General features: G+C 35.5%; 1 protein-coding gene and 3 pseudogenes across 1 annotated transcript; all 4 read left to right on the plus strand.

Moving 5' to 3' along the window:
* Window positions 1-1,870, plus strand: part of LOC149174960 (cysteine-rich receptor-like protein kinase 6 pseudogene) — an 11,043-nt pseudogene extending 9,173 nt beyond the window's left edge.
* Window positions 1,871-61,282: 59,412 nt separating this feature from the next.
* Window positions 61,283-69,051, plus strand: LOC149174961 (cysteine-rich receptor-like protein kinase 29; annotated as a pseudogene).
* A 2-nt stretch (window positions 69,052-69,053) lies between these two features.
* LOC149174962 (translocase of chloroplast 120, chloroplastic pseudogene) lies at window positions 69,054-95,343 on the plus strand (annotated as a pseudogene).
* A 12,822-nt stretch (window positions 95,344-108,165) lies between these two features.
* LOC149174963 (plasmodesmata-located protein 8-like) lies at window positions 108,166-109,654 on the plus strand. Its single transcript, XM_089421016.1, has 2 exons — window positions 108,166-109,072; window positions 109,485-109,654. Exons 1-2 carry the CDS (start codon window positions 108,166-108,168, stop codon window positions 109,652-109,654), a joined length of 1,077 nt encoding a protein of 358 aa, XP_089277142.1.
* The last annotated feature ends 34,525 nt before the right edge of the window (window positions 109,655-144,179 follow it).

Here is a 144,179-nt window from a genome sequence, read left to right on the forward strand (position 1 = left end):
AAGTTTTGCCTTGCTATTTGATCCCTTACCACTTTCCCACCAAAAATGATCATGATTAATGGAAATGACCACCCCACAACCACAAAGTCTCTCTTTACATGCACCATCAAAAAATCATACACAATAACTGCCCGATATGTCTTGTTCTTTGTATACCTTAAGCCTTTGTATCTATATTTCGACCTCATTTTGACATAAGCTGATACTATCTTGTATATATGTGTCTGAGGCTTCCCTATTTTTTGTTCAAATATTTCCGCATTCCTACTACCCCAAATGCTCCAAATAACAAAGAAAGGGAGAACCTTATGTCTTTTCTTGGTAAGAAACCATCTCTTGATAAAATTAGACAAGTTACCATTGCACTAAATTTGCATTATACCTAAAGAAAGAAGAGTGTCGGACCATACCTCTTATGCATAATAGCACTTATATAAATATAAGTACTCCGATCTGATGTTTCCAAATCGTTCATACAGAGACCACATATACCAGGTCCAATCATACTTCTTTGTTGTAGGATATTCTAGGTTAATATTTTTTCATTCATCGCCAGCGAGAAAAACGTTTTCATCTTCAGCGGGATATCCCACTTCCACGTGACATGAATCCACTTATCTATATTTTGTATCAACGGTTTCCAATATAAGTGCTTATATATCTCTTTTACCATTGGATCTTCTTTCTTAGTCTTTCCATTATATATCAATTTATCGTGTTGTTCCTAAAGTGATACCCGTTTCAATTATAATTTTAGTGTAATGTACCCATTCTTGTGTGAGACCTTCTCGGATGTCTAGTTCATATGCCGAACTCCATATATAGCCAAACAAAAGCCCTAACTGTATGTTATGTATCTGCTTCATATAAAGAATATCCTTATTATGGACGTGTTGCAGTAAAGGAGCCCACAAAGTGAATCATTCCTTCATACCGACCATAGAGTCCATCCTGATTATAACCTTAAACCCATCTCCAATATACCATCTAGTAACGTCAAACATTTTCCATGCATATATTTTACCTTTATATAACTAACCATATGTCGTTTCCTAAAATTACCCAAGACATCAAACATTTATACCCCTTTTTTGTTGGAAATTGGGGTACTTTTTATGGGGTATATTTATATTCTTGATTAAGATTTTTTATGGTCATGGGATTTACAATCTTGGTTACAACTATACTACCTTTCCAAATAACTTATCATCTCCTATTTCTAAATTTTTGCCTTAATTTATGATATTTGAAATTGTACTCTGTATATGCAGCGATTATATGCCACCAGAGTATGCTATGTTGGGGCAAGTATCTATAAAAACTAATGTTTATAGCTTTGGTATTCTTATCCTCAAAATTATCATAGGAAGAAAGAACACGGCCTACAATTTGTCAGCTGAAATGAAAATTCTTTTAGGATGGGTGAGATGCATATCTGCCTTTAATTTAATACCATGTTATTTAGTTCATGTGGATGTGTGTATATATATATGATAAGAATGATGAACCCTCTGTGATTATGCAGGTATGGAGGTCATACGAAGCAGGAAACATTGTGGGGATAATTGATCGAGAAATTATTGGAATATGCGATGAAAAGAAAGCGGTGAGATGCATTCAGGTTGGTCTTTTGTGTACACAAGCCGAATCGTCACTTTGTCCACCAATGTCGACCGTCACTTCGATGCTTTCAACTGATTCTGTTATAGACATCCCAGATCCCACAAAACCTGCATTTGTGAGTTCTTGTGTTTCCCCAATACCGAGTCTACAAGTCATGGGTTCACTCCCGCGTCTGCGGCTCCATCTAACGCCAATGCTTCCATTACTGAATTGGTACCAAGGTAGTGGTAAATCTGCAGTGGTTTAAGAAAAAGATTTGCGACAATATGTTCAAAAGTGGCACATAGAGCATCACTTTATTATAAAAAGTTCAATGATGGAATATAATGATGAATGTATTTTCTATATTCAAGCTTCTGTGATCCATAATGAATTAAACAAAGTCTTTTGGTAGAAATCACATGAGAGAATTTTTGGCTCACACGTTTCAAACCAACAAGTGTGGTGAATCAATAGGACCATATGAAGAGGCAAATCATGGCAAAGGCTTAAATAGAGAGCAATGTAGAGACATAATTTCAAGTAACGGCTATATTTGAACAATAATGTTTAAATTATAATATTAATTTATTAATATATTAAAAACAAATATTATTAAGTAACGGCTATATTAAATGGCTAGTTTTTGAAAAGTAATATTTAAATTAATTTATTAAAACCAAATATTACTAATTCTTGAAAAACAATATTTAAATTAATTTATTAAAACCAAATATTACTAGTTTTTAAAAAATAATATTTAAATTGTGGTATTAGTTTATTAATTTATTAAAAACAAATATTAATAAGTAACCATTACATTAAACAACTAGTTTTTTAATAAATAAATAAATAATCACAGTCAAACTTTAAAGAGGGAAGTCAAAAATTATAAAAACGAGTGAAGACCCTAATCGAGACAAGATCATTTGATAAATAAAATAACTAATGGAAATAAAATAAAATAAATTAAAAATAATTAATGGAAAAATAAATAAAATAAAACAAAAATATACACAAGTCAAAATAAAAATATATAAATAAATAAATAAAAATAAAAATAAAAACAGAAACATACATACATAAAGAAAAAATAATCAATAAATAAAACAGGGTCAACAATAAAATATGAGGCTCAGGCTCATTAAACAAATAAAAAAAAATACCAAAAGAAGTTAAGAACGAATAGGATGATAAAATACATAAAAAAACGTGAAGGATCAAGAAAATAAACTCTAATGAAGAATAAATCAATAACAAGTACTATAAAAGGGATGCCAATACCTACATAGATTAAAAAATAATAATAATAATAAATAGGAGGACAAGACAGGGACCCAACTTCGACTAATATTCCAATCATCATCTGTATTCAAATTATTGGGTCTTTTTTCAATTTCTAGAGCCTCCCTCAATTTACGATGATGGAAATGACTAACCTTAGCAACAACTTGGGCCTCCTCAATGCAGATGAGATGGTTAGATTTATCTGCATGCTTCGCCAAAGCAAAGGAGCGGGTCCTGCCATGCTTGATGTCAACAACATGCTCATGAATCCTTTGATTAATCGAGTGACCAGTCTCACCAATGTAGGGAGTCCAACAAGAGCCTAGGATAACATAAACACCCTTCATATTCTTGGGGTCCACTGTGTCTTTTACAAATCTAAGGGATCTTCGAATGGTATTTAAACGCCGAAAGGTTGTAGCCACCTTATGCTTCCTTAGGATCCTTGCAATCTTGTCAATGGTCCCTTGGATAAAAGGAAGATGAACACCAGAAATTTGATCCATGGTATCTTTCTTAGCAATAGGACCTTTTTCAGCTCTAAGGAAAGATTTACTTTACAAATTTGTTTTTATTTTTACTTTTTGGTCGGTTGGTTATTTGGAAAAAAATCATTTATTTCTGTATATGGGAAGTTTGTTAATTTTGATTTGAAAGTTATTTTTAAATTTTTATTAATTTTTTTATATTGTTAGTTTATGAAAAAGTTAAATAGTTATTAGTTTGTCTTCCTAATTATTATATTTGTTGTTTTTGTACTAAGTATATTTTTTTCCATCCAATTCTATATGGTGTTTTCCTTGTTTTTTGTTTAATGTTTGGTCTTCTTGCTTTTTCTTTTGCTCAATAGTCTAATATTTTTGGTAGGTATAATTATGAAATCCCACAAATATTCGATGACACTCATGATATGGAAGTGGAAAAATCCAAATTTGTTTAACATCTCTCCACTTCTTAGTTGAGGATGGGCCAGGTTACTAATTTGGACTTGCAAGTTGCCTAAAAATATTAAGTGGCAACCATCTTGTTGTATTTTTACCAAACCACTGTTTTGTTTTCACAACCTTTATGTTCACCTTTTCCTTCTTTTTCTCATTTTACATGGCTTCTCTTGTGTTTTATTTAGTCTATGATCAACTCATCTTGTGCTTGGTTTTTACAATCTCATCTTTTTGCTAGGTGTAACGAAGGAAACTCACAAATATTCCATTCCACTTGTTTCATGGAGGTGGGAAACCCAAAATGGATTCAAGGTCTCTTCACTACTTCCTAATGATAATGTGATAATAGCACATGAGACATATGAGCTTAGGGCTTGATATACAAATGACAAACTTTGTGTTGTGCATGTAAAAACTAATATTAGAATTTTGCAATGCACTTCAATATGCACGTAAAGCCTGACATTGAAATTTACAATGCCTTCCAATGTCCATTAAAGTGGAGTATTTAGCCATAATGAATTATACATTTTCAAATGAAGTGATCCACATATCCTCAAATGTAACATAGTTCCAAATGAGTGTAAAGGATAAATCATGAAACTACTCATCATAGTGGACAAACATATAAATTAGAATGTTCCTGATCATGGATATTGTAGAGAACCGCTAGGGACTAGTTGAATGTTGCAAAATATATATGGATATTTCAACAATCCAATAAGTTAATGAAGCAAGGAAATTGGAATTAAAAATAAAATAAATATGTATATATGTGTCATAATAATAACCAAATTCTATGTGGTATCTACAACAATATGTTTTTCAATCTTTTTATATTCTAACATACCAAAGTTTCAATTTTTTGAAGGATATCTGACCTAGCTCAATTCTTTGTGTTCATTATTGAATCTCTCAGAGTTTTGTCTATCGTATCAAAAAAGTGTTAATGTGGGGTTCATAGTCACTAGAACATCTTCTAAACTTTTGCACATCCATGTAATTAGATGAAGGCCTAGTATTTTCATGCCAAAAATTCTAGATTACTCCCTTAACTACAATTTTTTTTGGATTTCAGGCATCTGTGGTTCATTTCTTTTAAGTTGAATCTCGGAATATCCACAGTAATAATCATACTTGTCATCGTTTCAAATCCCAACAGGGATCCATCATCAGGACAATTACTGAATGATGATCAAAGAAGAGATTAGTGAGAGTATAAATAGTATTAAGATAATTTGATTTCAAGGAGATGAGGTCGGCTTTAAAAAATTTATTTATCTTTTTTACCTTTTCTTTTTAATTCATAATAATTATTAGCCATGTTTAAATTTTTATTATAATTTTATAATAAATTGTATTTTATTATTTTCATTTTTATTATTAAAATATCTTTTAATAAATAGTTTTTATTATTATTAATAGATTTTGTATAGTGTTATTATAATGTGCCAATTTTGTAATGTTTAATTAGATTATTTAGTTAAATAGATTCTATTAACTTTTTTAGTTATTATTATATCTTAATTATTAAATTAATTAATTTATTCTTAATTATTATAATAATCAAATTTATATTTAATAATGATAATTAATTTTTGAATATTGCTTTTGTACTAAGTATTTTTTTAGAAAATCAACTCACACAGAAAGCTATCTCCACACTGAATCATACCATCACCCGTCCGAGAAGCTTGTATCTTTAACACTCTTGCCATTAGAGCCTTTCGAATTTTTGACTTTGAGCATCTCAAGGAAGAGAAAAAGCATTTTTCTTCGGTATTTAAGGTATAGGATATAAAGAAAAAGATATTAGGAGAGTTATAGAAAGAGCAGAAAGGAGAGTGCTTTCGGAGCAACCTAAAGCCCAAAACCCACCTCCGTGTGGTAAAGTTTTCCTACCATATGTTCAAGGAGTGATAGATAATATTGCCAAAATCTTAAAAAGGAAAGACATAGTCACTCTGTTCTTAGCACCTAGAACAATAAAACAAGGTATGAGGTTTGTCAAGGATGATATTGATAGACATCAGCTTAAACGAGTTTATAAAATTGATTGTTCTTATGGAAAATGTTACATTGGTGAAACAAGGCATTATGTACAGAAAAGACTAAAGGAGCATGGAGCAGATATTAAGAATGGAACGTCTCATACGTTGGCCCTTGCGGAGCACTCCTCAAAAATGAAACATTGGGTTTGTTTGGAGAGCACCTCAATTATCACAAGAGAAGAACAATACTATAGACGAAAGATTAGGGAGGCTCTTGAAATTTTAAAACACCCACAGAATCTCAACAGAAACAATGGTATCAAGATTAGTGGAATTTGGCTTCCTTTAATCAAAGGGATTAGGACCACCAGTACATCTTAGGTAATCAGGTAACTGCTCCTCTCCAATTATAATTTTATGATCTCATACTAAAAATAAAATTAAAAATGAAGCCTCGGATGCGGGTGACAAGACGCGTGTTAATGAGGAGCCACATGCTAGCCATGTGCTGCCTCAAGATTAAGGTAGGCAATTTGATATGATGCTCGCCGCCAAGGAATAAAAGCATGGGAGAACAACAGAAGCACTTCAATGCTCTGTCCGATTTACTCGTGCGATTGCAACTAGCAGTTATGGCGAACAGGATTCGAGGTGGTGATGAGGAGGTTAAAAAAGGTGGTGGGTCGGCTCTCCATGCGCTGGTTCACGCTCAGTTTTTGGTTCTCGGAGTTCAGGTTCTTGCCTGGTTTATGGTTCTCCAAGCAACAGCTCTTGCTGTCAAAGCCATCTCCCTGTCTGTTGGGTGCCGTCTCAAGTCTGAAAGGTTATCCTATTCCGCTTTGCTCCATACCCCTGGTGCTCTTGCAAAGATGTTGAGGCCTCGACAGCGATTGCTCAGCCGTCGAGGTTTGCCCGGGGAGGGTCTTCACGTCCTCCAGTCGATGCGTCCTAATCCCACTGTTGTCGTTGCCATTTCCATCGAATCGCTGAGGCCAACCCCCTCCAAACAAGCCAATTCATGGACTCCAGTGCCCCAGACTTTGATCCGGCACCTATGCCTGCCTTCGGTTCTGCCATTTTCACCTTTAGTAGTTCTCTGGACAAACACCGTATCAATGCCCATGTATCGGTTCTCTTCCTTGAGGACTCTCCGGATGGTGGCGATGTTCATCACAGCAAGGGGAAGCACCTGGGTGGAAGCTCAGAGGACGTCAAGGAGATGCCAGCGGATGCTCCAGAGCATGTTTCTAACCTTCCTCAGACTCAGGAGGTGTCGACATCCAAAGGGGACAATGTCAACATGGACTCCTTTCCCACTGCAGAGGAAATTGAGAAGTACGGCTGGTGCAGGGTGGTCGAGGAGGAGCCAGACGAATAGTCGCCCATCTGTTCAGAATCATAACCTCCATCGCTGCTCAGGTCTTGTTTTGGTTTTTTGTTTATGTCATGTTGGCTTAAAGTCTGTTCTTGCTATGTCTGTACTTCCCGAAAGGGATAATGCTGAAGGTCTTTTGATGCCCCTGTGAGGGATGAACACTTTTGGTGCAGCGCCCCTGCACGGGATGTCTAATTTGGTCTGGCTGCACTTTTGTGGTATAGTGCCCCTGCGAGGGTTGTTTTGCTCAGACGTGGTGCCCCTGCGAGGGCTACTCTTTTTGGTTACTCCTATTCCAAAGTGCCACAGTTGGCCTCTGGTAAAATGACTCTGTGAATGTAACTGTTTTTCTTGATCCTGTAAATAATAGAATAGTTTTAACGAGAAAAAAAAAATTAAAAATGAAGAATAAAAATAGTTATTATTATTTTTCTTAATAACAATTATCATTATTATTATTATTAAGTATTTATAATAATAATTATTAAAATATTAATTATAATAATAATAGGAATAATTCATTTAGAATAATAATTATTATTATTAGAGATTCTGTATTAAGTTATAATAATATAACTAATTTTATTAGGTTTAATCCATTAATTAGTTAATACATATTACAACTAAATAATATTATGTATTTAAAGATTAGTTATAATAATAATAGGAATAATTCATTTATAATTATCATTATTATTATTAGTATCATTAAATATTTATAATAACAATTAATTATTATAATATCATTTAGCTTACTAATCAATCATTTTAGAATTAACATATATTAACAATTAGTCATTATATTATTAATTAATCAATTAATTGATAATAAAATAATTTCAATTTATCTTGTATTAAAAATAAAATAATTAAGTACCAATATTAATTATTAAACATTTACAAAAGTAATTAGTATCTAATTATAATATCTAGTAACTAATTAATTAATTAAATCTAATAAAATTAGTTATATTATTATAATAATTAAAATAAAATAAATTTATCTTTTATTAATAATAATATTAAAAATAAATTATCATTATTAAAAATAAATTTGATTATTATAATAATTATGAATCAATTAATTCTTTTATTAATTAGAATTAAGATATAATAATAACTAAAATTTTTAATAGAATATATTTAACTAATTAATCTGGTTAAACATTACAAAGTTGGCACATTGTAATAACACTATACAAAATCTAATAATAATAATAATAACTATTTATTAAAAGATCTTTTAATAATAAAAATGAAAATAATAAAATAGAATTTATTATAAAATTATAATAAAACTTTAAACATGGTTAATAATTATTATAAATAAAAAAATAAAAATAAAAAAGATAAATAAATTTTTTTAAAGCCGACCTCATCTCCTTGAAATCAAATTATCTTAATACTATTTATATTCTCACTAAGCTCTTGTTTTATCATCATTCAGTAATTGTCCTAATGGTAGATCCCTATCGGGACCCGATATGAAAGGTTGACAAGTATGATTATTACAATTTTCTTATTAGGATGAGGTATTTTACCATTAACGACCAATAATCTATTCATCTTAGGTTGTTGATGGTTTTTCTTCTATATAATAGTTTTGATGGATTTTAGCACCCACTTAAAAATGTTGGATGTGTATTTCACAAAATGGCATTGCCTTGTTATCTTGTTTACAATTGATTATAAAAGTATAAGATGAGCTACATGTTGTTCCCACAATTATTGTTAAGGCTCTAATCTCATTTACTATTTAGTATATTAGTTATGGTTTGGTTGGATTAGTGGTAGGTTACATCATGCTCACTTGATCTCCTATTTATATTATAGGAGACTCATTTTTATCATTCTCAAAGCATAAATTTTAGTTCATAACATTTCGTTTTAGAATGTATGATCCTTTGGTTTCACTCTTTAAAATGACTCATTTTAGCATTTTGCTATAGTTTCTTTTGTGGAAGTTTCAAATAGAAAATATTTTGGAAGCTTAAGAAATTATAATGAAGTAATTATTATAGATGTTTCATATTTTATAATAGTATACTTTCCAAGTGACATGATGCAAAATTTTGGTTTTTTACTAACCACAAAATGAGTATTAAATATATCTTCATTTAAATAGTCATATTTGATTCTAGGAATCGTTGACTTTGTAAGTATCATTGGTCTTCATAATGTACCTTTGGTCACTTGATGTAATTGTATTTATCATTGTAAAGCATATTTTAAATTCTTGAGTCAAAAGAAAAATGTATTTTGAGCCAAAGTCCCAATGTGAATTTTAGAAGATGAAAATTTGAATTTTTTGAAATGTAAATTTGGCTCCAAAAGTGACAAATGACTGTCCCTCCAAGTCAAGTCGGCCCTAGCCAAGGGACACATCCATTCACCTAAAATAGATTGCTATATAAAAGTAGCTTGATCTCCTCCATAGACACATTCACATTCTCTCACGCAAGATATTTTTTAGGCAAGTGAGCGAAGGAAAAGAAGGATGAAGAAGGACAAAAAAGAAGGCCAATTTTTCTCTCTTCTATGTCTCTCTAGCAACTCAAACATGTGGGGTAATTTCTCTCTCTGTGGCTCACATTTTTCTTGAGCAACCATTGTAGGGGGAGAAATCTTTTTATTACTAGGGCAACTATTGCAAGGCCAAGATTCTAGGGAAAATGACTATTGTAGGAGGGAAAATTTTTTGGAGGTGCAGAATCAAGAGAAAAGTGCAAGATCATATTAGGTGACTTGACTTAGAGGAGAAGACCAGGTTTGACCATAGGTTTAGGTGTGTGTCTTATTGAAAAAGAAGAATTTATCTATTGAAAAGGTTACTTGTTTTTTCCTTACAATGGGTTTTCCTAGGGTAAATCTTGTGTGTTACGATATTTATTGTTTTATCGTCTTTATGGTTGAATTTATGAAGTATAATTGTTGAATGAAATGTTGGAATAAGCTAAAAGAAGATCTACGTCAAAATTAATTATCATAATTTCAGAAATATTGTGCTAACCCTAATTGCACTAAGGAAATCAAGATGAAAGCAGAGCTTTGATGAGGAAAGAATGGAACATTGAGATCACCTTGACAAAACCATAGAGAAAATTGTATTCAAGTTCTTCTTTTAGATTGGTTTCTATGACTTCCTCTATGAAATCTGAAAACAAGCTAGAGGGAGTATCTAATTTCACAGCTTGGAAATTTAGAATATATATTCTTCTTGCCAAGAACAAGGTTTTGGACATTGTGAAGGGAAAGGTTGTTGCACCAAAAGATGATGAAGGAAAATAAAAGTTCAAGGAGGATGAAATCAATGCTATGAACATCATAGTGGACTCCATTAGGGATCATTTGGTTCCCTACATTACAAAACTTGATATCTCAAAGAAGATGTATGATGCTCTAATGAATCTCTACACAATCAAGAATGTTGGTCAATTAATGAGCTCGAAAAATGAACTTCTAAATACAAGGATGACTAATGATGATATTGTGGCTTCTTACTTAGTAAGGATTTCCCAAATAAGAAATTAGATTCAAGAAATTAGAGAATCCACCCTTAATCAAGAACTTGTAATTATAACACTCAATGGTCTTCCTAGACATACCAAAGCTACAGTTTTTTTAGATGTCAATTTATTGTGAGCTTTGGCAACATATTTCGATTAATAAAATTCCACAGTTATTTTTGAACTTAATCTTTAGTGATTCATAATGTTTAGAGAAATAGCTCTTCGTGACCAATCACAATTTTTTGTTTGATAAAGTGTGTTTGTGAGTTTCTAAGAATTTTAACGGTATCTCATGACTAAATTGCATATTACTTTATAATAAGTGTGAAGTGCAATGAATATAATAAAAGTGATAATAATTAATTAGTTCATAAATATTATTAAAATATAATAATAAATATATTTTTTAAAATTGTATTGAATTCAATAATTTAAATTATTCAGAAACCTATGAAATTTGTAAATATATATATATATTTTTTTAATAATATTTTTTATCAATTTATTAAAATAAGTTGAGTTTATTAAAATAAGTTGATAAATAAGTTGAGTTTGGTAATTTAAAATGAGTTAAATTTATGTATGTTTAAATGGTTTCCCATGAATATTTAAAATCTTAATTAATTAATAATAATCAAATTAATGGTATATCGATTTTAAAAAGGGGAAGATCGACTGAAGGCGGAATGGAAAACCCTGATCGAGAGATAGCCATGGCGTTCCCTCCTCAGCACCAGGAGACACAACCAGGCTTAGAGCACTTGATGGAGCCGAGGCCCGTATCAGTGGCTCCGCATTACAAACCTGCAGAAAAACTGAAAGGAAAAGTGGCTGTGGTGACGGGCGGGGATTCGGGCATTAGGAGAGCGGTGTGTTACCATTTTGCTTTGGAGGGCGCCACAGTTGCCTTCGTCTACCTTTCACCCGCCGAAGAAGTAGATGCAAAAGAAACTCTGCAGAAACTCAGAGAATACAAGACTGCCGATGCCAAAGACCCCATGAAAATCCCAGTTGCAGATTTGGGATACGACGAGGCTTGCAAGAAGAACGGTAGCCTGGACCAGCTGCCATACGGTAGAAGTTCCGATAAGCCGCCGCTGGATTGGCCTTCCAAACTGAAGATTGTGTTCGGTGCAGCTCAGGGCCCGGCATTTCTGCACGAAATTTCACCTGTTCAGATCACAAGCGAACTGTTTGACGAAAGGCTTAAACGAGATGTCAAGAAAATTTTGCTTGCGGAGGAAAACTCTCATCCCTACGCGCGACAAGTGTTTGACGAAATACCCCTGGCAACTACAGCACTCCTCCACATGCAGCAGCAGTATTGCCAGGATCTAGAGCTGGCTCTACAGTCCTGCAATCTCACTGTTTCAACCTCGACTCCTCATTCAGGCAGCCGAGGTCCTATTCATCTCCAGCAAGTGAATTTTCAGATTCAAATAATTCTTTTGACAGGAAAAACCCTGCTCCTTGGGGTCCAGCTGTCTTTCACAGTACGCCATCTCTTAAAGATACTTGAACAAAGGCTGGGGATCCCTTCCTCCCTTCTGCGGCTCCTCTTTGCAGGTAAGCAACTTGATAACAATCTGCCTCTTTCCTTTTATAATATTGAAAGAAATGCCACAGTGATCCTATCACTTCGACTAAGGGGAGGTGCAGCTGGGCAATCCTCTGCCTCCAAAGGTTTTTCCTACAAAGATGCAGTACATGCACAGCCTGCCAAGAAGTCTACGCAATCTGCCGAGGCTCCCAAGCCTTTCTTGGTGGACAAAATGGAGGAAACCCCTGCCATTGAAATCTCTCATCCATCTCTGGATGATAATTACCAGACATTTGCAGAAACAGCCCTCATCTGCAGATTTAATGGCCTATGGCCCCGCACGGCTGATCTTTACCAGTGGATCCATTCCAATTGGACCAACAATTGCAAAGTCTTTCTCTGCTCGAAAGGCTTCTTTATTGTAGCCTTCGCCTTCAACGAAGATTACCAGAAAGCCTTAACGGGAGGCCCCTGGTTCTGGGGATCAACTGGACTCTTCCTCTCCCCCTGGTTCCCAGACTTTGACCCCTCCACTGCGATCATCACCAAACTTTCTATCTGGGTCAGGCTTCCAAATCTCCCTGCGCATCTATGGCATTTTGCTGTCTTTCAAGGAATTGGGGACACTCTAGGCCGCTTCCTGGCTACAGATACCTCAAGAGCGGAGAAAGGATTATACACCTTTGGCAGAATTTGTGCAGAAATAGACATTAGTAAAGGGTTGCCAGATCAGATCATCCTCAAAGTCGGGGACTTCCATTAGACGCAAACTTTGGATTATGAGAACACAGCCTTCAGGTGCCGCCATTGCCATCAGACGGGGCATCTCCAGAACTCATGTGCATCGTTCTTGGACAAAAAGAAGAATATCAATCGCAAATCCAAATCCAAGAGTTGGAAACCTTGTGATATACCCCCTATGGATGACATCGAGTCCTCTAGCTCTGATGAGGAGGACATTGAAGTGGAAGAGGAGAACTTGGAGATACCGAAGGACGCGCCCTCAGCCTGCGCCGAGGTTCATTCTGCGCCTCTGTTCTCGCAGAAACGTTCACATGCGTCTTCGCCATCTGATTCAGACAAGGAGTCTCCTCCTTTAGCACAGAACAATCTGCAAGTAGTTTCGGTCCAGCCAGATCAAAATGGTTGGGTCAAAGTCAGCAAAAAGAAAGGTAAAAAATGTAGATTGGAAGATTCTGCCCATGCTGGGTAGACTCCCTAGACCAGCTCGTTCCTTTTGTTTATGCTGTGGTTGCTCTTTGGGACCGAGGTTGATATCATATCATTTCCGGCTTGCTCTTTAGCTTCGCTTCTCTAGAAGCTCTGATTGTACCATATTTCTTTTATTAATAGAATTAGTCTTTATCGAGAAAAAAAATAATAATCAAATTAATGTGTTTGTAATCAATTTATACAATAATGAATCTTTAAAATATCAATTAATTAATAATAATTACATTAGTGTGTTTGTAATTAAATTTGACCATCAGTTTGATTACTTTTGCTTAAAATACAATTTGTTAATATTAATTAATTTACAATATGGATTAACATATAAAAATATATATTATTATAATTCTTGGAATTTGAAAATTATACTAAAATGAGATATTTTATTTTTTGAATAGTTGTGAAAATATGATAAATTTTAAGTATATTTTTTATATATGAATATTTTTTTTTTCTCTGTAAATACTATTCTATTAAAAAGTGAAAAAATATGTACAATGAGGTTAGAGCCTCAGAGGAGGCCGAGGCCGTTCCTCAAACATAGACTCAGGGATAATACAGTTTAACCTGTCAACCGGATTTGCAATGCAGACCTCAAAAATATGATTTGGGTCCCTGACATACTGACAAAAAATACCTGGACTGCAGTTAACATACCCTTCAATGATCTTAAAAACATAGTAGCACCTATCATTTCTGACTTTACAACAAAGATTGCAGTCTAAGTTGACTGAAATTACTATCTGATGCATAAGACTAAAAACAGACAAGAGATTTGAACTGTAAAACCGAAGACACAGAATCAAAAAGCATAGCATGTGCACCCAGTGGAAATTCAATCCGCCTGACTTGGATCAGCTTGCATGTCCTCCTTCGCTGGGCTTGGAGAGGCGACCCAAGTGACAAACCCCTCTTCGTCCAGAAGCGGCTCTCCACCAGAATCAGTGACTAAATGCAAACGGCCAGTTGGGCGTTGAAGTGGCTCGCAGACATTCTCATCATCCTTGTCTGGGGCTGGATGCTGAGGCACTTCTTGAGCAGGGTCGCCCTCATTCCTGCGGTCGACATGATAGACCAGCCCAGCCATATCTCCAAGTAAAATGTTGTTCTCCTGAGAGTGTGAGGAAGCCGCGGGGGTCGAGCTGAGCTGGTAGCTCTCCTCCTCAGAAACAAAAACTGTAAAATTCACCGTCACCGTTGGCCTGTTGAGCCGGCTTTGGAAAACAAATCTGGATGTCTGGTAAGAGTTGTTAGGGATGGATCTCTCTTGGTCTGACAGCGGAGATAAGGGAGGGACCAAGGCCATTGGGGCAATTTGCTGGAGCTCAGATTGAGCGGGGCTAGCTCTGATACCAGACCGACCCCCCTGACGTGGAATGCCTCTACTACGAGGCATTGCAACAGAGCCAGAAAACCTGAGAAATCAACTAAGACAGAGGAAACCCGAAGTGGCGAGAATGCTGCTGGTGTCCAGACAATTCCAGAGCCAACCCACTAAAACAACATGAAAAACCAGATAAGGGAACTGAGGCGGCATGGTTTCATATAGAGCAAAGGCATTTACTGTTGTAGAGGAATTTAGGCATTCCATGTTGAGGAGCCGAATCAAGGACAGAGGAGCCATGCGCGCATTGAAGTTCAGCTTACTTCGAGACTGAACAGGCTTAAATTCGCCTGCCTTAAACCTTAAACCAACTTCGATGATGCGTACCCGGTTGATCTCCCGCCTGCCATCCGTCAAGCCAGGTGTCTGCGAGGTAGGCACGATCATTGATTGCGAATATGAACACCCGCATCCGGGTTTTTTATTATATGAATATTAAAAGATAAATTCTTATCATTAAATTGATTGCAAATGAAAGTATAAGTTTATATTTTTTTGTTTCTTAAGTTGTGAGTCACGAGATGATTACACATTTAATCTTTAGCTTGATAAACTATGATTCAAGGGCATTTAAGTCATCAAAATCACTTGGAGATTGCACTCAACTTGGTCACACTAGCTCTTAAGTTTCAAACAAATAATTTTCACATTATAGAGTGTCTTAACAATACACCCAATCACTATCACAAAAGTAAAAACTCATATTATTAAAACAAATAAAAAAAAATCAAATCAAATTATAAAAAAATATATTATAATTGTTTTTAAATTAAAAATTAAAACAATTATAATTTTATTCCTATGGTTAATAATGTATTTTGACAAAAACATAATTTATAATATATGATTTGTGCAATAACTTAAAAAGTGAGATGAAACCTAAAACTAACATGCATTCAATGAATATTAGAAAGTGAGAGTCTAGATGCATTGTATAAACTTGCTCCATATAATGGGGCTTCCAGATGGGTAAGAGTCTAGAAATGACTTTGGCACATCCAAAAGAGTTAGCTGGATAAGTCGAAGTTCATCAATCTCATGAAGGTTGTGGGGGAATTCGTCAGCCCAAAAGGCATGACCAACCATTCGAAGAGGCCCTCCTTGGATTTCAAGGTAGTCTTCCACACATCAGAGGGTTCGATAGGCACCTAGTGATAACTGGACTTCAAGTCAATATTGATGAAATATTTGGCCCCCCTAAGCTGGTCAAAAAAGTCATCAATCGATGGGATTGGGTACCTATTATGGAGAGTGATCTTGCTTATCGACCGATAGTCTCCAGGTCCCATACTTATTTTGTACATGTACAATCGAGCTACCATAGGTCGATGAGCTTGGCTTGATGTGCCCTTTCTGCAACTACTCCTGAATCTACCAATTGATTTCATCGTTCTCCATAACAGAACGTTGATAGATCAGTCCATCGGGTAGCAGCACACTTGGGGTCAGATCAATGGATTGCTTGACCTGACAGTGCATAGGCACCCCTGTAGGCGAGGAAAAAATGTCCCTATACTCCTCCACGACGTTGTCCATGTGTTGATGTTGTGCGTGTGGATTTGGGGTAGCATCGGATGTGATCTAGCCATGAAAATTGGTGGAGAGGCTAAATCACATGAGATCTCCAAGACCTAGAAATGGTTTGGGCAGATTCTAACCGATTTGGGCGATATTAAAATAATTAATATTTTTAATGGAGTTCCTAAGTCTAAACTTAGAAAAAATAAAATATTAATGGGTATTAATATAAAACTAGGTTAGAATGGTCCAAAAGTCATGGATCAAGCCAAATCTAATCTTAGCCGTTGATTAGATATTTAATCTCGGTTGTTGATGGACCAACAAGAGGAGTATAAGAAGAGGCTTGAGGGCTAGTTAGAGGATACACTGAGGGAGACCAGTCAGTTCGATTTCTAGAGGGGGGTTAGATGAGAAATTCGAACTAGTGGTCTGGAGAGGAGAAGGAGGCAGCAAGTATAGAACAGAGAGTCAGGATCAACACTAAAAGACCAGTGGAGAGGCAGGAGAGGTAGATGCAGAGCCTCTCAGGTAGATGCAGAGGCAGCAACAGACTGCGCAGTTACTAGAAGACCTGCATGGGTGATGCAAAGAGACCCAGGGCTAATGCAGAGTGTCTGGGAGCTACGTTGAGGTCAACCAGGCTAATGCTGGGACTGGCAGAAGTTCTCGAGAATTTTTTCTCTCTGTTAGGTAACCCAGTTTGGCACCTTGTTGTACTGAAGAATTTTTTAATAATAAAATCCTCCCTTGCTGCATCAGTTTTCCCACATTGGGTTTTTCCGGGGACTATTGTCCAAAATATATGTGTCATTGTGTTGATTCTTGTGCATGTGTTTGTTTCTATATTATGGTGTGATATCTACAAAAGAATTTATTTTAATGTTTATTGAAGGAATTTCATAAATAACTTATTAGAAAATAAGTAGGCAAAGTAAATCAGATGTTGCAGTGATAGAATTTTCACATGGTATCTGAGCAATTAATTAGAGAGAGGAAGGGAAAATAAAAAATTGGGTTGAGACCATGATGCAGAGGCATCCACGTCAGGAGACTCGCACAGATTTTCAAAAAATTACACAAGAGAAAGTGATTTTGATTTCTCTATGTTGGCTTCCAGGCAGGAAGAAGAAGTGGCTTGCATGACTAGTTATGCATCATCAGAGGTATGGTATATAGATATTGGAGCCCCTTGGCATATGACAGGAATCAGGGAATGTTTCTCAAATTATCGAGAGGAGAAGATGAACTTTCAGATCACCATGGGGAACAAGGCAAAGTGTACTCCAGTAGGGAGGGGTACCATAGTTTTTCAAATAGAATCAAGAGAATAGTTCTGTGCTACCAATGTGCTGCATGTACCAGGATTGGGGATGAGCTTAATTTCTGTGTCGCAACTTCAAGGCAAGGTCTATGATGTCTTCTTCATCAAGGAGAATGTATACATCAAACACCCGAGTTGGAAAAAGAAAGTGTAGATCGGGATCAAAAGTAACAGGTTGTATAGACTACAACTAGAATCACCAATGGCACTAATAGGCAGTCATGGAGACAAGGAATTAAACGAACTATGGCATAGAAGTATGGGAAATTTGCACCATGGGGCTCTACTGACCTAGGTCCAGTAAATATCTTAGTGGTGCCGAGTACTTCCTTACCTTCATTGATGACCACTCAAGGAAAGCTTGGATTTATTTTCTGAAAACCAAGGACAAGGATTTTTGTCGATTCAAAGAGTTCAAGGCTCTAGTGGAGAATCTGATTGGGAAGAAAATAAAAGATTTGCGCTCAAATAATGGTGGAGAGTATGTCGATAAGAACTTCACTGATTTTTGTGCTAAGGAGGGCATCAGAAGAGAGTGGAAATCTCCTTAAAATCTAGAGCACAATGGAGTAGCAGAAAGGAAGAACATGACTATTGTAGAAGCAGCTAGGGCCATGATGTATGATCAGGATATGCCAAATTCCTATGGGAAGAAGCATGCAACACAGAAGTCTATGTTCAAAATAGGACTTATCATCGAGCATTGGGAAAGATTACTCCAGAGAAAGTTTTCACAAGGAAGACACATGAAGTCAGTGATTTTAGGATATTTGGGAGTTTAGCATATTGTCGTGTACCCGAGGAAAAGAGGAAAAAGCTAGATCAAACTGCAGAAAAGTGATATCTAGTGGGATATAGCAAGAACGCTAAGGCATATATAATCTATCTTCCAGGGAGAAGGAAGGTAGTGGCTCGACGAGATGTGAAGTTCATGGAGGACGGGGATGTCATAAAATCTCGTGAGATGCCTTCCAAGGAGCATTCAAAAGAGGAGCCATTGGTTAAACCTCTTCAACCAATGGATGTAAAGAACTCTTCCTCAGATCAGGAAGATTCACAGGATGAGGAGGAGCTAACAGAAGAACCTGATGCTAGAGGAAGAACTAGCAGGGAACTTCATCGGATTCTGTGAGATGCAGAGGACTTCATTGGTGCGCCAAGAAACAATAAGAGGGAGTGAAAACAACTAGATAGATATCAGGCATTAGTAGCTCAAGATGGGGAGCCTGCCAGTTTCTAGGAGGCAGCTCAACATCAGGTTTGGCTAGATGTGATGGTATAGGAGTACAACTCCATAATGGTGAACAATGTCTGGGAGGTAGTGCCAAGGCCTCAAGACAGATCAATGGTAGGTTCGAGATGGATCTACAAGATAAAATATGCTGCAGACAGTAGTGTTGAGAAATATAATGCTAGGTTTTTGGCTAAGGGGTATTCTCAGAAGAAAGTAAATGACTACGAGGATACATTCATCCCAGTAGCTAGGTATACATCTATTAGAACTGTGATATCTCTTGTAGCATAGATGGGGTGGGAGATTGAATCATCAGATGGATGTCAAAACGGATTTTCTGAACGGGTTAATAGAAGAAGAGATATACATTGAACAACCGAAGGGCTTTGAGACACATCAGAAGAAGTCTCATGTATTCAAGTTGAAGAATTCCTTGTATGGGCTGAAACAAGCACCTACAGCATGGTATGGTCAAATCGATGGCTACTCGCAGAAGATGGAATTTTTCAATAATGACACGGATCCAAATCTATACTATCTCATTGTAGAGAATGAGCCTCTAATCTTACTATTGTATTTGGATGATCTCTTTCTGACAGGATCATCCAGGCTCATTCGGGACTGCAAGAAGAATCTAGCCACATAATTCGATACGAAGGATTTGGGACGAATGAATTATCTCCTAGAGTTGGAAGTTTGGCAGCAAAAGGGAGAGATCTTCCTTGGGCAAGGGAGGTATACTACAGAAATCCTAAAAAGATTGAGGATGGAAGACTATAGAATCATGGCTACTCCAATGATCACATCGTGGAAGAATATTGATGCATCAGAAGACAAGGATGTTGATCCCACCTTATACAGGAAGTTCATAGGGTCCCTGATGTATCTGGTCAATACCAGGCTAGACATTTGCTACGTTGTCAACACCCTCAGTCAGTTCATGGTGGAACCAAAGAGGGCACACTAGGTAGCAGCCAAACATGTTCTCAAGTATTTACAGGGAACAATCGATTATGGACTCTTGTACACAAGGAGTAAGGATATCAGATTGAGTGGATTTACTGATGCAGATTGGGCACAAAGTTCAATGGATCGAAAAAGTACCTCTGGGTATTGTTTCAACATTGGATCATGAATGACTTCCTGGTGCAGTAGGAAACAGAAGTCTGTGTCTCTAAGCTCATCTGAGGTAGAATATATGGAGGTGAGCACAGCTTTGTGTGAGGCCATATGGCTTAGAAAACTGCTTGTGAACCTATTTAGAAGAAAAATGGAGGTGACCAGGATCATGTGTGATAATCAGAGTTGCATCAAGCTCTTTGAGAATCCAGTGTTTCATGATCGGTCAAAGCATATTGATATCCGGTGTCACTTTGTCAGAGACTGTGTCCAACGATGAGTTGTATAGTTGAGCTACACTCCTACAGGAGAACAGGTGGTAGACATCCTCACCAAGGCCCTTGGAAGGACAAAGTTTGATTATTTTAGGGAAAATATGGGGATGATAAAGAATCTATTTCAGTAGCAGAAATGGGGGTGATAGCAGCACGGATGTAGAGGGAGTTGTAGTGCAGATGCATTGTTGGGAGAAAGGACCAGCATTAGTATGGATGCAGAGGGAGATATCGTACATATGTAGAGGGAGATACCATACAGATGCAGCAGTGGCAATATTAGGGCCATGAGTAGCAGTATAGGATGAAAAAGTGCTGAGGATGTTGGGTAGGGAGGCTTAACATCAGCACAGGGACCGATGCTGGATGATTAGGGTGATACTCAGTGAGGAGTATTACTAGAGCACAGTCCTCGCTAAGAGGGAGTATTTATTTTGGGTAGCATCGGATGTGATCTAGCCATGAAAATTGGTGGAGAGGCTAAAGCACATGAGATCTCCAAGACCTAGAAATGGTTTGGGCAGATTCTAACCGGTTTGGGAGATATTAAAATAATTAATATTTTTAATTGAGTTCCTAAGTCTAAACTTAGGAAAAATAAAATATTAATGGGTATTAATAAAAAACTGGGTTAGAATGGTCCAAAAGTCATGGATCAATCCAAATCTAATCTTAGTTATTGATTAGAGATTTAATCTCAGCCGTTGATGGACCAACGAGAAAAGTATAAGAAGAGGTTTGAGGGTCAGTTGGAGGATACACTAAGGGAGACCAGTTAGTTCGATTTCTGGAGCGGGGTTAACTAAGAAATTCGAACTAGTGGTCTGGAGAGCAGCAGGAGGCATCAAGTATGAAACAAAGAGTTGGGATCAGCACCAAAAGACCAGTGCAAAGGCAAGAGAGGCAGACGTAGACGTAGCAGCGAACTGCGTAGTCACTAGAAGGCCTGTGTGGGTGATGCAAAGAGGACCAGGGTTGACGCAGAGAAGCAGGGTGTTTGGGAGCTACGCAGAGGTCAGCCAGGCTGATGCTGGTACTGGGAGAAGTGCTGGAGAATTTTTTCTCTCTGTTGGGTAAGCCAGTTTGGCACCCTGTTGTACTGAAGAATTGTTGAATAATGAAATCCTCCCTTGTTGCACCGATTTTCCCACATTGGGTTTTTCTGGGGACTGTTGTCCAAAATATCTGTGTCAATGTGTTGATTATTATGCATGTGTTTGTTTCTATATTATGGTGTGATATCTACAGCATAATTTATTTTAATGTTTATTGAAAGAATTTCATAAATAACTTATTGGGAAATAAGTAGGCAAAGTAAATCGAATGTTCCAATGATAGAATTTTCACAGTGAGGAGAAGCCTTTTATGGAATCCATGGGAACAACCTTCTTCTTGTCCTCAGGGCAAATCATAAGGAAAACAAATTCCTTGGTCTGGGAAGTGATATTACTACATTACTTTTCAATGGTCAAAGAGATGGTGGTAAGCGGGGCTACCTCCAGTATCCTGTACAACTTATTTCCCAAAGTAATAATCACAGAGCGAGGTTTAGACTCCTATATAGCATGCCACTTCCACAGGTATGGTTGTCCTAATAATACATTAGAAAAATCAACAGGAGAAACATCACAAAATATGTCATTCGTAAAAGGCTTGATGCTTTAGGGAAGGTGACACTGTTAGTTGACGTAGAGATATCATCCTTGGTGAAGCCACCTGATTGTGTACAGTTGCAGATGTGTTATCATCAATAGGCCCAAATTTTTCATGACCTTTGCTGAAATGAGGTTATTTTTTCTCCCGCTATCAATGAACTACAGTGGAGAAACTTTCACCCACATCTATGAGTGGAAGACGTGTTTCCCCTCCTCTAGATCTTCATGCTCATTCTTATAGATTTTGGTAGTGGCTGGAGTGGTATTGGACTCTGCATCAATGATCTACCTCTCTTATTCATTCCCCATTTTCAAGTTCTGACTCAGAGTCAGAACATGTGTCTGATTTAGAATCCTTCGACTCGGCCACTAGTGACTGCTTGGCCTAACACTCACTTTTGTTGTGAGTGGAGCTCTTATGGAGCTCACACCAATTTCCCGTGTCCTTAGTCTTCGTAGTTTTTTCCTTTTCTTGCAGCTTCAGTCAGTTGTCCTAGGCCATCCCGCTTTGGCTTTGGCCTTTGCTTTGTGGTTTGGCAGTGTCTTTTCCTTGCTTCGGATTCACATATCCAGATTCTCTCTTCTTCTGTTGAACTTCTACACAATCTTGACAGTGTATCAATATGTCGTGCCGAGCGAGGAGATGTCCAAGAACTCCATCTCATCATGGATGTACTTGTATAGATAGTCGTGGTACTTGAGTACCAAATTCCGCTTAGAATCCTTGATACCCAACTTAGTGCAGAGAATGGAAAATATTTGTGAACTTTGACACATTTTGGGCCCTTCCTTATTATAGCATGGTCCATTTTATGTATTTATCTTCATAGCTCCTGAAAGGGTAATATTATTCCTTGATGGCGTCTCAGAAAGAATCCCAAGTGGGTGTGGCTGAAAAAAGTTAGGATTCCCTCTCGTACTTTTGTTCAAAGTAGGTTTCCCACCAGTCCTTGACATGTGGGGCGGCTTTGAGAAGTTCAAAAGTAATCTTTTCCTAATTGGAAAAGTCATGAATTGAAAAATATCCTTCCAAAATATTCAACCATTTATCTACGATGTCTTCATCAATTTGACCCTCAAATATTGGAATATCAAAGTCAAATTGTACCTTGAAAGGAGTGGTGCCTCCAAAATGACCGTTGGATGAAGTTGTGTCGCCTGTGGGTAGTCGTTGAAGGACCTGGGAAAAGTTATCCATAATAGAGTTCCTATGTCGCTCGAGGGCTTCCTTGAGAAATATTTTGAAATGATCTCTTGCCCCCTCATCTTTCTTTTCTTCCACCATGGGAGGCCATCAGGGTTTGCAAGGCTAGTCTTGCAAAGGTTCAACCAGATCGAGCCCTAACTCCTTACAACCTGACCTCATTGGGGACATGCAATGAAAAATAGAGAAAGAGCATACCCCTTTGATACCACTAATCCGAACTTAAATAGGAATGCACCAAATTACAGATATAACCATAAATATAGAAATGCAGCAAATATAACACTTCATTTCATTAATACCAGAATACTGAAATACGCTTACAAATAGAATGGAAATAAACTAGCTTGGGCAATGGTAGCTTATCTCTCAGAAGAGATGTGGCGGCTACATGCCTATGAACTGTGTTACAATGAGGCTCCAAGGCTTATTTACTATTGATAAACAATGGAAAAACCTAAACATCAGAAAACCTAACCCTAAGAGCTGAGGTGCCAAAACTGTGGGCCTTGTTTGCCTAACCTGGTACATCAATTTTTGGGGGTTGTAACTTTGGCGTACGATCTCTGTTTGGCTATCATAATACCTTATTTTTAAAATCTCAAAGAGTAGGCCTAAATGGAATTTTCAAGTCCTTCTTTTTTCCTAAAAACGTCATTTAGGACCTCAAAACGGCTTCAGAAATTCACGACCTGAAAAACTGCCAAAAATAGTAAATTGTGCTACAATTAAGGTAACTGAAAAACTAAAAGGGATAGTGTTGGGGGTCCAAGTGGAATAGGATGGTGGCCACCAATATCCACCTAGATCATTGAGTTAACTAAGAACACAAATTTGAATTTTATCCCAATGGAATCTCTCCATAATTAATCATATTTTCAAAGATACGAAACTTGGTTGGTTTTATAAAGGTCAACATTTTTTACTGGATCTTAACCCAAAAAATGACTCTTAACATAGAAAGTATAAGCAAAAGGAGCTTCCAAGGGCCTTTAATTTGTGCATTGTGTCACCTCTTCTCTAAAACATCAACTTACCTTTTTTGAAATGTGATTTTTCAAAATTAGTATGGAAAAATTCTCTCCATGGTCTTTCTTATCGAGTTCAACGGCCTAACTTTGTGAACCAATTATTTGATTCTCAGCTAAAGATATACTTGAGTTCTTTCTTTCAAAAGTCCATTTTAGGTGTGTATGGGTTACCCTTCAAAAATATGTTCATTGGAAAGTCTAGTTGGAATGAAATAGATGATTTTTCGGATCTTCGAAGTCATTTAATAGAAGTAGCATTGAGAGTAAGGTCATTATTAGAAAAGAATCTCACAACATCACAACTTTTACTTTCTAACAATAAATTGTTAGATCCTCCAAAAAGCACTTGATTTAATGATTTATTAACCCTTTTGCTTTGGTCATAATCCTCCTTGGAGTTTTAACGTTTTGATAAATACTCTCAAATATGGTTAAAGAAGCAAGAAGCTTATGTCCTCCATTATAATGGAGCCGCTAAGTTGAACCATGGGGTAATGTCAGCGATGGGGGTGGTGTGTGGGTAGTTCTATGCCTTAAAGGAAAATGCATACTTTGTTTTTCTTGGAGTTTATATCTAATCACTAGAAACCAAGTGAAATCGTATTCACTACTTCAAGGATTGAACCTGGAGACCATCATAAAAAATGACATTCTACGATTCATTGGTGATTAAAAGAACTTGATTCGACACTTAATAACATGCTCTACCCCTCAATATCCCAAGCTAATATTAACCTTTAGGCATATTCGATTGGGGATTTCCTCCTCTTGATTGTGGACTTCCTTCATGTGCACAGGTACCTCAAGTCTAACACTAATTCTCTAGTCAATATAGTAGTCGCATGTTCATAGGGCTCCATACATATTAACTCTCACATATACACGCATCCCATTCCATGATAAAATTAATTTCATGAGATGTCATATGATGGATGAAACAAGTGGGGAATTAGCATAATACCTACTCTCGATGGTTTCCATGGGTTGTAATATTATCACACATGAATGCTATAATAAATGGAGTTGGTTGGTAGATCTCATTAGCTATGAAGGACAAGTTCCTATGTTAGAAAATTCATATTAGCTCCATGAGAAGGACCATGTTTTTTATGATGATGGGGGCTTGTTCACATTTTTTATCACCTATGGTAGTTTGGGGTGTCTATTGCCTCTCAAAACAACTCTGATTAGACATCTTTTTCTTCCTATGGTATTTAACTCTATTTTATTTTTTCTCCAATAAAACCATGGCATACCATGCCTCAAAGTATGGGAGGAATCTCCCTCTTGGTCTCTAATATGATGTTTGACGATTTCCATGACTCCATTTGGCATCTACAAATGTAAATTGAGTAGCTAGTGGTTGAGCTCACAATAACAATGGATATACTGATTCAACATTGACACCAATTCAAGGATGAATTAGATTGGATTAAAAATCAATTAGAAGTGGTAAATCTATATAACTCTCGAATTTTTGCTCCTCACCCTCCTCCATTCATTTTTTCACTCCAAAGCATACGCAGATGGACCAAGTCCTTCCTTACCTGAAAGCCTCGGTAAGAGGAGTAGTCTAAGATGGTTTTTAGAGGGTTAGTGATGTTTCTTATCCATGATAAAATAAATGTTATCTATAGTATGTAATTTTTTTGGTGTCTATTATAGAATTTATATTATTATAAGCTTTTGGAATACATAGACCTTAATTTTTTCTCACTAGATGCTCTAGTTTTGGTCCAAAGTACTATAGAATGTACCAAAGCTACAATTTTTTTAGATGTCAATTTATTGTGAGCTTTGGCAACATATTTTAATTAATAAAATTCCACTATTATTTCTAAACTTATTCTTCTATGATTCATAATGTTTAGAGAAATAGCTCTTCGAGATCAATCACAAATTTTGTTTAAAAAAGTATGTTTGTGAGTTTCTAAGAATTCTAATGGTATCTGGTGACTAAATTGCATATTACTTTATAATAAGTGTGATGTGCAATAAATATAATAAAAGTGATAATAATTAATTAGTGAATAAATATTATTAAAATATAATAATAAATATTTTTTTTCAAATTTTATTGAGTTCAATAATTAAAATTATTCTCAAACATATGAAATTTGTAAATTAAAATTTTGATTTATAATATTTTTTATTGATTTAATAAAATGAGTTGAGTTTGGTAATTTAAAATGAGTTAAATTTATGATATGTTTAAATGGTTTTCAATGAATATTTAAAATCTCAATTAATTATTAATAATCAAATTAGCATGTTTGTAATCAATTTATACAATAATGAATATTTAAAATATCAATTAATTAATAATAATTACATTAGTGTGTTTGTAATTAAATTTGATCTTCAATAATTTGGTTACTTTTTCTTAAAATGCAATTTGTTAATATTAATTAATTTACAGTGTGGATTAACTTATAAAAAATATATATGATTATAATTTTTATATATTTTTTGCAATTTGAAAATTATACTAAATTGAGATATTTTATTTTTTGAATAGTTGTGAAGGTATGATAAATTTTAAGTATATTTTTTATTATATGAATATTAAAAGATAAAATCATATCATTAAATTGATTGGAAATGAAAGTAAAAATTTATATTTTTTTGTGTTTTAAATTGTGAGTCATGAGATGATTACACATTTAGTAGTTCGCTCAAGAAACTATGATTTACGGGCATTTAAGTCATCAAAATCACTTGGAGATTGCACCCGGCTTGGTCACATGGCTCTTAACATTGCTCTATCTATAATATTTCAAATGAATAATTTTCACATTATAGAATGTCTTAACAATACACCCAATGACCATCATAAAAATAAAAAATCATATTATTAAAAATAAAAACACAAGATTAAATCAAATTGTAAAAAATATATTATAATTTTTTTAATTAAAAATTAAAGCTATTATAATGCTATGCTTGTGGTCCCCGGATGCGGGTGATCTGTAAGGCATTCACCACGATGGGACGGAGGAAGGCGGAGCATGGCTGGCACCTGTCCAGCATGCTCGCCGGACAGAATATCAGGTGGGAGGATATCAATGCGCAGGTGATTAACATTACGGGAGTTCAACTGTTCGGTCTTGGCATTAAAACGCTGTCCAGTTACGCCTGCTCGGGAGGATTTCGACCTGCAACGAACTTGATTGCCATAGTAATGGTGGGTGAGGATCGAGGGAATGGCACCTGCGTATTTAATAGCCTCACCTCCAGCAACATGTCACTGTGTTTCATTATGTTTGGAACGATCCGGAGTTTTGAGAAAGACTGGGCTTGGGGAGGGTCAGGCGCCGGAAGCTGTCTTCGGATAGCACCTGAGGCAGAGATCAAGGTGCGTAATCTCCCCTCAACGGTTGGTGGCATACCCTGTGGTGTTCGTGGCACTCACAGAGATTTCATTACTGACGGAGATTTCATTATTGCTGTTCGCGCTCATCCGTCCGCAATGCCGAGACCCCACCAGCGCATGCTTAGTCGCAAAGGCTCCGGCCGAGGCAACCCTTTGCGCCCTTCTGCTGGGTCTGGCTCCATGGGGCAGGCTCCTCATCCTCTGGGAACAGAGAGCATTCTGAGTCCAAGTCAATACTTGGACCCAAACTCTCCAGACTCTGCCAACTCGCCATCCTTTGGCTCAGCTATTTTCTCGTTCAACTGCTCTCTCACTTGCCCTCAAATTACAGATCATGTCTCTGTTCTCTTCATAGAGGAAGACCAAGACGAGGGCGAGCCTAGTGGCACTAGGCCTCACACTGAGGAAATCGAAAACCCCAGCTCTCTAAAGCCTTCTACTGATATGCATCATGGGCCGCCTCAGCTAGCCAGCACCATCAGCATTGTACATGTTGCCCAAGCTCATCCGGACAGGCAGAAACCGGAAGAGGGATGGTGCAGGATAGTGGAGGAGCAACCCGATGAATAATCCTATGTGTCAGCTATCCACCAGTTTTTTGGAAGCCCAGTGGAAAGGAGGAAAGGTTCTCTCTGGCTCTGTTTGTCAAATTTTCACTATGTTCATGTATCGGGTCTATTGTCCAGTTTTTGTTCTGGGGGACTATTGCCTAGTGTCTGTTGTTTGTATCTCTCTATTTCCCCTGCGCGGGATATCATGTTCAATCTCTCTGTTTCTGAGTTAGTCATGCTCAAATGACCTAACTCTCAGGCATGATGGCTCTCTATGTTCAAAGGATGTAACAGTTATCTCTTTTTGTATATAATAGATTAAGCATACTTAGCAAAAAAGAAATGCTATGCTTGTGGTTAATAATATATTTTGAGAAAAACATAACTTATAATATATGATTTAGTTAATAACTTAAAAAGTGAGATGAAACTTAAAAGTAAGATGCATTATATGAATGTTAGAAAGTAAGAGTCTAGATGCATTGTATAAACTTGTGCATATTATGGAGCTTCCAGTAGCTGCAACGACTTTTGCGCATCCAAAAGAGTTGACTGGATAAGTCGACCACCTCTTAATTCTTGATTCTGACTCCACCATGGAGCAGATACCACAGAAGAACTCAGACATGTTGATTGAAGAAAATCTGATCCACATATAAGTATGATGTTTTTTCGTTTCAAAGCCCAAAACCTCAAAGCTATGAGCGTATTACCAACTCCAAGATTTATTTGATTTACTATCAAGTTAATACTTAATACTTGAGAGATGTTGCAACCTAATCTAATATTAATATTTTTACTAATATTTTTTTTGAAGAGATAGAAAAAAATTAATAATTATAATTATCAATATTACATTTATAATTAATAAAATATTTTAATTTGATTAAATCTCTTTTAAAATGAAAGAAAATTTTAATACTTAGTAGATATGTTATTATAATTATTATTCAAAAGATATTTAAAAAAAAAAAAAAATTATATAATTATTATTTAAAATTATGTTAAATAATTTTTTTTATCTTAAAAAAATTAAGAATTATAAATAATAACGTATTTGAGTTAACATAATTTATAATTTATCATCATTCAATTATATCTAAAAAAATTAGATTAAGTCAAAAAATAATATATATATATATATATATATATAAGTTTTAATAAAATTAACTAATTTATAATAATATGAATTAAATGATGTCCCAGTGATAAGGTATTTGTTAAGACACTTTGTCACTATTCAAAAATGTGGGCAAAAATCTAGTCATATTAAATTTTGATGAGTCATTTTAAAACTCACATAACTTAGCAAATAAAAAAAATAAGTTAAATTAAATAAGGATATATTATAATAATATATTTCATAAGTTTTAGAATTTGAAAGTTATTATATGGATAGGCATGCTTAATTTGGAATTGGGATTTAATAATTTTAATTTAATTATCAATAATTATTAAGTGGGTGGTAGAGATCAATATTCTAAAATATTCTTGGTAGTATACATAAATCAAAGGTTGAGATTTATTTTCAGAGTAGGTATGTCTTTTTTTCTCCTTTTTATTAAATTCATTTATTAAAAAAATGTCCCCTATTAAATTCATTGATTAAAAAATTATCATATAAAATCAGTTATGGTTTTTTGGACATGTGGTATTGATGAGCTAAGGTATTGGCCCATCATATTTTAACAAGGCTTATTTACAGATTAAGATTCTCCATAATAAAATGAAGATGAATCTACATGGTTAAGAATCTTGTTGCATGTTGTACATATGTTTAATTTATCTATTAATCATTTTCTTTATCATTAATAATAATAATAACTACTTCTGCAGTACTACCATTGTTTTCTCTACTCCAAAATGTCCAGCAACCCGATTGTAGTGCTCCTCCCAAATCATCTTGGCACGCTCGCTTGAAGGAACACAAATGTGTCACAGGTGGCATAACAGTGCATCCTGGAGGTGAAAATTTGGAACTTTCTTACCTTCCAAGAGTGTCTAGTATGTGTTGCCGAATTCTGGATCACTCTTATAAAGATGCGTCCACCCCAAAGTCTCGTGCCTATAGGAGCCGATCACAGTGATCAACACCACGACTGGTGGTCGGATGAGACAGTCTGCAACATTATTGGGGTTTCCCTTCTTGTACTTAATGTTCAAATGGAGTTGTTGCAGGTATGTGGACCATTTCTGATGGAAATTGTTCTGCAACTTCCCTTGTGTCTGTATGAACTGCAGGGGTCGATGGTCTATATGGATGATCGTTTCCTTCCCCATAATGTAATGCTTCCATTAACAACATGCCTGCACAATGGAATACATTTCTTTTTCGTAAGTGGGATAATTTCAGACTGTGTTTGAAAGTGTCTCACTATGGTAAGCCACTGGATGCCCCTGTTGAGTAAGAACTACACCAATAGCATAGTCGAATGCGTTTGTCTCAATCTCAAATGGTTGTTTCAGGTCTGGTAATGTGAACATTGGTGCAGAGAAGAGGCGATGCTTCTACTCAACAAATGCCTTCTGTTGGCTTTTAGACCAAAAAAACTTTGCTTTCACTCTGCCCTTGGTGACTTGACTTAAAGGCCAGGTGATATGAGAGAACCCCAACACGAACCTGCAGTAGAAATTAGAAATACCCAAAAATTTGCGGAGCTTTGTTAGAGTGGTTGGGGCTGGCCAATCCCGAATGACTTGTATCTTGGCTAGGTCAACATGCACATGCTTCTCATCAATGATGTACTCCATATATTGAACCTAGGTCATGCCAAAAGTGCATTTCTCCAAATTAGCACATAACTTGTGCTGTCGTAGGATTTGAAGGACCTATCGAATATGGTGGAGGTGGTCTTCCCAACTCTGGTTGAAGATCAAGATGTCATCTAAATACACCACCACAAATGCATTGGTGAAGGGTCACAAGATGTTGTCCATCAATCTCATGAAGGTTGTGGGGGAATTCATCAACCCAAAAGGCATGACCAACTATTCAAAAAGGCCCTCCTTGGATTTGAAGGCAATCTTCCACACATCAGAGGGTTTGATAGGCACCTGGTGATAACCGGACTTCAAGTCAATCTTGCTAAAATATTTGTCCCTATTAACCTGGTCCAAAAATTCATCAATCCATGGGATTGGGTACCTATTTTGGAGAGTTATCTTGTTCATCTCCCAATACTCAATACAGAGTCTCCAGGTCCCATACTTATTTTGTACCAATACAATCAGGCTACCATAGGTCGATGAGCTTGGCATGATGTGCCATTTATGCAACAACTCGTGAATCTGGCTATTGATCTCATCGTTCTCCATAATAGAGCGTTAATAGATTGATCCATTAGGTAGCAGTGTGCTCGAGGTCAGATCGATGGATTTCTTGACCTGACAGTGCATAGGTATCCATCTAGGTGAGGCGAAAATGTCCCTATACTCCTCCATGACCTTGTCCATCTGCTAATGTTGTGTAGAGGAGCCTTGTATGGAATCCATGGCCACAACATTCTTCTTGCCCTGAGGGTGAATCATAAGGAAAATAAATTTCCTGGTCTGTGAGATGATCTTATTGTATTACTTTGCAATGATCAAAGAGATGGCGGTATGCGGGGCTACCTCCAGTATCCTGTACAACTTATTTCCCAAAGTAATAATCACAGAGTGAGGTCTAGACTCATATATAGCATGCCACTTCCACAAGTATGGTTTTCCTAATAATACATCACAAACTTCAAGAGGAGCAACATCATATAATACCTCATTTGTGAAGGGCTTGATGTTGTAGGGAAGGCAACATTGTTGGCTGATGTGGAGATCTCGTCCTTGGTGAAGCCACCTGATGGTGTACAACTGTAGATGTGTTATCATCGGTAGGCCCAACTACTTCATGACCTCTACTGAAATAAGGTTCTTTTGGCTCCTGCTATCGACAATGAACTGCAACGGAGAACCTTTCACCCACATCTGCGAGTGGAAGATGCATTTCCCCTCCTCTAGATCTTCAGGCTCATTCTTCTGGAATTTGGTGGTGGTCACAGTGGCATTGGGCTCCGCATCAATGATCTGGTTCCCTTATTCATTCCCCTTGTTGAGTTCTGACTCAAAGTCGAAACATGTGTTTGATTCAGAAGCCTTCAGCTCAGTCGCTAGTGACTGCTTGGCCTGACACTCACTTGTGTTGTGAGTGGAGCTCTTTTGGAACTCACACCTTTTTCCCGTGTCCTTATTTGTCTTCGTGGTGTTGTTCTTTTCTTACGGCTTCAGCGGGTTGTCCTGGGCCACCCCACTTTGGCTTTGGCCTTTTCTCTGTGGTTTGGGGGTGCCTTTTCCTTGCTTCAGATTCGCAGATCCAAATTCTCGCTTCTTCTGTTGAAACTTTTTCTCAATCTTGACAGTGTATCGGTATATCGTGCCGAGCGAGGAGATGTCCAGGAACTCCATCTCATCCTAGATGTACTTGTATAGATAGTTGCGGTACTTGAGTACCAAATTTCGCTCAGAATCCTTGATACCCAACTTAGTGCGGAGGGTATGGAAAATATTTGTGAACTCCGACACATCTTGGTCCCTTCCTTATCATAGCGTGATCCACTTTATGTATTGATCTTAATAGTGCCCGAAAAGGTAATATTATTCCTTCATGGCATCTAAGAAAGAATCCCAAGTGGGTGTGGCTGAAAAAAATGAGGATTCCCTCCTTGACGTATTGGGCGGCTTTGAGAAGTTCAAAAGTAATCTTTTCCTGATTGGAAAAGTCATGAACTGAAAAATATCCTTCCAACATATTCAACCATTTATCTACGACGTCATCATCAATTTTTCCCTTAAATATGGGAATATTGAAGTTAACTTGTACCTTGAAAGGAGTGGTGCCCTTAAAATGGCAATTGGATGAAGATGTGTTGCTTGTGGGTAGTTGTCGAGGGATCTGGGGAAAGTTATCCATTATCGCATTCCTCTATCACTTGAGGGCTTCCTCGCGCAATATTCTGAAAGGATCTGCTACCCCTTCATCTTTCTTTTCTTCCGCCATGAACATAGTTACCAATCAAACGGGAACTATTACCTCAAAGTGGGTACTCTAGCCCAAAAACCCTGAAAAAACATGAAAAAACAACCCAAAAATGAAAATTGTGTATTCCAAAACGATGTTTTTTTTTTTAGGGTAAATTTTCAACATTTTTTTTAAATGGAAGTAAAAACCATTTTTTTTTTGCAAAATGGATGAAAAAAACACCCTTAAAAAAAGTGTTGATTCTGGAATAACAAAAAAAAATTGAGTTACAAGTTTGACATTTTTTAGTAATGGAATTAAAGATAAAATATTTGGACTCAAAAAGGCTATAAAATTCTAACAATTCTCAGACATGATATTAAAGATGAAATATCATATCTCAAATTCTGATAATTCCAACAATTTCCATCCATGTTGTTAAAGATAAAATATCTTGACTCTAAAAAACCCTGAATTTGTAATTGTTTTCAACCATAGCATTAAGGATAAAATATCATGACTTAGAAAACATTAAAATCTTGACAAGTTTTCAACTATGCAATGAAAACCAAAGATTATGATTACAAAAAAATCTCAAGTTTTCAAAATATTTCAAGCATGACATTATGGAAAAAATTTATGACAAAAGACGTTAAAAATGAACACCCAAGAATAACTTATTTTTTAAATGCTAAATATATAGCAATTTTAAAATCTTAGCCTAAGACAACTCAATACATTGCGACAAAAATTTAAAATTCAACCATCAAATTGACACGCGGTGTATGTGAATTCAACCCATTGTAATGAGAACTTAAATACCAACCATGAAATTGATACATTGTGGGGGCAGACTCGATTCATTATAATGAAAATTTTAAAATCAACTATCAAATTGCCCATAATAGGCTTGGGTTGCTAGATGAGTATCAACACAAACCCTGTAGAAAATATAAATAAATAAATAAATGTATAAAAAAAATGAAATATACAAAAGAAAACAAAAATTCAAATATTGAAAAAAAATAAAAACAATAAAAACAAAAACACACAAAAAATAGTACAAAAGAAAACAAAAATTTTAATATTGATAAAAAGAAAAAACAATGAAAAAACACAAAAAAAAATAATTAAAAAAAACAAAATTTAAATATTGAAAAGAAAATAAAAACAATAAAAAAATCACAAAAAATGATAAAAAAAAAGAAGAAAATTATAAAAAATAAAAAATAGAAAAATAATGCAAAAGACCAAAAATTCAAATATAGAAACAAAAAAATAATAATAATGATAATAAAACATAATTTCTTTTTAAAATAATAACAAGAAATAAATCATTAAAAAAAACCTTTAAAACATGACAAAAAAATCAACTGTAAAAGAAAAAAAAAAACTAAAAAAAAAGTAAAAAATAAAATAAATTAACTTATAAATATAAAAAAAAAAAAAAATATAAAATATAAAATATAAATTAACTTTAAAAAAAAATTAAAATTTAACAATATATATATATATATATATATATATATATATATATATATATATATATATATATATATATATCGGCCACCCATGGGCGGGGATGCCGCTGTGTGCAGCCCGCCTCCCCGCCCACGCCCACGGCCTACCCCACCAAGGGGCAGGCCGATTCCGGGAAAAAAGGAGAAAAAAGAGTAAAATAAAATAAAAACCAAATAAAAAAATAAAAATATAAAAATTACAAAAATAAAATACAACATAAAAGAAATTAAAAACCTAAAGAAAAGAAAAAAACAATTCCCTTGCCACCCCGAGGCCAACTGGCCATAGGTGGCAAGGGGATGATTCATGACAAAAAGTAATTTAAATTTCATAAAATATATTTAAAAAAAAAAAACAAAACAAAAACCATAAAAATGTAAAAAAAAAAAATCCAAATTATCTTGTAAAAATGAAAAAAATTAAATAAACCAAAAAAAATATATATATATATATATATATATATATATATATATATATATATATATATATATATATATATATATATATATATATAAAAAGAAACAACATTTTTTTTAAGTTTAGAATTAAAAAAAAATATTCATTTAAAAAAATTAAACAATTACCAACAAATAAATTTAAATAAAAAAAACAATTATTAAATTATATTATAAAATTTAAATTATAAAAAAATTAAAATTAAATATATTAAATTTATATTTAAATTAAAAAAAGGTAGTTAAATTGCTTTTTATAAAAAATAATCATGAAAAAAATTTAATAAAAATAATAATAATAAAACTTACCCCCCCACACCCCCGTGCCCCTCCCTCTCTCTCACCACCCTCCCCCTCACTCACCCCCTCCTCCCCTATCGTCTGCTCCGACCCCCTCCCCTAACTCTACCCTCCCCCCTCTTCCCTGTCCCAACCCTCTCCCCTCAGTCACCCCCCTCCCCTCTCCTCTCACCCCCTTCGACCCCCTACCCTAACCCTACTCCCCATTCCTGCTGCCCCTGCTCCCTCACCCCGCTCCCCACTCAGCCCCCAGCCAGTAGCCTGTAGGCCGTTGGCTGGGGGTAGGGAGGGGAGGGAGGTGAGGGGAGGTCATTGGCTAGGGGCAGGGAGGGGTGGGGGGTGAAGGCGGCGGCAGAGGGGGGCTTGGGGCCCAGCCCACCCCCTTCTCTGCCTGTAGATCATTGGCTCGGGGCCAAGAAGGGAGGGGGTGAGGGAGGCGAGGGGGTTTGGGGCCTCACCCCCTCTCCACCGCATTCGCGTGTAGGCCGCTAGTTGGCGGCCAGGAGGAGAGAGGGGCAACGGAGGCGAGGGGGGTTTGGGGCCCCAATCCTCCCCCGCCCGCATGCCTCACCGCCCTCCCCTCCCGCCCACCCCCCCCCCCCCCCCCCCCCCCCCCTCGCGTGCCTCACCCCCATACCCTCCCAGCCAAGGGCTGGGAGTGGGGGGGCTGAGGAAGGTTGAGGGGACGTGAGGAAGCGGGAGGGGAGAGGGGTGAGGGAGAGGGGAGGTGGGTGAGGGAGGTGTGTTGGGTGAGGGGGAGACGTAGAGAAGAAGGGACGGGGGTGAGGGAGGGATGATGGGGGAGAGGGACGGTGGGGGGAGAAGTCATGAGCTGAGGGGGGGTGAGGGAGAGGGGAGGGGGGAGGACCAGGGGGGGGAAGAAGGGACAGGGCTAAGGGAGGGATGATGGGGGAGAGGGAGGGCTAGGGGAGAAGCCATGAGAGGAGGGGGGGTGAGGGAGTCAGGGAGGACGGGATGAGGGAGGAGGAGGAAAGAAGCGACGGGTGTGAGGGTAAGGGGAGGGACAAGGAAGAAGGGACATGGGTGAGGGGAGGGCGAGGGGATGAGGGTGGGGGTGCGGAAGAGGTTGGGGGTGAGGGAGCGAAGAAGGGACGGGGTTGAGGGGTGGGGGGTCGGGTCAGCGGAGGAGGGTATTTTTTATTATTTATTTATGTTTCATTGTTTATTTATATTTTCTTTAATATCTTTATTTATTTATTTTTAATTTTAATTTTAAGTTATTTTTTTAGTTGATTTTTTTTTTTAATATTTTTTTAATTGTTTTTTTAATATATATATATATATATATATATATATATATATATATATGTATGTATGTATGTATGTATGTATGTATGTATGTATGTATGTATGTATGCACACACACACACACACACACACACACACACACACATATATATATATATCTCTTTTTTATTTTTAATTTATTTTTATCTTTTAAATTTTAATTTAATTTTTCTTTTTTAATTTGTTTTGATTTTTTTTAATATGTTTTGAATGTTGTTGTTTTTTTTTCATAAAGAAAAAAATTAATAAGTTTAGATTTTATTTTTTTTGCTATTTTCTTTTAATTTTTTTTGATTAAAAAAGAAAAAAACAAACTTAATTTTAATTTTTTTTGTTTAATTTGTTTTTCTTTAAATTATATATATTAAAAAAAAAAACATTTTTTATTTATTTTTTGATAATTTTTTGTTCATTTTTTTTTTTCTTCCGTTAATTTTTTATTCAATCTTTTTATTTTTATGAGTTAATTTTTGTTTCTCATTTACATTTTTATAGGTTTTTTGTTTTTGTTTTTACATTTTTTTATTTGATTTTTTTTTGTCATGTTTTTTTTTTTTTTTTTATTTTTATGTTTTATTACTAACATGAAAATCACCAACATTTAAAAAAAATTATTCACACTTAATTCATTATAAAAAATAAAATGTAAAAACTAAGCATTTAAACAAAAAGGGTTGATGCTCATCAGCTCTTTTCAAAATCAAAATGAAAATCACTAACAAGAAAAAATGTTCACGCTTGATACATAAAAAAATTTAAAGTGTCAAAAATAAGTCCTCTAAAAAAATGTGTTGATGTTGCATCAACACTTTTCAAAATTAGCATGAAAATCACTAACATTTAAAAAAAATGAGTTGATGGTGCATCAACACTTTTCAAAATCAACATGAAAATCACCAACATCAAAAAAAAAAATGTTCATACTTGATACATAAGAAAATTTAAAGTGCCAAAAATATGCTCAAAAAAAATGTATTTCGGCATCACCACTTTTCAAAATCAAGTGATTTTTTGCTACCTCAAAAATACGGGTACTAGTTCACTTTCTTGTTTGATCGGTAACTATGTTCATGTGATACCATCAGGGTTTGCGAGGTTGGTCTTGCAAAGGTTTAACCAAATCGAGCCCTAACTCCTTACACCCTAACCTCATTGGGGACATGCAATGAAAAAAAAGAGAAAGAGCAGACCCCTCTAATACCACTAATCCAAACTTAAATAGGAAAAAAAAAATTTATAGATATAACCATAAATACAGAAATGTTGTAGATATAACACTTCATTTCATTAATATCATAATACTGAAATATGCTTACAAACAGAATGGAAATAAACTAGCTTGGGTGATGGTAGCTTATCTCTAAGAAGAGATGTGGTGGCTACATGCCTTTGAATTGTGTTACAATGAGCCTCCAAGGCCTATTTATTATTGATAAAAAATGGAAAGCCCTAAACATAAAAAACCTAACCCTAGGAGATGAAGTGCCAAAACTGTCAGCCCCGTTTGGCTAAATTGGTACATCAATTTCCGGGGGTTGTAACTTTGGCATACGATCTTTGTTTGGCTATCATAATACCTCGTTTTGAAAATCTTCAAGAGTAGGCCTAAATGGATTTTTGAAGTCTCTTTGTTTTCCCTAAAAACGTCGTTTAGGGGCTCGAAATGGATCTGGAAATTTAGGACCTGAAAAACTGCCAAAAATAGTAAATTGTGCTACAATTAAGGAAATTGAAAAACTAAAAGGGATAGTGTCGAGGGTCCAAGTGGAATAGGAGGGTGGCCACCAATATCCACCTGGATCATTGAGTTAACTAAGAATACAAATTCCAATGCTATCCCAATGGAATCTCTCCATAATTAATCATATTTTCAAAGATACGAAACTTGGATGGTTTTATAAAGGTCAACATTTTTTACTGGACCTTAACCCAGAAAAGGACTCTTACCATAGAAAATATGAGTAAAAGCAGCATCCAAGGGCCTTCAATTTGTGCATTGTGTCACCTCTACTCTGAAATATCAACACACCTTTTTTGAAATGTGATTTTTCAAAATCAATATGGAAAAACTCTATCCGTGGTCTTTCTTATCGAGTTCAATGACCTAACTTTGTGAACCAATTCTTTGGTTCTTGGCTAAAGCTCTAGTTGAGTTCTTTCTTTTAAAAGTCAATTTTCAGGTGGGTATGGGTTAACCTTCAAAAATATGTTCATTGGAAAGTCTAGTTGGAATGAAATAGATGATTTTTAGGATCTTCAAAGTCATTTAATAGAAGTAGCATTGAGAGCAAGGTCATTATTAAAAAAGCATCTCACAACATCACAACTTTTACTTTCTAACAAGAAATTGTTAGATCCTCCAAAAAAAGCTTGATTTAATGATTGATTAACCCTTTTCCTCTGGTCATAATCCTCCTTGGAATTTTCACCTTTTGATAAATACTCTCAAATATGGTTAAAGAAGCAAGAAGCTTATGTCCTCTATTATAATGGAGCTGCTAAGTGGAACCATGGGGTAATGTCAGCGATGGGGGGTGGGGTGTGGGTAGTTCTATGCCTTAGAGGAAAATGCATACTTTATTTTTCTTGGAGTTTAGGTCTAGTCACTAGAAACCTAGTGAAATCATATTCACTGTTTCAAGGATTGAACCTAGAAACCATCATAAAACATGACATTCTACCCCTTGATATCCCAAGTTAATATTAACCTTTAGGCATATTCGATTGGGGATTTCCTCCTCTTGATTGTGGACTTCCTTCATGCGCACAGGTACCTCAAGTCTAACACTAATTCTCTAGCCAATATAGTATTCGCATGTTCATAGGGCTCCATACGGATTAACTCTCACATATACACGCATCCCATTCCATGATAAAATTAATTTCATGAGATGTCATATGATGGATGAAACAAGTGGGGAATTAGCATAATACCTACTCTCGATGGTTTCCATGGGTTGTAATATTAGCACACATGAATGCTATAATAAATGGAGTTGGTTGGTAGATCTCATTAGCTATGAAGGACAAGTTCCTAAGTTAGAAAATTCATATTAGCTCCATGAGAAGGACCATGTTTTTTATGATGATGGGGGCTTTTTCACATTTTTTATCACCTATGGTAGTTTGGGGTGTCTATTGCCTCTCAAAACAACTCTGTTTGGACATATTTTTCTTCCTCTAGTATTTCACTCTATTTCAGTTTTTCTCCAATAAATCCATGGCATACCATGCCTGAAAGTATGGGAGGAATCTCCCTCTTGGTCTCTAATATGATCTTTGACGATTTCCATGACTCCATTTGCCATCTACAAATTTAAATTGAGTAGCTAACGGCTGAGCTCATAATCACAATGGATATATTGATTCAACATTGACATCAATTCAAGGATGAATTGGATTGATTTAAGAACCAATTAGAAGTGGTAAAGCTACATAGCTCTCGAATTTTTGCTCCTCACCCTCCTCCATTCATTTTGTCACTCCAAAGCATTCGCAGATGAACCAAGTCTTTCCTTACTTGAATGCCTCGGTACGAGGAGTAGACTAGGATGCTTTCTAGAGGGTTATTGATGTTCCTTATCCATGATAAAATAAATGTTATCTATAGTATGTAATTTTTTTGGTGTCTATTATAGAATTTATATTATTAGAAGCTTTTGGAATACATAGATCTTAATTTATTCTTTCAATAGAGGCTCTAGCTTTTGCCTAGATTACTATAAAACATACCAAAGCTATAGTTTTTCAGATGTCAACTTATTGTGAGCTTTGGCAACATATTTCGATTAATAAAATTCCACAATTATCTGTGAACCTAATTTTCTATGATTCATAATGTTTAGAGAAATAGTTCCTCACAATCAATCACAATTTTTTGTTTAATAAAATGTGTGTGTTAGTTTCTAAGAATTTTAATGGTATCTCATGACTAAATTGCATATTACTTTATAATAAGTGTAATGTGCAATATATATAATAAAAGTGATAATAATTAATTAGTTAATAAATATTATTAAAATATAATTCTAAATATTTTTTTTCTAATTTTATTGAATTCAATAATTTTAATTATTCTGAAACATATGAAGTTTGTAAATTAAATTTTTTATTATAATGTTTTCTGTCAATTTATTAAAATAAGTTGAGTTTGGTAATTTAAAATGAGTTAAATTTATGATATTTTTAAATGGTTTCGAATGAATATTTAAAATCTCAATTAATTAATAATAATCAAATTAATGTGTTTGTAATCAATTTATACAATAATGAATATTTAAAATATCAATTAATTAATAATAATTACATTAGTGTGTTTGTAATTAAATTTGATCATCAATGGTTTGGTTACTTTTGCTTAAAATACAATTTGTTAATATTAATTAATTTACAATATGGATTAACTTATAAAAAATATATCATTATAATTTCTATAAAATTTTTGGAATTTGAAAATTATACTAAATTGAGATATTTTATTTTTTGAATAGTTGTGAAGGTATGATAAATTCTAAGTATATTTTTCATTATATGAATATTAAAAGATAAAATGTATCATTAAATTAATTGGAAATGAAAGTTGAAAATTATATTTTTTTTTTCTTAAGTTGTGAGTTATGAGATGATTGCACATCTAATCTTTCTCTTGAGAACTATGATTCAGTGGCATTTAAGTCATCAAAATCACTTGGAGATTGCACTCAGCTTGGTCACACTGGCTCTTAACATAGCCCGATCTATAAAATTTCAAACAAATAATTTTCACATTATAGAGTGTCACCCAATAGCCATTATAAAAGTAAAAACTCATATTACTAAAAGTAAAAAATTAAGTTAAATTAAATTATAAAAAATATATTATAATTTTTTTTGAATTAAAAATTAAAACTATTATATTGCTATTTCTATGGTTAATAATGTATTTTGACAAAAACATAATTTATAATATATGATTTAGCCAATAACTTAAAAAGTGAGATGAAACCTAAAACTAACATGCATACTATGAATGTTAGAAAGCAAGAGTCTAGATGCATTGTATAACTATTGCATATTATGGAGCTTCCAGTAGCTGCAACGACTTTGGTGCATCCAAAAGAGTTGACGGGGCAAGTCGACCACCTCTTAATTCTTGATTCTGACTCCACCATGGAGCACATACCATAGAAGAAGGGCCTCAAACGTTATCACTTGGAAAGGTGTTGCAATGTCGTGGTGGATTAAGTCAAGTAGCTGTGCCAATGACTGCACTCACCATAAAGAGTGTGCAGAGTTCTTCACCTTTTTTTTAAGGTGTAAACCATTTAACAATGGAGTTTTGAAGTTTCAATTTTTTTTAAGGGGTAAAGAGTAAATATGAAAAGTTGTTTATTAATTTTTTGTAAATTTAATATTAGGTAAATAATAATAATAATAATATGAAAACTTTTATAAATTATAATATATATTTATATGATTGGAGTTTTGTTATATAATTTTAATGAAATTATATTTTTGAAAGTATAAATATATTGAATATTTTTAAAAATTATCATTTTTAGATCATGTAATTTCAATTATTAATTTTTCAATTCCAACTAATTTTTGAATATTTTAATTGAATTTTGAATAAAAATAATTAAGAAAAATTCAAATCATAACAAGTTTAAATTATGTTAAATTTTTAAAAATTTTAATTTGTAAATGTATCTAATATATATTGGTTTATCAATTGTGAGGAATGGTTAAGATATCAAACAAGCTTTTGAAAATAAGAAGAATTAAAATATTTCTTTATTTTTTACATATTTTGATCTCTTATATGTATGTGTGTGTTAAAATTTAAGTATTTAATTTAATGAATATTTTAACTTTTTGTTTTTTCAACAAATTAATATCAAAATTTAATTACATCATTTTTGGTGAAATTTGCAATTAAATCTAATTAGGCATATCAACCATTGATATTTGCAATTTTAATAACATTTTATTTTAATGTTTTTAATTCTCAATATCTTTATTGTTTGACTTACCAAGACATCATATATCATAAATAAGATTTGAATTTGGATAGAGATCCTAACCATTTATCCTTTATCTCAACCAATGATATTTACAATTCCAATAATTCATTTTCTTTTAATGCTTTTAATTATTAATATTTTAAATTCTTAATTTATGGGATCATCATAGATATTAGTCATGTCATAAATAAGATATGAACTTGACAGTGATCATGAAAAATTATCCTTTCCACCATTTGAGCTAGACCAAAGGAAATTTCAAAGTTGAATTGATTATATGAATTTTTTTAAAATTAGTTTAAACTCTTTCTTTCTCCATTTTAAGAAATTTTCATTATGATCTACATAAAATTTGAAAAATAATGATAAAATTGAAATCAATTTATTATATCTTCACTATAATAACAATGAATAGATCAAAATTATCATGTAACCATCTCCCTCTCTTTATCATCACATTTCAAAAGGGGTACACTTTTTGTCTTTTCTCATTGACTTGATCCTTCATGGATGGTTCCATTTTCATGTTTGCATCTAGCCCTTTTGAAAGTTTAGATAAACATGACATTTAAATATTATTCATATGATACACATAAATACAAAAGATTATGTCACTTGGTTTCATATTCCAAGAGGTCTCTTGGACTTCTCATAACTCTTCATGTTCACTTGTGGCTTTTTTATTTCCACACAAGTGAATATTACAATTTACATAATCCCCTAAGGATTATGCTTCCAACATTCACCAATCTGAAGGGTATATGTGAGTCCAAGAAGAGAGCTAAAATATGAAGGTAAATAAAAACCAATGGTTGGATGCGAACACTAAATCTAGTGGTTTAAGGAAAACCACAAACCAGAAAGATAGCAGAAGTTGAAGTCTTCTATCAATGGTGTTGAATAATGTAACTAGTGTCAGTCTTCATATGTAACACCCCATAATACATAAGTTACTATGGTTACTTTTATTTTAATTATCTTAGTACTTTTGATTTTCGTATGTTGGTTGGAACTTGTGGCCCAGTGGAAGAACCTAGTGGAACTTTTTAATAAACTTTGTTGATTACAAATACAAAAAAGTGTGTTTGAAAAATATTAAAAGAGACCAAGGGTAACGAACTCCAAATGTCCAAAAAGCTGAAATAGTTATCACTTGCTCTCTTCCTAGAGAAAGGGAAAAGAAGGAAAACCCAATCTTGATGGGGGAAATCTGGGGGATGGCTAAAAGTTAGCTAGAGGATTGAGAGAACGAAGAAGTGAAAAACTTGAGGAATAGAATCAATGTAGAAGTTTTAGAAAGGGGACATAGTTCTGCCAAGTTTGAGGTGTTTTTGACCTGGACACTAAGCGAGTGGAACCCTCGAACAAGAAACCTTGAGAATGGGTAATTCTGAGCTGGACTAGTAAGTCTTGAGGTTCAAAATGGATTAACTCGGCAGTTGAATACTGTAACTGTCTCGAGCAAGGAAGCTGGGGGGAGAGTCTGGATGTCATTGCCAGACTCGTGGTTGGGCAGCTTGGTCTTCTTAGGTGCTAAACAACTAGTCAAGACAGACACATAAAAGTTTCTTACGAGTTTTGTATATATTAATAGTGAACTCTGTGCAATAGTGTTACTTTCGGTTTAATTTTATTCTTGGATTACAGCGTGTGTAGCAGTTAATAGTTGGTCTTTCTTTATCACAACCAATGTTGATAAAGGTGTGTGGAAAGAATAATTTTTGTGTATCATGATCCTGTGCATGAAATAATTACTATGTGATGTATGTAACGTGGTTATATTCAATAAAAATGTTGAGTAATAAAGTACTTATTTAAAAAAACAAATTAGAGAGACAAAAAGAAAACCAGTATACTTCTTAACCTTCACAGAAGATTCATAACAAAGATTCAAGGGGAACCCAGTTGGCAGGAGGTGATGATCCAGAGCTCCACCTAGGCAACCTAGATTCTAAGTAACCTAACTAAATACCTTAAGGGTCAAGAGACTAGTCTCGAAATACCCAGGACATTTTCTCTGTCGGGCATCAAAAAATTTAGGCCACCGAGGAAAGGGAAAAGTAAAAAAAAAGCATGTAGTAATTAAAAGTGCCATTCCACCTTCATTGGCATAGATACAAGGGGCCAGATAGAGCTCTAGGCCTAGTAATTATTAAATATATATGAAACAAAATAATATACATGTACTTGCAGGTAATGATTGTATACAGAAAAAAAAATTAAATACATTTGCATGCACCACGCATGTGGAGACAAATACAATACTGGAATTTAACATTGGTAAAGCATATATAAGGACAAAACTATATTAAACCACAAGTATCGATTCTGGGCCAAAACCTTACTACACAATGACTTATATTCAAGATATAAAACTATGCGAGTAAACAACATGCATGAATCTTGACCATGGTAAAAGGCCTAGTTTAAAATTAGAATATCATAGATAAAATTAGGAGAACTAATAAAAGCTTCGCATAACTTAAACAAATGTCTGGTTACATGTTTCAAAAGAAACTATAGTCAACCGTGTGATTGTGCCTCATAATTAAGAGAATATGACCATATTACAAAAAGAAAAAGAAAAAAATTCTTATCTAACCCTGTTGGGTCAGGGCCTAGTAAGCCCTATCTCCACAACCAAACTTAACCAGTCCTTCGTCGTAAACTAGATTGATAATTAGGGATCAGAGAAAGGGTTTTGAAGTAACCCTAATTGGAGGATGAGGATGAGGTTCCGAGGATGTACCTAGTCCATTTATCGTGGAAAAATCAAAGGCTATTCCGTTTGTTAACATTTCCCATCCATATCTAGAAAACCTTCACAAGCTAATGGTAGAGAATGGCCTGATATACCACTTCAATGGGCTATGGCCTCAAACAACAAATCTTTACAAATGGATACTGTCTAATTGGACTAGATCTTGCGAGGTTCTCTTCTATTCTAAGGGCTTCTTCATAGTTGTGTTTTCCCATCTAGAAGATTATCATAGTGCTTTATCTAAGAGCACATGGTTTTTGGGAAAGGGGGACTTTTCATGACCCCTTGGTTCCTAGACTTTGACCCCTCTATGATAGTAATCATAGAGCTTCCGATGTAGGTCCGGCTTCCAAACTTGTCGATGCATTTATATCATGATTGAGTGATTACAAGCATCAGAAACACCCTAGGTCGCTTCTTAGCCACATATCTTGCACAAGGACAAAGTGGAATTTATACTTACGGTAGAATCTATGTAGAACTTGACATTAGTAAAGGCTTGCCTGACAAAATCAACCTGAAAATAGGTGATTTCCACTAGATCTAGCTCTTGGGCTATAAGAACATGACTTTTTGTTGTCACCTCTACCATCAAACATGACACCTACATAACTCTTTCACTCAAAAGCTAGTAAAACAAAAGACTAAATCTAGGGCTTGGAAGTCATGCAACCAGCCCCTTATGGAGGAATATGACTCCCCATCTTTAGATCACGAGGATAGTGAATCAAATGATGAAATGATCTCTTCGAAGGAGGACTACGAGGAGAGTAAGGAGAATAAAAGTTTAACACTTTGCAAAGAAATAAATAGTACTACTATTTTGTTGGGAGTGGTAAAGCGAGCCCACGAATTAGTTTCCTTTGAATCTGATAAGGACAAAATAGTAGCTTGTTAGGGAATTCTTCAACAAGCTGTGCTTACTCCTTCGGCGAATGGGTGGGTGAAAGTAACTAAAAAGTAAAGGAAAAAAAGTAAATATGAAAACCAGCCCCAAGTTGGGTGATACTTTTGTTTTTGATACTCTGTTTAACTAGATGTCTCCTTACAGTTTGGTTTTGGTTTTGGTCTCTCTGTAAAAATCTCGCCTTCAGGCAGGTATTGTCAACTCCTTTTTAGATATTGAAATAAATTAGTTAATATAGATATTTTACCTATATTGAAATATTTTTAAAGAATATATATATATATATATATATATATATATATATATATATATATATATATATATATATATATATATATATATATATATAGATAAAGTTGATATAAATTATGTTATTCCACATTAATATCTAAATATTTATGGCTGAGAGAGAGTAATTTTTTTTTAATATCTTCTAGGTTGTAATGTCAACAACAAATTGAGCGAGCAATATGATTATTGATATTTTATAATGCTTTTAATTAAAACTAACCAAATAGATATAGTCAACTTTTTTTTTTAACAACAAACTTAATGAACATAATGAAAGTTAGATAATTGATATTTTATAAGGCTTTTAATTAAAACTTATCACATAAGTATATTATTTTTGTTTTTAATAATATTGACATTTTTTTTTTATTTAAAAACTATTTAACTTTAATTTTAAAAGGGCTATATGTCAACTTAAGACTTTTAATTAAAACTAATCGCATAAATATATTCATTTTTGTTTTTAATAATATTTGAGATTGTTTTTATTTAAAAACTATTTCATTTTTATTTTAAAAAGAACATATGTCAACTCAAGGTTGAGCAAAGAAACGAAATCACACATATTCCTCAAATGAGAGTGTATAATGCATCTTAAAAAAACCAATAATTTTTAAAGTGCTAAAAAAAAAATTTATAAAAAATAATATTCAAAATAATATTACCTTTAGAAAGTAATAATTTTTTATAAAATTTTAAAATATATATATATATATATATATATATATATATATATATATCTAAAATATTGTTTTGTTTAAATAATTTTTCTTAAATAATAGTTAATAAAATCCACTAAATTACTAAAAATTAAATTTTTAAATAATATTAATATTTATAATTTTATTTTTACATCTAACTTTTCCATTAGGCAATATTTAAATTTTCAATCAAGATTCGACTCAATAAAAATAAATAAAAAATCACTAATTTAGTAGCCTTGTGAAAACATTAAAATTAAAATAAAAGTGGTTGCCAATGCATACCAACTTTGTGTCCCCATAAATTTTATAAAATATAAATAAAAAATCACTATTTTAGTAGCCATTAGTGAGTGAAAACATTAAAATTAAAATAAAGGTTGCTACCAATGCACATCATCAGCTCTGAGTGTCAATAAATTTTATAAAACATATTTGCCTTGATTTTCAAAGACGGATGAGAATGGTGATAAGAAATATAATCTATATAAAATGTACTTTTATATATTTAAAAAAAAAATAACACTTATAAATAATAACGTATGTCGATGTAACATAGTTTATAATCTATCATCATTCAATTAATGGTTTAAAAAATTAGACTAAGCCAAAAAAATACTATATATACTATAAGTTTTAATAAAATTAACTAATCTATCATAATATGAATTAAATGATGTCCCGGTGATAAGGTATTTTGTTAAGACACATTGTCATTATTTAAGAATGTGGGCAAAATCTGAGTCATGCTAAACTCTCATGAGTCATCTTAAGACTCACATAACCTAGCAAATAATAAAAGAATAAGTTAAACTAGCATTTGCACCACATGTTGCAAAGAAAACTCCGTAAGGAAATGGTATAATAAACAATAACATACAAGAAATAAGTCAACATTTTATGCAATTTTGTTTCCTTACTAGTGTTTCTTTTTTATCATAAACTGTGTTTTGTTTTTATCATAAACTAGGTTGTATTGTCTAACAGATCATCTTCATTGATTTTTACACTTTATTGATAAATACAGAATGAGACTCCTCACAAAGTGGAGAGGTGGTATCATATACAAAATCAGAGTCCTAGAAAAGTTGAGATTTATACCTTGTTATCTTAAACTTGTGGTTATGTTGTTGATGATTCAAGCCATTTCAACAAAAGCAATGTTGATATTTATAACTTGTTATCTTAAACTTGTGGTTATGTTGTTGATGATTCAAGCCATTTCAACAAAAACAATTTGATTGGATCGATTCCATCCGAGGTTTTCCATGAGACTATGACCCTTTAATCATGCATAACTAAATATTGTGAGTTATTCATTAAGATTTCCTTATGCTTGGAGGGAAGGTAAGGTGCACAACAATGTAGTCTTTGTGACGTGGAGATATTCTAGTCATAAAAAAGAACAACAAAAATTGAAGCCATTTACATAGATACATGGTTAACCATGGTCAACCATAGAATTTCATTTCTTTTACATCTATGCATATTATTTAGATTTGTCTATTCCTATGTCACCATTATTAAGCCATTTACATAGATACATGGTTAACCATTGTCAACCATAGAATTTCATTTCTTTTACATCTATGCATCTTATTTAGATTTGTCTATTCCTATGTCGCCATTATTCCTCAATTTATGCTTTACGGCGTTCCTTTTGCAACATATGGTGCAAGTGCTAATAATATAACTATGTAAAAAAAACTTCAGTGTTTGCTAGACTTTTCATTGCCATCTCTAATGTTTAGTGGACTATCCAGTGTTTGCTAAAATTTCCCTTACCATCTTTAATGTTTAGTGGACTATCCAGTACCATTCAGATTATATTTAGTGAATCCAAAACAATCTAACTTTCAAAACACCTCATCTAAATTTATGGAATAATGATTACCTAACTGCTCGCAATTTTATATATTTTAATATAAAATTATGGAAAAAACATTTCATTAAAAATGTAACGAACTTTTCAAATTTTCAATGACATTCCTAACCATTAAACTATAAAATTTTAGTGTGACATTTCATTAGGTTGATGGAGAAACAACATCACTAACTACTTCCTGGTCATTTTTATATTATGATTGTTGTGTCATCCACATGTGAACTCCATGTTATTGACAAGGTTCTGCATAGGGTGGTAGTTGTCAACAGTGCCACCCATATGGATTGGTGGGATGGAGATTCCAGTTATCACCCCTATGCACCGTTGACCTTAAATACTTTTGTCATCATTTGATGTGTTTACAATCATAGAAGTCATATCAGTGGCCTTAATTCAGGCATTGGCAGCCCCTGGAGCATTAATTATTTATGTTCTAGTAAATGTAATGCAGGGGCTTACCATAGTTTTGGAATATATGATTGGGTGTTTCATATATTTGTTTCTTGCATTAGTACTTGGGTGTATGAGCTTCATTCAGGAAGAAATCAGTGCTATACTGGGACTGTTGGGTACTGTGTTTACTGAATTTTTAGATTATCTGTGCACTACCCTCCATGCCATTGCAGACCTTGTTGGGGAAATCCTGTGGAATGTCATAGAGATGTTGGTTCAGTCACTGTTGACCATATTGAACTATTTTGTAGATGCAGTGGCCTCTTTGATAGGTAGTTCATAAGGCTATGGAATGATGTAACTCTATGGAGGTCTTCATCAGCAACTTATGAATTTTCTATAATATATCACAAATAACTTGATTGAAGGTTTTCATTTGGATTCAAACTAAAGTTTGTATATATGGATTGCAATCCTCTGATTGGCCTTCTAGCTCACAGAATTGATGATGAAAATTTGATCCTTTAAAGATAAGGATATGCACCAGCTTTATTTGTTCTTGAAAAGCTTTACTAGGTTGGTCCCTAGTCTTTGAACTATGATTTCAATGCCTTATTAGGAAGATAAGGACCTGCACCGTATTTGGTTCTTTCTCTTTTGTAGGCCTCTATTGGTGTCGAACGCTATGATTACAATCTAGGGAAAATCATTGGGTGGGCCTTAGCAGACACAAAGTAGAAGTTCAAATTATTTTGAATGTTATTCACTTGCAAAAGAGGTAAAAATTTCCAATTAGAAAGTAGCAAGAAAGTAGCACTGTTTTTTTGTTTTTGTTGAGAAGGTTACATCAGCTCCACCTTTTTAGGGTTCTTTTTGTCTTTGTTGAGAAGGTTACATCAGCTACACCTTTTTAGGGTTTTTGATGATAAGTGGAGTTTCCACCTAAACTTTGAACAGAATTAAAAATTCTCCACACAGGCATCCAAAAAATTTCTCTCATAGAATGTAGAGAGACTGTCTCCATCCTCTAAACTTTACCCAAAAATAGTTTAAGTGGAAATCCTCACATTCTTTCTTCTAAACATGTGCATAGAATGTAGAGACACTCTCTCCATCCTGTAAACTTTACCCAATAAATAGTTTAAGTGGAAAGCCTCACATACTTTCTTCCAAACATGGTTGAGAAATATTGGTGAAGGTCTTGGGTTCTAACATCCTTGATAAGCTTAAATATTGTCCGAGTTCATAGCCTGAGCTGACCACTCGCTATGAGGGTTGTTAGCCTCTCGAGGTACGCAAAGGAGGGCCTGTGCGTTCTCACCCTGCTTCTCTTAAGCCTGTTGTTGGTGTCATTAGTTACAAGCCAAGGTTTGAGAAAGATCCAATAGGCAGTAATTTTGCTTTGCTGATGATTGCAGTGGATATTTCAACATGGTGCCATTCCCTCTTGTAGTAAAAGCTTCTCTGAGATTTATCAAATGTAATAAATTCCTTGATCCAGAAAAAGTCAAAAGTTTCAAATCAACCAAGTTCAAACCTCATTTTTCAAAATGTTGTAATTTGATCTATTTACCAATAATAATAAGAAAAATGGAAAATACTCTTTGCTTGAGATGCAGAAAAGAACTATAACATATTTATGTTGAAATTTTGTTATATGTGATAATTTTTTTTTTCTATTGTTGTGGTAAAGTTGAAAAAAAGTGTATAGATTAATGAATTTATGTAGGGTTTAATCTTTAGTAAATTCAATGTTCAAATATATGTGAAAGTTGAAAACCAATTGTGAAGGCTTGGCTAATCCTAAAAGACATCAATCCTAGTAGCATTCGAGTGTTATTCTTCCATCTAACATATGATTTGAGTTGGCCATGGCCTTTATACAGTGCTGAAAAATGTTGAAACATTGTTTTTTAATTTTTTGCGGGCTGATATGTCTTGTGAGAATGCTTTTCTCTCATTGTAACTTGTAATAAGTTGTTTGATCATAGAATCTCCAAACATATAGCAAAAGGGTCCATGGATCTTGAGAATTCCAAAGAATGATATGACTTAATTATGATCTTAATTTTTTTGGGGATTAATATGTCTTGTGAGAATACTTTGATCTCATTGTAAGCAAAAGGGTCCATGGATCTTGAGAATTCCAAAGAATGATATGGCTTAGTTGGGATCTACAGGAGATAGCAACCATAAACTAGATAGAGCCCACAAGACAAGAAATTGATATTATTGAAAACATTAGTACCATAATCCATGGACTTGCACTAGAACCCCCTTCCTAATTGGCAAGCATTCAGCTTGTGTAGTCAACTTATCTTTTTTTGTAAACTCCCATTTATAATAATCTCCAGTCTAAGTTCCTGTATATCCATTAAGCCAATCCTATATCAAAGTATGCACTTCAATGGTTACGGAGTACGAAATTGTTTCAAATAAAAGGAGAAAATACAAATATGGACTTACAAAAGTTCCTAACTTTCTGACTATGGAAGGATAATTGAAGCATACTTGTTTTGCAATGCTCATTGCAACCCAGGGGTAGATTTTCAAGAAAAGTTACAGAAAAAAATAATAATAAATAACAAGTGGGGATGGGGGTTCCTGGACCCCACACACTCTTTAATTGCAAAACAAAGTTTGGCATCACCAACTCTTGCCTACCATATTCATCAATAGGTACATCATAGTTGTAATGGTGGTAATGTATGGACCTCAGCTTGTCCAGCCAAATACAGAGGAATTTTTTATTAATACAAAAAAATAGAGGATTTAAAAAATCATGAATAAAGAATGATTTAGGCCCTTTCAACCTGCTGCGGGGTCAATATATAAGAAGAAGCTCTTCCCTGAAAGCGTGGATCTCTCCATTGTTTCATATATGTTTTACTCTTCCTTGTGATGTCAAACGGTTTCCAAAGGGTTTCTTGAGCCTTACAAGGAAGGATTTTTATGGTACGATGGACGCTAGGCAATATTTGGTGTCGCAAGGAAACCCCGGTCAAGAAGTTGGCTTGTTGGATCTTCAGGGAGACCATGAAATACATATTGATTTTAACAAAGGATCATCCCGCCAAACTGCAGTGAACTGCCACCAATCGCTTCAAGTGATTTCTTCGACCAGCCTGCAAGTAACAAAAAGCTAGTAAAAGCAAGCAAGCAACTAGCCAGGTTCTCTGTCTCTGAGCGATTTGGGCACTTGATTTAGTTTTCATGAGGTGAAGTTAGTTTAGGTACTGTATCCCATCTCCATCACGACCAAGGCTCCTTCTCCCACTTCTCTCATCCTTTGAAACTCAATGAGCCAAGTTGAGTAGCCAGGCCTGATATTCCATCATCACACTGGTGAGCGTCAAGGGCTAACGTGAAAATGAATCCCCTTATAGAAGCATGCCCACAAATGACGAAAATGTAAAGTAACTTCAATTCCATGATGGTTGCGACGAGCTGCATGAATTTGTGAGCGAGGATCTCAAATCGATTCTCTCTGCTGCGAGTTTAGATGAAAATGTGCCGCTTTATCATTTTCCCCAACCGAAGAAGGTTGTTATAACTATTTTGATAATTGTTTCAATTTAATGGTCGAGGATTTTTTGATCATCTAACATAAAATCATACACTGCAAACAAGTACACCGTGGCAATCTGGAGAATGGTTTTCAAAAGGAAACGCCTTACAGCATAATTATATAATGATATATTATGATAATATATTTTATAAGTTTTAGAATTTGAAAGATGGATAATCATGCTTATTTGGAATGGAGATTTAATAATTTAATTTAATTATCAATAATTATTATGTGGATGGTAGATATGAATATTCTAAAATATTCTTGGTAGTATACACGAATCAAAGGTTTAGATTTATTTTCAAAATAGGTATGTTTTTTTTCTCTTTTTCATTAAATTCATTTATTAAAAGAATGCCCCCTATCAAATTCATTAATTAAAAAATTTTCATATGAAATCACTTATGGTTTTTTGGACATGTGGTATTGATGAACTAAGGTATTGGCCCATAATATTGTAACAAGATTTATTTACAAAATTTCCATAATAAAATAAAGTGAATCTCTATAATTAAAATTTTTATTAAATATTATATATATGTTTAATTTATATATGAATACTTTTCTTTATCATTAATAATAATAATAAATACAAGTAGCTAAATTCACAAGGTGAAAAAGTAAAAACTTCCCTACCAAATCAACACAAAAGAAATACGGTTAAACTAAACATTGACCATTGACCAACCGAGCACATGATATTATAATTCACATAATATGATAAATATAAGTCTCCGTTTATGCGACATGATATCGTTCATATAGATGAGTCACATGGGGAAGGGAGAGTTGAGTTTTGGTATGCCTGTGCAGTGCAGCTTCTCCATTGTGCGATGGTATTCAGCATCCATGGAAGAGATTCTGCATCCTCTCTCTTGATCGGTTTAATTATTGTTGTTGTTAATATTACACTTCATTGAGAGATTTGCAACGCAGACACAGGGACGTCGACATATAACTGCACTAGCAGCTCTGAATATACTGAAGGGAGTACGTTTGAGAGCAATCTGAATATAGTGTTTGATAGGTTTGTTCAAGGTGCGATGCAAACAGGGTTTAACATCTCTGTGTCTGGCCAAAGTCTTGACAAATTATATGCCCTCCTCCAATGTAGAGAAGACATGACAGTCGACCAATGCTACAATTGTTCACAATATGCAACTTATACAATTGTTCGCATGTGACTGGAGGTAGTATCTAGCCTTTTGAATGCTTCTTACGCTATTACATCAGAAAAATGGACACAAGTATAGGGTCTATTTACCCTGGGGACACGGGTGTATATATTTAGCTGAACTAGCACTTGAAACGAAACGCTCTGCTTTGAGTACTACATACTTGTCATCTCAAAATATTTACGGCCTGGTCCAGTGCACTAGAGATATATCCAGTAAAGACTGTACAACTTGTCTGTCATACGCAATCAATTTCATATTCACATCCTCTGTATATGCAGGAGTTCAGTATTGGAGTCAAAGCTGCATAGTTCGTTATGAAATATATTATTTCTTTAATTGTAGAGGGATGAAGGCTTCAAAGAAAACACCCAGAATTTTAGGGGTTGTGGGTGGCTTGGTTCTCATGTTAACCCTATCCCTATTCGCAACTTGGAGAAGAATGAAGTTTGCCAAATTGAGAAGTGGTAATGAAGGTAATGGTGCCACACGATTCTCTGAGCTTGTAGGCACCGCATGTTATTAAAAGGTAGCACATACCCGTAATGTTGGAAGATATTAATTCTAACCACCCGCCATTAAATGCAGCTGTTAGATTGATCCGGAGGATTCCGCCGAAGCATTGGAGAATGGACAGCTCCTTGGAAAAGCCACCGCCCCACCGAACTCCAGAAGCTTCCTTGTTGTGTATAAAACCCTATTCAAGCCATCAAATGAAGACAAGTTTCAGTGTTTATGTGTTTAACTGTGTGATCTCTGATTTGGTATCAGAGCTTAGGTGAGGTGAGCTGTGTTGAGAGTTTGTTGCTGCAAGCATTGCTATTGTGAGAGTTCTTTTGCCGGTAGAGTTGGTGTGAATTTGCAGTCCGCCTGGAGAGGTTTGTTTGTGTGTAATCGTAGTTGTTCAACAATGCAACTGATGCGAGGATCAAACACCAACGGAGTGTTGTTAACTACAGACCATGTGTAATTTTTTTTGCTGCCATAAAAATTTTTGTTGCCGTAATGTTGTGTGTGTTTTTTTAGTTTTGATAACATTGAAGGAAGCAAGGTGTTGAAGGGGTGATTGTATCAAACCTTGAGGGGCATGCTGTGGGTGATATTCCTGGAGTTAGGTTTAAAGTTGTTAAGGTGTCTAGTGTATCTTTGTTAGCTCTTTTCAAGGAGGAAAAGGAGAAGCCACAATCATGAGCTATATATATGCTTACTTGTTCAATGCATGTTGTTTGTGGTAATTTGCAACTCTGAAAAGCAGAAAGTTGTGAGAAGGCAGTTACAATTCTGGGTATTTTTCCTTAGTGAATTTTTGAATCAAGGTTTTACATTTTTATTTTGTATTAAGTTTGGATAACAGTTTTTACATTGGGTGGCTGTTTAAGAAACCAAGGTTGAGCATTACTTTCATGTATTCCAAATCAACTGTAGATCTTGACATGAAGTAATTTTTTGTAATGTTGCTTGCAGTTTCGTTTAGTCATTCCAAAACTCAATGATGGAGAGATAGAAATATTCGATGAACGGTCAAGTTTTATTCTTAGCTATTACAACGATTTATAATTATAGACTGAAGTTTAGGTTGTATTTGTTGAGATTTAGGAGGGATTAATTGAATACGGTTGAGGAACGGAATCATGTTTTTGTAGTTCATTTAAACCTGCGGTTAATTTTATGCAAAAGTACTTATTTTGATTCTTAAAAAAAAAGAAAATAGAGGGTGTTATCGGTGATATTAAAAAAAAAAAAAGGAAAAAAGGGTTGTTATTATTGAGTAAGGAAATTAATTATTGAAATTGTGAAAAAAATTGTATCTTGGTGGTTGATACTAAAGAATTTATAAGCTTATTGAAAATAGCTAATGTATTGGCATAATCTTATTTATTTGAATATAACAAGTTAAATGGTGAAAATTATGCAAATTGGAAGTTTAAGTTGCAGACTTTGATGGAAGGCAACAATACATAGGTGATTGTGTCTGGAGCTGCCACTATCCCCTCAAGCCACAGATGTTGCAATTCAAAATTGGGAGCCACAGAAAAACAAAGCAAAGGTGCTTTTACACATGATGGTTAAGGACAACATTATTCCACACATTAGAGAGTGCAAAACATCCAAGGAGACATGGGACACTCTCAAAAATTTGTATGAGACGAAGAGTACAAATCGAATATTGTATTTAAAGAGTAAGCTTCTTTCAATTAAGATGGAAGAAAATGAAAGTGTTAGTGATTTTATTTCTAGAATTAAAGATCTAAAGGATAAATTAGGTGACATTGGTGAGTTAGTATCTAGTACAAACTTGGTTATTATGACATTAAATGGAATGCTTGATGAATATCAAATGTTTATAACTCGCCTTTCAGCCAGAGAAAAGGATCCTACTTTTTATGAGTTGGCAAGTATACTTATGCAGGAAGAAGAGCGAAGAAGAAGCCTTAAACAGAAACCTCCCAATTTAGATTTGGCATTGAAGGCCAAAGGGAAACAGTGGGATAAAAATAAAGGCAAAAAGCCATAGGTAAAATCATTTCAAGGTACCCCTTTACCAAGGGCAAATTCCAAATCAAGTAGAGATGATGTATGTTATTATTGTGGAAAAGGTGGTCATTTTGCTAAAAATTGCATGAAAACGAGGTCTGATCAATTTAAACAAAGAAGGAATTCAGGAAATTATGTTGATAGAGATGAAGCAATTAGTCAAGATGTTAGCAATCTTAAATTGTTTGTGTCCAATGTTGCTTTATCAGCAGAAACTGATGATGATAATGCTTGGTTTATAGATTCTCGTGCATCAATGCATATGTCATGCAAAAGAGATTGGTTTGATACTTATCATGAGATTAATAATGGTGGACACATCTATTTAGGGGATAATAGATCACATGAAATTAAAGGATATGGGAATATAAGTGTTATGATGCCTAATGGACAAGACAAACAAATTCAAAATGTGGTGTATGTTCCTGGATTAAAGAAAAACTTAATTTCAGTCTCTACTATCACAAATCAACATTTAAAAGTTGAATTTGTAAAATCACATTGTTTGGTAAAGGTTGTGCAGGACAACTACAAAGTTGTTGCAAAAGGAATGAGAGTTGAAGGCTTATACAAGTTGGATGCAATGAAGAATGGGCATCAAGATTTGGTATCAACAGGGATGTCAACTATAGAACTTTGGCATCAAAGGTATGGACACTTAAATCATAATTACCTAATGTTACTACAAAAGAAATTGATGGTAGAAGGTCTTCCAATTATTAAGGGTGAACACTTTGAATGTGAAGGTGGTGCACTAGGAAAACAACATAGGGAAGAATTTCCTGTGCATGAAAATAGAAGAAAAAGTGAAATACTTGAACTAGTGCATACTGATGTATGTGGCCCAATGCGAACTAAGTCACTTGGTGGATCATATTACTTTCGTATATTTATTGATGATAGCACTAGATACACTTGGGTGTACTTTATAAGAAACAAAAGTGATGTGTTTGAATACTTTAAAGAATTCAAGAGTATGGTTGAAAAGCAAATAGAAAAGAGCATTAAAATTCTTCGATCAGATAAAGGTGGTGAGTACACTTTAGGAACTTTTATCAAATATTGCAAACAAAATGGAATTATACAACAATTTACAGTACCACATACACCTCAACAAAATGGAGTAGTTGAGAGAAAGAATAGAGCATTAGTTGAATGTGCTCATAGTATGTTGAAAATTAAAGGGCTTTCTAATAGTTTTTGGGCTGAAGCCATTAATACAACTGTATATCTTAAAAACAGAAGCCCTACTAAGTATCTTGAGCACAAAACACCATTTGAAGCATTTTATGGTTTTAAGCCTAAAGTGAGTCATTTAAGGATATTTGGATGCAAAGCCTTTGCTCATATTCCTAAAGAGGATATGAGAAAGTTAGATGCCAAAGCCATCAAATGTATTTTTATTGGATATTGCACTGATAAAGAAGCATATAAAATGTATGATCCAAGTACTCACAAAGTCTTTGCAAGTAGAGATGTTATATTTCATGAGCATGTAAATAAACAAATTAAAGAAGATGAACATAATACATGGAAATCTTCTTATGAAAGCTTTAAGGAAGAAGAAGAAGTTGTGGAATCAACTCAAGAACCAAAACACAAGGACATTCCAAAAGACACATCAAGGAATCAAAGTCCACAAAGAAATGAAGGCACTCCACAGAGAAGAAAAGGAGAAGGTACTCCACAAAGTAATGAACCTCTAAGAAGGTCAACACAACAAATTCAAGCCCCCATTAGGTATAAATATTATGCCTTAATGTCTCAAGTAATCACTGTTTTTGAGCCCTTAAATTATGAACAAGCCAAAAATCATAAAGAATGGATGGAAGCTATGAAAGAAGAGCATGACTCTATAATGAAAAATGAAACTTGGGAATTAACAGAATTACCTAAAAATAAAGTCCCTATAGGATCAAAATGGTTGTACAAGACAAAATTTAATGCAGATGGTAGCATAGACAGGTATAAGGAAAGATTGGTTGCAAAAGGTTATTCACAAAAAGAAGGAGTAGATTATGAAGATACCTTTATTCCGGTTGCAAAAATGAATACAATTAGAATAATGATAACATTGGAAACTAAATATGATTGGAAGCTACATCAATTAGATGTAAAGTCATCTTTTCTAAATGGTGACTCAAAAGAAGAGATTTATCTTGCTTAACCAGAAGGATTTGTAAAAAAGGGTCAAGAACATCTTGTATGCAAGTTAAAAAAAGGCCTTATATGGACTAAAATAGGCTCCTAGACATTGGTATGAGAAAATTGACAAATTCTTCTTTCAGCAAGGATTTAAAAAGAGTAAAAATGTTCCTAATTTGTATGTCAAAGCAGACATAAATGGGGATATGGTATTACTTTCTATATATGTTGATGATCTAATAATAACAGGGAGTGCTGATAAATTAATTACAGATATAAAAATGAAGTTATCATAGGAATTTGAGATAAAGGATCTTGGTGAGATGCACTATTTTCTAGGTCTTGAAGTATGGAGAGATGATGGAAGAACCTTAATCACACAAAGCAAATATACAAATGAAGTACTAAAGAGATTTCATATGAATGGATGTAAAGCAGTGAGTACTCCATTGGAACAAAATATCAAATTAAGAAGTGATGATGGAACAAAAGAGGTGAATGGAACATTATATCGACAATTAGTGGGAAGTCTGAATTATCTCACTACCACTAGACCAAACATTGCTTATGTAGTAAGCATACTTAGTCAATTCATGGCTAAGCCTCATGAAAGCCATTGGATAGCTGCAAAAAGGGTCCTTCGATATTTAAAGGGAACTATCAATTTTGGTATTGAATATACTAATTCTTGTAATGTTGAATTGACAGGTCATTCTGATTCTGACTGGGCTGGAAATCTAGATGACAGGAAATCCACCACTAGATACGTCTTCAACATAGGATCGGGAGCTATATCATGGAGCAGTAAGAAACAAGCAATAGTTTCCTTGTCATCAACTGAAGCAGAATATAAAGCATTAGGTAGTGGCACTTGTGAAGCTATATGGCTCAGAAGAATACTTGAAGATGTTGGTGAAAGTCAACAAGAACCTACAATGATGAGATGTAACAATCAAAGCACCATCAAACTCGAGAACAATCCTGTATGTCATGCAAGGTCAAAATATATAGACACACAATATCATTTTGTAAGAGAAAAGGTCCAATCAAAAGAAATTTCTCTAATGTACTATAATACAAATGAGAATGTAGTTGAAATATTCACTAAGCCTCTTCAGAAGGCAAAATTTGAGTTTTGTAGAAGTAAGTTATGTGTTGTAAAAAATCAAGATTATATTGTAAACCTAGATGAGACTTAGACCAACAGGCATGACAATTAAGGGTATAGTGTCTTTGATATTGTGCTATAGTATATTTGTCATATGGTTGGAATTAAGGGGGAGTGTTGGAAGATATTAATTCCAACCACCTGCCATTAAATGCAGCTGCTATATTGATCTGGAGGATTCGGCGGATGCATCAGATGTAACCCATTTAAACCTGGGGTTTGGTAGCTTCTGGCATTGATTGCTTCTGATTTGTTTTTTTCCTCGAATAAACATTTTTGTCACAGATTTGTTATTTTAGGTTAATACAAAATTTTATTTACATATCATATTTCCTAAATCTATTTATGCTTTCAATAAAAATCATTACAACTTATACAAAATGTATATTATGTAATGCTATGATACAAGATCTCTATAGTTCTTTCATTTACTACTGAACCCTGTTGATATGCATAAAAGTGAATGATACCTATTTTTGTTGCAATTCTCTTTTCTGACAACATGTTTACAACCTCATTCTGTTCACAGTACACATGCTTGTATGTGATTTAATGAAAGCTCTACTCCAGAATCCAAAATCAAGATGCCCTCATCCATGCAGTAAGAATGTATGGATTAAATTGAAAAAATCTATGTACCCATTCTATAACAGTATTTAAGTTCAAATTAATCTTTAAAATCTCAATACCCAACCATTTTGCACATAATAATGTACCCCATAATACAATAACTTCTGCCAGACTGTTTGTGCCCCTTCCTCCTTCTCGGCAAAAGTGGTAAAATGTGCCCAGTGTCCTCTCGCATTTTATATATGGTTACACTGGGCTTTAGATGTGTTTGTGTGGGTGTCTTTGATTGAAGATTTGAGTTATTTGAGGTTTTAATAGTTGAATTGCAGACTACGTCTTTAGATAAGACAAGTGTACTATGTTGAATATAATTTTATATTTATATTTTATATTTTCATAATACAGATGATAATGAAGGTGAAGAACTCATACTCAATAATAATAGACACATAATATTTACTATGGAAACATTACTAGCTTCCACTAAAAATTTTGATAATCAGAACAAGCTTGGAGGAGGATTCGGCCCTGTGTACAAGGTAAGCTGGGTTAAGTAAGCTTCTGTTGGAATTTAATTCCAACTGCAACAATGAACAGTTGGACAGGAATTTGATTAGCAGTAAATACTCCAGCCTGTTCGATGCCTTAAAGTCAAGCCCGATATTTTTGCACATTAATATGCATTAAAGTTTCAATTGAATTCCCCTGCAGACAGCCGACTTGTTTTTTGATAGAAGCATCACCGCCTTGCTGCAATAAATTCGGAGATAGGCATTAGAAGATATTCTGTAATATTTTATTGTTTAAATCAGATATGTTTTAACATATAAATGCATCACACAGCAGTTCAGTTTTAAGGTTAGCAGCAGATTGATAGAGAGCAAAGGAGAGCACGCAGCAGCATGAAGAAAATACTTGCCAGATAGTGAAACGCACAGCAGTGCACAGCAGGAGTAGATGCAACAGCGCAGCAGAGAGCAGAAAGGGAAAAATGCACAGCAGTGCAGATATTTGAATGAAATTTGTTTAACAGATGTTTATTTGTGTGGAACAGAAGCGTTCCTTGGTGAATCTGTTTTGTAATAGAAGTTGTGAAATTCCCTCAGTATGAGGAAGACAAATCTGTAACAATTAGTTTATTTTTAATAAACGCAAGTTAATTTTTCCTGTTGCTGTTACACCGTCACCATTGATGTTACACCAGTTACAACGTTGCTGCAACACCAAACTACATTGCTGCAACACCATTTCCACAGAACGAAATTTTTTTGTTTTCTGAGTTAAAAATAGAGTATTTTTCTGTGTTAAAAACAAAGTGTTATTCTGCGTTGCTGAAACACCAAACTCAGTTGCTGCAACACCAAACTGTGTTGCTGAAACACTGTTTCCAACAGCGATTTTCTGTTTTTCTATGCAAAAAACAGAGTGCAAAAACAGAGCAATTTTTTGTCTGTCTTTTATGGAATTTATCAGAAAATTCCAACATGGTATCGGAGCTAGTCTAGGCACTCAGTGAGTCAAAAACAGAGCTTGTTTTTCACTGTAGGAGCTGTAAGAAGCTTGTTGAGCAGAATTTTTCCCAGCAGAGAAAGTTTTTGCTTGTTTTCATTTTACAGTCAATATCTCTTCTTTACCAATACTGGTTAAGATGGCAGATGCTGGAACAAGTTTGACAAATTCCAAACTACCACAGTTTAATGGGAAAAATCACAGTTATTGGTACATAACAATGAAAGCATTGTTTGCTTCTCAAGGAATATGGGAGCTGGTTGAAACTGGCTATTCTGAACCTGCAGATGCAACAGCACTGGCTGCTTTAACAGTAGCAGAAAGAGACCAGTTGAAGGGTGACAGAAAGAAGGATGCTAAAGCCCTCTTTTTCCTCTTCCAATCAGTACATGAAAGTGCTTTTCCGCGGATTGCTGCAGCAACAAAATCTAAGGAGGCATGGGATATTCTCAAAACTGCCTATCAAGGCATGGAGAAGGTGAAGACTACAAAGTTGCAAATGTTGAGGAGAGACTTTGAAAATCTCAGCATGAAGGAATCTGATACAATAGGTTCATTCTTCACTCAGGTTATTGGCTTGATAACCCAGATAAGATCTCATGGTGAGATTCTTGAAGATAGAAGGATTGTAGAGAAAATCTTGAGATGTTTACCCTCAAGGTTTGAATCTATTGTGGTAGCAATAGAAGAAACAAAAGATCTCTCACAGTTCACGGTAGATGAGCTGAGTGCTTCTCTGTTGTCTCATGAACACAGACTGAGTAGAGGAACAGATTCCTCATTTGAGCAAGCATTCAAGACTCAGATGTCTTTTGGCCAAAGAAGAGGTTGAGGCAGAGCAAATAACAGAGGTCGTGGAAGAAGCCAAAACAGAGGCAGAAATTATCTTGCTAGCACAAGCGGAAGGAGCTGCAATCAGACCCAAGCTGAAGGTTCAAGCAAACAGCAAGCTCATGGACAAAGGTATGACAAATCCCAAGTCCAATGTCATTATTGTAAGAAATATGGGCACTATGCCAATGAATGTAGGAAAAAACAAAATGACATGAATAATAGGCAGAATGCTAATTTTGCAAATGAAGAAGATAAGAACCCAAAGAACGTGTTGTTAACATGTAACATAACACAAGACAAACAAGAAGATTTTTGGTTCTAAGACTCAGGTTGTAGTAATCACATGACTGGAAATATTGCAATGTTTGCCAATCTGGATGAAAATGTGAAATCTGAGGTAACAACAGGGACTGATGATAAGATATCTGTCAAGGGTAAGGGCAGAGTCAGTATTCGAGCAAAAAATGGAGAACATATGATTGTGCCAGAGGTATACTATGTACCTGGTCTGAAATGTAATCTTTTGAGCATTGGACAGCTCATTGACAAAGGTTACAATGTGTTCTTCAAAGATGATACGTGTACAATCACAGACATACCTCCAAGTAAGAAGATCATTGCACAGGTGCAGATGACCAACAATAGAATGTTTCCTCTCAAACTCAGGGCAGATTTGAAGGAAGGAAGAACTATTGCGGCTGTAACACAAGAAGTCTTTCAGGAACAAGTGAAAGATGTGAATTGGTTGTGGCATTTGAGATTTGGACATCTCAATTTCGGAGGCCTGAATCTGTTGCACAGAAAGGGAATGGTAAAGGGATTGTCGTTAATTGAGAAACTGGACAGCCTTTGTGAAGGCTGCATCTTGGGCAAGCAACACAAAGAAAGCTTTCCAGCAGAAAAGAGTATAAGGGCAAAAGCACCCTTGGAAATTGTTCACTCTGATGTGTGCAGACCGATGCAAATACCATCATTTGCCGGAAATAAATATGTTTTAACTTTCATTGATGATTACACCAGAAAGACATGGGTGTATATGCTGAAACAGAAGAGTGAAGTGTTTGAGAAATTCCGCCACTTCAAAACTCTTGTTGATAAGCAGTGTGGGCATTATATCAAAGTGTTCAGAACAGATAGAGGAGGAGAGTACATCTCCCAAGACTTTCTACGTTTTTGTAGAGAGAATAGCATACAAAAGCAATTCACCGCAAGGTATACACCTCAGCAAAACGGTGTTGCTGAAAGAAAGAATAGGACCATTCTTGACATGGTCAGAAGTATGCTGAAGGCAAAACACTTGCCGCATGAGTATTGGGCAGAAGCTGTTACTTGCGCAGTTTACATCTTGAATAGATGCCCAACTAAAGCTGTCATGAACAGAATACCAGAAGAGGCATGGAGTGGTCAAAAACAAACTGTCACTCACATGAGAGTATTCGGTTGTGTAGCATATGCACATGTACCGGATCAGCTAAGGCAAAAGCTTGATAGTAAGGGGGAGAAGTGTGTCTTTATTGGCTATTATGATGAGTCAAAAGCATACAAACTCTATAATCCATCCACCTAGAAATTAATAGTAAGCAGAGATGTGCAGTTCATTGAAGATGAAGCTTGGGATGGAAGCTTCGAAAAAACAGTAAATGTGAAGAGAATTGTGTCTCATGAAGAACAAGAGGAAGGGACAGCAGCAAATAATCCTTCCTTGGTGGCTCCTCCTCCACCACAGCAAGTTCAACAAACCACACCACAAGCTGGAATTCGAATAGCCTTGAGAAGTCAAGGAAGAACAGTTGTTGTAACACCACAAACAGTTGTTGCTGAAACACCACAGGGATCAGATATACCCTCAAGTTCGGATGGAACTCCAAGCACACCAAGAAGACCAAGATTCAGAAATCTGAATGAGATTTATGAACAAGGAGAGGTAAGTAACAATACCGGTCTGAATTCATTATTCGCTTTGTATTGTCATGTTGATGACCCAATTCATTTTGAAGATGTTGTAAATGAAGATAAATGGATTGAAGTAATGAATGAATAAATTGGTGCAATTGAGAAGAGTAAAACATGGGAGTTAGTGGACCTCCCTAAAGGCAAGGATGCCATTGGAGTTAAGTGGGTCTATAAGACCAAAAGCAATGCTGAAGGTAAGATTGACAGGCACAAAGCAAGACTTGTTGTGAAAGGCTACAAGCAGCAACAAGGCAAAGACTATGATGAAACATTTGCACCAGTAGCAAGGATGGAAACAGTCAGAACAGTGTTGTCTATTGCAGCACAACACAAATGGAAAATTTATCAGATGGATGTTAAATCAGCATTCTTGAATGGAGTGTTAAAAGAAGAGGTTTATGTTGATCAACCTCCTGGCTATGAAGTTGAAGGCCAAGAGCATAAAGTTTGTAAACTGAAGAAGGCTCTTTATGGGCTGAAGCAAGCTCCAAGAGCATGGTACAGCAGAATTGATGCTTATCTGATTGAGAATGGGTTTGATAAGTGTGATGGTGAACCCACACTCTACATAAAACAGAATGACAGTAAGATTATTATTGTTGTTTTATATGTAGATGATCTGATTTTTACTAGCAATGATGCTTCTTTCATTGCTGATTTTAAAGCAGTCATGAAAAGTGAATTTGAAATGACTGACTTGGCTTCTTAAGATATTTTCTTGGAATTGAAGTAGACCAAAGTGAAAATGGTGTTTTCATTTCTCAAGATAAATATGTAGAAACAGTGTTGAAGAGATTTAACATGCAGAACAGCAAAGCAGCTGTGACTCCAACTGTAGTGGGGTTGAAATTGACCAAAGAAAACAGCAGCAAATATTTTGATCCAAAACTATACAAGAACATAGTTGGCAGCCTTATGTACTTGACTGCAACTAGGCCGGACATTATGCACGCTGTGAGTTTAATTTCCAGATTTATGGAAAGACCGAAAGAGACTCATTGGCAGGTAGCCAAGAGGATTCTAAGGTATGTGAATGGAACGAAGGGGTTTGGTATTTTATACTCCTCTTCTGAAAGTTTCATGTTGATAGGTTACACTGACAGTGATTGGGCTGGAAGTGTTGATGATAGGAAAAGCATATCGGGATATGTGTTTCATATGGGATCGAGAGCCATCTCATGGGATTCCAAGAAGCAACCAGTTGTATCTTTGTCAACAGCAGAGGCAGAGTATGTGGCAGCAACAGCAGCAGCATGCCAAGCAGTATGGCTGAGAAGAGTTCTCAAAGATTTGTGTCATGAACAAGAAAAGGGCACAACCATTTACTGTGACAATAGCTCAGCAATAGCATTGTCTAAAAACTCTGTTTTTCATAAAAGAACAAAGCACATAGACACCAAATTTCACTTCATACGTGAATTGGTTAACAATGGTGAGATTGTTTTGCAGCACTGCAGAACAGAGGATCAGCTAACTAACATCTTGACAAAACCATTAGCAAAGAAAGGCTTTGATCATTTCAGGAAATGTTTGGGTATGCAGCAGTTGAAATTAAGGGGGAGTGTTGGAATTTAATTCCAACTGCAACAATGAACAGCTGGACAGGAATTTGATTAGCAGTAAATACTCCAGCTTGTTCGATGCCTTAAAGTCAAGCCCAATATTTTTGCACATTAATATGCATTAAAGTTTCAATTGAATTCCCCTGCAGACAGCCGACTTGTTTTTTGATAGAAGCGTCACCGCCTTGCTGCAATAAATTCGGAGATAAGCATTATAAGATATTCTGTAATATTTTATTATTTAAATCTGATATGTTTTAACATATAAATGCATCACACAGCAGTTCAGTTTTAAGGTTAGCAGCAAATTGATAGAGAGCAGAGGAGAGCACGCAGCAGCGTGAAAAAAATACTTGCCAGATAGTGAAACGCACAGCAGTGCACAACAGGAGTAGATGCGACAGCGCAGCAGAAAGCAGAAAGGGAAAAATGCACAGCAGTGCAGATATTTGAATGAAATTTGTTTAACAGATGTTTATTTGTGTGGAACAGAAGCGTTCCTTGGTGAATCTGTTTTGTAATAGAAGTTGTGAAATTTCCTCAGTATGAGGAAGACAAATCTGTAACAATTAGTTTATTTTTAATAAACACAAGTTAATTTTTCATGTTGCTGTTACACCGTCACCGTTGCTGTTACATCAGTTACAGCGTTGCTGCAACACCAAACTACGTTGTTGCAACACCATTTCCAGAGAACGTTTTTTTTCTGTTTTCTGAGTTAAAAACAGAGTATTTTTCTGTGTTAAAAACAGAGTGTTATTCTGCGTTGCTACAACATCAAACTCAGTGGCTACAACACCAAACTATGTTGCTGAAACACCGTTTCCAGCAAGCGATTTTCTGTTTTTCTGTGCAAAAAACAGAGTGCAAAAACAGAGCAATTTTTTGTCTGTCTGTTATGGAATTTATCAGAAAATTCCAACAGCGTCGAGTAATAATATTTACTACCTTAAAATAGAGAGATATTTAGGCTCTTCTCTGAGCACAATTGACTATAGATTAGCAGTTTGAAAACAATATATTGGGGAAAGACAATTAAGCTTAATAATTTACCAAACTTTTATACCGATCTTTTGTGTAGGAAACTACACCAGATGGAAAAGAAATAGCCGTGAAAACACTGTCCTTCACATCTATGCAAGGGACAAAAGAGTTTTTAAATGAAGTTAAACTTGGAGCCGCAATTCAACATCGAAATCTTGTATGCCTACTGGGCGGCTGCTACGTAGAGGGATCAGAAAGATTGCTCGTCTATGAATACTTACCCAATAAGAGCCTTGATCAAATCTTCTTCGGTAAGTGGCTTCCATGTTATTACGAAAGTAGACAGAAAATTAAAATTATCACTGTTTCAACAAGGATATTCAGATTATGCCAAATTAATTAATGTCATACACCGATACAGACCCAAACAAACGCAACCAGCTTGATTGGGGAAAGCGTTACCATATAATAATGGGAGTAGCTCGTGGGCTTCTCTATCTTCATCAGGACTCGAGACCGCGCATTATTCATCTGGATGTTAAAGCAAGCAATGTGTTGATGGACGAGGAACTGAACCCTAAGATAGCAGATTTCAGCTTAGCAAGACTTTTTCCTGATGGCCAAACTCACATCATTACTGCAAAAGTTGTTGGAACTTAGTGAGATTTCAATACCATCACTACTCTGTTAATGCAGATGTTTTACTCTGTTCATTTTCCTTCAATAGGATTGACAATATTGTAATTCCATTGTACTTCAATAGTATTGACAATATTGTATTTGTAGGTTGGAAAATGGGGTTTTGCATTCCTGGTTATGCGTTTTTATGATTTGGGGATTTACAGTCTTGGTTGCAAATATGCTTCGTTTTCCAATAACTTATCCTCTCCCATTTCTAAATGTTTTGCCTAAAAGGTGGGTTTTTGCATTCTTGATTAAGCTTTTTTATGATCTGGGGATGGATTGGCAATCTTGGTTGCAGCTATGCTTCCTTTTCAAATAACTTATCATTTCCTATTTCTAAATTTTTGCCTTAATTTATGATATTTGACATTGTACTCTGTATATGCAGCGGTTATATGGCCAGAGTATGCTATGTTGGGGCAAGTATCTGTAAAAACTGATGTTTATAGTTTTGGTGTTCTTGTCCACGAAATTATCACAGGAATAAAGAAGAATGATTACAATTTGCCACCTGAAATGTAGATTCTTTTGGGATCGGTAAGATACAATTTCCCTTTTATTCCCAACTGAGCATATCCAATTTCCCTTAATAAAGTTAAGACCATGCTATTTAGTTCATGTACAAGCGTATCAGGGATGCCCGTGACGATATTGAGGATGTGTTGTCCACTGTGTATATATCCAGAATGACGAAGCCTCTGTGATTATGCAGGTATGGAAGTCATATGAAGCAGGAAACATTGTGGGGATAATTGATGGAGCAATTATTGAAACGTGCGATGAAAAGCAAGCGGTGAGATGCGCTCAGGTTGGTCTTTTGTGTATACAGGCCGAATCGTCACTTCGTCCACCAATGTCGACAGTTACTTCGATGCTCTCAACCGATTCCGTTATGGAGATCCCGGATGCTCTCAACCGATTCCGTTATGGAAGTCATATCAAGCTGGAAACATTGTAGGGATAATTGATGGAGCAAATAGTGAAATGTGCGATGAAAATCAAGCGGTAAGATGCATTCAGGTTGGTATTTTATTTTTATTTTTTAGGAAAGTGGAAAATTATATATATGTTATAGATATTGTTTTATTATTTTGTCTGATATTTTTTTAGTAACTTTTTAGTTAGTTACATTTGAAAAAGGTAAGTAAAAGGAAAAGGAAAATGGAAAATGATATAATTGAAAAAAAATCTGTAATGTTATATATATTTTATTTTTATTTTTTTATGAAAGTGGAAAATAAGTATATATTGTAGATATTATATTTTTTTTTTTTTATAAAAGTGGATATAAAAAAAACTAATGTTTGTTTACTTATTTTGTTTTTTTATATGAGAATTTTGTTGATTTGGATTTGAAAGTTATATATATATATATATATATATATATATATATATGTTAATTTATAAAATATATATCTTATTAATTTTTGTTTTTGGTTGTTATTTTTGTTGTTTTTTTATCAAACTCTTTCATGTCTTTTGCTTTTCATTTCACATAGTGTTGTTGTTGTGTTTTATTTGGTGTTTGGTCTTTTTGCTTTTGCTCAATAATTTTATATTTTTGGTAGGTGAAATAATGGATGTTCACAAATACTCTATGACACTCAACACATGGAAGTGGGAAACTCCAAATTAATTTAAAGTTTCTCTACATTTTCATTGAGCATGGCCAAGCTTGCCAATTTGCACTTGCAATGTATACTTTTTCATTGAGAATGGGCAAGTTTGCCAATTTGCACTTGCAATGTATCTAAAAATGTTAAGTAGCAACCAAGACCTCTCTCTTTATTTCTCAATTTGGTTATCCTTTTACCAAGTGACCCTCGTGGTTATGTTTACTCCACCTTAAATGTTCACCTTTGTCTTCTTTATTCTCAATTTGGTTGTCCTTTTACCAAGTGATCCTTCTGGTTTTGCTTCCTTCACCTTGATGTTCACCTTTGTCTTCCTCTAGTGTAGGGTTACAAATTCACAAACATTCCATGTCACTTATCTCATGAAAGTAGGAAACACCAAATTCATTCAAGCTCTCTTCACTTCTCATGATAATGTGATAATAGCACATGAGACAAATGAGCCTAGTGCTTCATAATGTGATGATAGGTTTTGTGTTGTGCATGAAAAAATAGCATGCACTTTAATGCCCATTGAAGTCAATCTTTTCAATCTAATGCGAGAATGGGATTGGATAATGCGACAATAACATGAGCCAAATGAGAATAAGATTTGCTAATGTGATGCTAAGGTTTGTGATATTCATGTAAAGCCTAATATCAAAGTTACAATGTCCTTTAATCTCCATTAAGTGAAGTATTTAGACATAATGGGATATCATTTTCAAATGAAGTGATCCACATGTATCCTTTTAATTGTAGATTTGAGTTAATTGAGGTTCAATGGCCAACTTTATTAATTGAATCACATACTTGGTCTTTCAAGGTTCAGTGGCCAAGTTTAGTAATTCAGTATACTTTTATATTTATATTTAATTTATTTTCATAATTGATCTATAAACTGTCGTGGATATCTCATTGGCCAATTCATCACACAAATCTTCTAAAATATATTAGAAAATTCAAAATCTAGACTCTCAGGATTTATTTTTTCTTAGATTCTTGGATATGTTAATTGTTTTTATTGCATATGTATGCAAATGATAATTATGTAGAAAATAGAGAAAAACGAAATAAAACTCATGAACCATAAATTAACACAAGATATAACCTCAAAAACCCTTTTAGGAGAAAACCCAACTAGAAGGTGAGGTTGTTATGCTTTTTTTCTATGCATGGAAAATAGATGCAAGTACAAAGAGAGCGACGTGGTGCGTGGAATGCTACAATGCACAAACCATATCTATTTTCTATCTCGTCTGTCTACTCCGCTCTCATCTACTCTACTCATCTATGGAACAAAATGCACTCCCATAAAATGGAATCCATTTTCCTCCTAGTGGCCCGATTATAACATAACTTGATAGCCTACTAGTGGTTAAGTTTGAATCCTTCAACTCTTAACTAGAGTTACAATATGGAGTCTTCTAAAGTATTTTTCATTGTGATCTATTGGAAATCCTGTTTTCCATTAATAGTGAGGGATGAAATGTCATCCTCTCAAATTATGGTGGTCAAAATAGGAAGGTCAACTTCCAATTGACATAATTTTTGCATAGAGACTCCAATTGAGATGATTCTTATGTAATTGGAAAGGTATATGTGTCTAAGGTTCCATGCTAAATTAGTAAAGTTGTACTAGTCCCATCAAACTGCTTCTATAAGGTTTCTAGACCCCAATTTTCCAAACTAGGTCCCATTGAGAAAAATGGTCCTCTGCACAGGAGGGAAGAACATAGAGATGATAGAGTAGGACCAGGGGGGAGTAAGCTCATTGGGCTAATAGTAGGGGGAGAGAATTAGAATTACAAGGAGGCTAAAGTGAGGAATCCTGCTACAAAAACTGAACCAAAGAACGGAACATAGAAGCGATAACCAAAATTCCAGATTGGAGAGATCAGAGGTACCATGAAAACAATCCAATCTTAGAATGAATTGTAGAGTTTGTGAATTAGAAGCCAAACCAAAGTGGTAGAGCACCTTGGGATAGGAGGATGTGACTTAAATCATGATTGAGATCCAAGATCCTAGAGGGTTGATGGCAAATGTGAATCTCATGGATTACAATGTGCTTATTTCCTGGAGGTTGTGACTTTGTATTGCTAGTCTACTAATATTGTCTCCATGTTTTAAAGGCATCGATAACTGATCATAAATTTCCTTGAGCGATAGCATAAGCTATCCCCCTCTGCATGAAATAATGGTGATGTCCTCAGCCTCATAGAGCCACTAATTCATGTGTGATTCTTATAGAGTGAAATCAATGGATCCATAGGCAATTCATCATCTTTTGCATGATTGAGTTTGATGGCATTAAGTTGATAGCTTTCTCGAAATTGGGATGGTGAGCTTGCTATGTGGGAATCCTACCACCCTTTCTTATGATGATGGAACATCCTTATTGACTAGAAACTTCATTGATGCACACCCTCAGTGGTGGAAGGATGTCTTCCAATTAAAAAGTGCATGTTATATATATATATATATATATATATATATATATATATATATATATATATATATATATATATATATATACATATGCATATGCATATGCATATATATATATATATATATATATGCATATGCATATGCATATGCATATGCATATGCATATACATAGATAGATAGATAGATAGATAGATAGATAGATATTCTTTATTTGAGATGATGGATACATACTACAAAATTGAAAAAAATGGTTAGTCTAGGTGACAAGTTGTGTGAATTGAACATTTTATTTAAGGTATACATGAAAGAGGGAAAAAAAATGCACTCATTGGACATCTAATTACTATCCAATACATCTAATTATTATACTCAATGATCTCTTAGTATTGAGGTACAAGGAATCCATTAGAGATATTGAGTGGTTAGAGCCAACCAACTTGTGGTATATAGATGATGAAGGTCAAACTAATTTTCCCACAAGTAAACTATATTTATTACATTGAAAAGAGAATGAGGACACTATAAAAGAACTCAATGAAGGAATTGCATCATGCATAAGAATGTGGAAGACACCATCAATAATGAGGCTTACCTAATTGTCATAGAGAAATGGAATAATAAGGTAGAGTATTAAAAAGTGTTCTTAATAGTTTTGAATAAAATTTCAATGATCAAATGATAGTGGACACAATTCATTCATCTTCCAACGAATATTGACTTAATACAAGGAAAAAAACAAATGTCATGTATCGCAAGTATTATGAAGGATTTTGTAATGTAATAGGCAAACTAATATATGTTAGACCCAAGTGCAACATGGAAATGTTATTGAGAATGTTGAGGAAATACATATACGATTCCCACTAAATCATGAAATGAGGATAGATGGGAGATTATTTTGATGGAAATCATCACCTCGGGTATCTACTTTGGTAGTATACATAAGTCGATTCTTAGTGTTAAGGTTGAATGGTGAAGCCTAGATCGTGGAATTACATGGAAAAATTGCTAAAACAACATTGGGTACCAAATCCCTAGAACATAGAACTTGTATATATTATAGTTGATGCCATAATATGGGATTAAAGAAAGAAGAAAGAAAATCTCATGATCAATATAAATAAATGTGCTGTAGATGTTGTAGCTCATGCATATGAGGATACGATGACATTAGGTGGAAATGATTCATGAACGAAATTTTATTCTTGGAAGAATAATTAATATTTATGTAAAAGCAACTTTTAATGTTTGTTGTATATCATTTGTGGGATTCATATTTCTTTTTTTGTCAGTCTAACCCACAGGGATTTGAACTTTGAGTCTCATGCTTTTACATATTACTTCATAACAAGGCGATCGCCAATTAAGCTACACCTTGTGGGCTTTTGTGGGATTCATATTATTCTTTAAGGATTTTTAAATTATTTATTATGGATATATAATTTTTTCTTCTAGATTATCATATAGCTTTTAATAATTATATTTAATTATTAGAAGGTAAATAAATACAATGTGTTGTTGAAACCTAATATTTTGTTAATTTTTTGGGGTTGTAAGAGGAGGAGCGGTGTTGTAAAGCCTCGAAGGAAAATTGGTTACAAGTCATGCATGCAGGTTGGGAAATTTGACTGATGACCAGGTTGAAATGCATGACCTGTTGCAAGGTCTATTTATACCCAAATCTATTCAAGTCACATAGATTGTTATCCTTGGGGACTCACTTATTATTATTCAACATCTTTAGAATGGAACTTGGCAAAAAAGAATCGCTTGGATAATCTACTAAAGAGAATCACATTATTGTTGGATGGACTCCCTCATAAATATTTCTTTCATATCTAAATAAATATAAAAATTGAACCAAATAAGAGAGCTAACCGGGCTTACTAGCTCTAGGTTGGGAAACTCGAAGTTAATGGTTTGTTGATGGTGTTGGACCTGCCAACATTCAGGGGGTCTCCCCAATATGAAGTCCCAATTAGACCTCACACCATTTGGACTAGGGGCCCCATCCAGAATACGCCCTGGTTGCTAAAATAATGGGTTTTAGTGGTATGCCTTAGTTGCAATAACACATAGAATGATGTATTTGTGACTTTGTGATGAGTCAAGTGCAATGCATGAAAGGTTTTAATATGACGAAGGGAAAGTGAGTGAGCCCCTTAGAATCCTATAATAGTACGCATCTAGAAAGGAACACATGAGCATAAAAGGAATCATAAGTTAGCCTGAAAAACAGTTCACAAGATAAACATGATTTAAATATCCAACAACATGCATTCAACAAGATTCATACTAATGCAAATGAAATAGTTCATAAGTGTTAATGTAAATTGAATAACATAAATTGCAAACATAAAAAGAATAGTCCTACTATATTAACAACATATGCATGAAAACGTGCCAGCTCTGCGCTTTTATTATAAGCGAAAGTCCCAAACATACATATATAATAACCAAACCACTAGTCCCAATAATGGAACATGAAGCCAACACCTGCTCCTCTAAAGAAAGATACTCCGTCTATGCTAAGGAGAAGCCAAGGCTCTCAAGAAAACTCCCAAGCTTCTGATCCTAAGAAAAAATCTCGGCAAAAAAGCCTTTTACATGAGTTAATGAGGGTATATTTATAACAAAGGAGATGACTAATTATCTCCCCTTTGTGACTCTTGGACTTCCCTCATGACTTTTTCACTTCCTTCAACCATGACCTTTGGACTTCATTACAAAATGACTCTTCACATTCCACAATTGACAGTTGGAATTTCACTTACAATTAATTACAAAAGAATATTACAATATACTCATACCCATATAGGAAAAAATTGGGTAGAGTCAACTAGAAAACCTAATTAGACAAAATAAGTCAATCTTGAGTTTTGGGAAACTCCAGCTCAACCACTTCAACTTGAAGTTCCTCAATCACATAGTAGTACCAAGCTTTGTACTTTGCGATGACTTCCCAAAACTATGTGATGGGATCAAGCTAGAAGCAGACTCTAGCCTCCATTGCATCCAGGTACACTAACTTGGAACCAGTCTAAGTTTCCTTCTTCAACAGGAGAAACATGGTATTGATCTAGACATGGCCACCAATGTACTTCAACATATTTTTCTTATTCACCTCTATATCTTCCTTCATGGCAATATGCCTTAGCTAGTCCAAGTATTCTTCAACCTCATGCCTTACTTGGTTCTTGCCTTTGGCTTCAATGAGTGAGCCAACTGAAGGGATCTTGTGTGACTTCACCATGAAATCCACACTATTTTACAATCATGTGTATGAGGCCTGAATTTTGGCGATGAATGAGTCGAGTTGTTTATTACTCTTGATAAGCATTCGATCCTCTTATTTCTCTAACTCAACATGTTGCCTTGTCTTCTTCACCAACTCAGGAGTTGACCATTAATGCTACCTTGCCCACTCATGCATGGTATAAATTATGACTGTATGAACAATGTTGAGAGCTTTAGCATTACCTTTACACTTCAGTTTCCTGTCATGCAAGCAGGAAACTTCTTTGTACATGGTGACAAGCTCCTCGTAGAGCCTTCTCATTGTCTCTCCCAATGACGATACTTCACCAAGTATGGCTGCCTTAGGTTCTTTTAGATATACCTATGTGGGATATGCTTTCTAGACCTCTACTGGGTGGTCTTCCACTTGTTGCCTTGTTGCCTATAAGTTCTTTTCCATCTGTCTATTCTCGGCCATGAGATAATTTGTGTTTGACTTAGTAGCACCTACAAAGGCCAAGTTGGTTGCAGCAATGGCTTTTGGGTATCTGTCACAATCACCCTTTCTCTGATGTATGAAGGATATGTGAGATTGTCCGAAAAGTGTTTCTTTATCCCTTGTAAAATCTTCTTCTGAAGCTTGTTATAAGTTAGATCATATGTATCCATGACCAGACCATCATAAAGAGGAACAATTTACTCCTCTCTACTGAGAGCTTGCTCAGTCATCGGTGGATGGGGAGATTGAATAGTGATCTGTTGTGTGCTCAATGTGAGATCAACATCTTGGTTTTGTTGCTCCAATTCCACCTCCATATCCTAGATTACTATTAGATCTTCAATTTCTTGAGAAAGTTCCTTATCCTACAATTGCTTGCTCTCTTTTTCCAGCAGCCGACTTTGTTCCTCTTCCTTAGCTTGCTTCAGTGACGCTTCTTATTCTTATTTCTTCTGTCTTTCTTCTTCTTATTTCCTTTGTCTTTCTTCTCGTTATTTTTTTCTTATTCTTCCTTCCACTTCAATTCTTCCTCTTGCTTCCTATGTTCTATCTTTCTCCTTGCTTCTATGGTCACTTTCATGATGGTTGGATTTTCTTTCTATTTGCGAATTTGTTCTTCTAATGGATTGTGCATAACCTTCTACTTCCCCTTTTCACACACTGGGTTGCGCCTCACTGATGGTTCTTCTTCCAGAGTTTCCTCTGGCTTCGTAGTAGCATGTGATGTACCCGTGAAGCTGATTGGTTGGTGAGGCTTAGAGGCATTGTAACAATTCTTTATCCTTTCCTCCTTGGGCCTATAAAAGGTCCCACTCGGCCATTGGAAATGAATCTTTGCATAGTGTTCTTTGCAAACATTCCTAGGGTGATACAGATTGTAATCCATTCGACTGAGTGAAAATCTCTTTATCTCTTTGTTTTTGGTGTCAGCAACCTTCAGATTCTTGATCTCGTACACTTTGATTTGCAAAGGAAGAGCAGACCAAGGTGCTTTCTTCTTCCTCTACAACACTATTGATAACCCTATGGAAAGATAATAAGAAACTTCTTGCATGAATAGTTTTTCATTAGCATGCCTCAGTAGAAGATGTGGAGACTTCTAACCCCAAAACACTCTGAGGTAGGTACCATCCGGTGAGGAAAACCAATCTACTAATTCTGAAACTACTTCCATTGCCCCACATGACATGCAAGGTGACTCTTCCTCAAAGATCATCTTGTACAATGGAATGAGGAAGTGATACGTCAGCTTCTCCATGACTCCTTTGTGGTTACAATCTGAAAGCAACTTGCAATAAATGTGCACAGCAGGTTCCTTGGGTTTCCAAGTCCAACCCAAGCAAGGAAAAGAGTTTTGAGCAAAAATTTCATCCAACAAGTAAGCAAACATGTAGAACTGGCTTGCTTACTCTTGGGAGGGTTCTTGGCATTATTTACATGGGTCCTCAATTTTTGATCCAACAAGTCCGACCAGTTAAATGGTTTTCCTTCTTTCACAACCTGATGTAACAAGAATTCCCATCCTTCAGGAAATGTCTTAGTACTCTTTTGGCCATGGTGCCAACAACATAGAGCTATAAAGTACTGAAATGCCTTCCTAACATATTTAGTCTTGTAAGTGTTGTTGGGTGTCTGGTGGAATTTGGATGGTTCTTTCTCGCGGCCTTTAATAACATCCTTCATGCTCAAGTAGTTGGTGGTCGCATAGAAGTGGGAATCCATGTAATATTGTGGTTGCGGTAAATGATACATAGAGTGAAAATCATGCACCATAAAAGAGGCAAGCCTTCGTCCATTGGTACTGTTGAGAATCATGGTCCTCGCATCCATATGTGACAAATCTATTTGATGATGTCTACGCATAAAAAGGTTGAATACCTACACACAACCTTGTGTAATATTGACTTTTGGACATTGATGTAAACCTTCCTATCTTCAAGATATTTTTTGAAATTGCTTGCTATGTAAACATCTTTCACTTTGTGTCATCTAATATTCGAGTCTTTCTTGATAAATAGCTGAGTGTCGAAGAAAATTGGCATAGTGACAAGGGCATTCTCAACAATATCATCAGTGCTACTTTCATTGGTGTCCTAGGAGATAGATCTCTTGGGAACCATAGTAATGGTAACTGACAAAGAGAAGTGCTTGAAAACTGTAGTACCTATTGGATACTAATGAACTCATTGATAACATAAGTCAGCTCAAGAAAAACAACACTCAAAACAAGATCAAGAAAACAACCATAATTCTGAAAGGTAGAATTGTGTAATCCCTATACTGAAGGGAAGAGGCTAAGCTTAGGAGCTACACATTGTGTAGTCTTAGCAAGAAAGGGAGAGGCTTGAGGTTTGAGACTATGCAATGTGGACTCTCAGCCTAGGCATACTAAGGGAGAGATTGTGCAATCAGTGGTCAAGGGTGAGGATTGAGCCTTGGAACTGGGAAATTTGAAGTTGTGAAAGTTAGGGATTGTGCATTGCGCAGTACCAGAGGCCAAGCACAATGCTTTAGACTTAGAGTTTTGAAATGCACAGTGGAAGAAGGAAATTGTTGACCAAGTAAGGGCAGTTATGCCCCGGAAAGAGATGGGAAAATGATAGATGTGAGTGATAGTGAAAGCAAGATTGTAGATATGACTATGGGTAAGGTATATTAGTGAGAGTCAAGTGCATAAAGTTGACATGCAAAAGGAAAAACAAACATGCACAGCGAGGCGTCATAATAACGACCATTAATGGGAAAAAACAAGATGTTGATGTGACACTTGTAAAAATGAACGATAGACTGAACCAACACTTGTACAAGGTAATATGAGTTAAAAATCCATCTACTATGAGAAGAAACAAGAAAAATAATTCACATAAGTGAAATGACAAAAAGTGACAGAAAAAGCGACAAAAAAAAACTCCTGGAAAAACACCGTAAACTTCATCGAAGGCTCCTTGATCTCCTTGGGAAGGCTAGAGCTCCAAGATCAAATGTTGAAATGAGATCTAGGGGCATCTATTATGTAGATCTAGGCTAGGCTAAGGTTTCTAATGCACATGCCTAAAATCAAGGGAAAAACGACACTTGGTGGAAATTCAAAAATATCAACTTGTGCCACTCTTTGAGAAACTAATTTTCCACTCCCTATTTTCTAGGGATTGCATAGTTTCTGACCTCAAGATTGGCCTACCTCTCAAGATTGCATTATTAAAATCCTCAAGGTTGGCTTGCCTTCCGAGATTCCACAGTTTCTGAAGGGAAAACCAACAACGTTGCAAGGTCAAGCTAGGAGATGGCTTGTGTTTGAAAAGGTTCATATCAGGATCAAAATAAGACATCACAAGCACAACATGGAGTGATAAGTCTTTAGCATAGCATTATTACTTGACGAAAATTAATCTTGAGCTCTTGTGGGTAGAAAGGAGGCTCCATAATCTACGAATGGGTAAAATTTTGGAGTGTGGTTGTAGCAGCTACAATAGTTGGCGACACACTTGTAGAACTCCAGCTCTCTGTATGGGTCTTAACTCATGTAAATGAGATCTAACTCTTCAGGAATTATTTTTCATTTCATTGATCACCATAGCTTCTTTAGTCAGCTCAAGTTAAAGATATAGTCCCTACTTTTCTATTCATCAGTGACACACTAACAAAAACAAGTCACACTCAGTTGTTTCGATTGGGGATGGGGAGTATATATATACACAAGTGAAAAAATATTTCCAAACTCTGGGTTTTCATCTCTGATGTTGCTTCACTACCAACGGGCCTATAAATACCCCGGCGGAGTCATTCAAGGACACAAACATTGCTCCATTTCCATTGAGCCTAGACAATACCCCAACGGTGTTTCTTGCTTCACCTCCCTACGTAGGAAGGATTTCTATTCTTTCGCCCTTTATTTATTTTTTTCATTTTATTCATATAACTATGCATCGAAACTTATTGATTTCATGGGACTGAAGAGAGATCCTGACTTATTGAGAGAAGAGGACGTTTTTATTTCATAGAAGTTTATTCATACACCTCTGGAATACAATTCAATTGTTTAAGATTCCTCCCCTTCTTACTCCACTCCACTTAGTTGACAAGGAAAACTGACCAATCATTAAAAAGCCAATTAGATTAGGTGGAACTAGTTATAGATTCAAGCATCGTAATTCCACTAAGGTTTTCTCCGAGAAAAAAAATGTTTTCCATCAGGGTATCATTGAACAAAAGGTGCAAGGCCCATGCAAAGAGAGGGAATAAAAGATAACCAAGTATTGACAGTAGCACAATTTCCTCTTGAACTTCAACATGCTTGCTTCAGAAACCAAACACAGTTTCATGCAAAATTTATTTACAATGAAAAGGAAAGAAAAGGATAGGTCGGAAAAACAATCAAAACAAAACCAAAAGAAAAAAACCAACAAAACTACCCCTACTCCTAAACTAACCAAGAATAGGCCAGGCCTACGTAAAATGAAACTTCCAGTGTAACCATTCAAGCATCGACTAACCTATATAGGTAAGGGAATCAATAGCAAGATAGATTTTTAGGAATAACATCCAACCAAAAAGATAAAACATTAAATTCTTCAACATCCGAAGTCTGAAAATACAAGCAGAAAAATACAACAAGAAATCACATGTGAAACATTTTGCTAATTCATTGTGGTGTTCATGCATATTGCACCAGGGTGTTGTGCTAAAACATTCCTCCAAAATTTCGATCTTGGCTAACATAATGAAATTGGAAAACTTGCATTTTGCAAATGATCTTACAAGGTATGACTCCTCCAATTATTGAGTGACCGGATCATGCAAAACAAATGGAGGATGTGAAACTTGTGAAATAGATTCATTTTCAAATTATACGATCGACTGATGAGGATTCTTGAGAGATAAAGTAATATCCTGACATGATTGGAACTAGTGTCAAGACTCTGATAACCTTTCATAACCATCAACATAGGCTAAAGTGCCTTGACAGCTTGCGGTAGTTCCAATACATTGGAAGCTATATCATCAAAAATCGGTGGCTTAGAAAAATTGACAGTAGAAAATGTAGAGTCATGACTAGATGATTTAATGAATAAATCACTACATCTATGATAAAAAATTCCATCATCAAGAATTAAGGCATCCTCATGATGTGATGAATCACAGAGAGGAGGATATTGAAAACAAGAAATTTCTCTCTTTGTTTCTTCAAAATGATCAAATGATGGATTGGAGATATTTGGAAGAGAATATTTTTGCTCTCCATGTTCAAATGTAAAACTGAAATTCCATGAGTCGCGAGTGTGATTAGAATTAACATCGTCATAAACTATTTATTCAAAAGATACAACAGGTATGACATGATCATGTAAGATGTCAGGATAATGAGGGAGAGGTGAGAAAAGAGAAACATCAAATTGCATTCTAGATTCTTGTTCAAAAACTGAGAACCACACATAGTCATCATAATTGATAGCATAAGTTTGATAGTCAATACTAACTCCTTCCTAAACTTGATCCCCAAGAACATCAGAAGAAACAATTGAAATGGGTGGACATAACAAATCACAATCAGGGGGACCAAAGGAACCAATAGATGGAGGTTGAAGAGAAAGAACACCACTGGTAAAATTAAATTCACAGTCAAAACATGCTCTTAAATTTTGAATATGTGGGGTGGGAGAAGATGGTGGTAGATCAATAGATGAACTCTCAATTTCTCCAACCCCAACCTACGTAAATAGAGTTTTTTGAGGAGGAGAAGACGAGGAGTCACTTGGAACAGCAACTACATTCGTTGCAAATTTAGGAGCTCCATAACCAGTGTATGTTGGGAGACTTTCAAAGGATTCATATTCTATTGGATTCATCGAAATATGAATAATAAATTCGAACTTCTCTTTCATGAAATTCCAACCAATATCACCTTCAAAAAATTCATAACAAAAATGAATGAAGCAACCGTGAAAATTGTTAAGAGATTCATCAGGTGCTTTTCTAAGAAGCATGATTTTCTTGTAAACAGATTTATAATCATGCATGTCAAAGGCATGGTAGATATTCTTGACAAGATGTTTGCAAGAGTGAATAGAAGTGGTTGGCAATGTGTAACACCATTATTTGACGTGTGCTTTGAATGTAAGGACAAACAACCTGCAAGTAGTATCCTCAAAATGAACTTTGTAATTAGTGCAGAATTCAAGAAAGTGAGTGGTGTGCTCGAGAATGGTGTTGCACCCTCGCCATCGAACTTCAGATTTGACAAGTCATTAGTTATCCATGTAGCCACTTTCAAATTTGCAGTTCTTCAAAAACATGTTAGGGTTAAGATATGGGAAGAAGCCATTTAAAGATAAGGAAAGTTCTACAGACTTCAATGGCTCAGCTTGTAATCTGGCCCTCCTTTTAGCGCCAGAAATGTTGACAGTGTTGGACCCAGCAAAATTCAAGGGGCTACTCGATATGAAGTCCAAATTATACCGCACACCATTTGGAGTAGGAGCCCCATCCAAAATACAAGCCGGTTACACAAATAGTGGGTTTTAGTGGTATGCCTTGGTTACGATAACGCATGTAAAATTAAGCAGTTAGAAAGGAACACATGAGCATAAAAGGAATCATAAGTTAGCCTGCAAAATAGTTCAAAATATAACCATGATTGAAATATACAACAATACACATTCAACAAGATTCATACTAATGCAAACGAAATACTTCATAAGCATTAGTGTAAATGAAATAACATATACTGCAAACATAATAAGAATAGTCCTACTATATTCACAACATATGCATGAAAACATGTTGGCTCTAGGATTTTATTATAGGTGAAAGTCCCAAACATACATATACAATTGCCAAGCCACTAGCCCCAATAGTGGAACATGAAGCCAACAGCTGCTCCTGCAAAGGAATATACTCCTTCTATGCTAAGGAGAAGCCAATGATCTCAACAAAACTCCCAAACTTCTGATACTAAGCCAAAATCTTGGCAAAAAATCCTTTTACATGAGTTATGAGGGTATATTTATAACAAATGAGATGATTAATCATATCCCCTTTGTGACTCTTGGAATTCCCTCATGACTCTTTGACTTCCTTCAACCATGATCTTTGGACTTCATTACAAAATGACTCCACATTCCACAATTAACACTTGGAATTTCACTTACAATTTATTACGAAACAAAATATTACAATATACTCATACCCATATAGGACAAAATTAGGTAGAGACAACTAGACAGCCTAATAAGACAAAACGAGCCAAGCTTGAGTTTGGGGAAACTCCTACTTAGCCACTTCAACTTGTAGTTCCTCAGTCACATAGTGGTACCAAGATTTGTACTATTCGATGACTTCCCCAAACTGTCTGATCAGATCAGGCTAGAAGTGAACTCTATCCTCTACTGCATTCGGGTACACTGTCTGAGTTTCCTTCTTCAACAGGCACAACATGGTATTGATCTGAACAAGGCCACCAATGTTCTTTTGCATATTCTTCCTGTTCACTTCTATATCTTCTTTGGGGGTGATCTGCTTGAGCTGGTCCAAGTTTTCTTCAACCTCCTTCTTGACCTTGTTCCCGTCTTTGACTTGGGTGAATCAGATAATTGAAGGAATCTTTTGTGACTTCACCATGAGATCCACACTTTTGTACAATCATGTGTATGAGGCACGAATTTTTGTGATGAATGAGTTGAACTATTTGTTACTCTGGATAAGAATTTGAACCTTTGCTTTCTCTAAATCATCCTATTGCCTTGTCTTCTTCACGAACTTAGGAGGTGCCCCTTTATGATGCATTTCCCACTCATGCATGGTAGCAATGGTTGTATGGACAACCTTGAGATATTTTGCATTATCTTTACACCTATGTTGCATGTTGTGCAAGTAGACAACTGCTTTGTGCATGGCGACAAGCCCCTCATAGAGGCTTCTCATTGTCTCTCCCAATGTCGATACTTTACCGAGTATGGATTCCTTAAGTTATTCTAGATATACCTATGTGGGAGCTTTTTTGTAGACCTCTACTCGAATTTGTTCTACTTGTTGCATTGTTGCTTGTAATTTCTTTTCCATCTTCCTATTCTCAGCCATGAGATAGTCCATGTTTGACTTGGTAGCACCCGCAAAGGCCAAGTTGGCTGCAACAATGACTTTTGGATTCTTCCTGGTATCCGTCACAATTACCCTTTCTCTAATGTATGTAGGATATGTGAGATCGTATGGAAAGTGTTTCATTCTCTCTTTTACAATATTCTTCTGAAGCTCATCATAAGTTAGATTGTACATATCCATGACTAGACCATCATCAAGAGGAACAAATTCCTCTTCTTCATTGGGATCTTTCTCAACTATCGGAGGAGGGGGAGACTGAATAGTGATTTATTGTGTGCTCAACATGAGATCAACATCTTGGTTATGTTGCTATGGTTCCAACTAGATACCATGGATTACTATTAGATATTTAATTTCTTCAGCAACTTCCTTATCCTACACTTGCTTGTTCTCTTCTTCGAGCAGCCGCCTCTTTTGCTCTTCCTTGGCTTGCTTCAGTGCTTCTTCTTCTTCTTCTTTCTTGTTCTTCTTCTTTCTTCAATATTTCTTCTTCTTCTTTCCTTTTTCTTTCTTCTCGTTCCTTCTATTCTTGTCCTTCCTTCCACTTCAGTTCTTCGTCTTTCTTCCTATGTTCTCTCTTTCTCCCTGCAGTTATAGCCTCTTTCAAGATGTTTGTATATGCTTTATATTTACGGCTCTATTCTTCCATTGTATTATGCATAACCTTTTTATTCCACTTTTCCTGCACTGGGTTGCACCTCACTTATGGTTATGCTTTTGGAGTCGCCTCTTACTCTAGAGTCTATGATGTACCTGTGAAGCTAACTCGTTAGCAGGGATTAGAGGCATATTAAAATTTCATTATCGTTTTTCTTTGCAAACATTCTTGGGATCACATGGATTGTAATCCATTCCACTGAATAAAAATTTATCTATCTCTTTTCCTTCGGTGTCATCAACCTCCAAATTCTTGATCTCGTACTATCTGATTTGTAAAGGAACAACAGGCCAGTGTTTTTTCTTCTTCCTCTAGAACGCTCCTAATAACCCTGTGGAAATATGATAAGCAACTTCTTGCATGACCATTTTATCAGGTGACATACCTCAGTAGAAGATGTGGAGATTTCTTACCACCAAACACTTTGAGGTAGGTACCATCCAGTGAGGCAAACTAATATGCTAATTCTCACACTACTTCCATCTCCCCACGTGACATGTAAGGTGGCTCTTCCTCAAATATCATCTTGTACAATGGAATGAGTAAGTGATCTATCAGCTTCTCCATGACTCCTTTATGGTTGCAATCCAAAATCAGCTTGCAATAAATGTGCATTATAGGTTCCTTGGGTGTCCAGGCACAATTCGTGCCAGGAAAAGAGTTTTGAGCACATACTACATCCAACAAGTAAGAAAACATTTAGAACCTAGCTTGCTTACCCTTGGGAGAGTTCTTGGAATTATTTACATGTTTCCTCAACTATTGATCCAACAAGTCCAACTAATTGAATGGTTCTACTTCTTTCACGACATGTTGTAGCAAGAATGCCCAGCCTTTGGCAAAGGTCTCAGTACTCTTCTAGCCATAGATCTGACAACATAGAACTATCAAGAATTGAAATACCTTCCAAAGAGATTTGGTCTTGTTAGTGTTGTTGAGTGTTTGGTAGAATTTGGATGGCTCTTTCACCCAACCTTTGGTGACATCCTTCATGTTCAAGTAGATGGTGACCGTATAGAAGTGGGAATCCATGTAAGATTCTCATTGTGGAAAATGATACATAGAGTGAAAATTATGTGCCATAAAAGAGGAAAGCCTTCATCCACAGGTACTATTGATAGTCATGGTATTTGCACACATATGTGACAAAATCCAGTTGACGATGTCTGTGCATTAAAGGGCTGGATACCTGCATTCAACCTTCTATATTCTTGACTTATGGACATTGATGTAAACCTGCTTGTTTTCAATATCTTATTTGAAATTTCTTGCAGTGTAAAAATCTTTTACTTCATGCCATCTAATGTCTGAGTTTTTCTCGATGAATAGTTGGGTATCGGAGAAAATTTTCATAGTGGCAGGGACACTCTCTGTTGGAACGAGTTTTCCCCTTCCTTGATAAGAATGACATGTTGAATGATGTGTCTATCATAAGTCTTCATATCATCGTATGTCCACGCAAATATGTCTCGGTACTGTTTGAAGAGATGAATAAAATCTTGTCATTCTTGAGGATAAAAACATGTACCAAGATTGACATACTTCAAATCCTCTTTGGTTCCCAAATTGACCTATTCATTTGACAACATTGACCTCTGGGTCTTTGTGTTCACTGGTCCTTTGAATCACTTTTGCAATTCATAAAGATTCTTAAGAGATACCACATCATTAGGCATAAGGCTCCCTTTCAATGCTTTAACTACTTCCTACAAAGCCTTATCGTGCTCATCTTCTTCAATATATGCATCCTCAAACATGTCCGCATTGGCCATGAAGTGCAGTATCTGTTGGTGATCATCATTAAATACACAAAAATTAGTTATGTTGTCATGCACTAGCGGCTTATAGATAATTTCAATAGAAAAGCTATGGTGACATGTGAGTAGATGCATTAGATAATAAATCGGTGGTGACATTATGAATCCTAGGAAGATAAACATTATTAAATGCTTTAACATATGAAATGAGTCATCATACCTCTTGTTGGTAGTTTTTCAAAGTAGGTGAAACAAAGTGAATGTTTTTCCATACTTATCGTGTAACGATCTTAGAATCACCAATTACCTTAAGTACCTCTACCTTGAGGTCTATGGCTTTCTTCAACCCCATAACAAGTGCTTCATATTCAATGGTATTTTTTGTGAACTCGAACCCCAAGCGGCGTGACAGAATGTACCTACTATTCTAAGGGTCATTAAGAACACAACCAGCTATGGAACCATCTTGGGTCTTAGAACCATCAAAGTATAAGGTCCACATATCAGTTGTTGCTAGGCTTATTCCTTCACTATTGGTATGTACATATATATTACAAAGTTCATTTGCACCAATTGGACATGGAAGGAGCTCCAACTATGTATCAGATGGGATGGGTGATGGTTGTGCTTGATAACACCATTGCCAACTTCCAGAAGATAGTTTCTAAAAATAATGTTTGCAAAGCTAACTAGCTCATTATGTCCCTCAAGTGGTGTCATGATTTACTTCATATAAGGATCAATTTCCACTCAAATATTGTTGTTTCTTCCCTTTTAAGGAAGCCCTAAATGTGTCCAGTCTATTGAGAAATACCCTTGTAATTTGTTGGACCAATCATTACTTAGAAGAAAACCATAGGCTTCAAGAATGTCCATAATAACATTGTTAATGCATTAGTGAACTCTTTTGTTGAATGAAAAAAATAATAACATTATTTAGCTCACCAATTTCCTTGACTAACTATTTGTCCAACTATATGATTTGTGCATCGGTCTTTTCCCATTTAACATTAATTTTCTTAGAAATGGATAAAGGAATTACATTTTCAGATGCACCCGAATCCACGAGACAATTACAAACCTTATAATTAAACATTTAAAATGTTAATATGAATGAAGGGCAAAGAGCGTTATAATTTAAATTAACAACATTGACTACATATTTGAGAATGTCACAAGACTTCCTAGAAAAAACTTGAGAAGCGGAAACTTGATTACCTGTTGGAGCTTGTGATGAAATTGCTTGGATTAATAGTTGACAGTGTTTCGATATATTAGCGAGCTAAAAATTTGAAATATTGGCATGATCTCTTTTCATGTCTTCAATAATGTTATAGTCAATACTTTCGAGCTTCATAGGTTGTTTTGAAGTATCAAGTGGCGTAGATTTATTAGAAGCCTCCGGAGTGACAGACTTGTTCTTGTTATTCATGGAAGTGTTCTTAGAAGGAGGAGCAATTCTAGACTTGTTCTACAAATTCTTAGTTGGATTAGAAGGTGGAAAAATCCTTCTCAACAATTGTTTTTTAAGATCTTGCTCAGAAACAAGTCCTTTTCTTCTGATATTATATCATTCTTTTGTTTGTTGAGGAGGGGCTTCACTCACTAGTGGTTCTTCAACACTTTGTTTTTCAACATTATATATGATATGAAAAGCATTAACTAAATATCCAACACCTGAAATTTCCAAAGTCACGGTAGTTTCATTTGATTCTTCACTTTTCTCAGGCTTCTCATCTGCTAATAAATTATCTACAAATTTAGCCATCATAACATTCATGTTATGGTTCCATTGGGGACATGTCTTCTCTAAATCCTTCTCTTTATGGAAAGTGAAATAATTATCCATACCCAAAATTTCAACATTAAACACCAAATTAGGGCTATGAGCGAACTTCACTGGTTGGTCATTGTTGTTTTTTTTTAAGAAAAGCGACTGAAAAGACTTATTGTTGGTAGATGCCTCACTTGACTTTCTCTTAATTCAGATACCTCATTAGTGAGCTATTTTAAAGACTTGGACAAGCTTTCCATATTAATGAATCCTTCTCTTTAGCTTTAGCAGAAGAGTCTTGAGTTTTCTTACCAGTGCCTTTGGAGTCTTTAAAATATTCATGATCTTTAATGGCTCCAATAGAACACAAGTCTTTCTCAATAGCTATTTCTTCTGCAAAGTTCAAAGCAATGTTTCCTTTGCATCTCTTTTAACGAACACAAAAAAATTTGTAGGAAAGGTAGTTGTATAATAATCTTTGGTTATTGAATCATGCGGCTGAATTTCTATGGGGAACTTATTCAATAAATGGGTAAACCTTTATTGAAATCCTTTCCTTTTTTCTTATCCCCCATTTTGAGATTCCTGAGTTCTTTTAGCAACATAGCGGGAGTCTTGTCATCAAAAAATTTATCCAAGAACAACTTGTTGAACTCCTTCCAACTATGGATTGAATTAGGCAAAAGAATATGACACCAAATCGATGCTCTACCTTATAGAGTGTATGGGAAAATTCTACAAGCAATGTCATCAAAGCGTACCTCAAACATTTGCAAATGAATTTACAAGTTATCAATATGGTCCTCAAATTTCGTCTTCTCATGAGAATTGAACTTTGAAAGCAACTTCTTTGGGTGTTTAGGCATTTTATGAAGATTTCCCGAAAGAGCAAGCGGCCCTTGGTCCATTGAATCCAACTATTCATCAGCCATGTTTTCTTCTTCCTCTTCTTCTCCTTTTGAATATGAAGAGTTTTCTCCTTCACTATTTAAATCTTCATTATAATCTGATTGTTCTCCTTGTCCCAATCGTTCTTCGTCAAAAAATTGAAAATCTTCCCCTTCACCATCTAAATCTTCCTCAATATGTGGAAATTCCTCTTGTTTATTTATTCTTTCAGAAGAATCGACTAACTCTTCAAGGGTTGCAATAACCAAATCTTCCACTGAAGAAACTAGTACACCACTGTGGGTTGTTTCTTTCTTTATCATCTTATGAGGTAGAATAGCAACAACAGGAAGTAAACAAAGAGATCTTGCAATCTGGAAAGTAATAGGTCAGATTTTCTAGAGTTTATCATAAGTAAATTCAAAATCTTGTTCCAAATTATGATGAGAGGACTCTCCTGTCTCAGGATCACGAATTGGAGTAGAAATCAAAATGTTACTACCTTGCATGGAAGGTTGGTTGTTTGGATGAGGTGAATTGTTAGCCATATAAAGGCAACCCTCCTTCTAGCATCAGAATATTTGTGGTGTTGGACCTGCAAACATACAAGGAATATACTCAATTTGAAGCGCCATTTAGACCTCATGCCATTTGGTATAAGAGTCCCATCCAAAAGTATGGCCTGAATTCCATTTACTTAAAGAATTTCCTTGGTTGTGGCTATTAGCACAAGAGAGAAATGCACATGTACTTTTGAATGTGAAAGCAAGTATTCCTTGTGAAATGTTCAAATGTAAACTATATCAAGGTTCTTTCACTGGAAGGGAACAAAAGTGATCATTTAGAAGAGAAGTATTAGTACTAATCTAATAAAAACACACACATACACACACATCATAAGAAAGAATCGTTAGTCATCAACCCAAATAGTCCACATAGATGCAATGATCATGAAAACAAATACAACACATATTCAATAAGATGAGCATCAAAGTCACTGACATAGTTCAATTTCTTTATCACATGTGAATACTAGCATGTACCACAACACCAAAGAATAGTCTCAAAACATTCATGATATATGTATGAAAATGTGTTGGCTTAATAGAGCTTTGAATATGAGGTGAAAGGTCCAAGATACATTAATATAATGAACACAACTAGCTACAATAGTGGAGCGTTAAGCCACTTCTCTCTCTCCAAAAGAACTATCTTCTTCTATAATGCTTGGATGGAGAAGCCAAGGTTTAAATCCATCTCCTAGAGTAATGAGGCATATTTTATAACCAACATAATGATATTTCATATCCTCGTGACTTTTGAACTTCCTCGTGACTCTTAGACTTCTAATATGACCTTTGGACTTCTATGAATTTTGAACTTCTAAGTGACCTTTCGACTACTATGAGACTTTTGGACTTCTCCATGTGGATCTTTTGTCCATATATGACTCTTGGAGTTCCACATATTGAAATTTACAATAATTGTCAAAATTACATCATAATTTCCACATCATCACGTGACGAAAATATGACAATTCAACAACATTAATGACTTGGAGTCATGGTGACTTCTACATAAGTTCTCTAATCGGTGACAAAACTGCTACTATGTATTCAATATTTGCAAAAAATCTTATATTATTTTAGTCATCTACCCTCTAAAGGGTCTTGAAAAATCTTGGAGTCTTCATGAGTCACTTTGATCTCCGGGATCCATTTTCTTTCAATTGTCGCAACATGGTGCCTTTGTCTTGAATATGTTTCCTTGGGTAATGATTCTCATCATATCTCCTCACAGATATTTTCCATGCTCCATTGAACACTTGCAGATGTAGATCACTCATGGAAAGAAAACTTTACCCCAAAAATATCTTATTTTATCATGCTTCATGTGATATTTCTTCTTGTGGATCCACAGGTGCGCCAAAGGGGGGAGAGAGAGAAGGTTCTAGGCGTAGGGTACAAGAACAAGGGAAAAGTAGCATGATTGTTCATTGATGGTGCACCGGGAAGGAAGAGACAAGATCAGAAGGAGGGTGCAGGGCACAATAACAAGGAACAATAAAAGGCCTCACTACCCATTAAGAGTGTGCAGTGTGTTTAATTGAAGACTAGAAGCTTGACTAGGCATAGGACACAGAAACAAGCAATAGGGAGAGGGTCTTGATGAGTGAAAGTGTGTTGTGTGCTAGACAAAGGATTTCTAGGCATAGTGTGTAGTCACAACTGATAAGGGGGTTTCCACTAAGCCTTGAGAATGTGCGGTGCACTCTCATAACCTAGAGTGTAGTCTTGCAAAATCAGAAAATTGTCTAAGTTTGGGAGGGTGCAACCTTGAAATATACAATAAGTTAGGAGAAAAATAAAGTATGACACATATCAACTCAAAAATAGAACTTAGAGAGGACCAAATACTAAGAATTATACATTAAAATGCCAGTTTACAAACATTCTCCAAGTAGAATGGACAAAGGATGTGCAGTTATGACCAAAAGTGTCGTTTTGTGACCATAAAGTGTACTATGACCCTAAAGTGAACTATTATTACTCTTGATGATGCGACAACACTTTGAAAGGAACATGGACACTTAGAATATGTGAAGAAACATGAAACAACACTTAACGACCAAAAGAAACACTTCACATGATAAAGGGTAGGCTCCAAAATTCGAATATATCAAAATTTAGAGGGTGATGTAGCAACGACAATAGGAATATACTCAGAGATGGAAAATACTTAAGGAGCTTCATTTTCTAGTCTCTGAGACAACACATAGGTATTATAGGGTAGGAGCCAACTCTTTTTGTTGGGAGCATCCAGGAGAACACTATGTATGTTAAATAGAATGCAACTAAGGTGGACATAATAAAGGTTACCAATGCTAATGAATTCATTTTGTAAGTTTAATGAAACAAATATTTAACTACAATTACTCAGTAGGCTTGTGAATGTGGAACCTCTGACACAAATGCACCGACTGATGAGTCTATAGATACTGCAGGAGAGAATGATTTATTAATACAAACATGTAAAAATAGAGCGAAAATTCCAACAATTAGGCTAATGGAAACATAAGAGAGTGTGGTCAAGGAGGGGCTTGTTTTTGAAGAAGAAATTGTAGTAAGCACACAATTAGGTAAAGAGAATTTAGAAAATTAGGTAAAGAGAATTTAGAAGGTGAAGAACATGGTGCAGATTAAAATTTAGACAAAGGGGAGTCTAAAGAAAGAGTTGGGAGAAGGTGAAATCAGGAGAGAATGTACAAGATGAAGGTGACCAATAAGAGACAAAGATTTCCATGTCAACCAATGTTGATAATGATATCAGAGAAACTATTCAGGATATGGAGCCACTAGCTTCACTAGTTGATAGATACTTACCAAATCAATAAACTAAATATGCCAACAAGGAAGAAACTATTGAAGAAATAAAATACAAAAATGTTGAAGAAAATACCATATCCCATGATAAGATTAATAAATCTCAAGTATCATTTGAATAAATGGGTGTGTAGGTTGACAAGAACTTGGAACTTCCACTAAATAATTATGAGGGGTTGTAGCCGATGAAGCCATTCCTTTGGATATTGAGGAAAATGTAGTCTTGGGGGAGGAGAAGAAGTTAGAAGATCAGATTCAACTCAGTGATTCTATGTATGATAACATAGAATAGAAAAGAAGCCTATGACAAACGAGTTAGAGGTTGACTTAACAAGTGATGAGATGGAGGAAGATGAAAAAGAGCAAGACACAATATTTTCCTTTACTATAGTAGTAGTTTCCAATACATGTTCTGAAAACACATCTACAAGCAGTTCAAGATTACATCTTTGAGCTTGCCCAATAGGCCTAGGAGATGCAACACCATTACCAGGGCCCACTCCTCATGCAATGCATTAGTCCAGAGAAAAGGGTACTTCAACATCTCACTCACCCTAATTCATGGAGGATCAACCTACTAAAGATGATGAGAATAATGAAACTTGTGAGAAGCTTTAGATGATCAAAGTGATATTTTTGTGACTTTCTCATAGATTATGTCAAACTCCACACAATGTTGTGGTTGCAAAAGTCTTTTATTGGCTTGGTATGGTAGATCAGTTGAGGGAAAACAAAAATTCCAGTAGAATTGGAGCCTTCAAATTTAATGGAGCAAGTGTAATTGTAGAGAAACAAGAGGTGTTCGCCAGGAGGACCTTGATTTCACTTGTACCTTCTTGGTACTTGTGAATACTAGAGTTGGTCAGAGTGCAACCATCAATTCATTTTTTGATGAGGTGAAGTCTAAAACAAGTGCATTTGTGAATTAGGAACAAAGAAGGAACAAGAGATTCTAGGAATAGTTCAAGGCATTAAAATCAGGGTAATTGATGCACCCAGGCTTCTAGCTTATCTTTTTGATCAATTCCAAAATGAGAAGGTTATAAAATCAATCAAGTCTTTTATCAAGAAGATACCCCTAGATATTGTTTTTTACTTTTGTAGGATGGATATGGAGAGTATGGATTATGGATATATGTCATTATTATGAACTATTACAGAAATTTTTGGCTTAGACATATGGTTTAATGACATTGTAGTCTTAACCCATGCCACATCTGCACCACCAGATGGGCCATATAGGGCTCCTTTGAGTTATGATATGTTTGTAGCCCAGTGCAACAATATAATTCAACAGGTTATTCATGAAGCGACTGGAGATATGTGATTTATGAATCTTGCATCTCCATTGGAGAATCATTCTACTCATATGACCAATAAGGGGCGGGGGGGCAAATAGGGTTCTGGAAAATCAACAGATTTGGAAGCCTCATTTAATACTGCGTTTCTTTGCTACCAAAATTTTTGTTGAATAAAATGCACTCCTAAAGTTTCAAAGAAAACACACCCACTAAATTATTTAGTTCTCGTCCTAAGGTCCCACCTTTGCCTTTCCTCTTATCTTCACTTTTGTAGTTAAGACCTCAACTAAAATATCTAGAAGAGAAGTTAGGAGATTTGGATGTTTCAGATGAGGACTTGGACGAGGCTTTCGACACAAAAGATGAATTAGAGTATGATAAGGTTCCTCCATTTAGCTGTTTAATAAATTATCATATAGATAAGTTGAGTAAAGAGTGGAGGAAATCATACTATAATGAATTTGAGTGCAAGGAAAAGTTGTTTTTGAAAAAATAGTTGAAAGAAAAAAGGAATTGTTATATATTTATGAAAAAAATGGTTGGAACTTCCAAGGAGGGAGATGAGGAGCATGATAGAAACATTGAAGAGGATTATGTTGGTATAACATCCCTACTTGTACCAATGCCTGATATGGATTTACCACCATCTTGTGATGTTTATTATCCCACTCATAGATATCGATATCTTGATACCTCCAATCAGTGATTTGTGAAAACTATTTTGGAAACTCATGGTTGGGACCATGAAATTGGTTATGAAGGATTGAACTTGGAGAATATGCTTTTGATTCACAATAAAATTACTGTCTTAATTCTAGGTCAAGTTACAAATGACAAAAAGGAGGATAATCTGCAAATAAGGAGAGAGGAAAAAGATTTTAGTAGGACTTGTCCCCCTAACCAAAGAAGCACTAGAGTCTTCATATTGCAGCACCAGGTAGTCTTTGTCTACTATGCATCAACTATGTTGCATCAAATACTAAAGGGAGTTGGGGTTTCACTACTAAGATGAAGCACATCTATCTCTTCATTGAGTTAGCCTAGGTCATGACTACAAGTGCGTGTCTTGATAGGATGCCTTCATGGTTTGGGTCTCAAGGTGTAGTAATTAGTTCTAAAGGAGGATAACTTGTGATACTAAAAGGTCAAGCCCTAAGGAGAGAAATTGGTGAGGTGTCTTGTGGAGGTTGTTTGCAGCTCATAGTTAGCATGGAGAAGTTCATGGAGAAGGAGAAAGAGATGATCACTAATGGTCATGACAAGGGTTTGAGTGAAAGTGACAAGATAATGGAAGATGCCAAAGTGGACGTAATAGGGAGAAGAAAATATGAGAGATGAATATTTTGACAGAGAGATGGCTCAATTAAACGAGAGACATATTTTGATGGACATGGTGCTACAAGAGATGCAGAATGAAGATCAAAGATGTGGATGGGATCTGAATAGAAATATTTAATCACCTTTTACATAACTACATGTCAGGAAATTTAGGATGAATTTGAGGCACATGTTGAGTGTTGAGTTGAGAGATGAAGAGCTCAGATCTGTTGAGTATGATGAGGAAGATAAAGTTCACTATTATGAACTAGAGCAATGAACATTCCTTGGAGAGAATGATGAGGAAGATGTTTGTATAGATACTAAATGAGAGTCTCATAAACTATGTAAAAATTTCAGACCATCTTGGATATTTGAAAGAAAATGTCTCAAATGAGGCTATAGGGCCTTGTTCTTTTAAATCTAAACCATTGCGTATGAATGTTGGTCACAGGAATGATGAAGGTGTACAATAAACTACAAATTTCATGAGAATAGAAGGGGAAGAAGGAGTTCCTTTCCAAAGTATTGGAGAAGGACATGATATAATAATTTCCATAATGGGAGATTAGGCAATACTATCTCATAAAGAAAACCAGAAGAAGATCCATACACAATGAGAAGAATTAATGATGAAGACAAAAAAAGAGTATAGGAAGCCTCATATTTCTAAAGATGACATATTTTATGTTAATGTAGGTAATGAGGATGGACACACTACTTAAAAGAAAAAGGAGAAGTCAAATTTTATCCAAGGAGTTCAAGGGTAAACGAATTCAGAAGAGGATAGACAATCCTTAGAGATTGTCTCAAAGGAATAAGAAGGCAAGGGAGTTACTTCTCAAAATCTTAAACAAAGAGAAATGGGTTTGTTTCCTAAGAGAAATCAAAAGAATCCCTACTTACAATCGATAATGATAGCCATGAAAAGAATGGGAGAATCCATGTAGAAGGCATAGAATAACAACCACTAAAAGATGTTACATATAGAAGCAAAGATGAAGGATTGCATTGTGAGGGTATCCCCATAAAGTGTAGAAATTATGGTGTAGATTTGCAACTTCTCATGAAATTTTAATCAAAATCATAAGACACAAACCCACTCTACTGCTCTGCGGAATTCAATTCATAATTTAGAACATCAATCACAAGCATGAAATGAGAAATAACACACATGCACACAATACTTTTTCTCAGGAAATCAATCTGCTAAAAATCCCAATGTCTGCTTGCATTAGTCTGATGAATAGAGATGTATTACAATTTTGTTTCTCAATTGAGCACCACCTGCAAGTGAATAACCTATCTCTCTGCTCACTCAAAAGCTCTGACCCAAACTTAGTCAATTTATGCCTCTACTAGAGCCCCTATTTCCTTACACAATTCCTTGAGAAATTAGGACCCTATTATTTATGGATTTCTCTAAAACAGATTGTGTAATTACCAAGGTTGATCACCTGACTACATGCAACACTTGTACACTCAAGACTACTCTACAATTGATGTTACACTGCCTTGGGATCTCCACCACTGCTGGGGAACTAGAATTCTATACATGCACCAGCTATTTTGGGTTGATTGATTAGTTAATTGGATGATCATTGAGTTTGACTGAAGTCCCACTGCACAACTGACCTTCCACTAGTTCCTCCAATAGTTGAAACTAGTTTAACTGAAAACAACTTGAGATAACTGATCTCAATTGCTTCAAATCAGCAAGCACACATGCTTAACTAAACTCTAACTTATCCAACTTGAATTTACTAATTAAAATGAGTGACACAAGTCATGTCACACAAGCTAACTACATCCAATTTGTCTGTTGATGAGGAAATTCGAATTTTCTCAATTTAATCAAGGCATTTAAATCAAATTGAGAATTTCATGATACATTTTTCAACACTCCCTCTTAGTAAGAAATGGATTATCAACCACCCCTATTCCGAACCTATGGAACTCATAATTCCCTCTTGACAAGGCCTTTGTCAAAAGGTCAACATCTTGTTCCTCTGTCAAAATGTATTGTAGAAACATTATCCACCTCTACACATAGTCTTGTAAATGGTGATACCGAATATCTATATTCTTGCAACGATCGTGAAATATAGGATTCTCAAAGATCTTAATGAAACTATGATTATCAAAGTAGATCATAGTTGGATCCATCATCTAACCAAACAATCCAATTAGTATCTTTCTTATCTAGATTCTCTCACATGATATTAGACTTGCAACCATGTATTCTTATTTTGTTTAGTTGAGCGCCACATATCTTTGCTTCCTGTTGTGCCAATAAACAACTATGGACCCAACACTGAAAAATCCACTTGATGTACTCTTTCGGTTTGATGGACTCCCCACCCAATTGGCATTTATGAATCCACACAACTTCACTCTCTTTGTTCATTTGTACCATAGTCCAAACTGGGTAGTGCCTCTGAGGTACCATAAAACATGCTTATATGACTTCCCAAATAATTTGGTTGGCATAAACATAGCTTGGCTCAGTTGGTTGACTACATAGCACATATCTGGTCATGTGTTCACAAGATACAACAGTGAACCCACTAGCTACCAGTAAATGGTAGCATCCACTTCCTCACTTGAAGTGGCATCCTCCTTCCTCTAGTTGGTCACTAGAGGTGTCTCAAATTATTAAAAATAAAAATAAAAACTCGAATTATTAAAAATAAAAAAACAAGATTAAATCAAATTATAGAAAATATATTATAATTTTTTTAATTAAAAATTAAGACTACTATAATGCTATGCCTATGGTTAATATTGTATTTTGACAAAAACATAATTTATAATATATGATTTAGTTAACAACTTAAAAAGTGAGATGAAACCTAAAAATAAGATGCATTCTATGAATGTTAGAAAGTAAGACTCTAGATGCATTGTATAAACTTGCGGATATTAAGGAGCTTCCACATGGGTAAGAACCTAGATTGCAACAACTTTGGCGCATCCAAAAGAGTTGACTACATAAGTTGGGCACCTCTTAATTCTTGATTTTGACTCCACCATGGAGCAGATCTGATAGGACTCTTCTCTTGACCCTGTGAAAATCTGATCAGACTCTTCTCTTGACCCTGACTTCATCAAGGGGGCAGACATGGAAACCAAGAAAATCTGATGCAAGTATAAGTATGATGTTTTTTTTGTTTCAAAGCCCAAAAGCTCAAAGCTATGAGCGTATTACCAACTCCAAGATTTATTTGATTTACTATCATGTTAATACCAGAGAGATGTTGTAACCTAATCTAATATTAATAAAAAAAATTAAGAGAGAAAAAAAATTAATAATTATAAGAGATAGAAAAAGGATTAATAATTTTAATTATCAACAGAACATTTATAATTAATAAAATATTTTAAGTTTATTAAATTACATAAATAAAATATTTTAGTTGTTATTTTTGTTGGTTTTTTTATCAAACACTTTCTTATCTTTTTCTTCTCATTTCACATAGTTTTGTTATTGTGTTTTATTTGGTGTTTGGTCTTTTTTTTTTGCTCAATAATTTCATATTTTTGGTAAGTGCAATAATGAATGTTCACAAATATTCCATGACACTCAACAAGTTGAAGTGGGAAATAGCAAATTCATTTAACGCCTTCCAAATTCATTTAATGTCCCACTACATTCTCATTGAGCATGGGAAAGCTTGCCAATTTTCACTTGCAAGATGTCTAAAAATGTTAAGTAGCAACCAAGGCCTCTCCGTATTTCTAAATTTGGTTAACGTTTTACCAAGTGACCCTTGTGGTTATGTTTCTTCCACCTTAAATGTTCACCTTTGTCTTATTTATTCTCAACTTGGTTGTCCTTTTACGAAGTGATCCTTGTAGTTTTGCTTCCTTCACCTTGTCTTCATCTAGTGTAAGGATGCAAATTCACAAACATTCCATGTCACTCATATCATGGAAGTAGGAAACAACAAATTCATTCAAGGTGGAAGTAGGAAACACCAAATTCATTCAAGGTCCCTTCACTTATCATGATAATGTGATAATAGTACATGAGACAAATGAGCCTAGTGCTTGATAATGTGATGATAGGTGTTTTGTTGCGCATGAAAAAATAGCATGCACTTCAATGCCCATTGAAGTTAAGCTTTTCGATCTAATACGAGACTCGGATTGGATAATGTGAAAATAACATGAGCCAAATGTGCATAAGATTTGATAATGTGATGCTAACATTTGCGATATTCATGTCAATCCTAAGATCAAAGTTTACAACGTCCTTTAATCTCCATTAAAGTGAAGTATTTAGACATAATGGGATGTCATTTTCAAATGAAGTGACCCACATGTATCCTTTTGATCATAGATTTGAGTTAATTGAGGTTCAATTGCCAAGTTTATTAGTTGAATCACATACTGGGTCTTTCGAGGTTTAGTGGCCAAGTTTAACAATTCAATATACTTTTATATTATATTTAATTTATTTTCAATATTTTATATTTTCAGCATTGATCTATAAACTATCATGGATATCTCATTGGACAATTCATTATAATAAATCTTCCAAAATATATTAGAAAAATAAAAATATAAACTATGAGGATTTATTTCTCCTTAGATTCTTGGATCTATTAATTATTGTTTTTTTGTGTATGTATGTAAATGATAATTATGCAGAAAATAGAGAAAAATGAAATAAAACTCATGAACCACAAATCAACACAAGATATAACCTCAAAAACCATTTTAGGAGGAAACCCAACTAGAAGGTGAGGTTTCTCTGCTCCTTTTCTCTACATGGAAAATAGATGCAAGTACAAAGAGAGAGACTTGTGGTGCATCGAATGCTACAATGCAAAAACCATATCTATTTTCCCTCTCCTCTCTCTTCTCCACTCTCGTCTACTCTACTCATCTATGGAAAAAAATGCACTCCCATAAAATGGAACCCCTTTTCCTCCTAGTGGCTCGATTATAACACAACTTGATAGCCTACTAGTGGTTAAGTTTCAATCCTTCAACTCTTAACTAGAGTTACAATATAGAGTCTTCTAAAGTATTATTCATCGTGATGAGGTGGGTAGCCCCTTTCCATGAATAATAGGGGATGAAATGTCATCCTCTCAAATTATGGTGGTCAAAACAAGAAGGTCATCTTCCAATTGACATAATTTTTGCATATAGACTCCAATTGAGATGATTCTTATGTCATTGGAAAGGTATATGTGTGTAGGGTTCCATGGTAAAGTAGTAAAGTTTTACTGACCCAATCAAATTTCTTCTACAAGGTTTCTACACCCCAGTTCACCAAACTAGGTCCCACTGAGAAAAATGGTCATCTGTGCAGGAGGGAAGAACATAGCGCTGATAGAGTAATACCAGGGGGGATTCACAGGGGATTAAGCTTTGGGGCTATATTAGGGGGGAAGAATTATAATTACAAGGAGGATGAAGTGAGGAATCTTGCTACAAAAACTTAACCAAAGAAGGGAATAGAGAAGCGAGAACCAAAATTCCATATTGGAGAGATTAGAGATACCATGAAAAGAATCTAATCCTAGTATGTATTGCAAGGGTTTTGAATTAAAATCCAAACCTGAGTGGCAACGCACCTTGGTGTAGGGGGGTGGAGTGACTTAAATGATGATTGAGAGCCAAGATCCTAGAGGTTTGATGGCAAGAGTGAATCTCATAGATTGCAATGTGTTTGTTGCCTGGAGGTTGTGGCTTTGTATTGTTAGTCCACTGACACTGTATCGATGTTTTAAAAGGTTCAATAACTGATCGTAAATTTCCTTGAGAGGAATGATGGATACATACTACAAAATTGAAAAAAATGGTTATTCTAGGTGGCAAGGTGTGTGAATTGAACATTTTATTTAAGATATACATGAAATAAGTAAAAAAATGCACTGGTTGGACATCTCATTACTATCCAATACATCTAATTATAATACTCAATGATGTCTTAGTATTATGGTATGAGGAATCCATTATATATATTGAGTGGTTAGAGCCAATTGACTTGTGGTATATAGATAATGAAGGTCAAACTGATTTTCCCACAAGTAAACTGTACTTATTACATCGAAAAGAGAATGAGGACACTATAAAAGAACTAAATGAAGGAATTGAATCATGCATAAGAATGTGGAAGACACCATCAATAATGAGGCTTACCTAATTGTCATAGAGTTACTAATGGAATAATAAGGTGGAGTATTGAAAAAGTGTTCTTAATGTTGATTTTTTATAACATCGGATGTGCTCTAGCCATGAAATTTGGTGGAGAGTCTAAGGCACATGAGATCTCCAAGACATAGAAATCGTTTGGACAAATTCCACCTCGATGAAAATATATTAAAATAATTAATATTTTTAATGGGTTATTAAAATAATTAATATTTTTAATGTGTATTAATATAAAATGGGTGAGAAATTTCTAAGTGACGACGATCAAACCAGATCTAATATTAGCCCTTGATTAGGGACATAATCTCAGTCATTGAATCGTCAATAGGAAAAGCATAAGAGGAGCCTTGAGGGTCAGTTAGAGATACACCAAGATAGATCAAGAATTGGATTTTCTGGGGATGGATTTTGCTAAGGAAATCGAGTTAGAGATCAGTTGCAGTGAGAGGCAGTTCAGCAAGGGATTTTGATCCATGGCTGAAGAATACATAGCAAAGAGGTAGAAAAGTGTGGGGAGAGACATCACAGTCCAAGGAGGGTTGATGCCGAGGTCGTAGGAACCAGCAAAGAGGATGCAGAGGGTCGTAGGGGCTGACGCATAAGCCATAGAGGCTAATGCAGAGGACACGGAGGGCTTCATAGGCAGCACTAGGAGATTTTGTGGGGAAAACTAGGAGTTGATCAGCAAACCTTGAGCCGAGAGAGGGTGGCACAATTCCAGAGAGGGTGATGAGTTCCAAAGCAATGCTTGGAGTAGCTTTCACTATCGAGCACAAGGAGCAGTCAGAGTCACTGTGGGGTTGATCATTTGGTTGCTGATTTTCTGAAATATCTGTCTAGGGATAGAGGTAATACTCCCGAGGAAATTCTCTGTTGGGTGAGCCATTTCTGGCACCCTAGTTGAATTCACGAAGTCTACTTAATAATAAAACCCTATATATGCTACACCAGTTTTCCCTCAATGGGTTTTTCTAGGGACAATTGTCCAAAAATAATGGTGTCCCTTGTGTTATTGTTTCTGTTTACTTCAATGCATGATCTGTGTATCTGTGAAGGTTGAATTTGTGTTTACTTCGATATTTATGCAATTAAATAGCTTATTAATGTAAAAAACAAGTAGGAGATAGTAAACCAAAAATTGTAGTAGGGGTTTATGATGTGTTAGATTCTAAAATTTTCACATGGTATCAAAGGGATTGCAGATTAAGGAGGACTGAAGACACCAGCCAAATAAATCTGAGAATTTGTAGCAAAGAAGTAGTTGTCCCAAGAGAAAATGCTCTTCTAGAGATGAAGAGGCAAGAGGAGGAGTGACGCAGAGCTGAGAGGGTGATGTTGAGGCTCATGCAGAGCCTGCGTCAGCATTCTGAGACAAGAGAAGGGCCAGCACAGAGGCAGAGTGTGGCAGAATAGGCTTACACAAAGCACTTCATCTTTCTGAGCCAAGAAGGATTGACACAGTTGGTCAGGAGGAGAAGATTTAGCCCAATCTATGATTACACAGAGCCTGAAGGGCTCAGATTCTTTAGTTTTCGGGGCTAAGGGAGTTGTGCAGATTGTGATTTGAGGAGATGGTGGGAATTTGTTTCTATCTGTGCAGAACAGTGTTTAAGGGGGCTGAACCAAATTAGAGGGAAGCACTACCTGCACAGATTTATAGCCAAGAAATCTAGATCAGAGTTGCAGGGGAAAAGGAGGATTGGAGAGGAGTGATTCGACAATTGGCCGGAGGACTTCCAGGAGGGAGGTCGAGACTCACAGGGAGTGTAGAGAAGAGGAGTAGAGACGACAATAAACGGATTGAGGGATCAAGACAGATTGGATGGGGCTTCCAATTTTGTCATCTAGAAGGCCAGGATCCTGGCAATCCTGCATAAGAATCACATCAAGGACTATGCCTTGGATACCATAGTTGTCCCAGTTAACCTGAATGAAAATGAGAAGCATGAGGAGGCCAAAGTGAAATCAAAATGCATGATTCTAGACAGGGTCAAGGATCATGTCATACTACATATTATTGAGAAGAACACAGTAAGGGAGATGTGGTAGATGCTAACCACCTTATACCAAGGCTCTTTTGTGCAGCAGAAGATGTTATTAGAGAATCAGCTTTGGTCATATAAGATGCAGAAACGAAAAGTGATAGATTTGTTCCTTCTCAAGTTGCAAGGAATTCGTGACCAACTTACTTTCGTGGGGTCTACACAGAATCCAAAGTTTATATTCAAGACTACTCAGAATGCAGTCTCTGAGGACTAGGAGACATTTGTCCAAATCATTTTGGGCATAGCGACCCTCCCTAGTTGAGAGGAGATGTGATCAACTCTTCGACATGAAGAGATCAGGAGGTTGACTAAGGCATGAAGTAGCAGTAAGGGAGTTCGAATCAAGAAAGAGGAGGAGGAGGATGCAGATCTAGGATCTGCGAGACACTAAGGGGTTCAGAAGAGGAAGAATAAAGATATATCCAAGGTCAAGTGCTTCAACTGTGGGGAGCTAGGATATTATGCATCTCAGTGCCCCAGGAAGAAAGGCAAGAGAGAAGCTTCCGACTCAAAGTTTGCTCCAGCAAAGGTGAAGAAGGATGTCAAGACTGATGATGATTGTTCCATGAGTGCTCATGCACCTTTAGAGAAGAGGTTGGGATACATTGAGTTGTAGTTGAGAGGAATACAGAAGAGGGGGAGGATCCTTGAGGTACCCAAACTATTGGATCAAATTCGGCTATAGGAACCCTTAATGACAGTAGCATGATGACAGGTGTCGGGTGGAGCAAGGTGTGATGGAGTGATACTACAGTGTTTGAGTGCAGAAGTCTGTAGCAATGCAGTGGAGGTTGCAGTAGTGCGAGAGGGGCAGAAGAAGTTGCAGTAGCACAGTGGCAGCAGAGGGAGCACATGATAGCAACAAAGGTGGCTTCAACATCACGAGGCTTCTAGACTAATCGAGATGTCAGTATTTGGGGGAAGTCAGTTACTTACTTCTCGGTAACTAAGTTGCAGTGTAGTAGTTAGCAGTGGTAATTCTATGGGCAGCATGTTGAGAGGGAGCTGCAGTATAGATGTAGCAGTGGCAGTGGCAGTGGCAGTGTCACGGGAAGTAGTACAGGAAGCAACAGTGCAGTGGATGTGGGGTAGCAGGTCTAGCATCAACACAGGAGGACCGATGTGGAGGATCAATGTGATGCTTCTATGGTGAAGCATTACTAGAGCACACTCCTCGCTAACAGGGAATGTTTATTTTTGGTGGCATCGGATATGCTCTAGCCATGAAATTTGGTGGAGAGGCTAAGACACATGAGATCTCCAAGTCTCAGAAATCCTTTGGACAAATTCCACCCAGATGAAGAGATATTAAAATAATTAATATTTTTAATGGGTTCCTAAGTCTAAACTTAGGAAAATAAAAATATTAATGTGTCTTAATATAAAATGGGTGAGAAAGTTCTAAGTAACGAGGATCAAGCGAGATCTAATATTATTCGTTGATTAGGGAATTAATCTCAGCCGTTGAATCGTCAATAGGAAAAGTATAAGAGGAGGCTTGAGGGTCAGTTGGAGATACACCAATAGAATCAAGAATTCGGTTTTATGGGGTTGGGTTGCTGAGGAAATCGAGTCAGATATCAGTTGCAGCAAGGGGAAGTTAAGCAAGGGATTTCGATCCAAGGCTAAAGAATACATATAAGAGAGGCAGTAAAGTGTCGAGAGAGACAACGCAGGACAAGGAAGGCTAACGCAAAGGTCGTAGGATCTAGTGCAGAGGACGTAGAGGGCTGTAGAGGCTGACATAGAATCCGTAGAGGCTAATGCAGAGGATGTAGAGGGCTTCAGAGGCAGCACTGGGAGATTCTATGGGGAAGATTGGCAGTTGATCAACATATCCTGAGTCGGGAGAGGGTGACACAGTTCCAAAGAGGGTGACACAGTTCTAGAGCAGTGCTTGGAGCAGCTTTCATTGTCCAGCACAAGGCACAATTAGAGTCACTATGGGGTTGATCATCTCGTTACTCATTTGCCAGAATATTTGTCTCCAGATAGAGGTACTACTGTCGAGTACATTCTCTATTGGGTGAGCCATTTTTTGCACCCTATTTGTACTCACAAAATCTGCTTAATAATAAAACCCTCATATACACTGCCTCAATTTTCCATCATTGGGTTTTTCCGGGGACAATTTTCCAAAAATAACGATGTCCCTTGTGTTATTGTTTCTGTTTACTTCAGTGCATGAGCTGTGTATCTGTGAAGGTTGCATTTGTGTTTACTTCTATATTTATGCAATTAAATACCTTGTTAATGTAAAGAACAAGTAGGGGATAGTAAACCAGAAATTGCAGTAGGGGTTTCTGATGTGTTAGATTCAGAAATTTTCACACCTAATAGTTTTGAATAAAATTTGCAATGATCATATGATAGTGGACATAATTCATTCATATTCCAATGAATATTAACTAAAGACAAGGAAAGAACCCCTATTCTTAGTATAAAAAAAGTCATGTATCTCAAGTATTATGAAGGATTTTTAAATGTAATATGAAAAACAATATACGATAGACCCAAGTGCAACATGGAAATCTTATTGGATATGTTGAGAAAATGCATATATGATTCCCATTAAATCATGAAATGAGGATAGATGGGAGATTATTTGGATGGAAATGACCACCTCAGATACCTTCTTTGGTTGTATACATAAGTCGATTATTTGTGTTAAGGTTGATTGTTGAAGCCTAGATCATGGAATTACATCGGAAAACTATTAAAACAATATTGGGTACCAAATCCCTAGAACATAGAACTTGTGTATATTGTATTTGATACCATAATTTGGGCATAAAGAAAAAATAAAGAAAAATGAGGATACCATTACATTAGGTGGAAATGATTCATGAATGAAATTTTGTTCTTGGAAGAATAATTAATATTTATGTAAAAGAAATTTTTAATGTTTGTTTTATAACATTTGTGGGATTCATATTTATTTTTTTGCCGGTCGAACCCACGGGGATTTGAAATTTGAATCTCATGCTTTTACATATTAATTCATAACAAGGTGATCGCCAATTGAGCTACACCTCATGGTATTTTTGTGTATGGCCTCGAAGTAAAATTGGTTACAAGTCATGCATGCAAGTTGGGAAATATGACCAAAGACCTACTCGAAATGCATGGTCTGCTGCAAGTTTTTCTTATAGAAAAAGTTGTTCAAGTAACAAATATTGTTATCCTAGGGGACTCACTTATTATTATTCAACATATTTAGAACGCAACTTGGCAAAAAAAGAAAGAAAGAGTTTTTAAATGAAGTTAAACTTGGGGCTGAAATTCAACATAGAAATCTTGTATGCCTACAGCGTTGTTGCGTAGAGAGATTAGAAAGATTGTTGGTGTATGAATACTTACCCAATAAGAGCCTTGATCAAATTTGATTCGGTGAGTAGCTTCCATTTTATCATGAAAGTAGATGGAAAATTAAAATTATTATTGTTTGAACAAGGATATTCAGATTATGCCAAATTAATTAATGTCATGCATGGATACATACCCAATCAAACATAGTTAGCTTGATTGGGGGAAGCGTTACAATATAATAATGGGAGTAGCTCATGGGCTTCTCTATATTCATTAGGACTCGAGACCACGCATTATTCATCGGGATGTTAAAGCAAGCAATGTGTTGTTGGATGAGGAATAGAACCCTAAGGTAGCAGATTTCGGTTTAGCCAAGCTTTTCCCTGATAACCAACCTCGCATGAGTACTGCAAGAGTTGTTGGAATTTAGTGAGATTTCAATACAATCATTACTCTCACACACTGTTAATGCAAATGTTTTACTCTATGTTGATTTTATTTCAATGGGATTGACAATATTGTAATTGTATTTTTTTAGCAACAAAAAAAAAAAAAACGCTACCTTTTTGTACCTTTTTGTATTAAGAAAAGAGTAGTACATTGTCTAGGTTTTTTCTTTTTCATTTACTTATAAAAAAAATTTGACTTGATTTTTGTATTAAGAAAAGAGTAGTACATTGTCTAGGTTTTTTCTTTTTCATTTACTTATAAAAAAAATTTGACTTGATTTGTCTAAGTTATTAACCGTTCAGTAAAGGACGTTAAGTCACTTTTGCTTAAAATGCAATTTGACCATTGATGGATTGGTTACTTTTGCTTAAAATGCAATTTGTTAAAATTAATTTACAATATGGATTAACTTATAAAAAAACATATCACTATAATTTTTATATAATTTTTGAAATTTGAAAATTATACTAAATTGAGATATTTTATAATTTTTGAAATTTGAAAATTATACTAAATTGAGATATTTTATTTTTTGAATAGTTGTGAAGGTATGATAAATTTTAAGCATATTTTTTATTATATGAATATAAAAGATAAAATTTTATCATTAAATTGATTGGAAATGAAAGTAAAGATGTCTATTTTTTTGTTTCTTAAGTTGTGAGTCATTGACCATTGACCAACCGAAATACAGTTAAACTAAACATTGACCATTGACCAACCGAGCACATGATATTATAATCCACATAATATGATAAATATAAGTCTCTGTTTATGCGACGTGATATCGTTCATATAGATGAATCAATCACATGGGGAAGGGAGAGTAAAGTTTTGGTATGTCTGTGCAGTGCAGCTTCTCCATTGTGCGATGGCATTCAGCATCCCTGGAAGAGATTCTGCAGCCTCTCTCCTGATCGGTATAATTATTGTTGTTGTTAATATTACACTTCATGGACAGATTTGCAACGCAGAGACAGGGACGCCCACATATAACTGCACTGACAGCTCTGAATATACTGAATATATTGTTCAAGTTGCGATGCAAGCAGGGTTTAACATCTTTGCTGACAAAGCATATGCCCTCCTCCCATGCAGAGAAGACATGACAGTCGACCAATGCTACAGTTGTTCACAAAATGCAATTTCTACCCTTAAACAATTATGTTTGAATTCGACTGGAGGTAGTATCTGGCCTTTTGAATGCTTCTTACGCTATGAAAACTACAATTTCATCGGGAAAATGGACACACGTTTAGGGTCTATTTACTCTGAGGACTTCAGGGGGGACACGGGTGTCGATATTCCAAATAAAAACTTTTACGCGGATGTTAAAGATTTCTTAAACAAATTATCAGCTGAAGCAGCACTTGAAATGAAACGCTCTGCTTTGAATACTACAAACTCCTCGTCTCAAAATATTTACGGCCTGGTACAGTGCACTAGAGATATATCCAGTAAATACTGGACAACATGTCTGTCATACGCAATCAATTCCATATTCACATCCTCTGTATATGCAGGAGTTCAGTATTGGGGTCAAAGCTGCATAGTTCGTTATGAAATATATCCTTTCTTTAATCTAAGTTTCCTTTCAACACAACAGAATGGTAGAGGGATGAAGGCTTCAAAGAAAACACCCATAATTTTAGGGGTTGTGGGTGGCTTGGTTCTCATGTTAACCCTATGCCTATTGGCAACTTGGAGAAGAATGAAGTTTGCCAAATTGAGAAGCGGTAACGAAGGTAATGGTGCCACACGATTCTCTGAGCTCGTAGGTACTGCATGTTATTAAAAGGTAGCACATACCCCTAACCCATCTAAACCTGGGGTTCGGTAGCTTCGCCTTTTCGCACTTTGTATTTTTTTCCAGTCGAAAAAAATACATCATCTTTCATAAATAAAAGTGATTACAATGGATTGTTTCTAATTTGTTTTTAAATCGAATAAACATTTTTGTCACAGATTTATCGTTATATTTCAGATTAATACAAAATTTTATTTACATATCATATTTTGTAAAATTTATTTAGGATTCCACTTGAATATTTATTAGTATAATTTTTCTGATTGTTTATGTAGTATTTCTGTTATAGTTTCGATAAAAATCATTACAACTTATACAAAATGCATATTATGTAATGCTATGCTACAGGATTGTTGAAATTGTAATTTCAACGGTGGTAACAGTTGAAAGTGCGGAGTCACTTATTTCCGGAAAACCGCCATTACAGTGCCCTGCACCGCCTTTTGCAATTTGTGGTTTTACCTCAGGAGGCTCCGATCACACTCACCAACCGAAGCATGTCCGCAGTACGGTTTCAAAACCGCTCATTCCCCGGCCAGTAATGTTCGTTTGATTTGGGCAAGCGATATGCGATTGAATTCAACGTTGTCCACGGTTGATTAAAACTAAAGTTGCATACAGTCCCGTCCATGAACCTTGTGTGAAGTTTTTCATTTTGACCTACAGTTTCCATAAAAGTAATTAATATAAATTTATTGTGATAGGTGAGAGTTGGTAAGATCTTTAATTTTTATTGTTTTTTTTTCTTTCACTAAAGGTATGGGCACAAGTCAACGTATTGTTATGTTTTTTTTTGGGTTAAAAACATGTAATGGTTTTTTTTGAGTGCATATGATATGGAACGCACGAAGAGGGTGAAAATAGGGGCAGCGTGTGAGTGAAAACAAAAGGGAAATTCGCAGCAGCGAATGAATGTAATTGTTGTTGAATATGGCAATGTAAGGGAAGCACGCTGGTGTGTTGTGCAATGGTAAATCTTTTTGTTGTTTTGTTGAAAACAAAAAGGGAAGAATGCACAACAGTGCTAATGAATGTATGAATTTTTTTTGGTTGAAATGTATGTAACAGCAAGGCATATGTAAAGAAATTTTACATAGCAGTAAATGAAAAAATTTACACACACAGCAGTGTAATTTTGTGCAAGAAGAGACAGAGTAATTGAACCCTTTTTTTTTTACTGCATTTGAAGCAGTCTTGCTGAATCCCTCTCAGAGAGAGGAAGAAATTTGTATCACGCGGTTTATTAATGAATACAAAGTTTTTTTTTTTGTGTTGCTGAACCTCTGTTCTCTGGAGAATTTTTTTTTGCTTCCCTGTGTTAAAGATTGGCAAAAACAGAGTATTACTCTCTCTTCAGTGATTTTGTTTTGGAATTTACCAAAAAATTTCCAACAGTGGTATAGATCTGGTCCAGGCTCTTTGAAGGTGTCAAAGAAGCTAAAGGAAGGATTTTTGCTGGAGCATCTTCTCCAACAGAGTGAAGACTCAGTCAAGAAACGATCCAGGTATTTCTCAATTATTTTTAAACACAGTCAAATATTTGAAGCATAGTTTAAAGTGCAAGGAATGGCTAGCTCCACCACGAGCACTAGCATGGGTATTTTTAATACTCAGCTCCCACAGTTTAATAGGAAAATCTATGACTATTGGGCAATAACCATGAGAGCCATGTTTGCCTCACAAGATTTATGGGAACTTGTTGAATATGGGTTTGAAGAACCAGTAGATGAAGATGAGTTTAATAACTTAACTCAGGCACAGAAAGAACTATTGAAGAGCAATAGGAAGAAGGATTCAAAAGCCCTCTTATTTTTGTATCAAGCAATGCATGAGAATGTGTTTCCAAGGATAGCGACAGCCAATACATCCAAAGAAGCATGGCAAACTCTCAAAACAGCCTATCAAGGCATGGAGAAAGTGAAGACTGCAAAACTACAGTTGCTGAGGAAAGATTTTGAGAATCTGTGCATGAAGGAGTCAGACAATATTGACTCATTCTTCACACATGTGATTGGTCTGGTCACACAAATAAGATCTCATGGAGAAACTCTTGAAGAAAGGATTGTGGAGAAACTATTGAGGGTCCTACCCTCAAAGTTTGATGTGACTGTCACCACCATAGAAGAGACAAAGGATCTCACAAACTTTTCAGTTGATGAACTTTATGCATCATTGATAACACATGAGCAAAGGTTGAGTAGAAATGAAAATTCATCTCTAGAGCAAGCCTTCAAGACCCAGATATCTTTTGGAAGAGAAAGAGGTCAAGGCAGAGGAAACAAGAGAGGAAGATGCAGAAGCCAAAACAGAGGTGGAAGAAACAGTCCAGCAAATGCTCAAGAAAGAGGCAGCAATCCAAAACAGAACCAAGGCCAAGGCAGCAGCCAACAAAGTGGACAACATCATGCTCAAGGACAAAGGTATGAAAAATCCAATGTCCAATGTTATTATTGTAAAAAATATGGGCATTATGCAAATGAATGTAGAAAGAAGCAGCATGATATGAGTAATAGATCTAGTGCAAATATCACTAGAGAAAATATCAGCCAAGATAATGTGTTATTAGCTTGTAATATGGCTGAAACAAAGAGTGATGATATATGGTTTCTAGACTCGAGTTGCAGCAACCATATGACAGGAAACATAGCCCTATTTTCTTCTCTAGATCAAAATGTGAAATCACAAGTCACACTTGAGACTGACAATAAAATTTCCGTTATGGGAAAAGGAAAGGTAAAAATATTTACAAAGAAAGGTGAAAAGAAAATCATAGCAGATGTCTATTATGTTCCTGGAATGAAGTGTAACCTCTTAAGTATTGGACAGCGTGTTCAAAAGGGGTACAATGTTTTCTTTGAGAATGATGTATGCACCATCATGGATAGAAAACCCAGCAAAAGATGTATTGCTGAAGTGAAGATGACAAGGAATAGGATGTTCCCTCTCAGAATAAGGGCATATTTGAAAAAATAAACAAGTAATAGTAGCAGTGACACAAGAGGCTTTCCAAAGCATACCAAAGGATGAAAATTGGTTGTGGCACTTGAGATTTGGACATCTCAACTTTGGAGGTCTTAACTTGTTGAGTAGAAAAGGAATGGTAAGAGGATTATCATTGATAGAGAAACTGGACAGCCTTTGTGGGAAACAACACAGAGAAAGTTTTCCATCTGGCAAAAGCGTAAGGGCAAAAGCACCTTTAGAAATTGTCCACTCAGACTTATGTGGACCAGTGCAAACTCCATCACTTGCAGGCAGCCAATATTTTCTAATATTCATTGATGATTTTACCAGAAAAACTTGGGTTTACTTTCTAAAGAACAAAAGTGAAGTGTTTGAAAATTTTGAAATTTCAAAGCACTTGTAGAAAACCAAAGCGGGCTGCATATCAAAGTTTTAAGAACTGACAGAGGAGATAAATAGTTGAATTGAGGCTTCTGTGATCCATAATAGTTGAAAGTATAACTTCGGCGTAAATCACATGTAGACAGACATTTGTCGATGCGTTTCAAACCAACTAGTGTGGTTCATCGTCAGGACAAGTTGAAGAAACAGATCCAGCTTAGCATGATAAATAGTCTGAGCAGAGTCTCCAACGGCTAACGGCTAAATTGACTAATGGCTAATTTTGACCTTAAGACGTAGGTCTAATTATTATTTATTAATTTAATAATATTATTATTTTTATTATTATTTATCTTAATATTATTTATGGAAATAAGTTAAATTAGGTAAAAATACATAAATAAATTAATATTAATGGTTGGTTTAGAAATTTAATTATTTATATATATATATATATATATATATATATATATATATATATATATATAAATTAAAGTTATAATATTAGGTTAATAAGATAAAAGTTAGGATTAATAAGTAAAATAATTTCAACGGTTAGTTAAAAATAATAATAATAATAATAATAATAATTTATTTATTTATTTAAATTAATTCATAATTATTATATATATATATATATATATATATATATATATATATATAGATTAATTAAAATCCTAATATTAGGTTGTTAAGTGACGAGTATTTTAATGGTTAGTTTATTTTTAATTATTATTATTTATAGAAATTAGTTAAAAATATATAAAATAATTTTAATGGTTGGTTAAATAAGTAATTTATTTTTATTTAAATTATATATATATATATATATATATATATATATATATATATATCCTAATTAAAGTTATAAATATTAGGTTATTAAGATCAAAGTTAGGATTAATAAAATAATTTTAATGGTTAGATTAAAAGATAATTTATTTATTTACTTAAATTATTTAATAATTATTATATATATATATATATATATATAAAAATCATAATAATAGGTTGAGAATTTTCATTTATTAATTTAATAATAATTTATAATGGTTAGTTTAAAAAAGTAATTTAATAGTTTATTTATTAATAATCAAATATATATATAATTTATATATATTATAATAAAAATTATAAAGTTAGGATAAAATACTATATAAATAAATAGAATAATTCAAAGGTTAGTTTAAAAAGGTAATTTATTTATTTAATTAAATTATTTATTAAATATACATATATATTCTAACTAAAATTATATAAAAAAAAAGGAGGGGGCAAAAAAACCTAAGAAGAGAGTGTTGGAATCCAGCACCTACTGATTTTCCAGCCATCATCTCTATGAATATATCTCCAAAGAATTTTTGTGTTTTTGTAGAAAAAATGGAATACACAAACAGTTTACCACAAGGTACACTCCGTAGCAAAATGGAGTAGCTGAATGAAAGAATAGGACCATCATGGATATGGCAAGGAGTATGTTGAAGGCAAAGCATTTGCCAAATGATTATTGGGCTGAAGGTGTACACTGTGCAGTATATATTTTGAATAGGTGTCCTACAAAAGCAGTCATGAACAAAGTGTCAGAAGAAGCATAGAGTGGGAGAAAGCAAGGAGTCACCCACATGAAAGTTTTTGGGTGTGGCTTATGCATACATTCCAGATCAGCTAAGGAAGAAGTTGGACAACAAAGGGGAGAAATGTATTTTCATTGGATACAGTGAGGAATCCAAAGCTTATAGGTTGTAGATCCCATCTACCAAAAAACATTTTGTGAGCAGAGATGTTCAGTTCATTAAGGAGGAAGCTTGGGATGGAAGCATAGAGAAAACAGTGAATGTTAAAAACTGTTTGTCTCATGATGAAGATGATGAAGAGATGGCTGAAATACATCCCCAAACAGCAATGCCAACACAAGGACAGAAAGGGACACCCTTGACGACAAATGAAAGTGCTTCTACAAGCACACCACAAGGAGGAAATTCAAGTGCTTCTTCAAGTACTTGTACACCAAATGAAAGAGGTAAGAAGTTCAAAAATTTAAGTGATATTTATGATGAAGGTATGAATTCTTTGTTTGCATTATATTGTCATATTGATGACCCTATTCATTTCGAAGATGCAATTAAGGATAGGAAATGGATAAAAGCTATGGATGAGGAGACCAATGCCATAGAGAGAAACAAGACATGGGATTTAGTTGAGCTACCAAAAGGTAAAGAAGTCATTGGAGTTAAATGGGTCTACAAGACCAAGAGCAATGCTAAAGGCAAAATAGAAAGACACAAGGCAAGACTGGTTGTCAAAGGATACAAGCAACAGTATGGGAGAGACTATGAGGAAAGTTTTGCACCGGTTGCAAGAATGCAAACAGTGAGAGCAGTGTTATCCATAGCAGAACAAAACAAGTGGAAAGTTTACCAAATGGACGTGAAGTCAGCATTCCTAAATGGAGTGTTAAAGGAGGAGGTTTACATTGAACAACCTCTAGGCTATGAAAAGAAGGCTAAGAGCACAAAGTATGCAGATTGAAGAAAGCTCTTTATGGGCTGTCGCAAGCACCAAGAGCATGGTACAGTAGGATAGATTCCTATCTACTGGAAAATGGATTTGAGAAGTGTGAGGGAGAACCCACCGTCTACATCAAAGAAAATGATGGTAAATTACTAATTGTTGTGTTGTATGTTGATGATGTTATTTTCACAGGCAATGATGTTTATCTTATTGAAAATTTCAAAATAGTCATGAAAGAAGAATTTGAGATAACTGACATGGGTTTGCTGAGATACTTCTTAGGAATAGAAGTAGATCAAAATGAAAATGGGATTTTTATCTCACAAGCAAAATATGTTAATGAAGTGTTGGAAAGATTTAACATGCAGGACATCAAAGCAGCAATCGCTCCCACAGTGATGGGATTAAAACTCAACAAAGAGGACAGCATTAAGGATTTTGATCCTAGCTTGTATAAGAGCATAGTTGGCAGCCTAATGTATTTGACTGCAACTAGGCCAGATATAATGTTTGCTATTAGTTTAATTTCCAGATTCATGGAGAGGCCAAAAGAAGCACATTGGCAGGCAGCAAAAAGAATTCTGAGGTATGTTAAAGGTACTAAAAGGTTTGGCATTTTATATACTACTTTAAAATGTTCAGATTTAATTGGATACATTGATAGTGATTGGGTTGGAAGTGTAGATGATCGGAAAAGCACTTCCGGTTATGTTTTTCACATGGGTTCAGGAGCCATTTCATGGGCTTCTAAGAAACAACCTATTGTAGCATTGTCTACAACAGAGGCTGAATATGTGGCAGCTACAGCAGCAGCATGTCAAGCAGTTTGGATGAGAAGAATGTTGAGGAGCTTATGCCAAGAGCAAGTAAAAGGAATTGTGATTTTTTGTGACAATAGCTCAGCTATTGCATTATCCAAGAATTCGGTGTTTCATAAGAGAATGAAACACATTGATACAAAGTTTCATTACATCAGGGAATTAGTAAACACTGGAGAAATTGTTTTAGAACATTGCTGTAGGACTCAGGAGCAGGTTGCAGACATTCTGACCAAGCCATTGGGACAGAAAAGTTTGAATTTTTGAGAAAATGTCTGGGTATGACTGATAACACAACAGTTGAAAGTAAAAGGGAGTGTTGAAATTGTAATTTCAACTGCCATAACAGTTGAACAGTTCCGTGTCACTTATTTCCGGAAAACCGCCAGTATAGTTCCCTGCACCGCCTTTTGCAATTTGTGGTTTTACCTCTGGAGGCTCTGATCACACTGACCAACCAACGCGTGTCTGCAGTACGGTTTCAAAACCGCTCATTCCCCGGCCGGTAATGTTCATTTGTTTTGGGCAAGTGATATGCATCCGAATGAATTCAACGCTGTCCACCGTTGATTAAAACTAAAGTTGCATACAGTCTAGTCCATGAACCTTGCGTGAAGTTTTTCATTTTGACCGACAGTTTCCGTAAAAGTAATTAATGTAAATTTATTGTGATAGGTAAGACTTGGTAAGATCTTTAATTTTATTGTTTTTTTTCTTTCACGAAAGGTATGGGCACAAGTCAACGTATTGTTATGTTTTTTTGGTTAAAAACATGTAATGTTTTTTTTGAGTGCATATGATATGAAACGCACAGAAGTGTGAAGAGGGTGAAAACAGGGGCAGTGTGTGAGTGAAAACAAAAGGGAAATTCGCAGTAGCGAATGAGTCTAATTGTTGTTGAATATGGCAATGTAAGGGAAGCACGCTGGTGTGCAATGATAAATTTTTTGTTGTTTTGTTGAAAACAAAAAGGGAAGAATGCACAACAGTGCGAATGAATGTATGAAATTTTTTTTGGTTGAAATGTATGTAACAACAGGGCATATGTAAAGAAATTTTACACAACAGTAAATGAAAAATTTTACACACACAGCAGTGTAATTTTGTGCAAGAAAAGACAGAGTAATTTTCAGGGAGACAGTGAACCTTTTTTTTTTTTTTTTACTTCATTTGAAGCAGTCTTGGTGAATCCCTCTGAGAGAGAGGAAGAAATTTGTATCAGGCAGTTTATTAATGAATACAAAGTTTTTTTTGTGTGTTGTTGAACCTCTGTTCTCTGGAGAATTTTTTTTTGCTTCCTTGTGTTAAAGATCCTGTGGCAAAAACAGAGTATTACTCTCTGTTCAGTGATTTTGTTTCGGAATTTACCAGAAAATTTCCAACAAGGATCCTTATAGTTCTTTCATTTACTATTGAACCCTGTTGATATGCATAAAAGTGAATGATACCTGTTTCTGCTGCAATTCCTTTTTTTGACATGTCTGCAACCCCATTCTGTTCATGGTACACATGCTTGTATGTGATTTGATGAAAGCTCTGCTCTAGAATCCAAAATCCGAATACCTATCATCCACGCAGTAAGAATGAATGGATTAAATTGAAAAAATCTATGTACCCATTCTATAACAGTATTTAAGTCCAAATTAATCTTTAAAATCTCAATACCCAACCATTTTGCACACAATAATGTCCCCCATAATACAATAACTTCTGCCAAACTGTTTGTGCCCCTTCCTCCTACTGGGCAAAAATGGTAAAACTTGCCCTGTGTACTCTGGCACTTTATATATGATTACACCCAGGGTTAGATGTGTATGTGTGAGTGTCTTGATTGAAGATTTGAGTTATTTGAGGTTTTAATAGTTGAATTGCAGACTGGGTCTTTAGATAAGACAAGTATACTATGTTCAATATAACTTAATATTTATATTTTATATATTCAATACACTTTTATATTTATATTTTATATTTTCATAATACAGATGATGATGAAGGTGAAGAACTCGTACTCCTCAATAATAATAGACACATAATATTTAGTATGGAAACATTAGTAGCTTCCACTAAAAATTTTGATAATCAGAACAAGCTTCGAGAAAGAGGATTCCATGTACAAGGTAAGCTGGGTTAAGTAAGCTTCCAGTAATGATATTTAGTATCTTAAAATAGAGTGATATTCAGGCTCTTCCCTTCACACAATTGACTGTAGATTAGCAGTTTGAAAACAATATATTGGGGATTTACAATTAAGCTTAATAATTTGCAAAACTTTTATACTGTAGGGAACTACACCAGACGGAAAAGAAATAGCCATGAAAAAACTATCCTCCAAATCTATGCAAGGAAGAAAAGAGTTTTTAAATGAAGTTAAACTTGGAGCCGCAATTCAACATCGAAATCTTGTATCCCTACTGGGCTGCTGCGTAGAGGGATCAGAAATATTGCTTGTCTATGAATACTTACCCAATAAGAGCCTTGATCAAATCTTATTCGGTAAGTGGCTTCCATGTTATTATGAAAGTAGACAGAAAATTAAAATTATCATTGTTTCAACCAGGATATTAGATCATGTCAAATTAATTAATGTCATGCACCAATACAGACCCAAAAAAACGCAATCAACTTGTTTGGGGAAAGCGTTACAATATAATAATGGGAGTAGCTCGTGGGCTTCTCTATCTTCATCAGGACTCGAGACCGTGCATTATTCATCGAGATGTTAAAGCAAGCAATGTGTTGTCAGACGAGGAACTGAACCCTAAGATAACATATTTCGGCTTAGCAAGACTTTTTCCTGATGACCAAACTCACATCAGTACTGCAAAAATTGTTGGAACTTAGTGAGATTTCAATACCATCATTACTCTATTAATGCAGACGTTTTACTCTGCTCATTTTACTTCAATAGGATTGACAATGTTGTAATTGTATTTATACCTTTTTCTTGTTTGGAAAATGGATTTTGCATTCTTGGTTATGAGTTTTTATGATTTGGGGATTTACAATCTTGGTTGCAAATATGCTTCCTTTTCAAATAACTTATCATCTCCCATTTCTAAATTTTTTCCTTAATTTATGATATTCAAGAAAAGGTGGGGTTTTGCATTATTGATTAAGCTTTTTTATGATCTAGGGATGGATTGACAATCTTGGTTGCAGCTATGCTTGCTTTTCAAATAACTTATCATTTCCTATTTCTAAATATTTGCCTTAATTTATGATATTTGACATTGTACTCTGTATATGTAGCGGTTATATGCCACCAGAGTATGCTATGTTGGGGCAAGTATCTATAAAAACTGATGTTTATAGTTTTGGCGTTCTTGTGCTCGAAATTATCACAGGAAGAAAGAACACTGATTACAATTTGCCACCTGAAATGCATATTCTTTTGGGATGGGTAAGATACAATTTACCTTTTATGCACTTCAATGCCCATTGAAGTCAAGATTTTCAATCTAATACGAGACTGGGATTGGATAATGTGACAATAACATGAGCCAAATGAGCATAAGATTTGATAATGTGATGCTAACGTCTGTGATATTCATGTAAAGCCTAATATCAAAGTTTACAACGTCCTTTAATCTCCATTAAAGTGAAGTATTTAGACATAATGGGATGTCATTTTCAAATGAAGTGACCCACATGTATCCTTTTGATTGTAGATTTGAGTTAATTGAGGTTCAATTGCCAAGTTTATTAGTTGAATCACATACTGGGTCTTTTGAGGTTCAGTGGCCAAGTTTAACAATTCAATATACTTTTATATTTATATTTAATTTATTTTCAATATTTAATATTTTCATCATTGATCTATAAACTGTCATGGATATCTCATTGGCCAATTCATCACAATAAATCTTCTAAAATATATTAGAAAAATCAAAATCTAAAATATGAGGATTTATTTCTCCTTAGATTCTTGGATCTGTTAATTATTGTTTTTTGTGTATGTATGTAACTGATAATTATTTAGTAAATAGAGAACAATGAAATAAAACTCATGAACCAAAAATTAACACAAGATATAACCTCAAAAACCCTTTTAGGAGCAAACTCAACTAGAAGGTGAGGTTTCTCTCCTCTTTTTCTCTACATGGAAAATAGATGCAAGTACAAAGAGAGAGACTTGTGGTGCATGGAATGCTACAATGCAGAAACCATATCTATTTTCTCTCTCCTCTCTCTACTCCACTCTCGTCTACTCTACTCATCTATGGAAAAAATGCACTCCCATAAAATGGAACCCCTTTTCCTCCCGGTGGCTCGATTATAACACAACTTGATAGCCTACTAGTGGTTATGTTTCAATCCTTTGACTCTTAACTAGAGTTACACTATGGAGTCTTCTAAAGTAGTATTCATCGTGATGAGGTGGTTATCCCCTTTTCCATGGATAATAGGGGATGAAATGTCATCCTCTCAAATTATGGTGGTCAAAACAGGAAGGTCATCTTCCAATTGACATGATTTTTGCATACAGACTCCAATTGAGATTATTCTTATCTCATTAGAAAGTTATATGTGTGTAAGGTTCCATGCTAAAGTAGTAAAGTTTTATTGGCCCCATCAAACTGCTTCTACAAGGTTTCTACACCCCATTTCGCCAAACTAGGTCCCACTGAAAAATATGGTCATCTATGTAGGAGGGAAGAACATAGAGCTGATAGAGTAATACCAGGGGGGATTCACGGGGGATTAAGCTTATCAGGCTAATAGTAGGGGAAGAGAATTAGAATTACAAGGAGGATGAAGTGAGGAATCTTGCTACAAAAATTGAACCAAATAAGGGGACAAAGAAGTGAGAACCAAAATTCCATATTGGAGAGATTAGAGATACCATGAAAAGAAGCCAGTCCTAGAATGAATTGTAGGGGTTTTGAATTAAAAGCCAAACCTGAGTGGCAGTGCACCTTGGTGTCAGGGTGGGGAGTGACTTAAATGACGATTGAGAGCCAAGATCCTAGAGGTTTGATGGCAAGCGTGAATCTCATAGATTGCAATGTGTTTGTTGCCTAGAGGTTGTGGCTCTGTATTGCTAGTCCACTAACACTGTATCCATGTTTTAAAGGGGTCAATAACTAATTGTAAATTTCCTTGAGTAGAATTATGGATACATAACACAAAATTGAAAAAAATGGTTATTCTAGGAGGCAAGGTGTGTGAATTGAACATTTTATTTAAGATATACATGAAATAAGTAAAATAATGCACTGGTTGGACATCTCATTACTATCCAATACATCTAATGATAATACTCAATGATGTCTTAGTATTAGGGTACGAGGAATCCATTATATATATTGAGTGGTTAGAGCCAACTCACTTCTAGTATATAGATAATGAAGGTCAAACTAATTTTCCCATGAGTAAACTATATTTATTACATCAAAAAGAGAATTAGGACATTATAAAAGAACTAAATGAAGGAATTGGATCATGCATAAGAATGTGGAAGACACCATCAATAATGAGGCTTACCTAATTGTCATAGAGCAATGGAATAATAAGGTAGAGCATTGAAAATGTGTTCTTAATGTTGCTTTTTGGTAGCATCGGATGTGTTCTAGCCATGAAATTTGGAGGAGAGTCTAATGCACATGAGATCTCCAAGACCCAGAAATTGTTTGGACAAATTCCACCTGAATGAAGAGATATTAAAATAATTAATATTTTTAATGGGTTCCTAAGTCTAAACTTAGGAAAATAAAAATATTAATGTTTATTAATATAAAAAGGGTGAGAAAGTTCTAAGTGATGAGGATCAAACCAGATCTAATATTAGCCCTTGATTAGGGACATAATCTCGGTCGTTGAATCATCAATAGGAAAAGCATAAGAGGAGGCTTGAGGATCAATTGGAGATACACCAAGATAGATCAAGAATTCAATTTTCTTGGGTTGGGTTTGCTGAGGAAATCGAGTTAGAGATCAGTTTCAATGAGGAGAAGTTCAGTAAGGGATTTTGATCCAAGGCTAAAGATTACATAGCAGAGAGGCAGAAAAGTGTCGGGAGAGACAGCACAGTCCAAGGAGGGTTAATGCAGAGGTCATAGGAGACATCGAAGAGGATGCAGAGGGTCGTAGGGGTTGACGTAGAAGTCGTAGAGGCTAACGAAGAGGACACAGAGGGCTTCATAGGCAACGCTATGAGATTCTGTGGGGAGAACTCTGAGTTGATCAGCAAATCTTGAGCCGGGAGAGGGTCACGTAGTTCCAGAGAGGGTGACGAGTTCCAAGGCAATGCTTGGAGTAGCTTTTGCTGTCCAGCACAAGGAACAGTCAAAGTCACTATGGAGTTTATCATTTGGTTGCTGATTTTCTGAAATATATATCTCGGGATAGAGGTAATACCACCGAGGACATTTCTGTTGGGTGAGCCATTTCTGGCACCCTAGTTGTATTCATGAAATCTGCTTAATAATAAAACCCTATATATGCTACACCAGCTTTCCCGCATTGCTTTTTTCCATGGACAATTGTCCAAAAATAATGGTGTCCCTTGTGTTAATGTTTCTGTTTACTTCAGTGCATGATCTATGTATCTGTGAAGGCTGCATTTGTGTTTACTTCGATATTTATGCAATTAAATAGCTTGTTAATGTAAAGAAGAAGTAGGAGATAGTAAACCAAAAATAGCAGTAGGGGTTTCTGATGTGTTAGATTTAGAAATTTTCACATGTTATCCGAGGGATTGTAGATCAAGGAGGACTGAAGACACCAGCCAAATAAATATGAGAATTTGCAGCAAAGAAGTAGTTGTCCCGAGAGACAACATTGTTCCAGAGCTGAAGAGGTAAGAGGAGGAGTGACGCAGTGCTGAGAGGATGACGTTGAGGCTCACGTAGACCCCACGTTAGCATTCTGAGCCAGGAGAAGGGCCAACACAGAGGAAGAGTGGGGCAAAACAGGCTTACGCAGAGCCACTTCATCTTTCTCAACCAGGAAGGATTGACACAGTTGGCTAGGAGGAGAAGATTTATCCCAAGCCGTGATTGTGCAGAGCTTGAAGGGCTTAAATTCTTTAGTTTTTGGGGCTAAGGGAGTTGTGCAGATTGTGATTTGAGGAGCTGGTGGGAAGTTGTTTCTGTCTGTGCAGAACAGTGTCTAAGGGACTGAAACAAGGTAGAGGGAAGCACTACCTTGATAGATTTATAGCCAAGAAATCTAGATCTAAGTTGTAGGGGAAAAGGAGGATTGGAGAGGAGTGATTCGACAATTGGCCGGAGGATTTCTAGGAGGGAAGTCGAGACTTAGAGGGAGTCTAGAGAAGAGGAGTATAGATGGTAGTAAACAGATTGAGGGATCAAGACAGATTGGACGGGGCTTCCAATTTTGTCATCTGAAAGGCCAGGATCCTAGCAATCCTGGATAAACATCGCGTCAAGGACTATGCCTTGAAAACCGTAGTTATCCCAGTTGACCCGAATGAAAATGAGAAATATGAGGAGGCCGAGGCAAAATCAAAATGCATGATTCCAGATGGGGTCAAGGATCATGTCATACTACATATTGCTAAGAAGAACACAACAAGGGAGATGTGGCAGACATTGACCACCTTATACCAAGGCTCTTCCATGCAGTGGAAGATGTTATTAGAGAATGAGTTGAGGTCATATTAGATGCAGAAAGGAGAAGAGATAGTTCTGTTCCTTCTCAAGTTGCAAGGAATTCGTGACCAGCTTACTTTCGTGGGGTCTACAGCGAATCCAGAGTTTATGGTCAGGACTGCTCTGAATGCAGTCTCCAAGGATTGGGAGATGTTTGTCCAAGGCATTTTGGGCATAGCGGCCCTCCCCAGTTTGGAGGGGATGTGGGCAACTCTTCGACAGAAAGAGATTAGGAGTTTCACTAAGGCATGAAGTAGCAATAAGGGAGTTTGAATCCAGAAAGAGGGGAAGGAGGATGTAGATCTAGGATCTGCGGGAAAGTAGGGGGTTCAGAAGAGGAAGAATAAAGATATCTCCAAGGTCAAGTGCTTCAACTGTGGGGAGTTGGGATATTATGCATCTCAGTGCCCCAAGAAGAAAGGCAAGAGAGAAGCTCCTCACCCAAAGGCTGCTCCAGCAAAGGCAGAGAAAGATGTCGAGACTGATGACGATTGTGCCATGAGTGCTCATGCACCTCTAGAGAAGAGGTGGGGAGACATTGAGTTGTAGTTGAGAGGACTACAGAAGAGGGGCAGGATCCTTGAGATACCCAAACTCTTGGATCAAGGTGTGATGGAGCGACACTGCAATGTTTGAGTGCAGAAGTCTGTAGCAGCGCAGTGGAGGTTGCAGTAGTGCAAGAGGGGCAGAAGAAGTTCTAGTAGCACAGTGGTAGTAGAGGGAGCACAAGATAACAACAAAGGTGGCTTCAACATCACGAGGCTTCCAGACTGACCGAGATGTCAATATTTTGGGGAAGTCAGTTACTTACGTCTTCGTAACTAAGTTGCAGTGCAGCAGTTAGTAGTGGTAGTGCTATGGGCATCATGATGCAACGTATTGAGAGGGAGTTGCAGTATAGATGTAGTAGTGCCAATGGCAGTGTCATGGGAAGTAGTATAGGAAGCAACAATGTAGTGAATGTGGGGTAGCAGGTCTAGCATCAACATAGGAGGACCGATGCGAAGGATTAGTGTGAAGCTTCTATGGTGAAGCATTACTAGAGCACATTCCTTGCTAACAGGGAGTGTTTATTTTTGGTGGCATCGGATGTGCTCTAGCCATGAAATTTGGTGGAGAGGCTAAGGCACATGAGGTCTCCAAGACTCAGAAATTGTTTGGCCAAATTCCACCCAGATGAAGAGATATTAAAATAATTAATATTTTTAATGGGTTCCTAAGTCCAAACTTAGGAAAATAAAAATATTAATGTGTATTAATATAAAATGGGTGAGAAAGTTATAAGTAACGAGGATAAAGCTACAGCTAATATTAGTCGTTGATTAGGGACTTAATCTTAGTTGTTGAATTGTCAATAGGAAAAGTATAAGAGGATGCTTGAGGGTCCATTGGAGATACACCAAGAGAAATCAAGAATTCGGTTTTATGGGGTTGGGTTTGTTGAGGAAATTGAGTTAGAGATCAATTGTAGTGAGGGGTAGTTAAGTAAGGGATTTCGATCCAAGGTTGAAGAATACATAGAAGAGTGGCAACAAAGTGTCGGGAGAGACAACGCAGGCTAAGGAGGGCTGACGCAGACGCTGTAGGGTCTAATGCAGAGGACACAGAGGGTTGTAGGGCTGACGTAGAATCTGTAGAGACTGACGCAGAGGATGTAGAGGGCTTCAGAGGTAGCATTGGGAGATTATATGGGGTATATTGGGAGCTTATCAACAAATCCTGAGCTGGGAGAGGGAGACGTAGTTCCGGAGAGGATGACGCAGTTCTAGAGCAATGCTTGGAGCAACTTTCGCTATCCAACACAAGGCATAGTCAGAGTCACTGCGGGGTTGATCATTTGGTTGTTGATTTTCCAGAATATCTATCTCCGATAGAGGTACTACTGCCGAGTACATTCTCTATTGGGTGAGCCATTTTTGGCACCCTAGTTGTATTCACGAAATATGCTTAATAATAAAACCCTCATATATGCTGCATCGATTTTCCCTCATTGGGTTTTTCTAAGGACGATTGTCCAAAAATAACGGTCTCCCTTGTGTTATTGTTTCTGTTTACTTCAATGCATGAACTTTGTATCTATGAAGGTTTCATTTGTGTTTACTTCTATATTTATGCAATTAAATAGCTTCTTAATGTAAAGAACAAGTAGGAGACAGTAAACCAGAAATTGCAGTAGGGGTTTCTGATGTGTTAGATTCAGAAATTTTCACACTTAATAGTTTTGAATAAAATCTGCAATGATCATATGATAGTGGACATAATTCATTCATCTTCCAATGAATATTGACTTAAGACAAGGAAATAACCCCTATTCTTAGCAGAAAAAATGTCATGTATCTCAAGTATTATGAAGGATTTTTAAATGTAATAGGTGAACCAATATATCATAGACCCAAGTGCAACATGAAAATATTATTGGATATGTTGAGGAAATGCATATACGATTCCCATTAAATCATGAAATGAGGATAGATGGGAGATTATTTGGATGGAAATGACCACCTCAAATACCTTCTTTCGTAGTATACATAAGTCGATTATTTGTGTTAAGGTTGATTGGTGAAGCCTAGATCATGGAATTACATCAAAAAACTATTAAAACAATATTGGGTACCAAATCCCTAGAACATAGAACTTGTGTATATTGTAGTTGATGCCATAGTTTGGGCATAAATAAAAAATAAATAAAATTGCATGATCAAGATAAATAAATGTGTTATAGATGGGTAGCTCATGCATCTGAGGATACCATTACATTAGGTGGAAATGATTCATGAATGAAATTTTGTTCTTGGAAGAATAATTAATATTTATGTAAAAGAAATTTTTAATGTTTGTTGTATAACATTTGTGGGATTCATATTTAGTGTTTTGTCGGTCGAACCCACGGGGACTTGAACTTTGAATCTCATGCTTTTACATATTAATTCATAACAAGGTGATCGCCAATTGAGCTACACCTCATGGCATTTTTTTGTATAGCCTCGAAGTAAAATTGGTTACAAGTCATGCATGCAAGTTGGGAAATATGACCAATGACGAAGTTGAAATGCATGGCCTGCTGCAAGTTCTTCTTATAGAAAAATTTGTTCAAGTCACAAAGATTGTTATCTGTGGGGACTCACTTATTATTATTCAACATATTTAGAATGGAACTTAGCAAAAAAAGAAAGAAAGATTTTTTAAATGAAGTTAAACTTGGGGCCGAAATTCAACATAGAAATCTTGCATGCCTACTGGGTTGTTGTGTAAAGAGATCAAAACGATTGTTGGTCTATGAATACTTACCCAATAAGAGCCTTGATCAAATTTTATTCAGTGAGTGGCTTCCATTTTGTTATGAAAGTAGACGGGAAATTAAAATTATAACTGTTTGAACAAGTATATCCAGATTATGCCAAATTAATTAATGTCATGCATGGATACAAACCCAATCAAACACAGCCAGCTTGATTGGGGGAAGCGTTACAATATAATAGTGGGAGTAGCTCGTGGGCTTCTCTATCTTCATTAGGACTCGAGACTGCGCATTATTCATAGAGATGTTAAAGCAAGAAATGTGTTGTTGGACAAGGAACCGAACCCTAAGATAGCCGATTCTGGTTTAGCTATGATTTTCCATGATAACCAAACTCACATCAGTACTGCAAGAGTTGTTGGAACTTAGTGAGATTTCAATAAAAACATTACTCTCGCACATTGTTAATGTAGATGTTTTACTCTATGCTAATTTTATTTCAATAGGATTGACAATATTGTAATCATATTTTTTTTAGCAAAAAAAAGAAAACAAAACACTACCTTTTTGTACCTTTTTGTGTTAAGAAAAGAGTAGTACATTGTCTAGGTTTTTTCTTTTTTATTTACTTATAAAAAAAACTGACTTGATTTGCCTAAGTTATTAACTGTTCAGTAAAGGACTGTTAAGTCACTTTTTGATCTTTAATCATCTATGTTACTTGTAAATTTAAAATTACATATTCTACATACTAGTATTAACTCTAAACAAAATAGATTACCATCATCACTTTAAAAAAACAAAAAGTTCAATTGTTCTCTTTATGCTTGTTCTTCTTGGGCGGAAGTCGCATCCTCCCTTTAACACTATGCATAATTGATGCTTTCTGAGTTGATCATCTATTCCTATTCAAATGTTGAGAAAAAAAATTCCCTATTGGCTTCTTCATCCCTCTCTTTGATAGCATGTCTGCCATCCAATTTTGTTCGCTATATATGTGTTCAAAATGTATTTCTCAAAACATTATCGTCATCACTTGAATCCTATTCATCCAATTTTTTAGAATGAGTGGATTGAAATTTGTATTGCGCATCATTCATTCTATAATTCTCTTTGCATCCCCGAAGATCTTGATATTGTCTATCCTGAGCCATTTCACTACAATTAGAACTCTCCAAAGTGCTAAAAGTTCAACCCTGCTATTTGATCTCTTACCACTTTCCCACCAAAAATGATCAGGATTAATGGCAATGACCACCCCACAACCACAAAGTCTCTCTTTACATGCATCGTCAAAAACGCCTACACGATAACTGCCCCACATGTATTGTTCTTTGTATACCTTAAACCTTTGTATCTATGTTTTAGCCTCATTTTCAGATAAGCTGTGATCTGAAAATGAAGATCTTAGATTACTTTCAAGGTATTACAGACTCACGTGCATGAATTTTCCTATATTACTTAGTGCAATGGATTGAGAAGATTGCAAATAATACAGGCAATGAACAGTTAGAGAAACATAATAGACAAACACACATAACACAACAAGTTTAATATGGAATTCACCCAAAACTCTTGGGCTACGTCTCCTGGTCCAGCCTTCAGTGGTGACCTCTCTATTATGTCTTTCAAGAACAGAGTTTTACAAAATGTGAGCTCAAATTGAGTGTCAACACATAGATACAAAATAGAAGGAGTTTTATTGAATCCCTCAAGCCTCTCTATGTACACAGACTCTTTCTTCCACTCTCTGTCTCTGTTTTCTCTCTGTCTCATTACTCCTTGCCTCTGTCTTCTGTCTTCTGTGGCTTTTAAGCCAATCGGCACTGTCTGTTCTATTCCCCTTCTCGGGCTCTCTGGCTCCCAGCCTCTGTCCACTCAAATCCCCTCTGAGCATTAGCCAATCATGGCATAATGTCTTTAGGGAAGGTGGCCACCTGTTCTGCAACGGAAGGGACTCAATATCCCCTCTGCGCGTAGTTCTCACCTTCCTATCCAGAAATGTATCTTTGTGCAACACATTGGGATATTCAGGAAACAGATCATCAATAGAAGGCAACTGTCTTTTCTCTTTGGTATCTTCAATCAATGAAGGTTCAAACAGTCTCAAGTTCTATGTATTAACTACTGAATAGATATGCATGTAAGCTGGCAAATCAACGCGATAAGCGTTTTCACCAATTTTGTCAAGTATCCTGAAAGGCCCATACCTTATTGGCTTCAGCTTCTTACCTTCACCTTGCATTCTGTCTTTGCTGATATACAGCTAGACATGATCACCAACTTGGAAGCTATGTTCAATTCGATGCTTATCATGCCTCACCTTATACTTGGCCTGGCTCTTTTCCAGCTGTTCCTGTACTTCCTGGTGAATTTCTTGGATCTATTTAATGAACTTGGTTGCTTTGTCCACATCACTATCTCCATCAATCGCTATGTCTTTTCCAAATACAAAATCCAAGGGAGACTTTGGTGTAAAACCAAAACAAGTCTCAAAAGGAGATCTTTGTGTAGAAGAGTGCTTAGCACGGTTGTAAGCATGTTGCACATAACACAAATGTTCATCCCAAAGCTTTGGATGCTTGCTGCAATAGCCCCTGAGAAACTGGACCATTGTCCTATTGGCTACCTCTATTTGGCCATATGTTTGTGGATGAAAGGTTGTGCTCTTCTTCAATCTGGGGTCCATCAACTCCCACAGACTTGACCAAAACTTCCCAACAAATCGGGAATCTCGATAAGATATAATGGAAGTGGGTAACCCAAAATGAACCCAAACATGCTAAAAGAACAACTTCGATGTTTGTTCAGCTGTAATTTGCTTGTTACAAGGTATTAAAATACACATTTTGCTGAACCTATCCACAATAACATATAAATAATCATGACCTTTTCTAGCTTTTGGTAATCCCCCATCAAAGTCCATGGAAACACTTTCCCAAGGATGAGAAGGAACTGGGAGTGGAGTGTACAACCTTAATTTCCTATTGTTGGGCTTGCTTTTAGCACACATGGTACACCCTTTAATATATATAGAAACTGTTTCATGCATTCTAGGCCAATAACAGAACCTTTGTAGCTGTGCAACTGTTTTACTTACACCAAAGTGACCTGATATAACAAAAGTATGTGCTTCCCGAATTATGTTAACTCTTTCAGTTTGTGGAATGCATAACTTTCCCAAATGATACAAGAGTTGCTCCTTAACATAATAATCCAATTCTTCTACTTGTTTTCGTGACTTAAAGTTGCATATACATCTTTAAAATCTATATCTTGAGCATATTGTTCAATGTAGCTTTCATTCATTACTGAGTTATGCTTAAGTATAGTAGATGCATTTATGATTGGTCTTGACGATATATCTACAACTTTATTGTGTATGCCCTTCTTATATCTGATGAATAGATGAAACTGTTGTAGAAAACCCATCCACCTATAGCGTCTTGATTGCTGCAATTTAGTTTGTGAGTGCAAATATTGAAGTGATTGATGATCTGTATGGATGATCATTTCCTCACCCATTAAGTAATGTTTCCACTTTTTCACACTCTGTACTAATGCATACAATTCTTTATCATATGTGCGATAATTAACTACTACAGAATTAAATGTCTCAGAATGATAGCATATGGGTTTACCGTGTTGTATCAACACTATTCCCATGGCATAGTCATTGGCATCTGTTTTAATCTCAAATGGACGTTGAAGATCTGGTAGTGCTAGTACTGGTGTTGTACTAATTTTTTCTTTTAAGGTGTCAAAGGCTTTCTGCCATTTGCCTCCCCACTAAAATACCTTGTTCAATCCTGTTAAAGCATGTAAGGGAGCTGCAATCAAGGAAAAGTTAGCAATAAACTTTCTCCAATATTGTGCTGCTCCTAAGAAGCTCCTAACTTCTGTAGCAGATTTGGGTTTAGGCCAGTTCACAATGACTTCAACCTCAGAGGGATCTATCTTCAATTCACCACCCCCTACAATATGACCCAAATAATTTAAAGATGTTTTGCCAAATTCACATTTCCATAACTTAACATAGAGATTTTCTATTTTCAAAACATCTAGAGTCTACTTTACATGCTTCAAATGTTCTTCCCATGTTTGACTGAAAACAAGAATTTCATCTAAATATACAATTACAAAATCATCAATAAAGGTATGAGTACATCATTCATAACTCTCATGAAAGTGGCAGGAGCATTAGTTAAGCCGAAAGTCATAACCAGCCATTCATATAGTCCTTGCTTTGTTTTGAAAGCGGTCTTCCATGCATCTTGTTCTGCTACTCTGACTTGATGATAGCCCCTATCCAAGTCCAACTTGGAAAAGTAAACTGCTTCTTTTAGCTGATCTAATAGATCATCAATGCGAGGAAGAGGATAACTATTCTTGATCGTTATTTTATTCAGTGCTCTGTAATCAATGCACATCCTCCACGAACCATCTTTCTTTCTCACCAACACGATTGGAGATCCACATGGTGATGTGCTTGGTCTTATGAACCCTTTCTTGAGCAGCTCTTGTACCTACTTCTTAATCTCTGCATTCTCTAAAGCGGATAACCTATACATTCCGATGTTAGGCAATGGAGCATCTTGCTGCAAATGAATATCATGTACTATTTCCCTTTTGGGTGGCAGACCTTTAGGTTCTTGAAATAGGATATCATATTCTGAAAAAAAAAATTCTAAATCAGATTTCTGTTTAGCATCACAGCCCTCAAATATATTGGTTTTGTCAGGTTTCTTTTCCTTTACAACCATTGGTAAAAATTGCTTGCATGAATTTACAATTCTTTTCATCTGCCCTGAGTTTATGAGAGAGTAATTATTTTTGAGTTTATGAGCTCTTACAATATACTCTATTCCATCTTTAGTGAGTTGATACTTATTTTTAGCTCTATAGAAAATGGCTTTTCTATCATACAAGTAAGGGCTTCCTAAAACAATACCACATATATCCAAGGGAATTATATCTAACTCAATCTCATCTACAAATGTTGAACCAATAGCAAACCTAAGTTTACATTTTCTAGTCACTTGTAGCTTTGCTTTATAACATACCCAACCTAATGGATATGGCTTCTTATGAGGTGTGATTAGTAATCCCAACTTTTTTACAATTGCTTCAGAAATCAAGTTTACTTGTGATCCACTATCAAATAAAGTATCAATCTTTTGATGCTTGGAAATAACTCTAATATGAAAAAGCTCATGTCTTTTCCTCTCATTATCTTCATTATCAATAGATTGTGCAAAATTACTTGTAGATGCTTCAGAATTTTTACCTTTTATACCTGTAGCTATGATTGTTGTTTCATCACGTGAGTCTGACCCCAAGTCTTTCTGAATAGCAGCAACAATCTTCTTCTTCTTACCACCGAACTTCTTGGGTTTCAGCTCTAGATGCAAATACCAGTAGTGTTCATCATCGTGTCCATCCTTCTTGCAGTGAGTGCATGAAGGTTTGTCTTTTTGTACAGTGTTTGCCTTCCTCTCTTTCCATCTCAGCTTCTTCTTTTCCATGTTTTTTCTTGCAGAGGGTTTTGATAATCCCCCAATCTCTGGCTTCACATTCTTGCCTCTAGCCTCTAGATGTGTAGCTTGAACTGATACATCATCTAGGCTAGTGGGGTTAAACATGAGAATGGTGTGCCTCAAATAGCTATGCAAACCACCTATATACTTCAACAAAGTTTTAGGTGAGTCTAGAGAAATGCTTAGAGTTAAAGCTCTTTTTCTAAATTCCTGGGCATAACTTTGTGCACTTTGCCCCTTTAATTGGCGAAGAGTTTGCCAACTCATCATTGCTTGCTGCATATAAGCTAGTGGATAGAATTGTTTTTAATGGCAAAAACAAATTCACTCCAGGTAGAAATAATTTTACCATGCTTCTTTAAATCAGCTTGTGTCCTGCCTTCCCACCACACTAGGGAAATTCCTCCAAGGAAAAAGGCTGGTCAGCTGAATCTTTCTCCTTTTTGAATCGATGTTCTGCACCCTGCAATATACATCAATATGTCTAATCCAGTTACCTAGCTTTTCTGCATTTAATTCCCTATCATAAATTGGCAAATCAAATTTTACATCTAATTTAATCACATAAGTCTTCTTGTTTTTCTTCTCAGGGCTAGGAGATGAGGATGATGAAGGAGATGGTGGAGGAGATGATGGAGGAGGATTTTCCCCTTTCCCTTTTCCCTCTGGAGGGGCATCTAGAGAAGGTTCCTCAGCTCCTTTTTCTTGCTTGGGTGTTGAGGTGCTTTCACCTCGACCCCTCTTAAATTCCCGATACATCTCTTCCACCATGGCCCTCATGGTCATAAAACTGTCCATGAACTGAGACTCTGAGTCCAAATGAGTTTCTTCTGAGATTCTCCTCCTCGGATAGACTCTTCCAATTTCTGGGTTGGCCTCAACAAGTTCTCCTTTTCCCAGTTTGAGCTTTGACCAAGTTAGCATTAAAAAAAAATCCAGCACAAGCTTGTCTAACCTTAACAAACCAAAAACCAAAAGCTCTCATACCACTTGATCTGAAAATGAAGATCTTAGATTACTTTTAAGGTATTACAGACTCATGTGCATGGATTTGCCTATGTTACATAGTGCAACGGATCGAGAAGATTGCGAATAATACAGGCAATGAGTAGTTAGAGAAACATAATAGACAAACCCACATAACACAACAAGTTTAATATGGAGTTCACCCAAACCTCTTCGGCTACATCTCCTGGTCCAACCTTTAGTGGTGACCTCTCTATTATGTCTTTCAAGAATAGAGTTTTACAAAATGTGAGTCTGAATTGAGTCTCAACACACAGCTACAAAATAGCAGGAGTTTAGCTTGAATCCCTCTAGCTTCTCTGAGTACACAGACTCTATCTTACACTCTTTGTCTCTATTTTCTCTCTATCTCAGTATTGCTTGCCTCTGTCTTTTGTCTTCTGTGGCTTTTAAGTCAATCAGTGTTGTCTGTTTGTTTCCCCTTCTCAGGCTCTCTGGCTCCTAGCCTCTATCTGCTCAAATCCCCTCTAAGCGTTAGCCAATCATGACATAACATCTTCAGGGAAGGTGGCCACCTGTTCTGCAACAGAAGGGACCATCGGGCTTTTAAAATCCCCAAAAATAGCCTTCTCTATTTACATAGAGAAATACACTAAACACATGGGAAAATTCGCCAAATTATCGTTTATTGGACTTCAAATATCCTTAAATCCACCCTATACTTCTATCGGGTCCGCCTTTAATCACTATCGCAAGTCGCAAGTGCCCCTGTGTCATGGTTTCCTTTATATTTGTAAAAATACATTAAAACACTGAAAATCCTGCAAAATGGCTTTATGGCAGACTTGAAATATTATATATTTGCATCTATAAGTTCCATCGGGTTCGGTTTTATCACATCGGGCACATTTCCTTTGTATTTCATTTATTTGGCGAAAATGTGAAATACACAAAAAAATGCCATTTTCCGGATCTCAAAATATGTTAAATATCATCTATAACCCCATCAGGACAAGCTATCGTAAGTCATATTTATATCAGCCCCACTCCGTTGTATTACTGTGACGCGATATTGCGATGTGATTGATCACAATCGCATATCGCATAGTCCCCTGGGCCGTTGTAAGCGCTCCTTTATTTGTCGCTGATGCGATATCGCAAGTTAACCTGGGTCGTCGATTTGCGCACTTGATTGACGGTCCTCATTGACCCGCGTTGATCGTTATCAGAACTTTTATATGGTAGCCTCCGATAGCCTTTGCTTGCCTTCGCCAATTGCGATATGCTGATCGGATCTAGACTGTTGATTGGCCAGATCCGAAAGCTCCTGTGCATCGTTCCTTTGACCTTCGATAGGCCAGTTTTCTAGTATTTCTTCATGTTTTTCATTCCTGATAGTGTTTTCTGCCTTTTGTAAGGTTTATCCTTATGCGACAGTTTTTTTATTTAAATACTTAGAGGGTTTTTTGGATCCATTTTGGATCAAGTTGATACTATCTTGTATATGTCTGAGGCTTCCCTATCTTTTGTTCAAATATTTCCGCATTCCTGATGCCCCAAATGGTCCAAATAACAAAGAAAGGGAGAACCTTATGTCTTTTCTTGGTAAGAAACCATCTCTTAATAAAGTTAGACAAGTTACCATTGCACTAAATTTGCCTTATACCTAAAGAAAGAAGAGTGTCGGACCATACCTCTTATGCATAATAGCACTTATATAAATATAAGTACTTTGATGTTTCCAAATCGTTCATACAGAGACCACATATACTAGGTCCAATCATACTTTTTGTTGTAGGATATTCTACGTTAATATTTTTTCGTTCATTGCCAGCCAGAAAAAAGTTTTCATTTTGAGTGAGATATCCCACTTCCAGATGACCTGAATCCACTTATCTATATTTTGTATCAGTGGTTTCCGATATAAGTGCTTATATATCCTTTTTTACCATTGGAGCTTCTTTCTTAGTCTTTCCATTCCATATCAGTTTATCGTGTTGTTCCTAAAGTGATACCCATTTCAATTAAAATTTTAGTGTAATGTACCCATTCTTGTGTGAGGCCTTCCTGGATGTCTATTACATATGTCGAACTCCATCTATAGCCAAACAAAAGCCCTGACTATATGTTATGTATCTGCTTCAAATAAAGAATATCCTTATTATGGATGTGTTGCAGTAAAGGAGCCCACAAAGTGAATCATTCCTTCATACCGATCATAGAGTCCAACTTGATCATAACCTTAAACCCATCTCCAATCTCCCATCTAGTAACGTCAAACATTTTCCATGCATATATTTTACCTTCATATAACTAACCATATGAAGCTGCTTGAAATTACCCAAGACATCAAACATTATACCCTTTTTTGGTTGGAAAATGGGGTACATTTATATTCTTCATTAAGCTTTTTTATGGTCATGGGATTTACAATCTTGGTTGCAACTATGCTACCTTTTCAAATAACTTATCATCTCCTATTTCTAAACTTTTGCCTTATTTTATGATATTTGAAATTGTACTCTGTATATGTAGCGGTTATATGCCACCAGAGTATGCTATGTTGAGGCAAGTATCTATAAAAACTGATGTTTATACCTTAGGCGTTCTTGTCGTCGAAATTATCACAAGAAGAAAGAACATGGACTACAATTTGTCAGCTGAAATGCAGATTCTTTTAGGATGGGTGAGATATATATCTGCCTTTAATTTAATACCATGCTATTTAGTTCATGTGGATGTGTCCACTATGTATATATATCTGATAAGAATGATGAAGCCTCTATGATTATGCAAGTATGGAGGTCATACAAAGCAAGAAACATTGTGGGGATAATTGATCGAGAAATTATTGGAATATGCGATGAAAAGCAAGTGGTGAGATGCATGTTAGCATTAATGGAGAAAGTTAGCTTTACTATGTTTAAGTGTTTGTTTCTTTAGAATAGGATTGAGATCCTATTTGTTAGGGAGTGCTTCAAACCACCCAATAGTCTGAAAGCCTATATGTACTAGGTTGCTCTCCTGATGGAATATTGAGCTTGTATGAGTGTTTGTACACTATCCAGGTATCTCAGCCTAGAGAGTCATTTAGTTAATATATTGAGTTTTTATCATGGTATCAGAGCTTCAAGATTGTCGATCCTATAAGCTGAGTGGAGATAGCGACTGAGCCAAAATCATCGCAAGTGTTGGGTGCACAAACATGCCGATCCCACTGTTACCCTTCTGCGTTTTTTCATTTTGTCGCTCGTCACAGCTATCTGGTGTACAATCACGCAAATGTTCATGAGACCATGGTGCTAAGTCACGCCGACCTTGAGCTCGAAGGAGCGTGTATGAAATTGAGACCTTACTGTGTGGTGGGTTGTCGTTTGCGTGGTGGTCCACCATCTGAAGCTGGTGTGTTGAAGCGCAACATTGTAATTGTGAATCTGAGTGGTTGGTTAGAGCACAAGAGAGTTATGTGTGGTCGAGCACTATGACGAAGAGAGATATTTATTGTTCATATCCTGAGCTGTGTATGGTGAGCAGCTTGTTTGCTTGAACATTCCGTCGATTTGGAGTATGCCACTCCCGCAAACAGAATGAGCTAAGTAAGAGATCTCGGAGGGAGTACGTGAGAAAACAAAGGAGGAGCCCTCTCTCTCTATATCGAATCAGGATCGATGGCATTTGTCGTGTTATTGATCGAGGAGGAAAAAAAACTGACCTCTCCTCAAAAAGTGCTATCTTGTTCCTTGAAATCATCCTGGTGTGGCTACTAGGAGGACACAGCGGTGTGCTATTAGACACGCATTCGACCACAAATACGAGGCCGCTAGAGGAGATCCAGCGAAGGAGATTCGCTCGACAGTCAATGTGTCAAATTTGCATTGTGTTTGAATCAATGACCTGAGACCAGATCCCTGAACAGAATTCGACTGCGCAGGAGTGCAAGAGGAAACAAGGATCTACAACCCATTGTGGGAGGCAGTGGCTTCTTTCATTTGGCTCGAGGCAGTGGCTTCTTTCGTTTGGTGAGAGAGATGCGTACTAACTTGGGCATGGTTGAATCCAAGTTTCTGAATAACCCTTGACCAATGTGAGCGTGACAGCAGCTGTGGGTGGAATTGTGTAGAGGAATTGTGTGCTAACCCAGCCACATGCCTGAAGAGTTCACGGGAGGCTTAGATCCATCACTCAGTTGCAGCGGAGATCAAAATCAAGTCGGTTGCGTAGAGGACAAAGTGGAGCAGCGGAGGTCGATATCGTGTTGGCTGCGTAGAGGTTAGGCACTAGAGCTTTGTAGAGTCCCGTCCCCATGAATTTGTTGTTGGAGAAGCTGTGTGGAGGCCAAGAGAAGGCTACACCTTGGCGGTGCCTGTTGGATGCTAAGATGAGGTGTGGGGGCCGAATCACTAGGAGGGCGGATCACCAAACAGAGACAGAGGAAGTGTTGTGTGCTGCCTGTCAATGGCTTTACTGTGCTGCCTGTTAATGGTTGCATGAGAATTCGAAGGAAGATCGTGGACTAGTTTGGAGTTGCATGAGAGCAGCTAGGCGTGCCTTTGGATCTGCGCAGTGGCAATGACTCTTTTTTTTTTGGAGTGTGGATGCATGAATTGCATGAATTGGTGGACGAGTTTGGTTGGCGTTCCATGATTGGTAAGGGGCTTTGATCCTCATCCACCCTCTTCATCTAACAACTTCGATTATCTCCACACACAATTAGTAACTAATCGACTATGGAATGAGCTATGGATCGACGATTTTGTTGTGGTAAATCATTTAGACGCAGGTAGGGTTTAATGTTTTCCAGGCAGGATTAGATTGTATTTTTTAAAATATGGTCCCTAGTAGCAACTACTGTGGAGGTTTTGCAGTATGCCAAAAGCCAAAGTTGACAGGGAAAGGATCCGGATCGGGATTTGTTAACGAAGCAACCTGTATTGTTTGCAATAACTTTCATTTTGGTGGAATTTTGTGGAATTTGCAGCATCAACATGGGGACTTAGACCCCTGTAAATCTTTCAAGAGGTATTTCAGTTCAATATCGTTGGTCTGTGTACAGTTTAAGCTCTTCAACTCTTTGGAGAGGTTCATTTCTGTTGAGAAACCCTTCGAGTTCGGCGAATGTATATGCCGAGGCTTCAACTTGAATGCCCCAAGGAAAGTGGAGTATTTCGGGTTGAAGTGTTCTTGCGTGCTTGATGCAAGGGAGAAAATAGAAGGAGAAAATGGGTCTTCAAAGTAAACTGAAAGAGTCTCGTAGAAAACTAAGGAGAAAGCATCAAAGCAGAATTGCAAAATATTGTTTTGTAGAATTTAGTGATGTATTTCAGGTTGGCACTGATGGACCTGTAGCTGGTCAAGATGCAGATTTGGAACTTGGTGAGATTATTAAATGTTTAATGCCATATTTATCATCTTTTCCAGGTATGAATTATGAAATATGGGCAAATAAAATGAAAAACGTATTATGGAAGGTAAATTTACTGGATTATGTTGAAGATGTTATTAATGATGATGGAGATGCATCAGCATTAAGTCTTATAACATCTGCAGTAGATGACAACATCATACTCACCATAATATATGAATATTGAAGGATCCTTAGTACAAAATTTTTATGGGATGTTTTAGGGATGAAATACTATTTGAATGAGGGCAATGATGCTGAAGATATTTCTCTTGAAAATGATCCCATATTTGATTGTGAAACTAAAGATGCAATGATGGGTGATGAATTTGTGTCTGTAACTGGAACTTGTTATGATGAAAACACATCCATTATTGTAGAACCTGAAAGTTTTCCTGATGGAGAAATGAAGTTTGATGAGGCTTATATACCTCATGATGAGTGGATCAATTTGATGATTGAGAAACATCTTATTGATGAATTACTGTTTGGTGAGAAAGAAGGTCTATCTTCACATATAGATCAAATGCATAACATGCCTGCAGCAATAGAACTGAGTGAAGAGGCTGAAGGCATAACTATGACAGCAGATAGGGATGGAGTAAGGAGAGATGGAGAAATGAAATCTCTCTTGAAGGAGCAGGAAGACAAAAGAAAATGTGGTCCTCTTTATAAATCTAACATTTTTTTTGTGCATATATTGGGAGGCAAGAAAAAGAAACTAAGTTTGAAGAAGAATTGAAGTTTCATGAAGCATGGCTTGAAACACCATGTCTTTATGAAGTCAACATAGAATTTGCATTAATGAATTATGAAGACATCATCGCTAACGTTCAAATGATTGACACTGGAAATAGTGAGAAGGAAAATTCTCCTATCCAGCCTACCATAATTTTGAGAAGGGTGAGAATAAGAATTCAAGCTTTCCTTCACAAGGGAATAAATGAGGTGAACATACAACACTACCTCATGGAAAAGAAAGTCAAGATGAAGCCTCATACACAAATGAACAAGTATGGGCTCTACTGCAAGAAGATAAAAATGAAAGCTTTGTCTTTTACCGTTGTAAGCCTAACTGAGACTAAGACCAGTAGGTGTCATATGTCATTTGAGTTTTTGAATGAACCATTTCTCCATTAAGAGGGAGTGTTAGCATTAATGGAGAAAATTAGTTTTTATATGATTAAGTGTTTGTTGCTTTAGAATAGGATTGAGACCTTATTTGTTAGGGATTGGTTCAAACCACCCGATAGTGTGAAAGCCTATATGTACTAGGTTGCTCTCTTGATGGAATATTGAGCTTGTATGAGTGTTTGTACACTCTCCGGGTATCTCAGCCTAGAAATTCATTTATTTAATATAATGAGTTTTTATCAATGCATTCAGGTTGGTATTTTGTATACACAAGCCGAATAGTCACTTCGTCCACCAATGTCAACCGTCACTTCGATGCTTTCAACTGATTCCGTTATGGAGTTCTCGTGTTTCCACAAAAAAAATGCATTTGTGAGTTCTCGTGTTTCCCCAAATACCAAGTCTACAAGTCATGGGTTCACTCCCATGTCTGTTGATCCATCTAATGCCAATGCTACCATTACTGAATTGGTACCAAGGTACTGGTAAATCTGCAGTGATTTAAGAAAAATATTTGCGACAGTATGTTCAAAAGTGGCACATATAGCATCACTTTATTATAAAAAGTTCAATTATGGAATATAATGATGAATATATTTTTAAAGGGAAGATAGGGAATGCAAGCAATTTGAACGATTTAATTTTGTTTAAAAATATATTAATAAAAATTATAAAATATTGTAATCAAATTATTTTCTTAATGACATTTTGACGAGTATTGGCTAAGGAATATTTTAAAAGTATGGAAAAATAAATACTTAAATTTATTACTTTACAAATTTGTTTCTATTTTTTATTTTTTTATTTTGGTTGGTTGGTTATTTGGAAAAAAATTATTTATTTATGTATATAGGAAGTTTGTTAATTTTGATTTGAAAGTTGTGTGTAAAATTTTAAATATTTATTAATGTTTTTAAAATTGTTAGTTTATGAAAAAGTTAAATAGTTATTAATTTGTCTTTTTAATTGTTATATTTGTTGTTTTTGTACTAAGTATTTTTTTTTTCATCCAATTCTATATAGTGTTTCCTTGTTTTTTGTTTATTATTTGGTCTTCTTGCTTTTGCTCAATAGTCTAATATTTTTGGTAGGTATAATAATGAAAGTCCACAAATATTCGATGACACTCATGATATGGAAGTGGAAAACTCCAAATTTATTTAACATATCTCGACTTGTTAGTTGAGGATGGGCAAGGTTACTAATTTGTACTTTTGTCTAAAAATATTAAGTGGCAACCATCTGGTTTTATTTTTACCAAACCACTGTTTTGTCTTTGCCACCTTTATGTTCACTTTTTCTTTCCTTTTCTCATTCTACGCGGTTTCTCTTGTGTTTTATTTAGTCTATGGTCATCTTCTCTTGTGCTTAGTTTTTACAATCTCATCTTTTTTCTAGGTGTAAGGATGGAAACTCACAAATCTTCCGTGCCACTTGTTTCATGGAAGTGGGAAACCTAAAATGGATTCAAGGTATCTTCACTTCTTCCTCGTGATAATGTGATAATAGAACATGAGACAAATGAGCTTAGGGCTTGATATACAACATTTGACAAACTTTGTGTTGTGCATGTAAAAGCTAATATTAGAATTTTGCAATGCACTTCAATATGTAGGTAAAGCCTAACATTGAAATTTACAATGTCTTCCAATGCCCATTGAAGTGGAGTATTTAGCCATAATGAATTATACATTTTCAAATGAAGTGATCCACATATCCTCAAATGTAACATAGTTCCAAATGAGTGTAAAGCATAAATCATGAAACTACTCATCGTACTGGACAAACATATAAATTAGAATGTTTCCTAATCACGGACTTTGTAGAGAACCGCCATGGACTAATTGAATGTTGCAAAATATATATGGATATTTCAACAATCCAATAAGTTAATGAAGCAAGGCAATTGGAATAAAAAATAAAATAAATATGTATATATGTGTCATAATAATAACCAAATTCTATGTGGTATCTACAATAATATGTGTTTCAATCTTTGTATATTCTAACATACCAAAGTTTCAATTTTTTGAAGGATATCTGACCTAGGTCAATTCTTTGTGTTCATTATTGAATCTCTCAGAGTTTTGTCTATCGTATCAAGAAAGTGTTAATGTGGGGTTCATAGTCACTAGAACATCTTCTAAACTTTTGCACATCCTTCTAATTGGATGAAGGCCTAGTATTTTCATGCCAAAAATTCTAGATTACTCCCTTAACTACAATTTTCTTATTAGAATGAGGTATTTTACCATTAACGTCCAATAATCTGTTCATCTTAGGTTGTTGACGATTTTTCTTCTATATAATAGTTTTGATGGATTTAGCACCCACTTAAAAATGTTGGGTGTGTATTTCACAAAATGACATTGCCTTGTTGTCTTGTTTACAATTGATTATAAAAATATATGATGAGCTACATGTTGTTCCCACAATAATTGTTAAGGCTCTAATCTCATTTGCTATTAGTATATTAGTTATGGTTTGGTTGGCTTAGTGGTAGGTTACATCATGCTCACTTGATCTCCTATTTATATTAAAGGAGACTCATGTTTATAAGTGTCTTATCTTGTGCATTAGATATATTATAAATGGAGGTTGTCTCCTTGAAATGAATTCTTATTCAATGCATATTTATCATTCTCAAAGCATAAAGTTTAGTTCATAACACTTGGTTTTAGAATGTATGATCCTTTGGTTTCACTCTTTAAAATGACTCATTTTAGCATTTTGCTATAGTTTCTTTTGTGGAAGTTTCAAATAGAAAATATTTTGGAAGCTTAAGAAAACATAATGAAGTAAATACTATAGATGTTTCATATTTTATAATAGTATACTTTTCAAGTGACATGATGCAAAATTTTGGTTTTTTACTAACCATAAAATGAGTATTAAATATATCTTCATTTAAATAGTCATATTTGATTCTAGGAATCGTTGACTTTGTAACTATCGTCGGTCTTCATAATGTACCTTTGGTCACTTGATGTAATTGTATTTATCATTGTAAAGCATATTTGAAATGCTTGAGTCAAAAGAAAAATGTATTTTGAGCCAAAGTCCCATTGTGAATTTTAAAAGATGAAAAATTGAATTTTTTGAAATGTAAATTTGGCTCCAAAAGTGACAAATCAGCTTCCCTCCAAGTCAAGTTGGCCTCGGCCAAGAGACACATCCATTCACCTAAAATAGACTACTATATAAAAGCATCTCGATCTCCTCCATTGAAACATTCACATTCTCTCACGCAAGATAATTTTTGTGCAAGTGAGCGAAGGACAAGAAGGATGAAGAAGAATGAAAAAGAAGGCCAATTTTTCTCTCTTCTCTGTCTCTCTAGAAACTCACACGTGTGGGGTAATTTCTCTCTCTGTGGCTAACATTTTTCTTAATGCTATTCCTATGGTTGATAATGTATTTTGACAAAAACATAATTTATAATATATGATTTAGGCAATAACTTAAAAAGTGAGATGAAACCTAAAACAAACATGCATTATATGAATGCTAGAAAGTAAGAATCTAGATGCATTATCTAAACTTGTGCAAATTATGGAGCTTCTAGATGGGTAAGAATCTAGCAGCGACTTTGGCGCATCCAAAAGAGTTGACTAGATAAGTCGACATTCTTGATTCTGACTCCAGCATGGAGCAGATACCACTCCACCATGGAGCAGATACCACAAAAGAACTCTTGTGAAAATCTGATCGGACTCCTCTCTTGAGACTCACTTCATCAAGGGGACAGGCACGACAACAAAAACAACATGGTGATGGTTCTAGAAAAGCTGGAAAATAACATATTGATTGAAGAAAATCTGATCCACATATAAGTATGATGTTTTTTTGTTTCAAAGCCCAAAATCTCAGAGGTATGAGCATATTACCAACTCCAAGATTTATTTCATTTACTAGCAAGTTAATACTAGAGAGATGTTGTAACCTAATCTAATACTAATATGTTTTTTTGAAGAGATAGAAAAAAAAAAATTATAATTATCAATACAATATTTATAATTAATAAAATATTTTAATTTAATTAAATTACATAAAATAAAATAAAAATTTAATAATTATAAGACATTTTAATTTTATTAAATTACATAAAATAAAATAAAAAATTAATATGTATAAATGTAACTAATTATTAGAATATGTATAAATGTAACAAATTATTAGAATATTTTAAGTCTGAATCTATTAAGTGTTGAGAGATGAAAAATTTTGAAATACAAATCTCTTTTAAAATGATTTACAAATCTCTTTTAAAATGACTTTTTTTTTAATACATGGTAAGTAAAAGTAAAATAAAATTATGTTATTATAATTACTATTCAAAAGATATATCATTATAATTATTTTTTTATATTTTAAAAAATTTAAGAATTATAAATAATAACGTATTTCGACCTAACATAGTTTATAATTTATCATCATTCAATTAATGGTTTAAAAAAATTAGATTAAGCCAAAAAATACCATATATAATATAAATTTTAATCAAATTAACTAATT

The sequence above is a fragment of the Pinus tabuliformis genome, chromosome 4_1 (assembly GCF_031772625.1).
Source record: "Pinus tabuliformis cultivar Carrire ecotype Pingquan chromosome 4_1, CPIR1, whole genome shotgun sequence".
NCBI lineage: Eukaryota > Viridiplantae > Streptophyta > Pinopsida > Pinales > Pinaceae > Pinus > Pinus tabuliformis.

Coding starts and splice junctions, on each gene's coding strand:
- LOC149174963 (XM_089421016.1), top strand. CDS start 108,166: ATGGCATTCAGCATCCCTGGAAGAGATTCTGCAGCCTCTCTCCTGATC. Junction 109,073..109,484: donor ACGATTCTCTGAGCTCGTAG/GTACTGCATGTT, acceptor CGGTGGTAACAG/TTGAAAGTGCGGAGTCACTT.